The 144,179-nt window shown below is 39.6% G+C and overlaps 2 protein-coding genes across 3 annotated transcripts in view; both read left to right on the forward strand.

Annotated features, from left to right (window-relative positions):
- The first annotated feature begins 28,774 nt into the window (after window positions 1-28,774).
- On the forward strand, window positions 28,775-115,725 carry LOC124282709 (excitatory amino acid transporter-like). 2 transcript variants are annotated; one of them, XM_046718732.1, is made up of 10 exons: window positions 28,775-28,866; window positions 47,732-47,841; window positions 92,465-92,663; window positions 93,447-93,657; window positions 108,260-108,504; window positions 109,692-109,818; window positions 111,149-111,382; window positions 113,747-113,941; window positions 114,933-115,067; window positions 115,423-115,725. In XM_046718732.1, the coding sequence occupies exons 2-10, from the start codon at window positions 47,743-47,745 to the stop codon at window positions 115,619-115,621; spliced, it is 1,644 nt and encodes a 547-aa protein (XP_046574688.1). In that variant the 5' UTR covers window positions 28,775-28,866; window positions 47,732-47,742; the 3' UTR covers window positions 115,622-115,725. The 2 variants fall into 2 exon arrangements, with proteins under 2 accessions (XP_046574688.1, XP_046574694.1); XM_046718738.1 differs by having other exon boundaries at window positions 28,847-28,870.
- Window positions 115,726-123,662: 7,937 nt separating this feature from the next.
- The window catches only part of LOC124282696 (sphingomyelin phosphodiesterase A-like), a 34,622-nt gene continuing 14,105 nt past the window's right edge, over window positions 123,663-144,179 (forward strand). The window contains exons 1-6 of the mRNA XM_046718723.1: window positions 123,663-123,806; window positions 129,428-129,628; window positions 138,222-138,377; window positions 141,017-141,736; window positions 142,680-142,736; window positions 143,548-143,662. Of these exons, the coding sequence (XP_046574679.1) occupies window positions 129,479-129,628; window positions 138,222-138,377; window positions 141,017-141,736; window positions 142,680-142,736; window positions 143,548-143,662 (1,198 nt within the window). The 5' untranslated portion in view covers window positions 123,663-123,806; window positions 129,428-129,478. The remainder of the gene's footprint in view (window positions 123,807-129,427; window positions 129,629-138,221; window positions 138,378-141,016; window positions 141,737-142,679; window positions 142,737-143,547; window positions 143,663-144,179) is intronic.

The following is a 144,179-nucleotide window of genomic DNA, read 5'->3' on the forward strand; positions in this document are numbered from 1 at the left end:
ATTCTAATATGATCACAAAATATGTCTGCATCTAGTAGTAACTGACAAATGTTTAAGAACCACATATATATCTTCTTAACCGTTTTCTGGTGTGTTTTAAGATCGACAGTGTCATTAGTTTGGCACATTTCCACAGATTTCTTTTATGTGCAGACCAGTCAAAAGTAGGTAGGTTGTTTGCTGGTTTCCACTCAGTGGTCAGTCTTTACCCATGAGGGGTGGGGGTTAACATTATCATCTTGGAAAATTAATGTATCATTTCCAAAAACTTTGGTCACACCAGGCCATATTGTTCATAAACAGGGGCAAGTGTTCCAACACCATCTTTCGTAATGCACATTGACAACCCAGCCTTCCTACAGCATCCTGACTGACATTGACAACCCTGCCATCCCACAACAACCTGACTGACATTGACAACCCTGCCATCCCATAACAACCTGGCTGACATTGACAACCCAGCCTTCCTACAACACCCTCACTGACATTGATAACCCAGCCTTCCCACAACACCCTGACTGACATTGACAACCCTGTCTTGCTACAACACCCTGACTGACATTGACAACCCAGCCTTCCTACAACACCCTGACTGACCTTCCTACAACACCCTGACTGACATTGACAACCCAGCCTTACTACAACACCCTGACTGACATTGACAACCCAGCCTTTCCTACAACACCCTGACTGACATTGACAACCCAGCCTTCCTACAACACCCTGACTGACACTGACAACCCAGCCTTCCTACAACACCCTGACTGACATTGACAACCCAGCCTTCCTACAACACCCTGACTGACATTGACAACCCAGCCTTCCTACAACACCCTGACTGACATTGACAACCCAGCCTTCCTACAACACCCTGACTGACATTGACACCCAGCCTTCCTACAACACCTGACTGACATTGACAACCCAGCCTTCCTACAACACCTGACTGACATTGACAACCCAGCCTTCCTACAACACCCTGACTGACACATTGACAACCCAGCCTTCCTACAACACCTGACTGACATTGACAACCCAGCCTTCCTACAACACCCTGACTGACATTGACAACCCAGCCTTCCTACAACACCCTGACTGACACTGACAACCCAGCCTTCCTACAACACCCTGACTGACACTGACAACCCAGCCTTCCTACAACACCCTGACTGACATTGACAACAGCCTTCCCAGCCTTCCTGACACTGAACCCACCTACAACACCCTGACTGACATTGACAACCCAGCCTTCCTACAACACCCTGACTGACATTGACAACCCAGCCTTCCTACAACACCCTGACTGACATTGACAACCCAGCCTTCCTACAACACCCTGACTGACATTGACAACCCAGCCTTCCTACAACACAACACCCTGACTGACATTGACAACCCAGCCTTCCTACAACACCCTGACTGACATTGACAACCCAGCCTTCCTACAACACCCTGACTGACATTGACAACCCAGCCTTCCTACAACACCCTGACTGACATTGACAACCCAGCCTTCCTACAACACCCTGACTGACACTGACAACCCAGCCTTCCTACAACACCCTGACTGACATTGACAACCCAGCCTTCCTACAACACCCTGACTGACATTGACAACCCAGCCTTCCTACAACACCCTGACTGACATTGACAACCCAGCCTTCCTACAACACCCTGACTGACATTGACAACCCAGCCTTCCTACAACACCCTGACTGACATTGACAACCCAGCCTTCCTACAACACCCTGACTGACATTGACAACCCAGCCTTCCCACAACAACCTGACTGACATTGACAACCCAGCCTTCCTACAACACCCTGACTGACACTGACAACCCAGCCTTCCTACAACACCCTGACTGACATTGACAACCCAGCCTTCCTACAACACCCTGACTGACACTGACAACCCAGCCTTCCTACAACACCCTGACTGACATTGACAACCCAGCCTTTCCTACAACACCCTGAGCTTCCTACAACACCCAACACCCTGACTGACAACCCAGCCTTCCCACAACACCCTGACTGACACTGACAACCCAGCCTTCCTACAACACCCTGACTGACATTGACAATTGACAACCCAGCCTTCCAACAACACCCTGACTGACATTGACAACCCAGCCTTCCTACAACACCCTGACTGTCTATGTCAACCCAGCCTTCCTATAACACCCTCACTGACATTGACAACCCAGCCTTCCTACAACACCCTGACTGACACTGACAACCAAGCCTTCCTACAACACCCTAACTGACATTGACAACACAGCCTTCCTACAACACCCTGACTGACATTGACAACCCAGCCTTCCTACAACACCCTGACTGTCTATGTCAACCCAGCCTTCCTACAACACCCTCACTGACATTGACAACCCTGTCTTGCTACAACACCCTGCCTTCACAGAGAGAGAGAGAGAGCCATTGGAATGGTACTATGGGTGCCACTCGTGCACTTGTTGCAGCGAAACTGGGCTGAGAGAGAGAGTATTCGTCACCAAGCGCCCCTTTCCGTAACCTCCAAGAAGAAAGTACGACAAACCAATCGGAACGCGCGTAATAGTTGCGGTGCTTTGATTAAAATAAGTCCGACTACTTAAATTGTTGTTTTGAAAATCATGAAAAATATATATCGTCATATTGAAAGTACTAAAGAACGTAGCTAACAGAATTGTGCTGTCTAATGTAAAATCTTTTATAACAATCATGCGATTGACGTTGAAAAATTCAAATACACGAACATGCGTTTGTTGACATAACGGCTCTCACTGTTCCAAATGAATGTATTTCTGACGATCTTGCGGGCTGGTTGTGGTGATTGTACGTGCGCTTCCAACAGTTTTAGGAAACGTAGTTATAAATCGCTACGCGTTTCAAAACTATAATATTATATCTGTATGTAACTAATCAACTTTAATTTTTAACATTGGGCATATGATTCACATCTCTTGGAATATTTATGTTTGGTCATTCATATATTTTTCAGCGAATTCATTTACAATTCCGCTTGAGGTATGACAGCAAGGTTACGCGAATGTTCAGTGGGAGAAATATTTATAAAGTCATTTTTTAGTTTCTGCTTTGGGTTTAATGTAGCTGGTGTTTTTATAAATTTTATTTGCACTTTCAATAAAGAAAAATCCTATATTAAACCCTTTTCAGAAAAATAATTGGAAATATAAGACGAACGTCTGGTAATAATTACGTCAGAATATGTCTTTAGGAAATATGTTTTTCTCCTTCTTTCAGTGACCCGTGAAGGTCCGGGTTAGAATATTGATCTTCAGTAACCCATATTTGTCGTAAGAGGCGACTAACGGGATCTGGTGGTCAGGCTCGCTGACTTGGTTGACACATCGCACCGGTTCCCAATTGCGCAGATCGACGCTCATGCTGCTGATCACTGGATTGTCTGGCCCAGACTCGATTATTTACAGACTGTCGCCATAAAGCTGGAATATTGCTGAGTGCGGCGTAAAACTAAACTCACTCATTCCTTCTTTTAGTTGTATCAAGGAGGTTTGATTCTTTAAAATAAAAAAGCAAAAACCAAAACAGCAATACATTGCATGAGTACTTCGGTGATATTAAGTACCATTGGAATCAAACAGAATAGACTTATCGTTCCTGTTTGAAGTAGTTCTGATGTTCCTACTGCTGCGTTTACACTAGGCCACGATTATGCCGACCCGACGCGAACCAAATATCGTAGTAGATCTTCATGATCGTGGAAAATTTCGTTTATTTTCCCCTTTCTTGACGCTCTTTCACGGTTTCATACGCTCTCATTGGATCTGTTACGCATTCTTACGATTGGGTATCCGATCAGTTACACTTCAATGGAGATCTGTTGCGAATATTTGACGATCTGTAGCGACTTTTTACGATCATCACGATTTGATTGCCCCGATCGAGTCCACGATTGGGTCGCAATCTGACACGATTATCACGATTTGATAGCCTCGATCGAGTCCACGATTGGGTCGCAATCTGACACGATCATCACGATTTGATAGCCTCGATCGAGTCCACGATTGGGTCGCAATCTGACACGATCATCACGATTTGATTGCCCCGATCGAGTCCACGATTGGGTCGCAATCTGACACGATCATCACGATCGGGATCACCGATGGGGACGATCTGGTACGTGCAGGTACGTACCGATACCTTCATCATGAACCGATGCGCTCTGTGGCGATAGGATACGATTGTGGTCGCGATATCTTCCACGATCACGATCGAGGATGATCACGATTTGAGCTACGATTGGACCCCGACGGGTATATATACATCCCGACTCACCATGGACTTCAGTGTTTCTTGAACTTCTACAGAGTGAACACTACAACCCCCAGCCATTGATGATAGGAGTTGAGGATGATGACAACGTGACATTTGCTGTAGTACTGTATGCTACATTGTCGAGGAAGAAGAAGAGCACCAGCCAGACCAGCTACAACTCCAACCACAAAGGGCCAGGAGAGCTGCAGTCTGGCACTTCTGGGTGCGACCATGGCTCACAGAGGAGAGGAGACACCAGTTTGGTCAGTTTTCCAGCCTCCTAAACACCCATTTGAGGCTGGAGGATCCAGTAGCGTTCCAAAACTACACAAGGCTAACACCACAGCTCTTCGATGGCAAACACATTACCATAAAAAATGACCCCAAGCTGGCAGCCTGTACTTCAATTACAAGGGCTTCTTTTCAATACCCAATTTCACCTCACCTCTTTTCGATACCACTCCTAGCTCTGGTGGATGTAGATAACAAGTTTGTGTGGATCGAGCTTGGTGGAAGAGTACACATGTCAGACTCGGAGCTGTTCAACGGCCTGGAAGAGGAAGACCTAGGACTCCACCCCACCCTGCCCTCTAACTGCAAACCCTGATGACCACCACGACATGTCCTTCTTCATCCTGAGGAATGACTCCTTCGCACTGAGGAACTACCTCATGAAGCCATACAGCAGTATACAGGGTGTCTAGAAGCAGAGGATTTTCAACTGCAGACTCTCCAGGGGAGGAGAGTGATGGAAAATGGCTTTGGGATCCTTGCCAATAGATTCAGGTGTCTCCTCAGGACTCTACGGCAGAAGCTCACCACTGTGAAGGATATAGTGGGGGCGGCAGTGACTCGTAATAGATCGTGAGCGTCCGTGAAAAAGCATCAATACTCGCATTTACTCGTATCAACTCGTATCTGCTCATGAGTCATTCGTGTCAGGTCGTGAGCAAATGGGGCCCGACAGAGCGTCACAGATCGTGAGAGATCGCAACACATATAGTGTGAACATAGCGTAAACGATTTAAGTACTCGGGATTATTTTTTCCAAAGCATGGCAATCACTGCGCGCGTTCTGATTGATTTGTCGTATGTTCGCACATAACAAGCATCCATAGGGGACCGAGTTTTTTTTGGAGGTTACGGAAAGGGGCGAGTGGTGACCAATGGGACGGTGAGAGATTCAAATACGCACATGCGTTTGTTTACCTAACAGCTCTCATAGGGGTCCAATTGAACGTATTTCTGACGAACTTGCGGGCTTGTTTTGGAGATTGTACGTCCGCTTCCCAACATATTTAGGAAATATGAATATTAATCAATACGAGTGTAAAAAACTACTATTATATCTATATATGACTGATCAACTTTAATATCTAACATTGGGCTTATATTTCTCATCTCTGGGGATATTTTAGACTGATGTTTTGGGGGTCATTTATATTATTTCAGCATATTCATTATATAATTCAACCAGGGATATGGCAGCAATGTTACACGAACGTTCAATTTGAGAAATATTTTTAAGGTCATATTTGAGTATCTGCCTTGGGATTTAATGTAATCGTATTTATATATTCAATAAAACAAACCCCTTTTGCGATCCCTAAACCATATTTAGGCATATACATTGGAAATATAAGGTGAACAACTGATTCACCAAAAGTCTGAATATGTCTTTAACAAATATTTTTCTCTCCTTCTTTTAGTTGTTTCAAAGAGTTTAATTCTTTGAAATAAAAAATGAATAAATACAATGTACGACTGCTTCGGTGACATAAAGTACGACTGGAAGCAAACATGAACAGAGTTATCGTTCCTGTTGAAAGTAGTTATGATGTTCATGCGCCAATGGGGCGGTGGGGTAGCCTAATGGTTAAAGCGTTGGCTCGTCACGCCGAAGACCCGGGTTCGAATCCCCACATGGGCACAATGTGTGAAGCCCATTTCTGGTGTCCCCCGCCGTGATGTTGCTGCAATATTGCTAAAAGCGGCGTAAAAATAAACTCAGTCAGTCAGTCAGTCATGCGGCAATATGAAATCCTTCCAGAGGGGCTTGTCCCGAAATAACACGAGTTGGTCACGGATGTCGTACCCCTCTGGAAGAATTTCATATGAAATGATGTCTTTTAAGAACGAAATTATGTGATAAATATATTTAATTAACCTCGACCGTATCATAAACATCATGTGTTAAGAAAAATAAAGTTGTTCCTAATCTATGATATTTATGACATGAAGTCACGCCCGACTAATAATCCTAGTGTATTCCTAATTCATTCAGCTCAAATGTCAGGGTTAAACTATGCACCCTTCTGAATACAAATACCCGTGGTTTGTGACCTTCATACAGAATACATGTCCTCATTAATGCCAGTCACTAGCTCTTATATCTGTCAAGGATTTGGTCAATTAATATCACTTCTCTCAATGTAAAACCCCATTGGAGACTATGGGGTTTTAATACATCGACCTGTAAAAGTTTAGAAGTATGGTTTACATTGTTAAAACATATATAACCTCATCACGGGTTGTTTGATCTGGGGACCGCCTACGTGGTGTAGTGGTTAGAGAGTCCGCCCGGAGAGCGGAAGGTCGCGGGTTCGATCCCCGACCGCGTCATACCAAAACACGTTTATCTGTGGTACTTGTTGCTCCCTGCCTGGCGCTAGGCATTTATGGGTACAACAAGGACTGGTCGGCTCGGAGTCAGTATACTGTGTCTAAGTGGGGTATTCATGCTTCACTGCGGCATGGTGTCTCAGTGGACTAGCACTATAAAACCAGCTTAAGTCTGTTCTAGTACAAGCAGCCGCACATACACACGCATGCACGTCGTCATATGAGCGAAATATTCTCAAGCATGACGTTAAACCCCATTTCACCTCACCTTTGATCTGGCTTTATACCGACAAATTGGTTGAAACAACAATAAGGACAGCTAAGGACTGACCATACTTTGATGAAAACGTCATGCTTTGCCAAGCCATTTGACGCTTATCATTACAGTGGGGGTGGTGGGGTAGCCTTATGGTTAAAGCGTCCGCTCGTCACGCTGAAGACCCGGGTTCGATTCCCCACATGAGTACAATGTGTGAAGTCCATTTCTGGTGTCCCCCGCCGTGATGTTGCAGGAATGTTGCTAAAGTGTAATTCAGCAATATCTGGATGTCAGTGTCGTTATCGGCGTCGTCGTTCATCAACACACAGTCAAGGTCGTCAGCTGTAACGGAATCGCTCGAGTAACCTACAAAAAACTGTCAAACTGCTAACTGTACAAACAACACTTGTCTTTGTAGTTTTTCACTTGAGTGACATAAACAACGCAGATAAATATTACAATGTTATGATAAACATGAGCGATTTTGGAATCGACAAATTTATCTTCCTGGTACTACACATATTTACATGTTTCAATAGTCACGATATGGCTGAAATATTGCCGATGTGACTTAAAATCTTAACTCACTCACTCACTACATGTTTCAACTCACCATATATTGTACTAAATCATGTAACCTTTTACTGACACGCCAAATCCCATCCTACAAACATGCGAGCAGCTGGTAAAGAAATATTTATGAATTTACCAACCCATTCTTTCCACATACAACTTTACAACTATACATCCACCACACGGACCCAGTTAATTGTGGTTCAAACGGATTCATGTAGTCTGTCTCACAGTCCCTGAACCACATTATTTTCCCTACTGCAGTGCTAAAGCCCTAAATAAAGCAAGTCTAGATTTCCTCAGGTTCTGAATCTCTGGTCTCCCTGGGGCTCCTTTTCAATTTATATGGGCTTGTTTGTTACTATCAAAATTATATACTCATGCCAATAATGGTTGTCACCCCCTCCCACCCCAACCCCCACCCACCTCACACACTCCACCCCACACCCCCTCCAATTAAAAATTTGAAGGGGGTGACAACCATTATTGGCCTGAGTATATATATTCAGAGACTAAGCATTAGTCTAGGATTCATGTAGCATCTCCTATGTCCAGCATCTCCTGTATTTTTAAACTGGAAATTGAACAAACCTATGGAATCCTGGAAGGGACATTGTCGCGTCTTCGCATTGTCGCGTTGTCGCCCTCTCAAATACAAGCAAAATGAGGCAAAATGAGGCAAAATTAACCAAAACGCGACATCGCGACAACGCGACATTTCGCCCATTTGTCCCATTGTCCCATTGTCGCGATGTCGCTTGTCGCGTTTTGGTTTATTTTGCCTCATTTTATTTGTTTTTGAGAGGGCGACAATGCGACAACGCGACAATGTTCCTTCTCGGATTCCATACAAACCAGTTGTCACACAAATCAGTTGCACGTCTACAAAATGGACCTCTGGTTACTAATGGATTTCAGTAAGCCATGCTTGTCGTAGGGGCGACCTATGGGACCTATGGGACTGTCCGACTTTGTCATGTCAGCGTATCCGAAACAGCCTATCCGCCTCCCACTGAGATGCAGTGAATACAGTTTCCTGGCTCTTGCAGTGTGTAATTTGATTAGCTACAAGTATTAGCGTCATTCGATCAGACCTGAAAAGAAACTCTTGCTGCAAATGGGTTCAGAACAATTGACAATAATTGAAACATCAAAAGATATTAAAATCTTCAAACTAATTACTGTCAAAGGTATCACTGTCAGGATATACTGCTGCATCCGGAACAGGTATATCATCATCATCATCATCATCATTGTCGTCGTCGTCATCATAATCATAATCTCAGGTCCCAAGTCAGCTGAAGATAAGCGACGTTGGGCGCGGAGAGTCCTTGGGTGACCGTGTTTGGCAGCTTGACTCCTGAGAGTTTCTAGGACTTCGGTCCTGCCCCAAAACGAAGCACATGTGATACATGTGGTCTCACCTTTGGCAAGTGAGTTTGTTCAAAAATTGTCTGTTCACACTGGATTGCCTGGTCCAGACTCGATTATTTACAGACCGCCGCCATATTCCTGGAATATCGCTGAGTGCGATGTTAAACAACAAACAAACCAACCAACTAAGAAATACATGGCGTGTTGCGGCATTTTTATCCATGTGTATATTTTATCGGTCACGAAAAGCAGTTGACATCCTGTTCATTAGGCTTATGTTGATGGATGAAAAAAACTACGAGAAGATATCACGTATTGATTATGCGTCTTATGTTAAACATGAAATAAATACCATCTTGTTCATCGATCGATGAAATAGACATTGAACCAAGGATTCGTTGAATGCTATCACAATATTGTCTTAATATATACTGAATCAAATTTGTACGTGAAATAATATCCAATATATTATGAAAAGCAATGGTGAAGAATGGCCAGTCTTGATTTACCTCAGGGACAAATTCCTCTCGAATGAATTAGTGAGTGAGTGAGTGAGTTTGGTTATACACCACTTTTAGCAATATTCCAGCAATATGACGGCGGGGGACATCAGAAATGAGCGTCACACATTGTACCCACGTGGGGAATCGAACCCAGACTTCAGTGTGACGGGCGGACGCTTTTACCATTAGGATACCCCACCGCCCCCTCAAATGAAAGATAAATAGAACACACAGCCACAGAGACACATGTTACATCAAATTATTCATGTTAGCATTGTTTCAATAAACGATATGATGATATCGAGTTACGAAGCATGATTTAAAACTGCATTCAATTTGTAAACGCAACCATTGGCATGGATAATGCTGGCAAAGGATGTAACCAGATTCGGGTTTCTGCTCAACTGGAAAGTCTCCCCATTAAATCCTGATCAAGGTAACAGCGTTCGTTTGACTTCGATGCCCTACTTTTGGTGCCCCCCGATCTGATATCGCAGCAAAATTACTAAAAGCTGCGTAAATTCACTATGCAGCATGGGTATAAATTCACCACAACAAAAGCCGAAACAGGAAGCATATACCAAAATTCTACTCCAAAAACCACCAAGGAGACTATAAAAATACCATAACTCTAAAAATATTGACAGGCCAATAACCTATTTAAAAGGCCTTAACCACCAGGCCTTAGCCCCTAGCCTATCCCACCGCCCCTTATGTACAATGCATAACACCGCACACTGTGGATTATACCAGATACACTTTTTATGTTAAAAAAATAGTGCCGAGCGGAAGGATTTAGAGGACTCAGTTAGAGAAACAACTCTTGTGTTCTTACTCACCTGTAATTGTAAAAGACTACTACTGGTTGCGAAAACTACTAAAAGTGAATGACTCCAGGACTATTCATTACCGAACTTATCATAGCCTTGAATTTTATTCTTTCTCGTATACTATCTCCATGTTGGACACTACCCGTGAAGATCCGGGTTGGAATATTGATCTTCAGTAACCTCTGCTTATCGTAAGAGGCGACTAACGGGATCTGGTGGTCAGGCTCGCTGACTTGGCTGACACATGTCATCGGTTCCCAATTGCGTAGATAGATCCTCATGCTGTTGATCACTGGATTGTCTGGACCAGACTCGATTATTTACAGACCGCCGCCATATTGCTGGAATATTGCTGAGTGCGGCGTAAAACTAAACTCACTCATGTTGGACACGGATCACCTTTTTTAATTGCATTATGTTATCACTAACCAAGTAATCAGAAACACAATTTTTAGTCTGGTTAAGTATCAGACATTACGGTTCTAAGAGTGAGTGAGTGAATTCAGTTTTACGCTGCCTTTAGCAAAATTCCAGCAATATTACGGCGGTCGACACCAGAAACGGACTTCACACATTGTACCCATGTGCGGAACCGAACCCCGGTGTTCGGCGTGACGAGCGAACGCTTTAACAATTAGGCTACCCCACCACCCCTACGATTCTAAGGGATGTAGATTCACACAATACCAACAGCTCAACTCTAGTAGCAGGGACGCGACACAGATTTAATCCCATCATTATCATTATACATAATTATACACGCAATGTACCTCACGGTGGGGACCATGTACGATTTCCCATGTGGGTTGGGAACCCACGTCAGATGTCCCCCGTCAGTGATATAGGTAGTATATTGCTAAAAGCGGCGTAAAATCATACTCACTCACTCAACCACACATCTTCATAACTGTAAATAAAAGACATAGAATAAACTTGAATAAAGAATTTACGTTAATAAGTCCACGTGACCGTCAGAAACATTACCATATATATTACCTGTAGATATGTATTACATTTGGAATATTCATTGTGACATGGACTTGGTACGGAGACCAGACAATCCATAGACTGAAATTATGCAAATTTTGCAACTGGTCATCCCACTCTTGTCCCCCGTGAAGATCCAGGTTAGAATTGGTCTTCAGCATCCCACGCTTGTCCCCCGTGAAGAGGTGAGGTGAGGTGAAATTGGGTTTAACGTCGTGCTTGAGAATATTTCGCTCATATGACGACGTGCATGCGTGTGTATGTGTATGTGCGGCTGCTTGTACTAGCCCAGACTTAGGCTGGTTTTATAGTGCTAGCCCACTGAGATACCATGCCGCAGTGAAGCATGAATACCCCATTCAGACACATTATACTGACTCCGAGCCGACCAGTCCTTGTTGTATCCATTAATGCCTAGCGCCAGGCAGGAACCAACAAGTACCATATTTTTACGTCTTTTGGTATGACGCGGTCGGGGATCGAACCGACCTTCCGCTCTCTGGGCGGACGCTCTAACCACTACACCACGGAGGCGGTCCCCCGTGAAGATCCAGATTAGAATTGGTCTTCAGCATCTCACACTTGTCCCCCGTGAAGATCCAGGTTAGAATTGGTCTTCAGCATCCGACGCTTGCACAGATTAGAATTGGTCTTGTCACACTTGTCCCCCGTGAAGATCCAGATTAGAATTGGTCTTCAGCATCCGACGCTTGTACCCTGTGAAGATCAAGGTTAGAACTGGTCTTCAGCCACCCATGCTTGTCGTAAGAGGCATTTTATTGGATGGTGAAGCTCGCTGGCTCGATTGATACATGTCATCATATCCCATGATGCCAATCACTGGTTGTATGGCCCAGATCGATTGCGTACAGTGAGTGAGTATGGTTTTACGCCGCTTTTAGCAATATTCCAGCAAAATCATGGAAACACCAGAAATGGGCTTCACGCACTGTACCCATGTGGGGACTCGAACCCGGGTCTTTGGCGTGACGTTCGAACACTTTAACCACGTGCAATACGAGTACCCGTCAGTTAGTAAATATCAAGTTTAAGTAAACTGTTCCTACATCTCGATAACATGGAAAATCAACTGATTTCCTTGTGGATAAGCAAATATGGGGCCTCATCAACTGACGACTTCTCAAAGATGGCAAGTTATTTAAGGCCATTGAAAGAGATGCTGGTTTCTATCCATGGACTATCAGTCGATTGGCCAGAAAACGTCAGCAAACTAATGACATTAAGGACCGCGAGTTTTCAGGTCGACTCCTGACTTCATCCGTTCATGCCAAGTTTAAAACATAGTGACTTCCACATCGCCTTTTGTGAAACAGAATGAAATCGCCGTCAACAGAGCCACACTACCTATCAGACGTCCATTGTTATCCCAAGAGCACAAACCAGTATGACAAGCTTGGTGTCAAGATCGAAGTCACTGGAATTTGAGGTGATGGGAAAGGGTCCACTACTCAGGAACAATTCATATGGATAACGGCAATAACTGTTGGCAGGGATTCGCTGATGGTGTGGGACTGTCTCTCACATGACTGGCAAGTTGACACTGACATCATAGACAGGGTGGTTGTTCCACATTAAGATGACTATCCCCTAACAATTCATATGGATAACGGCAATAACTGTTTGGCAGGGATTCGCTGATGGTGTGGGGCTGTCTCTCACATGACTGGCAAGTTGACTTGTGGCGATCAGACACTGACATCATAGACAGGGTTGTTGTTCCACATTAAGATGACTATCCCTGAACAATTCATATGGATAACGGCAATAACTGTTTGGCAGGGATTCGCTGATGGTGTGGGCTGTCTCTCACATGACTGGCAAGTTGACTTGTGGCGATCAGACACTGACATCATAGACAGGGTTGTTGTTCCACATTAAGATGACTATCCCTGAACAATTCATATGGATAACGGCAATAACTGTTTGGCAGGATTCGCTGATGGTGTAGGGCTGTCTCTCACATGACTGGCAAGTTGACTTGTGGCGATCAGACACTGACATCATAGACAGGGTTGTTGTTCCACATTAAGATGACTATCCCTGAACAATTCATATGGATAACGGCAATAACTGTTTGGCAGGGATTCGCTGATGGTGTGGGACTGTCTCTCACATGACTGGCAAGTTGACTTGTGGCGATCAGACACTGACATCATAGACAGGGTTGTTGTTCCACATTAAGATGACTATCCCTGAACAATTCATATGGATAACGGCAATAACTGTTTGGCAGGGATTCGCTGATGGTGTGGGGCTGTCTCTCACATGACTGGCAAGTTGACTTGTGGCGATCAGACACTGACATCATAGACAGGGTTGTTGTTCCACATTAAGATGACTATCCCTGAACAATTCATATGGATAACGGCAATAACTGTTTGGCAGGGATTCGCTGATGGTGTGGGCTGTCTCTCACATGACTGGCAAGTTGACTTGTGGCGATCAGACACTGACATCATAGACAGGGTTGTTGTTCCACATTAAGATGACTATCCCTGAACAATTCATATGGATAACGGCAATAACTGTTTGGCAGGGATTCGCTGATGGTGTGGGACTGTCTCTCACATGACTGGCAAGTTGACTTGTGGCGATCAGACACTGACATCATAGACAGGGTTGTTGTTCCACATTAAGATGACTATCCCTGAACAATTCATATGGATAACGGCAATAACTGTTTGGCAGGGATTCGCTGATGGTGTGGGGCTGTCTCTCACATGACTGGCAAGTTGACTTGTGGCGATCAGACACTGACATCATAGACAGGGTTGTTGTTCCACATTAAGATGACTATCCCTGAACAATTCATATGGATAACGGCAATAACTGTTTGGCAGGGATTCGCTGATGGTGTGGGGCTGTCTCTCACATGACTGGCAAGTTGACTTGTGGCGATCAGACACTGACATCATAGACAGGGTTGTTGTTCCACATTAAGATGACTATCCCTGAACAATTCATATGGATAACGGCAATAACTGTTTGGCAGGGATTCGCTGATGGTGTGGGACTGTCTCTCACATGACTGGCATGTTGACACTGACATCATAGACAGGGTGGTTGTTCCACATTAAGATGACTATCCCTGAACAATTCATATGGATAACGGCAATAACTGTTTGGCAGGGATTCGCTGATGGTGTGGGCTGTCTCTCACATGACTGGCAAGTTGACTTGTGGCGATCAGACACTGACATCATAGACAGGGTTGTTGTTCCACATTAAGATGACTATCCCTGAACAATTCATATGGATAACGGCAATAACTGTTTGGCAGGGATTCGCTGATGGTGTGGGGCTGTCTCTCACATGACTGGCAAGTTGACTTGTGGCGATCAGACACTGACATCATAGACAGGGTTGTTGTTCCACATTAAGATGACTATCCCTGAACAATTCATATGGATAACGGCAATAACTGTTTGGCAGGGATTCGCTGATGGTGTGGGGCTGTCTCTCACATGACTGGCAAGTTGACTTGTGGCGATCAGACACTGACATCATAGACAGGGTTGTTGTTCCACATTAAGATGACTATCCCTGAACGCAAGACCAGTGTTCAGGGACGACATCCTGCACGTGCCGTGATGATTTCTTACGTCAAGAAGCGGTAGCAACTGTAACTTGGCCTTCCAGGAGTCCAGATCCCAACCCCATAGAGCATGTTTTGGACATTGTGGTTCGTTGATTACGCCAGAGAGATCCTCCGGTACAAAATGTTGATGTATGTTAACAAATCCTCCATCAAGAATGGAACGCAATGTCTCAACGTCAAATTCAACTTCCGATACAGTCACTAGGGTTAGGGGAGCTACTGCAGTTGGCGGAGCTTACATCAAATATTGACAACGTGTTCGGTTGATGATAACTATGTGATATCTTTAGAGTTGCATTGTCTGCCTGAATCATGAAAATGATCTCACTGGTAATGGTCTACGATTACAGTTATCACTGCTACATGATGAGCCAATTTTTACCATGTTTGCTTCTCTGAGGAATCTGCAGGTTTTCGTTCTATTTGCGTTTGGGTTTGCCATCCTAAAAGTAAGTTAAATTATGGTTTGGGTTATCATCATCAAAATGTTTGTTACGTACGAAGGATCAGTTCCTTTTATTATGGTTCATAGTAACATATTGATACTAGGAAAAATATGGAGTGTTGCGATACTTATTTCCATGTGTATATTTTATCTCACACGAACACGAGTTGTCACCCTGTTCATTAGGCTCTTGTTGATAGATGACAATAGCTGGATATCAAGTAAATCATGCATCGTATGACATTGTTGATAATATAAAACACAATGTTAAAGTGCCCCGTCTTGACTTGCATCAGGAAACAATATACAACCCACACACACATCGAAGACAGAGACACATACAGCATATTATTCATGTAAGCATTGTTTGAATAAACGATATGATAATAAGGAGTTACTATGCATGGTGTAAAACATTCAATTTGTAAAAGCGACCATTAGCATAACCGGATTATGCTGGCAGATCTGTGCCGCTTCTCAACTGGAAAGTCTCCCAATTGCATCCTGAAATCAAGGTAATCGTAGAACCTGGCTTGCATATTTGTTCTGTTTGAATGTACATCTCTCCTGATCTATTTTTCAGCGTGTAGATTAACGCCGTTCTCGACTGCGGTGGTGTAGCCACGTAATTACAGCGTTCGCCCGACTTCGAAGCCCCAATTTTGGGGTCCCCCGACGTCATATGGCTGTTAAATTTCCTGAAAGCGGCGTAAATCCGCTTGCAGCAAGGCGGTTCGGGTGATCCTGTCACAGTCAGGCTGGTAATGGTCATCATCAGCTCAGTGCTCTTGCCTCCTCTACACGCAGCCCAGACAGCGAATTTGCTTGTCCCAGGAAGCGCTTCCTAGAACCCAAGACGATCTTTTCGGAAAATGTGTACACTCACCAACAATGCAGCCTTCTGCATCACACAGTGTCAGAATGGTTATGCTCTTGGACGCCAACACGGGCAATCTCCCAATGTCAGTCAAGATATTGGGAGGTACCAAACCTCAGAACCATGGGGAGTCCACCTTGGTAATTGGGATGGAGGCATGATACAAGTTTGATTTATGGAAACCGTAAACACAAGCACCTGTGCAAGCTGTGTGATCGTGGTAATATCTGTAGACAGATTGTCAGCTGTTACAACATTGCTGATGTCTTATATCCGTTGCTCATATTTAGTTAAACCAGTAATACCATTGGCTGTTATACTCTATCTGGGAATCTATAACATGGGATTGGGCTTGTACAGGCCATATCTGTATGAATACTTCTAGATTGGATCTGGAGCTATTATTCAGCCCCAATATCTTCAGTAATTTTCAGTACAATTTCCCTCTCCAGAAATTGTAATATTTGTTTACTAATCTAACAAACCTACGAATATAAGGAAATTATGAGTTAAATTTCTTTCTGCCAGTCTCCCCTAGTTTGGAATCATAGATTAAGAAAAGGATTCAGTGCACCTAATTTCAACATCCAATCAAAATGCTGCACATTTTCAGACATTGCAGCTACCTGACCTATCTAGATTTGTCTAGCTTGCATAGGAACTATGCCCATGACGCCCAGTGTAGACTGTAAATAAATCATGGACTTGTGAAATATAAACTCTTTCACTGACAAATGTATTTATGTTGAAGGTGTTATGAATTAATCACAAACAGACAAATAAGACAAGACATATTAAAACAGATTGTTTTCCAGATCTTTTTACAATTTATATATTCTGTACTTGTTACCATAGCAATATATGTGATTATTAATAACCCGAATATGATTATTAATAATTTGGCTATATTTTATATCATTACGTTTCCAGGGTTACTTAACATGTTTATTGTCTCTGGCTCACCTAACATATCTTGCTTTCATTTCCAGTACATTCATTAGCATGATATATTTAAGTGTATACCAATAGGCCTCCCTACCATTAAATTACCTATAAGCAAAGTATTTTCTCATAAACGTTTTGTTCACTAAGTTTTGTTTGAGTGGACAAACAATTTTGATTAGTGGCCTTTTTTCATGTCCTTTCAAGTCAATATTGGCCGAAACGATGAGTTGGTGAATGATCAGACGCTTGGAAATAATGCAATGGTCATCTATGTGACCTATCATTTGAAGGTGATGATTAAAGTATGTCGAATATGGGAAGAACTAATGTTATGCATCACTACAGAGGGCTGCTGACGTCCTCCGTCGGTCATGGCGCAGAGTCCACCATTTTCAGTTTACGTGCCTTCCAAGAAAAGATATGCTTCCATCAGTTTGTGTGTTGGATAATGTCATACTCAACAATATTCCATCTATATCACGTTTTCATGAAGATGGTGAGAAATGTTCACAATGTAAGTGTCCCGAAAAGTCCTGAGCCTAACTACGGGTGTACAGTACACTCTTTGCAGTTGGCATGAAAGAAGTCTAACACCAGCATGCTACCCTTCGAATGAAAGCTATGGTTCCATCAGTTTGTTTGTTGGATAAAGTCACACTCAACAGTATTCCATCTATATCACGGTGCTCATTGTGTTCACGGAAACTCAGACCAGGAAATGAAGTGGTCCTGATAACGCGAGCATCAATCCACGCAATTGGGACATTAAAACCTGCAGTCAACCCAGTCAACCCGACAATAGTAGGATGCTGAAGACCAAATGTAACCCGGATGTTCACGGCGGCGGGTGCCATATTTGATCGCCAACATGCAGTGATAAATCTGGACTTTTAATATTAAGAAAATCTGCATTTATTCACGACCTGATTTTCATTGGGAATGAGGAAGTTATCTGTTGAAAACATATTTCACGTCGTTTACACAGTTATTATCGTACAGTGGAAAAAATATTTTTTTTCGATACGTAAAAGACTTAACACTAAAGCTTCGCATGAAAGATTATCCTGAGGACACGAAATCTCTTTTGCATATACCTTTGGATAATATCACACGTTCTGTACATTCTTCTTGATAACTGGCAAAGCTTTCGCTAGGATCACATTCAGTGTACATGGATCTTGATAACTGACAAAGCTTTGGCTAGGATCACACTTTATGTACATTGTTCTTGAAAACTGACAAAGCTTTCGCTAGGATCACATTCAGTGTACATGGTTCTTGATAACTGGCAAAGTTTTGGCTAGGATCACACTTTATGTACATTGTTCTTGATAACTGGCAAAGCTTTGGCTAGGATCACACTTTTTAGTACATTGTTCTTGATGCAAGCTTTGGCTAGGATCACACACTTTGTGTACATTGGTCTTGATAACTGGCAAAGCTTTGGCTAGGATCACACTTTGTGTACATTGTTCTTGATAACTGGCAAAGCTTTGGCTAGGATCACACTTTGTGTACATTGTTCTTGATAACTGGCAAAGCTTTGGCTAGGATCACACTTTGTGTACATTGGTCTTGATAACTGGCAAAGCTTTCGCTAGGATCACACTTTCAGTGTACATTGTTCTTGATAACTGGCAAAGCTTTGGCTAGGATCACACTTTGTGTACATTGTTCTTGATAACTGGCAAAAAGCTTTGGCTGTACATTGGATCACAGCTTTTGTGTACATTGTACTTGATAACTGGCAAAGCTTTGGCTAGGATCACACTTTGTGTACATTGTTCTTGATAACTGGCAAAGCTTTGGTTAGGATCACACTTTGTGTACATTGTTCTTGATAACTGGCAAAGCTTTGGCTAGGATCACACTTTGTGTACATTGTTCTTGATAACTGGCAAAGCTTTGGCTAGGATCACATTCAGTGTACATTGTTCATGATAACTGACAAAGCTTTGGCTAGGATCACACTTTATGTACATTGTTCTTGATAACTGGCAAAGCTTTGGCTAGGATCACACTTTGTGTACATTGTTCTTGATAACTGACAAAGCTTTGGCTAGGATCACACTTTGTGTACATTGTTCTTGATAACTGACAAAGCTTTGGCTAGGATCACATTTGTGTACATTGTTCCTGATAACTGACAAAGCTTTGGCTAGGATCACATTCAGTGTACATTGTTCATGATAACTGACAAAGCTTTGGCTAGGATCACATTCAGTGTACATTGTTCTTGATAACTGACAAAGCTTTCGCTAGGATCACACTTTGTGTACATTGTTCTGTATAACTGACAAACCTTTGTCTAGGATCACATTCAGTGTACATTGTTCTTGATAACTGACAAAGCTTTGGCTAGGATCACACTTTGTGTACATTGTTCTTGATAACTGACAAAGCTTTGGTTAGGATCACATTTTGTGTACATTGGTCTTGATAACTGGCAAAGCTTTGGCTAGGATCACACTTTGTGTACATTGTTCTTGATAACTGACAAAGCTTTGGTTAGGATCACATTCAGTGTACTTTCTTGTTGATAACTGGCAAAGCTTTGGCTAGGATCACCCTTTGTGTACATTGTTCTTGATAACTGACAAAGCTTTGGTTAGGATCACATTTTGTGTACATTGTTCTTGATAACTGACAAAGCTTTGGCTAGGATCACATTCAGTGTACATTGTTCTTGATAACTGACAAAACTTTGGCTAAGATCACATTCAGTGTACATTGTTCTTGATAACTGACAAAACTTTGGCTAAGATCACATTCAGTGTACATTGTTCTTGATAACTGACAAAGCTTTGGCTAGGATCACACTCTGTGTACATTGTTCTTGATAACTGACAAAGCTTTGGCTAGGATCACACTCTGTGTACATTGTTCTTGATAACTGACAAAGCTTTCGCTAGGATCACGTTTTTGTACATTGTTCTTGATAACTGACAAAGCTTTGGCTAGGATCACATTCAGTGTAATAGTTTTTGTTCACTGGCAAAGCTTTGGCTAGGATCACTCTTTGTGTACATTGTTCTTGATAACTGGTAAAGCATATAAACATTATATAATGATGTCTTGGTAGATAGCATAAGATGCTAAAAGACGACAGGTCGTGGGTAGATTTCCGAGTAAACATCCGTCCTCAGTATCAAAAGCTTTCTCATATTTTTGTTATCATCAGTATTTGATAGCGATTGAAAAACACATAATTCTAACAAAGTCGGAATATTTCAAAGAATTTTGCTTCAACAGATATTCCTTATGATTATGGAAATGTTTTATTAGGCAAATTACTGTAGAGTAAATCCGAGTCTCCAATGCATAAGTATAGAGAAAGAAACTGATCAGCATCAATACCATGGCTCTTAGATGGTATTGATAAGATGGAGTCCAAATGCTTGAGTAAAGAGACAAGCTTAGTCTTCAGATTTGTTTTAAAAACAGTTAAATCTGGTTGTGTTCTGAGCTGAGATGAAAGATTGTTCCAGAGATGAGGGCCAGCAGTCTCGAGTGACCTGTCACCATATGTTTTCGTCCTAGTCACAGGACATGTCAAAAGACACTGATTATTTGCTCGGAGGGAACGTACAGGAGTATAACGGTGGAACTGAGGTACTGAAGAGCTGGACCATGGATACTTTTGAAAACAAGGTTTTCGTCTCTACATTCCAGGCAGATGAGGAAGTCCAGCACTTAACATATATATATTAGTGTGTCCCCCTCCCCCCACCCCACCCACCCACCCCCCACCCACCCCTCAAAAAGCTGTATCCGCCCTAGACTAATGCTTAGTCTCTGAATATACATGTATATAATTTTGATAGTAACAAACAATCCCATTTAAATTGAAAAGGAGCCCTAGGGACCAGAGCCTGAACCTGAGGAAATCTAGACTTGCTTTATTTAGGGCTTTAGCACTGCAGAGAGGGCTTGGCAGTAGGGAAAATAATGTGGTTCAGGGACTGTGAGACAGACTATATCCGCCCCTGCATAATACAGAAGTTCCATCCATAAATGTTGCCCTTTATGTTTATTGCTGTTTAACAAAACAACTGAATACATACTTTAGCATTTCCAGTCCCGTGTATATTATCTGCGTGAAACATGGTGTATTGGATTTCAAACGAAAACAATACGGAAGCGTAAAGTACACTTCCTCGCCTAATGCATCTCTCCCAGTATGATGATGTAAGTCTTCCGGTCCCATGTTGTTACTTCCGGTTGTAGAGAGCGTGATGATTAATATGTACACGTGTCCTGTCTAATGATATCGACACCGGGGGTACGATATAACTAGTATCATTTATCCTACACGTACAACAGATGACTTCCATGTGTTATGATTAATGGGAATTACTTTACTTTTAATGATTAGAATATACCATCAGCAGAATCAAAAATGACCTTAGTTCAGCTTAGTTTTATCAGAGACCATATAATATTATATGGTCTCTGGTTTTACGCCACATCCAGCTATATTCCAGCTATATGGCGGCGGTCTGTAGATAATCAAGTCTAGACCAAACAATCCAGTCATCAACAGCATGAACATCGATCTCCGCAACTGGGATACGATGACATGTCAGCGAGCCTGACCAGTCCATTCGTGACCAACTCGTGTTATTCCGGGACTAGCCGAATAGCTTCTTGGAGGTTACGGAAAGGGGCGAGAGGTGACGAATGTGACCAGTCGCCTCTTGCGACAAGCATGGGTTACTGAAGACCAATTCTAACCCGGATCTTCACGGGTCGACTGCAACTGGGAGGGCAATTGGGATCCCAACTACGCAAAGCCGTGTTCCCGATATCAATCACTGGATATCAATCACTGGACTGTCTAGTTCAAACTCTACGTCTGTTTTCTTTGCATATAACCTTTCTGACCATTGATTCATGTTGACAGAACTGAAGATGAATACCATGCCCTTCTCATCTGTCCACATTTGAAGACCTAAGAAAGTATTATATACCATCTAAAACGTCCTTCCCACATTTTACAAAAGCATACTAATGTCAGAAAATGGCTTTCAGAATATTGCTACGTTTATACACCATCTGTTAAAACGCAAACGCGCTTTGTACCACACACCCATTGTAACCTTGTACTACGGGCCTCTGGCCTACAGTTCAGAAATAAAGAACTCTCTCACATGACATTCATGAGAATAATCTGGAGACTGGTCCCTACAAAGTTCACGTGATCTCGCTGATGTCACGCGTTAGAATGCGAGATCAACAACAAAATAACAGATCCTATTCTGCCATTTTGAAAAAGTTGGAGCAACATTATTGTGCTGTCCACGGATTAAATAAAGTCTGCCTGACCACATTTCGTATTTTACCAGAAATTACTCTCAATTAGTTATGCCCCTAAGGTGAATAGATGAAAAAAGTCCTTCTACTTCTACTGACGACAATGGCTTATTATGCTAAATTTAGACTATCATTCTGGAGTGGCAACACGAGACACATTGTGTCATGTACGATGTAACAACACGCCGAACTAATTACAGATCAGCGGTATCAAGTTGGGACACATGAAAGATATCAGGGCCTTATTCTTTTAGATGGTTGCGCTGGTTGCAAACTTAGGCCACTAAATATTCATTTTTTTGTTTTTCAGTGGACGATTTTTTTAAAAGGTGAAAAACCAATCTTCGCTTGCTCTGGGGACATATTTTGTGTTGTTTCTTTGATAAATAGTAATTACCTCATTGGCTGGTTCATCCTCGATAATCTCCAGGGTAAACGTTCCGACAAATCTCCACTGGTACCCTGGATGCATCTATGGCTCGGCCCGATAATTGTATTACTTCCCTTTGCTGACTCCGCACATTCGTAACTACTCGTCCCTTTCCGTAACCTGAAAGTAGACTTTCAACAGCATGAACATCGATCTCCACAATTGGGATACGATTTTCTTTGGATTGTCTGGTCTAGTAAAATCCTTTTTGGGCAGGTAACATTTTGAAGTTACCAACCCTGATGTCCGCAGTATTTTTGGCTTATTTCATACATTGTTAATATGGCACCAGTTGATGAAACGGTATCATAAAACAAGAGTGAATGAATGTTTGATTTGATTTAAACATATTTATTCAAGAGAATGGATTGGGTACAAGTTATGCCAACTTAGTGAAACCCTCTCCTATTTACAGTGCTTACATGCAAAAGTGAAACAAACTATATGTACAGGGATAGAAAGATATATATACAAAATGATATATACAATACAATGAATACATGAATTATTTAGATGAATGTTTATCCATGTAGGATTGTTTTGGTATATTGGTTAACGCCGCACTCAGCAATATTCCAGCTGTATGGCGGCGGTCTGTAAATAATCGAGTCTAGACCAGTGAGTGAGTGAAGGAGTTTAGTTTTACGCCGCACTCAGCAATATTCCAGCTACATGGCGGCGGTCTGTAAATAATCGATCCTGGATCTGATTGCCAACATGGGTACAATGTGTGCCCATTTCTGGAGTCCACCAAAGGGATAATGCTGGAATATTGCTTAAAGATGATTTTTCCATGATTTTTCAAGACAAATATTGCTTTTTCCAGACACAACAATACATGTCTTAGGGTATTTTGATACCTTTAAACATATATGCTCATGATGTTGATCACTGGACTGTATAATATAGCTGGAATATTGCTGAGTGCGGCGTTAAACAACAAACAAACAACTCGCCGGTCTCCTCTATTTCTATATAGATCAGGTGGTTAAATCAGAGGTCATGGAATTGGCTGTTTGGTGCTTATTGAACGATTTCAGATCATCCATATATCTGAAGATAAATTGTCAAATCAATTGTTTTGATTTTCCCATTCCGGGAAGAAATTCCCGTCCATATGCATAAAAACAGATCCAGATCAGCTTTTTCCTAAATATCTTTCCCCTACATTTTACATAGATTTTATCATTTCACATATCATTCTCTATGTGAACAACTGAAGACAAAAACATGTTTACGAACTGTTCAGAGCCTGATAGAAATGTAATGGTTTCTATGGCCACCACTTTTAGTGACTAAGGGCACATGGATCAAGAAATGACGTTTACCCTTAACTCTGTAAAGTGATATAGCAGTGTACACGGAAGGGCGGTGTGGTATGGCATTTGTTCTTCTTGTCACATCAGAAATATGTTAAGCTTCATTGAAATTAATGTGATCCACACATGCTGACCTCTATTAACACTGAAGCCTAGGTACGTCAAAAGGATAGTAATTTGAATACTGACACATTCCAAACACATTTGCGCTAATGACATATTCATAGCATACACTGAACTGGTTTTCCTTTTATTTGTATGTCAGTCGTGTTACCTCCTGTGTTTGGATCCACCAGTCGCAGGTACGAAGCAAAGATGGTGATTCTTTTTAACACGTGGTGAACGATTAGGGCGAACCAGTAGCACATAGATAGGAAAATCATTACTTTTCTCCACACAATCTTCCATCTTGGTACGCAATCACATTGTTCTTGACTTATTCCCAGGGGTTACATAGTTTTATCAATGTCTATAGGAATCTAATGAGGAGGTTTTGAGAAAATGAAGTTGCTTATATTCAGATATATAATGACAACATACATGGTGGTTCAGTCTCCACCGATTGCCATATTGTAACACACACGGATGTTCAGTATCTACAGATTGGCACATGACAACATACATGGTGGTTCAGTCTCCACCGATTGCCATATTGTAACACACACGGATGTTCAGTATCTGCAGATTGGCACATGACAACATACATGGTGGTTCAGTCTCCACCGATTGCCATATTGTAACACACACGGATGTTCAGTATCTGCAGATTGGCACATGACAACATACATGGTGGTTCAGTCTCCACCGATTGCCATATTGACAACATGCATGATGTTCAGTATCCACCGATTGCCACGGATGTTCAGTATCTGCAGAACACACGGATGGTTCAGTCTCCACCGATTGCCATATTGTAACACACGGATGTTCAGTATCTGCAGATTGCCACATGACAACATACATGGTGGTTCAGTCTCCACCGATTGCCCATGACAACATATTGTAACATGACAACATAGTCAGTTTCCACCGATTGCCATTGTAACACACACGGATGTTCAGTATCTACAGATGTTCAGTATCTCCACCGATTGCCATATTGTAACACACACGGATGTTCAGTATCTACAGATTGCCATATTGTAACACACACGGATGTTCAGTATCTACAGATTGCCATATTGTAACACACACGGATGTTCAGTATCTGCAGATTGCCATATTGTAACACACACATGTTCATATCCACAGATTGCCAGTAACACACACGGATGTCAGTACTACGATTGCCATATTGACACACACGGATGTGGTTCAGTTTCCACCGATTGCCATATGACAACACACACGGATGTTCAGTATCTGCAGATTGCCACATGTAACATAACACGGATGTTCAGTATCCACAGATTGCCATATTGTAACACACACACATGACAACATACACGGATGTTCAGTCTCCACCGATTGCCATATTGTAACACACACGGATGTTCAGTATCTACAGATTGCCACATGACAACATGCATGTGATGTTCAGTCTCCACCGATTGCCATATTGTAACACACACGGATGTTCAGTATCCACCGATTGCCATATTGTAACACACACGGATGTTCAGTATCTGCAGATTGGCACATGACAACATGCATGTGCTTCAGTCTCCACCGATTGCCATATTGTAACACACACGGTTGTTTAGTCTCCACCGATTGCCATATTGTAACACACACGGATGTTCAGTATCTGCAGATTGCCACATGACAACATGCATGTGCTTCAGTCTCCACCGATTGCCACATGACAACATACAAGGTGGTTCAGTCTCCACCGATTGCCACATGACAACATGCAGTGTGGTTCAGTCTCTGCAGATTGCCATATTGTAACACACACGGATGTTGTATCTACAGATTGCCATATTGTAACAACATGCAAGGATTGATTCAGTCTCTGGAGATTGCCACCACATCGCAGAATGCAAGACAGTTCACCGATTCCATATTGTAAGACACACGGATGATCTGCAGATTCGACAACATGCAGGCAGTTCAGTCTCCAACCACATTCATGTGGTTCAGTCTCCACCGATTACCATATTGTAACACACACGGATGTTCAGTATCTGCGATTGCCACATGGCAACATGCATGGTGATTCAGTTTCCACCGATTACCACGGGGCAACATACACATTGGTTTAATCTCCACCGATTGTCACATGTCAACATAGACATTGGTTTAATCTCCGCCGATTGCCACATGTCAACATACACATTGGTTTAATCTCCGTCGATTGTCACATGTCAACATACACATTGGTTTAATCTCCGCCGATTGCCACATGTCAACATACACATTGGTTTAATCTCCGCCGATTGCCACATGTCAACATACACATTGGTTTAATCTCCACCGATTGCCACATGTCAACATACACATTGGTTTAATCTCCGCCGATTGCCCGCATGCCAACATACACATTGGTTTAATCTCCACCGATTGTCACATGTCAACATACACATTGGTTTAATCTCCGCCGATTGCCACATGTCAACATACACATTGGTTTAATCTCCACCGATTGCCACATGTCAACATACACATTGGTTTAATCTCCACCGATTGTCACATGTCAACATACACATTGGTTTAATCTCCACCGATTGCCACATGTCAACATACACATTGGTTTAATCTCCACCGATTGCCACATGTCAACATACACATTGGTTTAATCTCCGCCGATTGCCACATGTCAACATACACATTGGTTTAATCTCCGCCGATTGCCACATGTCAACATACACATTGGTTTAATCTCCACCGATTGCCACATGTCAACATACACGGTAGTTCCACCTTAATGTACTCTAAACTAGATTTGCCATGGCTATTTTAGATCGCATTTGTGTTATGTAAAACAAATATTTTGAGTTTAATGTACATGTTGTGATGATTTGAGTTTGTTTTTCAAAATTAAAAACTGTTTTGGACGTTTTTAGTCATGTGTGTCTTTACATAATTCAATCAGTTTTGAGGAAATCAGGTCAGAAAACACGAGACAGTCCTGCCCATAATTACCAATAATCACACAAGAGTGATTCAATGCTGGCAATGCTATAAATAGAATGAACTCTTCACCTTCTTTGTTAAAAGAGTATCAGTTTGGAAGAACACAAAAGAAACACACAAATTCAAAATAAATTTACAAAAACCTTTAAAAGACAAAAGGCTAAAATTATTAAAACAATAAAAGCGACAAAGCCAATGTGAAGTGTGGATGTAATGACTTGTCACACAATGGAAATAGCATGTATTTAGTTTAAGGAAGAAGAAAACCAAGTTCTATAGATAGTCAACTTCTTTATTACAATGAGTGCGACATTTCGGTGTAGGTACTAACACCGTTATCAAGCAAGTTTAATGAAGACAAATAACGCAATGAACTTTCAACAACCATGATGGCAGTATCTGCACAAACAGGAAGATTTGGATCGGACGGTAATAAGAAACAAGAATATGTTTATACATGGCCTAAACCACAGCTGTGGTAAAAATATATGAATTGTTTTATTTGATTAAAAATTAAATGCGAAATATAAGTCCAGAGTAGACTTGCACAATCTCTAAGGTAATAATTAGTATAAATGAAAAATAATTAATAGTCTAAAAAATTATATATATAAGAGACTGGGGTCCTTAGATGTACTGCCCGCTTATCTAGACTTCCCTCTGTAAGGCCATATATTAAAATATTCTTGTTTCTCATTACCACCCGACCGAAAAACTCGACCCGACCCTTAGATTTTTAAAAAAAAATTACACTAGAGTAAACGCAACTTTGACTCTCAAAAAGTGCATGAATTTATCACACTTATAAGTTTTGATTTTCTATCGTACCAAAAAGTACCAAACGAATAACAAACACAGTATGGAACTCTTTCTCATGGGCCTAGATTAGATGGTGTTACCTCAAGATTCAGGAAATGGTAAATCGAGTCGCACCATTGTGTCACCTGCACATCACTGCATAATTGTCTGAACACAACACATGCTTGAAGGAAGTGAGAAAACTCGCACAGCACTATCGATTTCTGGGTAGTGGTTAAAATACGTGCTCGTCCAATGTCATGCATAATTAAACCTTTCCGGAGACGGAATCTAAATCCTAACACCTCATTCCGTAAATGCTGGTTGTGTTTGTGACGTTCAAGGCCAAACTGTCCACGCTGGTAAATGTGGGTCACATCTGGACGCCACGGTCTACTTCTCGCCGTCAAGACCTCAACTCCGTGCACACCAACCTGGAACAGGCTATAACACAAATAACGCCTGTCAAAACTGTCGCCTCGCGCCATTGGTTAGATTTAGTCACGTGGACTTCATTGACAGGGGCAATTTTTTCCCGCAGTGTGTAAAATTAACGTACTTGTTTGTCGGCTTAGACTTCACTGTGCGGAGTTGACACGGAAGGTAGGTGCGTTGTATACATCAACATTGACGTTGACAATATATATGTAGCATCCATTGATATAACTGCATGTACTACGATGTTTGTGTTTACATTCATCGTCATCTAAATATTGACAAAAGTAGTGGCGGGAAAGAGCTGTAAAAGAACTGTTCATTGTTGGTATGCACACACACAAACTGAACTTAACGTGAATTGCACTATCATGACTGCAGCGTGTAATTTCATGTGTTACAAATGATAAAACCCAATCGTTTTGTTTCTAATTAAATAAAAAATTCCATTTAAATTTAAAACGCCCAAGCAAAGCATGTGGTTAGAACACTTGACGAAACTTGATAACCCAGGCTGCATGGCTGCAAAAGAGTGATATTAGATTTCACATGTCACTTCGGGTTTTCTGTTTGTTTTTATGAGAGCGTCTTAGCATGTGTTTGTATGGGTAAATATTCGCAGCTATCAATTAAAGTTCGTAGGTGAAGTGTAGACGTCTGTGCACACGGATATATATTTTGACAGTTTAAGCCACTTTAGCAAGTTGTTTTTCAGTTTGTATTTGTGAAATTGTTTTCAAATTATAGTACTGCCGGAACCTTGCATATCGCTGGAATTAACCTGGAATGATTCGTTTTGGAGAGTTTTATAGCTTCCATATTAATTCGAGGGCCAGATAGTATGTTAAAAATACTTAATATACAGGCTACTCTTAAGACACATTATTAGGTATTGCATGCATGGAGTTTCCAGGATTTTAAGCTAATTAAACAAATGTTTGAATAAATAAAATAATTTGTTCCAAACTGGATTGTTTTTATACAATTTGTATTTTCTTTGTTGTATTCAAAAGCATTTGAACAGTATTCAATGCATTTATGGAAAACCAGACCAAAGATCATTCAATATTTATGGGCCACTTAAACAGATTGCTACAGATAGAAATATATATTATAGCTTATAGCTACAATAAATACAATTTCATAACTTTTCATTACCTTTTCGGATTTGTTACCATGGTAACTGAAATTTGCTGCAGACTTGATGGTGCATGTAGTACTCAGAGCTGGCTTAATGGCACAACATGAAACTCATTAGTGAAATAACATTGTTTCATCTTTTTTGTCAAGGACGTGGAACAGCTGTATGTAGGTGGGGCTGTATTTAGTTCAATGAATTAGTTACATGTCTAATACAAGTGGGGCGGTGGGGTAGCCTAGTGGTTAAATCGTTCGCTCATCACACCGAAGACCTGGGTTCGGTTCCCCGCATGGGTACAGTGGGTGAAGCCCATTTCTGGTGTCCCCAGCCATGATATTGCTAAAAGCAGCGTAAAACTAAACTCACTCACTCTAATACATGTACCAAGAGGTTGCGATGACACAGTACTTGTTCTGTCAGCAAGACAATCCTTTTTCTTTTGAACTTTATCCAGGTTATATACCATATATTTTTAATGACTAAACTGTCTCTTTAGTCAATGGATGTATTTCTTTTAATAATGTAGATGGAATGCATTGTAGACAGATGGAAAGAACTTTAATGATCTAGAGTACAGCACACGGATCATTTGATTAGAAAAATTTAGATAAATTTTTAAATCCTTGGGCATTGGACTTGTTTCTGGAACATTCATGTAAGCAACTTATGTGGGTTTTCAGTGATGGAAATAGTTTTTGATCTGTGTGCCATGGAATGGTAAATACTGAAATGGCACAGATGAAATATTTTCACAGTGCCCTAATGGTACACCTAAAATTATAAAAATAATACTTATCATGATTGATCTAATGGAAAATGCAATAAATGTGACCAATTCAAATTATTGAAAACCAGTATTTGCGGCTCATGAAGCTATTTATTGGTACATTCAACCTCAGGTCGTAACATGGGGGTGGGGATTTGGAATCCTAGTGTCCATGACTGGAACTCAGGTTTTAGGTGATAACATATATGTAGGGTAGTTTATGGGTCCACGACACATGAAGCTGAACTGTTCTTGCAGACATGATAGTGTTCAATTAATCCTGCTCTCAAGTTAACAGGTTTTCATGAAGAATCTTCTTTTATCTGAAGCCATCTTAGTATTCTTACAGCTTTCATAAGTTTCTAAGACTTGATAATGACAGCTTGTTGTAAAGGGACTAAAGGCATCACATGGGCTGGCTCACTATCTTGGGTCCCAGGTGCATTGATTGATGCTCATGATATCGGTCATGGGATTGTCTGGTCCAGACATATATTTGCACATCACATAGCTAGAGTATTGCAGAGTGATGAGTTAATCAACAAACAAACACAGTTTCTTAAATGCTTTTGCTCATCTTCTGATGCTAAAGGGTTCATTCATTGAATTAATTTTATTTTATTTATTTATTTATTTATTTATTTATTTATTTATTTATTTATTTATTTATTTATTTATTTATTTATTTATTTATTTATTTATTTATTTATTTATTTATTTATTTATTTATTTATTTATTTATTTATTTATTTATTTATTTTGACCTAGACTGGAGCAATAAAGTAGCCCTATGGTTAAAGTATGCGAAGACTCAGGTTCGGTTCCCCACATCGGTACAATGTGTGAAGCCCATTTCTGGTGTCCCTCACCATGTTATTGCTGGAATATTGCTAATAGCGGTGTAAAACCATGCTCACCCACTCACTGATCTAGATTGGTCTAGGCCATTAGATTATTTCAGTTGCAGATATTCCTCAGTCATGAACCTCCCAAATGGGGGTCACTGTTTAATCACCACTTAAGTTCCCATCTTTAGAATATCCAGTCACACCAGCTATCATTGGTAAGCTGGTGTAAGTGAAATAGGTGCACTATAATTCCTCTCACTTAACTCCATTCTAATCACTGCTAATCGGTGTCGCAGATCACAGCTTGAATGTGTGACGCGGCTGATAATTGGATGATTGTTACACATGGGCTTGTGAGGCATGGAGATGTACAGAGGCTGATGGCCCCCTCACTTACCCCCATGTTGGGGTAATGATCAAAGTTAATAAGGTCATTATTTATAGGGTGGAACAGGATGCTGATTGTAATTGGTGTCCTGGTGAAACAGTGGGAGTCCTTCCTAGTCCCACTGTGCTTACTACCACAGGGGGACAGAGCTGGCAGGGTATAGTCAGTGTTCACAGTGTCCATTCTATGTTCTCTGTACATTCAGCATTGTCAGTGTAGTGCTTTCAATGTTTGTGAGTGTAGTGCTCTCTATTTGTGTCAGTGTAGTACTTTCAGTGTTTGTTAGTGTTCAGTGTTCTCTATACATCAGCCTTGTCAGTGTAGTGCTGCTTTCAATGTTTGTGAGTGTTCAGTGTTCTCTATACATTCAGCATTGTCAGTGTAGTGCTTTCAATGTTTGTGAGTGTTCAGTGTTCTCTATACATTCAGCATTGTCAGTGTAGTGCATTCAATGTTTGTTAGTGTTCAGTGTTCTCTATACATTCAGCATTGTCAGTGTAGTGCATTCAATGTTTGTGAGTGTAGTGCTTTCAATGTTTGTGAGTGTAGTGCTTTCAATGTTTGTTAGTGTAGGATATTCAATGTTTGTGAGTGTAGTGTTCATTCAGTGTAGTGTAGGGTCAGTTATGATGTCTGGTTCATGAACTCTGTGGTAAGCATGTAGCTAGCAAGAGACATACAGTGTTTTATGTATGTTCTTTCATGAACAGAGACTTGCACAGACTTTTTATAAGTACACAGATATGTATCTTTACAATATGAATTGCCAACTTCATTTGCTGCTGAACTGTTGAAAGTTATTTATGCTCCATATTGTCCCTATGATCATCCACTGGGTCTTTCAACCACTGAAGCATGCAATCTGACTCTGCTATCTAGACACCTAGAGGCAGGCTGTATGGACCTCATCACATAAAGTACATATATAACACAGTAGGTAGTGTATTAACAGTGGGACAATCATTCCTGCATTCCTAGGTGGTATAAAAGTACATTTATTCAGTTGGTAGTGCATTTATTAAATACCCCATATATTAGTGTGCCATGGAACGGTAAATATTGAAATGGCATGGCTAAAAATGTTCTCAGGTGCCCTTTTGACCTGTATTCCTTTGATTTTCAGAGACATAACTCACATTTAGTCATTTAATCCCCAAAACAATTTTGTTTTTCCAAATTAAATAATACCATACATATTTGAATGCTCATAAACCCATTTCTCTAAGGCACACTTAGAAAAAGTATTTCTATCCCTGTTATTATACAGTGGGTAGTGTATTAACAGTGGGACAATCATTCCTGTATTCCTAGGTGGTATAAAAGTATATTTATTACACAGGGGAGTAGTGTATTAACAGTGGGACAATCATTCCTGTGTATTCCTAGGTGGTATAAAGTATATTTATTACACAGTGAGTAGTGGGTAGTGTATTAACAGTGGGACAATCATTCCTGTACCTGTTCCTAGGTGGTATAAAGTGTATTTATTACACAGTGGGTAGTGTATTAACAGTGGGACAATCATTCCTGTATTCCTAGGTGGTATAAAGTATATTTATTACACAGTAGGTAGTGTATTAACAGTGGGACATTCTGTTCCTGTATTCCTAGGTGGTATAAAGTATATTTATTACACAGGGAGTAGTGTATTAACAGTGGGGCAATCATTCCTGTATTCCTAGGTGGTATAAAGTTCATTTATTACACAGTGGGTAGTGTATTAACAGTGGGACAATCATTCCTGTTCCTCTGTTCCTAGGGGGGAGACAGCCATTTGATGAAGTGTATGCAGGTTGAAGCAATATGGTTGGGTGGAATCAGCTAATTCTTCGCTTTGATAATGTTTAGCTTTCAGTATTTAAAGTGTTGCCCTTCTTGAATTTAACTTTTGAACATGAAATATATTTTATTTCTGTACTTTCCTATTCCTTTGGCCTAGGGTTGGGTAGCGCCAAAATGTTCAAATTGCGATATGTGTTGGCGTATTGCAATATGTATTGCAATATATTGTGAAAGTTTGTTTAGTCAACCAGAGGTTTTTACTGCCATGACACCATGACACCAACGCTCTGAGGTCATAGTTGAGGCCTATGTTTATCAAGGAAAATATAAGCTTGTAAAACATTATTGCTACTACATGCCATGCACCATTTGAAAGGTCTAATCAAAACATATTCATAAATATGAAAGTTAGTTTTTCTCATAGTATTCCAATAATACACCTACATTTTAAATAAGTAGATTTTTAATGAAAATATAAGCTTACACAATATAATATCCAGAGAAACCATGAAGGAAGCAAAATATGCGACAATTTTTTCCATTTTTAACATCTCAAAATATTCTGTTACCTTTTTCTTTTATATTTTAATTTTTATGCAATCTGAAAATCATTTTAAAGAGATTTCTGAAATACTATGTATAGTCGGCTATTTCCAGGTAACGGTGGTTTTTCCACTCGGTAACATGACACAACAACGGGAAATATCTCCGTTTTAGAAAGTGTTTATGAATAACGCGAAGTAACATGAGTTTTTCTGCAGTTGTAAGAAGTGATTTTATTGGATAAATATTGAGTTTTAATGATGCTTTTTCGCAACATTCTGCTATAACATTCGTAACTACTCGCCTCTTTCCATGACCTACAAGCGGCTTGCCGAAATGAGACGAGTAGTTACGAATGTCTGCTATAAGGATCGTGATTGGTCAAAATCATGCACATGAGCTAAGGCAACCAATATTATTACAGCAATGGATACCATCCTCGTAAACGTTTAGACGAAAGTTTTGGGTAAAATCATCCTATTCTGAATTGGTTACGTACTAAATCACCACCTTATGGAACTTAGTTGACGTATCGTGCTAGGTTATGACCTGTGGCAAAAATGCTTCAAGCATATATTTTAGTATTAAACATCGTGTCAGAGCGTGAAGTTCGAGGCAACGGAAGCTGAGATGTTACTTGACTTACATTTCATGATCGCACTCAAAAGGATGGGAATAGTAACTTATAGTGTACGAACTGTTTGAGAGGCATCCTAGAAGTTCCAAACAATAGGAATGACAAGTCTTTATGGATGATAAACTTCTTTATTGTATAATAGCGACGTTTCGGTATAGATACTTATACCATTTTCAGCTTGCTCAAACGTAATGTATGTTTTACAAATTTTATTAGTACTGTTCTTTATATTATTCTTTAGTTTATTTAATTCCTTTAATTATTTCCTCGAAACATTTTTACTTTTTTTTATTTTTTATTTTTTTATTGCAGCAAATCAGGTTACAAGCAGGGGTGAAATCATTGACAATGGGTACAAATGAGTAGCGAATGAGCAACAATTGAGAGTCCAAACAATCAATGACAATGTTTACATACAACTGGGTGTTAACACAGTAGGCCTTACAAAAAGGGTTACGAATGGCTAACAAATCCTTGTCAAAGTGTATGAATAATGTTACCGGGTTATGGCAAAAACATTGTTACTTTGCTCTTTGACAGCTTTGATGTGGACCCATTGCCAAAGTATGGGAATTGGGTTTTTTCAATAACATTTCAAAAAATAGTTTATAATTCTAATTCTGTTGATAATATATGTTCATTTGAAATGTAATAAGTGTTTTCAGACATTGTGAAAAGTAATACATTTAATAAATGAATCATATGTCAGGTAGGTTCCTAAAATTATGTACCATTTTGATGTACCTACTGCCAGGCAGGTTTTCCGGCCTGCGGTGTTAAATGGGTTAACTAAGGCAATGAAATTACTGTTTTCGTTTCTTTTGAAACAATGCCTCTGGCCACTGTCAGGACTCAGATGTGATTGACCAGTAAACATTCTCAAAACTATTAATGTATAAAAATATAAAGGAAATAAAATCTTATTAGTATTTTTAACTACCTGACGTATCGGGTGAACCGGTTCGTGAAAAGTGTACCACAATATATCGTATTGCAAAGTTCGAATTGCAATATACTTTGGCCTATTTTCACCAATTAGGTTACATGTATGCATTTCAATACGAAAGCCACTTGAAATGTGAACATGGTCTGTGTAATGCATACAGTTCATCAGTAAGTTGTGAAATTTCTTCTGTATTTTATACCCCTTTATGATCTGAGTGTAATGTTATTTTTTCTCTTTACATCAAAAGATATTTGCTTGCCATATCATACCATAATTTTATTTGATATATTTGCGTGTGTATCTTGTTTGAACATCTGTCATTGTCAGTGTTCATGGTATGGTCATAAAAGTATCATATGACATTATGTAGCATTGAGCTTGCTTAGAAAATAAACATTATACTACATTAAATGATTTCTTTAGTAAAATTTGCATTCATCTCGTGATATGATACTTTTGATGATGTCACAGCTGCAGTAGGATACTGATTGGGTTTCTAGGAAACTAGTCATCAGGATAATGCAGGGTTGTCAGGAAACTAGTCATCAGGATAATGCAGGGTTGTCAGGGAACTAGTCATCAACAGGATACTGCAGGGTTGTCAGGAAACTAGTCATCAGGATACTGCAGGGTTGTCAGGGAACTAGTCAACAGGATACTGCAGGGTTGTCAGGGAACTAGTCAACAGGATACTGCAGGGTTGTCAGGGAACTAGTCAACAGGATACTACCAGAGGTACAGATAAGCTGCGTATCTGCGTAAATTACGCAAATATTTATGTGAAAACTCAATTCCTATTAAGTCTATTGCGTACAAGTACGCTTGAATATTGGTAAATACTCAATAAATGTGATCTTACATGCGTACATACAAAAATGTCAAATCTTAGCTTGCGTACCTGATAGATATAACTGAGGTATACTGAGAGGTTTAATTTCAGGACATGACCATGACAACTTGAATTGCAGTCTTTCATATCGTTTCTCATATTACAAATCAAATATAAACAACAAAACCAAACATTTAAACTTTATTATATTTTTAAAATTAATAGAAAATGGCAAAATATCTAATTGAGTTTGAGTGAGGTGAGTACAATTTATTTGGTTACTCAAAGGAAAATTAGGACACCCAATTGAGATGAACACAAGCGAGTACATAACCCAATAACCCAAAACGTTATCTGTAGCTCTGTACTACAGGGTTGTCAGGGAACTAGTCAACAGGATACTGCAGGGTTGTCAGGGAACCAGTCAACAGGATACTGTAGGGTTGTCAGGGAACCAGTCAACAGGATACTGCAGGGTTGTCAGGGAACCAGTCAACAGGATACTGCAGGGTTGTCAGGGAACCAGTCAACAGGATACTGCAGGGTTGTCAGGGAACCAGTCAACAGGATACTGAAGGGTTGTCAGGGAACCAGTCAACAGGATACTGTAGGGTTGTCAGGGAACTAGTCAACAGGATACTGCAGGGTTGTCAGGGAACTAGTCAACAGGATGCTGCAGGGTTGTCAGGGAACCAGTCAACAGGATACTGCAGGGTTGTCAGGAACCAGTCAGGACAGGATACAGTCAACAGGGTTGTCAGGGAACCAGTCAACAGGATACTACAGGGTTGTCAGGGAACTAGTCAACAGGATACTGCAGGGTTGTCAGGGAACCAGTCAACAGGATACTACAGGGTTGTCAGAGAACTAGTCAACAGGATACAACAGGGGTTGTCAGTTAACTAGTCAACATGGTCAACAGGATACTGCAGGGTTGTCAGGGAACTAGTCAACGGGTACTGCATTGGTTGCTAGGAACCAGTCAACAGGATACTGTAGGGTTGTCAGGGAACTAGTCAACAGGATACTGCAGTGTTGTCAGGGAACCAGTCAACAGGATACTGCAGGGTTGTCAGGGAACCAGTCAACAGGATACTACAGGGTTGTCAGAGAACTAGTCAACAAGATCAACAGGGTTGTCAGGTAACTAGTCAACATGGTCAACAGGATACACAGGGTTGTCAGGGAACTAGTCAACAGGGTACTGCATTGGTTGCTAGGGAACCAGTCAACAGGATACTGTAGGGTTGTCAGGGGAACTAGTCAACAGGATACTGCAGGGTTGCCAGGGAACCAGTCAACAAGATGCTTCAGGGTTGTCAGAGAACCAGTCAACAGGATGCTACAGGGTTGTCAGAGAACCAGTCAACAGGATGCTGCAGGGTTGTCAGAGAACCAGTCAACAGGATGCTACAGGGTTGTCAGGGAACCAGTCAACAGGATACTGCAGGGTTGTCAGGGAACCAGTCAACAGGATACTGCAGGGTTGTCAGGGAACTAATCATCAGGATACTACTTGAGTTGTCAGGGAACCAGTCAACAGGATACTGCAGGGTTGTCAGGGAACCAGTCAACAGGATACTGCAGGGTTGTCAGGGAACCAGTCAACAGGATACTGCAGGGTTGTCAGGGAACCAGTCAACAGGATACTACAGGGTTGTCAGGGAACCAGTCAACAGGATACTACAGGGTTGTCAGGGAACCAGTCAACAGGATACTACAGGGTTGTCAGGGAACCAGTCAACAGGATACTGCATGGGTTGTCAGGGAACCAGTCAACAGGATACTGCAGGGTTGTCAGGGAACTAGTCAACAGGATACTGCAGGGTTGTCAGGGAACTAGTCAACAGGATACTGCAGGGTTGTCAGAGAACTAGTCAACAGGATACAACAGGGCTGTCAGGTAACTAGTCAACATGGTCAACAGGATACTGCAGGGTTGTCAGGGAACTAGTCAACAGGATACAACAGGGTTGTCAGGGAACCATGGTCAACAGGATACTACAGGGTTGTCAGAGAACTAGTCAACAGGATACTACAGGGTTGTGAGGGAACTAGTCAACCGGGTACTGCATTGGTTGCTAGGGAACCAGTCAACAGGATACTGCAGGGTTGTCAGGGAACTAATCATCAGGATACTACTTGAGTTGTTAGGGTTGTTTTAGCAGAGGTTTCCTATGGAGATGGTTTTGTTGCTTTAATCATTCTACTTCTAAGCTCCACTTCTCACTGTCCAGACTTGCATTGTTCAGGAATGTCTGAATCTACTCACCCAATTGCACAAAGTGATTTGGGACTTAGGTACATCTTAGTTATTTTTATTTCATTGAACAAGAAACTATTGTGAGAACATTATTTACAATTAACATCTATTCCTGGGTCCTGATCCACAAAACATAGCGGATTGGGACCCAGAACTCTCAGTGAATCGGGACCGATCGGGACAATTCTGATATTCGAAAGAGCTCTGCCTCATGAATACCATATTCAGTACAGACAGAATGCTCCGAGAATCCCATCACTTAATTAACAGTATTTAAATGGAAATCAGCACTTGATGTCATTATCAGCCATGCCAAGACGTGGTGAGAATATATGACAGACAGGTCAGTCATGGATGAAAGTGCTGTGGGAAAACTGCAAGGAAGTAGTTTGGTAGCCTTACACTATAGTGTTGCAGCATACCAGGTAGCGGGGCGGTGGGGTAGCCTAGTGGTTAAGCGTTCGCTCGTCACGGCGAAGACCCGGGTTCGATTCCCCACATGGGCACAATGTGTTAAGCCCATTTCTGGTGTCCCCAGCCGTGATATTGCTGGAATATTGCTAAAAGCGGCGTAAAACTAAACTCAGTCAGTCAGCATACCAGGTAGCCTGTTGTACAGACCCTGAAGCAAATATATACAAGAAAGCCCATGCAAATCTAGAAAATGTGGCAAGTCAAGATTTCCACAGCTTCTGAAAATGAAGAAAGTCCCTGGGCTCCTTTTTATTGTATTTATAATTGTAATTTAAAAACTTTTATTTTCTGTAAAATATATTCATTTCAGAGAGTTACTGTTACTCTACATACCAGGGTTTTACCTTGCAAAGGGAGGGGCAGGGCCCCATCAATAAACTTCATGGGTCCTTGCTGGTGTTATGAAGGTCCTGTAAAGTATTGTAACAGTGTAGTGTACAAACTTCAGGGGTTGGACTGAATCAGTGTTCATGTGGACAGTGGTCATGACTGAAGGGTGAAATAACACAACCAGATAACTGCTCTTGATACGCTGCATGTACGCTCCTGGTATTATTGTGGGTCTCTCTGGATGCAGTTTTTTTGTTTTTTTCTGCATCCAGTCTCTACATTTGTGTGTTGCTTAAGCCCATGGCTTACAATGTTGATGAACTTGCAGTGTTGTTTTCTATCACTGATATTTGAAAATTTCAGCTTTGTGGGACATTGTAGCAATGATATGTTGTTAGCTGGTAGATGCTCACTTGTTCTCTTTTGCTACAAATAGCTGCCAAATTGCTGATCCAGTGAATAGGAACACTCACTCACTCACGCACTCACGCACTACACATATACTCATGAGCTTCACAGCATTCGTTCCAGTTTGGTTTCATAAACTCTGTTTTGGGTAAGAATCGGTCAAGTAATATTTGTCAGAGGAAGGTTCAAATAGGTCGGTGTGTGGTGTCTGTTATAAAACCCCCTTTTCCGTGGAACCTATTTGGACCAAAATATGTACCAATACCCCAATGTACTATTGACATGGTGACAGTTTGAAATACAGACACTAAAGTTTACTTAAAATCATTGTTTTATTGGACAAAGTGCTTGAATCACTAGTATCTGCAGCTTCTAATTTTTACCTAAAAGCTTTCTTTTATTGGACAAAGTGCCTGAAACCTTAGTGTTTTCAGTGGAAGAAATTCATTAATCTTTCAAAACCTGCTTTGCAAAACCATGTCATCTTTGAAACATGGACACTTCGAGTGTGATTAAACATCTGGGGAATACTTTAATCTACTTTTCATGCAACATTTATCATCTTTTCACTGCTATTGTTTGTTGTGTAGCACATACATTTCTTTCAATGTATCTGTTTCCATGGTAATGTCATAGTCTGAAGTGTACAGTAACCAGGGCTCACATATGCCCCACCAGCAGGACCAGTAGCAGGTGTTGGCAGTGCATGAGTGTGTGCAGGTGTAAGCATTTAGAAAAATCTTAAACCATTAGGGAACGTTCATAATTTATGGCTAGTGGGGGGTGATGATGATTTTTATGGAAAAGCATGTGCAATGTGAATCCCCCCCTAAAATTTATGTACAAAATAAGTCACCCCCAACCCCCAGCATGTTATGTACAAAATCAATGACCCCCCTCTTCCCATAATTTCTAAGCATAATTTTAAACATATTTTTATGTACAAAATTGCTGACCCACCTAGCTCCCCAGAACAAAATGGGTGGACCGACACCCTCTAAATGAAAAGTGTCAGAACTTTTCTGTGTTTCAAATAGAGGGGGTGGGGTAGCCTAGTGGTTAAAGCATTGGCTCGACGAAGACCCGGGTTCGATTCCCCACATGGGCACAATGTGTTAAGCCCATTTCTGGTGTCCCCGCCCGTGATATTGCTGGAATATTGCTAAAAGTAAAACTAAACTCAGTCAGTCAGTCAGTGTTTCAAATAAATGTGACAAAAGCCTTTTCACATCCATAAGAAATATCTGATGGCAGTCAGTTGTATGATTCTGACTATAGCATGAGCATGTGGTTATTAGGGGTGAAACGGTACGCGTTTACAACGGTACGGTACGTATTGCGGTACAAGGCAATCGGTTCGGTTCAGTAAATGAGATATGATCGTAATGCAGAATATTTAGCCAAAGAGCCAAACCGTACATTGTTTAATAACATGGGAAAATAATGACCATAATCTTTGTTATTTTGAATGAACAAAACTGTTATTTTATGATTAGATACAAGTGCTGGTACGAAAACCGAAAACTGACTACCATGGCATTGACATTAAAAGTCTATTTAAAGGCCATAGCCCTGCAATATCAGGATCATTTTTTTATTATGGGTAATAAAATTGGTGTTGTGTGAAGGCAGGGGCGGAAATAACCCATTGCCAGACGTCTGAGTCCAGTGTTTTTCTCTTTCGGGCAAGCAAATTTGTATATCACACTGTACCGGTGTCCAGTTGACTTTCCAATGTTAATTATGTTGTTTATTTAAAAAATCAACAAGAAAATGGCCGAATGGTGGAAACATTATCAGGGCAAATGATTTTACATGTGCCACTGTACCAGAGTACACTAGCAATTTTAAAGTTATTTCCACCCCTGGAAGGTTCCATTTTTTGTTGTATTCTTAGCTTTGCCATTTATATTTTTAACACACCCCTATCAAAAAGCTTTCCTACTCAGTAAACAGCTTCTAAGAAACTGCCGGATTGATGAAAGTTGAAATGTGGCATGCTTTTACAATGATGAAGTCATACTGTGTTCAAATATTTCTCGTTAGTAAGGTATCAAGACCATTTAAAAATGAAGTTTCACTTAAAATGTCAGTAGGATGGTCTACACAAAGTTTGTGCATTTTTTCTGTACCTTGTGGTTTACGAGAAAATATCATGCTCAACAGGAAGTGACAGGCTTAAAGCAGTATATCACCCTAGACAAGTCTCATGGGCCATCATTACTTCAACTGCAACTATCATAAGGTCACACCACAGAGGTCATCACTATGGTGTGTGGGGACAATAATGCTGGGTTTCAACAGACATTGGAGGCAGCGGGTAGCCTCGTGGTCAATGTGTTCGTTCATCTCACCGAGGACCCGGGTTCGATTCCCCACATTGATACATTGTGTGAAGCCCATTTCTGGTGTCCCCTACTGTAATAGTGCTGGAATATTGCCAAAAGCTGTGTAAAACCTCACTCACTCACTCTCACTCATTCTTTCTCACTCCCTCTCTCTCACTCACTCCCACTCTCACTTACTCTCTTTTTCACTCATTCATTTTCTCTCTCTCACTCTCTCACTCCCACTCTCACTCACTCACTCACTCTGACTGTGTGCAGGAATGTGAATCAACAGGTATTTTCAGGTAGCCCCTGAATGAATATTTGCCAATGAAATGCTGATTAACACTGGATTTGTAAACACTTTACGCAACAGGTGAACAACGTCCATTTAGATTATTTTCCTGGATGATAAGTCAGATCATGTGCCGTGTCATGAATTAAAATATCTTGCATAATTTATTGCTGTTTTCCACTGGGGAAGCTGTGATTTGAAATCATGTCACGATATGTTTTGTTACTTGCCAGTTTTACGTCCAGTCTGACCACTTTCCTATCAAACAACTCTGCCGTCGCCATTTTTGATATCACTGAATCGTTTATTGCGAACACCTGGTATCATAACTCACTTACTCACACTGGCGTCACAGATTACAGAACCGTTGCCTTCCAAACATTCAGTTTTAGTGACGGAATGTTACTGGTCCTATTGACCACATGTTTAGCATAGTGGTGTAACAATACAGTGATGTAGTGAAGAAATACAGTTTGCAAGTGGTGGTGGTGGTGGAATTGGGTTTAACGTCGTGCTTGAGAATATTTCGCTCATATGACGACGTGCATGCGTGTGTATGTGTATGTGCGGCTGCTTGTACTAGCCCAGACTGAAGCTGGTTTTATAGTGCTAGCCCACTGAGATACCATGCCACAGTGAAGCATGAATACCCCACTCAGACACATTATACTGACTCCGAGCCGACCAGTCCTTGTTGTACCCATTAATGCCGAGCGCCAGACAAGGACCAACAAGTACCATATTTTAACGTCTTTTGGTATGGCGATTGGGGATCGAACCCATGACCTTCCGCACTCCGGGCGGACGCTCTTACCACTACACCACGGAGGCGGTCTACAGTTTGCAAGAGTCCTCATACTTTGTCTATAATAGTTCAGGCCAAAAGTGTACTCTAGGCCAGACCAATTATATTTCTTGTTTTATGGATTTTTGTCCAATCACCAAAGTAATGTTCCTGTGAATTCTAAAAGTATTTTATTTTTGGCAATTTATGAAGTGTATATGAGGCAAAAGAAACAATGTAAAAATAATTTCTGTAAGTTTACATTTTTGGCCAATAAAGACATTAGGATTTTATTTTTTGAGCGGGGAAAATTTCTGTATTTATTTTCTCTTATTCTTGAAAAAATAAGACCAACGGACCTGTAAAGCAAGAAGTAAAATTGGTCTGGCCTTATTACTCTATACATGGGGAAGATTGAACTGTATAGTGTATTTCTTTCTAAGATGCCAAATTTAATACTTACCAACAATTAATCAAAGGCAGAAAACATTGACAACAGTGTCAATGACCTAAATTAACCATGCTCGTACAGGGCAAACTGACATGCTCTTTCAGTGGCATGTCTGCCCCCAACATTAAGGAGCACATTACCAGGAAAACAAATAATGAACAGTTAGATGAGGGCTTACGGTCAGGTTAAATATCTTCTCTAAATTATTTTAATTACATCTGTGATTAACGTAAACCATATGAGACAATATTAATGTCGCATTTTTACTACCAACATATGTTTAGAACAGTAAATCCAGATGAAGCTGACTAGTCACCCGACATTCCATGGATGCATTGTGGGACTGTGGACTGAGGTTTTGTTAGCAAACGTGGCCATGTCACTGTTTAATTGTGAGTTGAGCTGGGACATTTGTACCATCGAAAATAAATTTAAATTTTCCACCAGTGGTGTTAGCCAAGTGAAGCAACTGCAAACCAAGAAACGGGTGCTATGTTTACTGTAAGAGGCTGTACGAGGCGATGACAACTGATATGCATCATGACCAGTGGTACGTTTCATTACGAGGCAGCAGATGAAAATGGTGTAGTGACGTCAATACAGTGTGACGTAATGAAAAAAGTGTACTTAGACTTAGATTTTTTAGCGAAGCATCTTAGAATGACTATTAATAGCATAAAATTCAGTGCCCTTTAGCCTGTTTGTTGGCTGTACAATATCCCATCAGTGTATTGGTCATTTAATAATGAATGATATAGGGTTGTGATTTACTTGCAGAAAATGAAAAATATTAACTAAAGAAATGAAAGTAATGTAGTCAGGATATAAATTGTATGGCACACTTTATGATACTGCACTATCAATGGATTGCAGTTATTTGTCCTATGATGATATTGTATTCACAGGAATTTATGAACAATGAAGTATTGTTAATAGTATAACAATCAATAGTGTAGACTGAACTGTTTGGGGAATATCGTGATATTGCTGGAATATTTGTTACTGAAGTGTTTTGGGGACCATCTTGATATTGCAGGAATATTTGTTACTGAAGTGTTTTGGGGACCATCTTGATATTGCAGGAATATTTGTTACTGAAGTGTTTTGGGGACCATCTTGATATTGCTGGAATATTTGTTACTGAAGAGTTTTGGGGACCATCTTGATATTGCAGGAATATTTGTTACTGAAGTGTTTTGGGGACCATCTTGATATTGCTGGAATATTTGTTACTGAAGTGTTTTGGGGACCATCTTGATATTGCAGGAATATTTGTTACTGAAGTGTTTTGGGGACCATCTTGATATTGCAGGAATATTTGTTACTGAAGTGTTTTGGGGACCATCTTGATATTGCTGGAATATTTGTTACTGAAGTGTTTTGGGGACCATCTTGATATTGCTGGAATATTTGTTACTGAAGTGTTTTTGGGGACCATCTTGATATTGCAGGAATATTTGTTACTGAAGTGTTTTGGGGACCATCTTGATATTGCAGGAATATTTGTTACTGAAGTGTTTTGGGGACCATCTTGATATTGCTGGAATATTTGTTACTGAAGTGTTTTGGGGACCATCTTGATATTGCAGGAATATTTGTTACTGAAGTGTTTTGGGGACCATCTTGATATTGCAGGAATATTTGTTACTGAAGTGTTTTGGGGACCATCTTGATATTGCTGGAATATTTGTTACTGAAGTGTTTTGGGGACCATCTTGATATTGCTGGAATATTTGTTACTGAAGAGTTTTGGGGACCATCTTGATATTGCTGGAATATTTGTTACTGAAGTGTTTTGGGGACCATCTTGATATTGCTGGAATATTTGTTACTGAAGTGTTTTGGGGACCATCTTGATATTGCTGGAATATTTGTTACTGAAGTGTTTTGGGGACCATCTTGATATTGCAGGAATATTTGTTACTGAAGTGTTTTGGGGACCATCTTGATATTGCTGGAATATTTGTTACTGAAGTGTTTTGGGGACCATCTTGATATTGCTGGAATATTTGTTACTGAAGTGTTTTGGGGACCATCTTGATATTGCAGGAATATTTGTTACTGAAGTGTTTTGGGGACCATCTTGATATTGCAGGAATATTTGTTACTGAAGTGTTTTGGGGACCATCTTGATATTGCTGGGGACCATCTTGATATTGCTGGAATGTTTGTTACTGAACTGTTTAGGGTTTTTAGAGGTGTGCCTTGTATTGAACCTTTTAACATGTTTTAAAATAATTCCACTTACCGTATATGACCGACTATAAGTCGGGCCCCTTTCTCAACCCTCTAAATTCTTGCCAAAACCATGTAACTCAAGTATAAGTCGTCCCCTTTCCAAGTACGAATCGGTATCGCCGCCTCAATCTTCACGCTCGGACACAATGTTTAATGCGAAAATATATGCGTGAAGCATTTTTGTGACAGGTTATAACCTAGCACGATACGTCAAATAAATCCCATAATTTACATATAGATTGCGATTTCTTGCTTAATATGTTCAGAATAGCATTAATTAACCCAAAACATTCGTCTATATCTAAAGGTTTTCGTTTACGAGGACGGTATCCATTGCCGTAATATGATTGGCTGCCTTAGGTCACGTGTCTGTTTTTGACCAGTCATGACCCTTATAGCAGACTGTGGCGAAAAAGTGTCATTAGAAACCAATTTTTATCCAATACAATTGCTTCTTACAAGTGTGAAAATACTCTCGGCAAGGGTACAGTGATATTGTTGATGTTCAGAGCTTTCGAACGATGCCCGACATCAAACGATTGGCCTCGCATGTTATTCATACGAAGCTTCGAAAACGGAGGTATTTTCTGTTGTTGTGTCATGTTACCGAGCGAAAAGCCACTGATACCGGGAAATAGGCGACCATACATATTATTTAAGAAATCTTTTTATAATAATTTTCTGATTACGTAAAAATGAAAATATAATAGAAAAAGTCACGGGCATGTTATGACATGTCACAAATGGAAAAAAATCGCCTTAATTTTTGCTTCTTTCGTGGTTTATCTGGATATAAATGTAAACTTGCATTTTCATCATTAACAGTATTTTTCAAAACCACCACACAAAACTGCCACAGAATACAAATAAGTTTACTTTACGTGAAACAAGTCATGTCAAGTCGTGTCACGTGGCCCAACTTTATCGCTCGATAACAAAGTACCGGTAAGTGCAAAGCTGTGATAAAAATATCTTATTAAATTTAATTTATTGTTTATACTATGAAATATATTTTACAAAAGACAAACAACAAAGTTTTATATTTTATGCTTATTTGTCCCATGATGTCATTTACCTTTGGAAACGTTGTCAGTACGTATATGCTTCCTGCTTCCGGTGTAAACATTGCCAGTTGAGTTCGCAGGGCTGGCAGATTCACACACCTGACCTCGGGAATTTTTTGGGTAGATTAATGAACTCAAGTATAAGTCGGGTCTGATTTTTTACCTACATTTTCTGATATCAAATTTCCGACTTATAGTCGGTCATATACGGTAAACTGTTATGGTGACTTAGACTTACATCTGTTTGTGTTTTTCCCAGCTGTGGCAATACATGTAATAAATTAACAACAGTGTCTAAACAACAATATTAAAGTGTGATGTAGTGCTGTTTTCATGCATTGCATGCTTAATGCCTCAGGGTTATTCGGTACACTGAAAAATTGCAAAGTGTTTTCCTATTTGTGGGTTTTTTTTAACAGGCTTCTCAAAAATTAAATGAGTGATGGTGATTTAATTTGCAGAATGAAGAAAGCAGGAAGCATATCTGATATACTCTTCAGCCTGTTTGATTTGTTTCAGAATTGGCCAAGATGAGCGATCACCCAGACATGATTGACCCTATGGTCGACACCGCTGGAAAGAGGGGAATGTTTTCTCGCATGAGAAGACCCCGACAGATGTCGACTTCGGTAAGTGTCTGTCCGTTATGTTGGGTATAATGTCTCCATGCTGTTGTTATAACCACAACCAACTGAAACCAAAGGTTTGTGTGTTTTCTTAGGCAAATCAGGGCGATGGGGTAGCCTAGTGGTTAAAGCGTTAGCTCGTCATGCTGAAGAACCAGGTTCTAGTCCCCACATGGGTACAATGTCTTTAGTCCATTTCTGGTGTCCCCCGCTGTGATATTGCTGTAATATTGCTAAAAGCCTCATAAAACCAAACTCACTCACTCTTAAGCAAATCAGATGGCTTCATTTCTTTACCACCTCAATTTCCCACATAGCATTCGGACGTTGGCCCAACGTTGGCAATGTTGGCAAAACCATTGCCAACATTGGGCCAACATCTGAATGCTATCTGGGTTCAATCTGTGTCAAAGAAAAGTATTACAAACACATATATCCCCTTATAACAGGAACCCTTTCAGATGTACTTGAGTGAGTGAGTTTAATTTTACACCGCACTCAGCAATATTCCAGCTATACGGCAGCGGCCTGTAAATAATTGAGTCTTGACCAGACAATCAAGTGATCAACAGCATGAGCATTGATCTGCGCAATTGGGATACGATGACGTGTCAACCAAGTGAGCAATCCCGTTATTCGCCTCTTGCGACAAGCATGGGTTGCTGACAACCATTTCCAACCTGGATCTTAACGGGTCCTTTCAGATTTAAGTACAATAGCAGCAACAAAATAATAACACAACATATTTCTTTTCATTACAGTAAACTATGGGTATATTGTACTCAAAGAGACCTCAACTTTTAGTTTGAGTTAAGCAGGTTCACTATGAACAGTTTACTGTATGTTCAGTTTGAAAGCAAAAATCAGATAAACTGTCTGAATGCTTTTGCACACTACTGAGAATTTAGAAGCCTCATTCTGATTGACTGATAAGAAAGTTCATGAGAGCAACCTCCTGTGGAGGCTTCTTGAGATCTTCACACAGAGGTATCCCATGGAAGTGAAAAGTCTGATTTTAAACGATCATGTTCTACAAGTGACAGCAATCATGTTAAAAAAGTGACAGCATCATCTCCATCTCTTAGTAAGCATAGGATTTCTGTCATTCATAACTGTAACTAATCTCACTGGATGTCTATCTTCCGAGGCAGGTCTTTGTGAATACTGAAAACAAAGCCCCCAAACTAGGAATGTGTCCATGTATTGATCATAATAGAATGGAAACGTGAAACTGGATAGTCTAGGATGGGTGTATAATTTGTGTGATGCCATGCCCTTGTAAGGTCATTATCTGATGTAGAAATGTGTCAGCTAAGAAAGTTAATCCGAGATGTGAATACACAATGCCAGTTAGGCGGCTGACTTTGTGTGATGGCTATATAGTGCATGACTCTGAACATGTGGGTTCGAATCCTGGATGGGACTCAACCAAACAAAAGTACTAGAATCTGTACTTTACAGTAAAAGTGTAATCCCAGATATTACATGTGTTTTATAATTCAAGATGGTTGCACATTAGGAATACAGCTAGACCTGGCTTTCATGAGAGTTTTTGTATATGTCATGCTGTTTTCTTTACAACTGATGTTATGACTTTTTAAAGTAATTTTCATTTCACAGGACCCACCAAACTGAGAATGTGCCTTTAATGCCTAGTTAAACGTGATGCTTTGTTGAGATCAAAGTGAGGAAGAAACTTAAATACATCGTATTGTACTGAACGCAATGATACAATGCAATATTACACTGCAATGATACAATGCAATATTACACTGCAATGATACAATGCAATATTACACTGCAATGATACAATGCAATATTACACTGCAATGATACAATGCAATATTACACTGCAATGATACAATGCAATATTACACTGCAATGATACAATGCAATATTACAGCAATGATACAATGCAATGATACAATGCAATATTACACTGCAATGATACAATGCAATATTACACTGCAATGATACAATGCAATATTACACAGCAATGATACAATGCAATATTACACTGCAATGATACAATGCAATATTACACAGCAATGATACAATGCAATATTACACAGCAATGATACAATGCAATATTACACTGCAATGATACAATGCAATATTACACTGCAATGATACAATGCAATATTACACAGCAATGATACAATGCAATATTACACTGCAATGATACAATGCAATATTACACTGCAATGATATGCAAATTGCAATATTACAATGCAATGATACATGCAATGATACAATGCAATGCAATGCAATGATACAATGCAATATTACACTGCAATGATACAATGCAATATTACACTGCAATGATACAATGCAATATTACACTGCAATGATACAATGCAATATTACACAGCAATGATACAATGCAATATTACACTGCAATGATACAATGCAATATTACAGCAACATGCAATGATACAATGCAATATTATGCAATGATACAATGCAATATTACACAGCAATGATACAATGCAATATTACACACTGCACGATGCAATGCAATATTACACTGCAATGATACAATGCACTGCAATATTACACAGCAATGATACACTGCAATATTACACTGCAATGATACAATGCAATATTACACAGCAATGATACAATGCAATATTACACTGCAATGATACAATGCAATATTACACAGCAATGATACAACTGCAATATTACACTGCAATGATACAATGCAATATTACACTGCAATGATACAATGCAATATTACACTGCAATGATACAATGCAATATTACACAGCAATGATACAATGCATTATTACACTGCAATGATACAATGCATTATTACACTGCAATATTACACTGCAATGATACAATGCAATATTACACTCCAATGATACAATGCAATATCCCACAGCAATGATACACTGCAATCTTACACTGTAGTGTTAAAACGCAATGTTAAAATACCTATAAAACATGAAATTTCTATATAAAATTATCCTTAATTATATGTTTTCCCAAGTTTCCCATCAATGTGACTATGGCTACATACACTGGAACAGGAGATAAATCCCATAACGATCCCTGGTCTATAAACAACCTCTTTCTTCATTGTTTTAGAAAAATGGTAAATATTTACCATTTACCACATGTGACAGTAAAACTTTCCTTTAACATTAAAATGTCAAATTTTGAGGGACAAAAAATAGCAGTCTGTAGAAGGGGGTCGGCTTATCTATGGGTTACACTTTTGTCAAACTATTTTTCACAGGGTAAGAAAACGACATCGTATTGCTACCATGATACTATTTATGCCTTTAACCCAAAGTGTAGGCAAAACCAAAATAATGGTAATTTCCAACAAACAGGAACCCTGGTGCCAGGTAATAAGCAAACATGTGTTATACCATAACCTCATCATAGTATGATCTCATTTCTGCAACTTCATAGGCAGCGATTAACCTGGGTTATAACAAACATGCTTATACCGAACCATGGCTATAGTGATCAACCACTGATATAAAGACTGCCATAGTGCGGCGTAAAACTAAACTCACTAAACTCACTGATACAATCAGAGTTTTACACAGACTTTGAAACATGGGGGTCAATGTGACTCACATATCTAGTTTGGGGAGTCATTTCCAATATTTGGGAGTCATGAAAATTTAATATTTGTTTGTGTTTATAAATCAAAAAGCAAGAGTTTGGCAAATATTTTATTGTTTTATGTTGCATTGTCATTTATATAACTAGCTAGTAATATAAGTTGTATGGTTCTCTTGAGGGCAATGCGGTCTGATGTACGTCTTTTTGTAGCAGTGTCACCCGAGCCAGTAGTAAGGATTACTGTCTGCTCTGAGTTCTTTGGAACAATCTGACAGCTCTGTCAATATAAAATATAAATATATCTTGCATCAAGCTTGACTGTCACATAAAACAATGATAATATTTTGATTGGGAGTCTTTTCAGACAAACACTGCTCTGAGTTCTTTGGAACAATCTGACAGCTCTATCAATATAAAATATAAAGGAATCATCAAGCTTGACTCATGATAATAAAACACTGTATCAAATCACGCAGGAATCATGTGTCATGCTGTATAATGAGCTGTGTCATTGGTCCTAGGCAGTTTCTGCATATTTAGTTCATTATTATTCAAGTATAGTGCACATGCCCTGGGCAGATAAACTGGTAAAAACTGTTATCTTGTTCAAAATTGGGGTACTTTTAAAGTTCATATTGTACAAAATTCACAGGTATTTTAATGATGAATATTAATACTGAATTCAATGCGGTACTGATAAATAATATAACTTTTTAAGATAATTTTGCTATCATAATCTGTTTCCAGAGAATGAATAATATGCATATGATCAAATGCTTAACTGGTGCCTTTTTCCTGTTTCCTTGGCAACGAGTTGGAATAACCAATATGTAGTTTGTTTTCATTACCAGAGAGTAACTTAAAAACCAGGCAGGTTGTTGAGTTCGTTAGGGATGATTTATCCATAACTTTTTTAATGTATTTTCCATGAATCTTCATTTCCTTATTAACATATTTAATACTGAAACTGTGAGGCTGTATTTTGGGCCTACACTGGCTTGTTTGAAAACATAATTCAATAACTGAACTATATACTACTTGACAAGGGTGGTAAGCAGTGGGGTAGCCTAGTGAGTGAGTGAGTGAGTTATTATTTAACGTCACATCGGCAATATTTCAGCCATATCGTGACGAGAACATTTGACATTAAGAAATAGAATATATATAGATATTATAAAAACCTGCCGACGAAGGACAGTAAAAATACTAGACAATCACAGATATGAATATAAAACTAGCAAACAAAGCTAAAATATTCCAATGAAAGAAGACAATACAATGTAAAAATGGGGGTAGCCTAGTAGTTAAAGCGTTCGCTCGTCACGCTAAAAATCTGGCTTTGATTCTCCACATAGGTACAATGGCATATCAATAGGTATATCAGAAGCCCATTTCTTGTATCCGGACCCGATATTGCAGGAATATTGCTAAAAACAGCATAATACCAAATTTAATCATTCACTACTTGACAAGGGAAGTTATGCAAGGTATATGATGAATTATTGTGGAAAAAAAGGCACTTAAACCAGCCTACTTTATCCTTTTATTATTTAAATCCTTCGCAAAAAAAACTGCCATATATTTTTGTGTTTACTTTTCTGAAGTTACCCTCCCATTCACCATATTTTCACTACCACAAAAACACAATTCTAATGTGCCACATGGCAGGGGATAGTGATAAGACTGTTTTCTTGATTTAGGACTCGGTTATTAATTATTCAAACAGGTAAAAAGGTGCACAAATATTTGTGTGATAAATCCTGATGAAACCAACACACTTTTTATGACTTCTTAAACAACTTTGCTGTGATATTGTCTTGACTTAAAGAGTATGTCTCATTTATGTGTTGGAACAGAGCCAATTTTCTTAATGTGAATTCCTGCATGAAATAAGGAGTATTTAAATATGTGTTTGTATGGCCACGTGTTCACTATTCTGCAGTTGGTACAACCTAGATTAACATACTGTGTATATGTACTTATCACTTGTTGTTCACTTTTCGCTTGGTAATGGTTGAAGAATCTGCACCAAAACATTGCTCTATACAATAAACAAGAAGTTGTTGTCCATAAAGTCGTACTCTACGTTATTGATGCATCCCTCTTGGAAATAGTGAGGTGTTAGGTGAAATTGGGTTTTACGTCGTGCTTGAGAATATTTCGCTCATAGGACGATTTGCATGCGTGTGTATGTGTATGTGCGGCTGCTTGTACTAGCCCAGACTGAAGCTGTTTTTTTATAGTGCTAGCCCACTGAGATACCATACTGCAGTGAAGCATGAATACCCCACTCAGACACATTAAACTGACTCAGAGTCGACCAGTCCTTGTACCCATTAATGCCGAGCGCCAGGCAGGGACCAACAAGTACCATATTTTAACATCTTTTGGTATGACCCAGTCGGGGATTGAACCCGCGACCTTCCGCTCTCCTGGGCGGACGCTCTAACCACTACACCACGGAGGCGGTCTTGGAAATAGTGCAACATTGTGCAACCTACTGCATTAACAGGGCCGCTGAGGTGGTCGTAAGTCATATACTCTTAACACTCTTTAGCAATATTCCAGCAATATCATGGCAGGGGAAACCAGAAAGGGGGCCTTCACACAATGTACCCATGCGGGGAATCAAACCACCGGGTCCTCGGCGTGATAAGCGCACGCTTTAACCACTTGGCTTCCCAACCGCCCCGGACCAAGATGTGATACTGCTACTTGTGGACATCACTGTAAATTGTAATTTGATTCTAGCCAATGATAGGTCTCCATAAGCAAGTGCACCAGTCTGGCATGTTAAGTGAGAGAGAGTCATATGCCACAGCCAATATTCCAGCTATATCACAGTTGATGCAATAAACAACACCAGTACACTTAGTATTGTGAGCCAATAAGATCATGCAAGTCTTTAATATGTGTCAAGCCTTGATTAAGAATGTAGTTTCAAGAATATCTGCTAATGAAGACTTTTTCTGGGCTCCTTCCTGTTACTGTTAGTTTCTGTGAAATATGTACATTTCAGAGATTAGGTAATAGTCTACAGCTTACACTTAACCTGAAGATAGCATATTTTTTGCTCAATAAATTAATTGGTAAGATTACAGAATACCGGACACCTTCCGCCATCTTTGAAAGCACGCAAGTTTACTTTTGGTTAGGGTTAGGGTAAGGTTTAGGGTTAGGGTAAGGGTTAGGGTAAGGTTTAGGGTTAGGGTGACGTCACACTAAACAATATGGCTGGTAGGTATCCGGTATTCTGTAAGTGTACCAATTAATTTCCAAAATATATGTATGTCAAGTGGATTGTTTTTTTGTTGCTACTTGTCTTGTGATGAGAGTCCGCGAAGAATCACATCCATGTGGGATAAGAATGTGGGGAATGTCGCTTGTCATGAGCAGTCTCTTGCTGAGCAGATTTACATCTGTAAACAAACTTTTTTCACTTGTTAATGTACAAGCTTATCCATCCAGACTAGAAAGGTTTTGTTTGTCTTGTTTTGAATTTATTTTGGCCTCTGTTGAGGTCTGGAATGCAGAGTTTGATATATGGTTAATGGTGGGCTAAAGGCTGAATCAAACCCTGCTGTGCAGTCTCAGGTTGGCTGTCTCAGGCAGTGCTGACTATTGTTACTTACATTCAAGTAAGATGTGATCCTACTTTCAAACAAAGAGTCTGATCACAGTGTAGCTTTGAATAAGAGATTGAATTCCCCACTTTCCAATGTCTTTGAATAAGAAAGTGGCCTTCCTATGATTAGGAATAGAAACCAACCTTCCAGTGGTCTGAAGTAAGGGACTGGCCTTCCAGTGGTCTGAAATATGTGACTGGCCTTCCAGTGGTCTGAAATAAAAGACTGGCCTTCCAGTGGTCTGGCCTTCCAATGGTCTGAAATAAAAGACTGGCCTTCCAGTGGTCTGGCCTTCCAATGGTCTGAAATAAAAGACTGGCCTTCCAGTGGTCTGGCCTTCCAATGGTCTGAAATAAAAGACTGGCCTTCCAGTGGTCTGAAATTAGAAACTGGCCTTCCAGTGGTCTGGCCTTCCAATGGTCTGAAATAAAAGACTGGCCTTCCAGTGGTCTGGAATTAGAAACTGGCCTTCCATTCGTCTGGCCTTCCAGTGGTCTGGCCTTCCAATGGTCTGAAATAAAGACTGGCCTTCCAGTGGTCTGGAATTAGAGACTGGCCTTCCATTCGTCTGGCCTTCCAGTGGTCTGGCCTTCCAATGGTCTGAAATAAGAGACTGGCCTTCCAGTGGTCTGGAATTAGAGACTGGCCTTCCATTCGTCTGGCCTTCCAGTGGTCTGGCCTTCCAATGGTCTGAAATAAGAGACTGGCCTTCCAGTGGTCTGGAATTAGAGACTGGCCTTCCATTCGTCTGGCCTTCCAATGGTCTGGAATAAGAGACTGGCCTTCCAGTGGTCTGGAATATGTGACTGGCCTTTCAGTGGTCTGGAATTAGAGACTGCCCTTCCAATGGTATTTGGTTGGATGGAATGAAGGACTAAATAGAGCTTGGGACTAGTTGGATGGAATGATGAAGATAGGGACTAGTTGGATGAAGTGATGGGACTAGTCAGATGTTAAAGTCCTGCTGCAAGAGTCTGCCCAGGCACTCTCTGCTGCGTTACACTAATGTGTACACTGGGGTATCGTTCACGTGTAATTCCCCAGATGTGTCTGGCCTCCAGGGTGATTACGTGAGAAATTGTACATAATTGTAGTAGCAGCTCACGGCAAACCGTCAGTTTCACATCACTGACTGTGACCCCTCTTGTTCTTTTGGTGACAGTTCACACTGTGGGTAGTCACACAGCACAGTGGGATACCTGTCTGTGTGGAGTGTAGTGGAAACATATTCGTCAACTTGATGATTACTCTAGCTGAAACATTTGTCACGATCATTATTTGAACCAGACAAACGGCTTCCTTCTTGCATCATGGACGAGTGTGTTCCTGAAGCGTGTAGTGTAGGCAGCAATAGTTGTAGGTATATCACAATTCAATCTCAACAAATAAACATTTTCTTTCAAGATTTTTTGTTGAACCATTTTTAGACCATGATACACTGGATTCTTGACATCCAAAGTGCCGAATAACCCCATCTTAACTAATTTACATTAACCATGGCAACCCACCATTTCACTTTCGACATGAAATATAGGTCACGGTAATAATCTTTTTCAAAGAAAACTCATCAAAATGTTGTCTCTTGGGGCGCTGGGTTTAGAGCACAGAATTACTTGTTGTGAGAGGTGGTTAAATGAAACCAAGAGGTGGCTCAGTGATTCGGTGTGAGAGAAACTCCGGGGGATGTAATAGATAGGACAGATGTAGGAAGGAATGAAGATGTCATGGGAATCATGCTGGAATGAACATATGATATTGTAGTTGTTTGTTTTTTAATATATCTTTAGTTTATGTACCACTCAACTTTGGATAAGGATATTGTTACAAAACTAAGACTTGTAGCATAAGGTAATGTTTACTTAAAATTTTCATTAACTAAAATGTCATTTCCAAGGTGATGTGGAATGCTATTTGAATGGCAACCTTTCACAACCAACAGTCTGTGTCTAGGCACTCAAAATTGCCTATCTAAAGTTGAGTAGTATGTTTTATTTCATAGAAACCACAGTGCAGTAAGCACAAACATTCTCTCAAAAGATGATGCAACTGAAGAGTCAAGCAAATTGTCCCATGCTTGTCCAATTGTCCACAGTTGATACAGACCCTTGTCAAAGGTGTTCAACACTTCTCAGTTGACAACATCATTTTGTTTAATGAGTAACGCTTTCTTTAAGCTCCAATTAAACAAGAATGGTAGTATGTCTTACCTTAATGTTAACTCAGATGACCCTAAATGTTCACGTCTGCATGCACATGATCAGGAGTAGATATGTGGAGTCTCCATATATATTCCGGTAAACCCATACATCCAAACATCATTTGTCTTCATGCCTGATGTCCTGGGGGTTTTCCCCCCTTTTCATTTTCAGCCAATATTTTGTATGATATTTAAATCCGGTGACTGTGCAGGCCAAGTCAGAATTTGATATTGTTATGTTCTTTGCATTTAACAACAATACAGGCCCAATGAACGGAGAACATTTTCATCCATTAAAAGGTCATTTTAGTCAGGGAATTATTGTCCAGCGTATGAAATACTTCTGAGAGTTTGTATTTCCCTCTACAGGCGCTAAAGGTCCTCTACCAGGTTGACTTCATCAGCCTCCAAAAATAAACAGAATTTTTATGCTATTTGCTATTCAACTTTCATCTGTAAATCCAGTTACCTTCCACAGTCCACGTCCTTTGCTCCTTGCACCATGGCACTCATTTCTTCCGATGTATTTCTTGCACAACAATCTTCTTTATGCAAAGTTCACTGTCGAGTCCTCCTGGACAAAGGATTGTTCATGTTCTCATTAATTTTGGTGCTAATGTCCATAACAGTGTAATTACCAATATTTTTCACCATGTTAACAAGCAAGGTCCTGTCCCTGTTTGACAAAGATGAACAATGTCCTTTTCGAGGCCGATTTTCCACACTTCCAGTCGCACACAAAACTTTTCAACAACACTATGAATAGTAGTCCTAGGACTCCTAGACAACCTAGCAATTTCACTGAATATTTGTCTGTTCTGATTCAATCTAACTGTTAATTGTTTGGTGTCAGTGTCAAGATGTATGTCCCTGGATGTGTGAACAGTCTGTAGCCTTATTTACAATTTTTATACCAAAATTAGAAGAGAAAAGAAGGTAACACGATCGATATTAACACCCTGCAATGTTGAGAAATTGTGTATGCACCTTGAACTTTGGGCTTTAAGTTCTAGACTCAATAATTTCTTACCTCTTGTAGTGCCAATATTTCACAAAGGTACTTCTTAATATATCTGAATGAATAGTGAGAGTCATTTGGGACAAGTGAGTAACCTATTTTATCATTTTGCCTGAATGTCACGTGAGAAAGACATCTGGTTCATTGACAAAATTGTATTGTTCAAATTCACCCCCTGTTGAAAATATATACGGTATCTTATTTATAGAGAATTCAATAAGTTTATTGCATAGAACATTGATGTACAGGCACGAAGGCATTCTTGGGGGTATTTGTGTCAGTCGTCACGAATCTGGGTTGAATCTATTATGCGAAATCATCTCTGTGCAAAGTGAGTCATCAGTTTGTAGAGAAACAAGGCAGTAGGTGTGGGGTGAGTGAGTGAGTTCTGTTTAATGCTGCTCTCAGTGATATTCAAACTAAGTGGTGGTGGTCTATAAATAATGGAGTCTGGACCAGACAATCCAGTGATCAACATCATGAGCATGAATCTACACAATTGAGATATGATGACATGTGTCAACCAAGTCAGTGAGTCTGACCACAGGATCCCGTTAGTGGCCTCTTACGACAAGCTTGGGTTACTGAAGATCAATTCTGACTCGGATCTTCATGGGTATCAGTTGGTTTTGATTTCGGTCATTACTGCACTTTCATTTTTGCAAATTCATACCACATTTTGTTGTCGTTTGATATAGTTATGATTGCAAATTTTCAGATATTTCAGCACATTTACAATAAACATTGTTTTATAAACATGTACATTTATCATAAAAATTTATTAATTATAGTTATTTTATACGAAATGATTAATACCCTGGTGATACTGTATCTGTCACAGTCAATACATGAATTAAATGGATTAATTATGTTAAATGTAGTCACCATGTGTTGACTAGCGAGCTAATCTGAATTGAACAACCGTTTGTTTTAGAACTGTGAAGACAGAATAATCTATTGTAGGGTCACAGCTTGTTTGCAGAAAAACTGTCACATATCAATTCTTGTAGTGATATTGATGCTATTAGTATCTGAATGCGGAGGGTTAGATGGTGTTTATTTTGTTTGGTGGCATCTAAGACTTGTAGAAAGAGCTTTATTCCATAATAATACTTTGTGTGACGTATGGGTGAAGTTAATAGTGTTGGAGAGGGTGGAATCATGATGGAATGGCTGTCGACCGCTGTGTCTCTAGCGACCACAGTAAGTATGCTTGTTTTAATGTTAAGCAATCTCCAAAAGGTTTGTTTTGTCACACGACATTCAGCAGCCTGGCTAGCTGATCGGTTAAGTCGACTCTTACCACAAGCATAAATTCTCAGGACTTGTCTAACTTGAAATCTGTTTGCGAAATACATATTTTGTCGGAAAGAGTATGTTAAATCTCCAAGTCATAACCTTGAATTTTTTTAAAAGCAAGCTAGTTCTCTATCAAAGTGGATTTTTTGCTGTTGTCATATAGAATTGGTTTTCCTGATCCAGACCCGAATATTGATATATTCCACTCATAAGAAGTGTGGACCTGGTTTTGTCATATAATACAGGCATGATAGACTCACTTAGCGATGGGGCAGTAGGGTGCCCTTGTGGTTAAAGCGTTCGCTAGTCACGCAGGAGACCCAGGTTCAATTCCCCCACATGGCACATCGGGTGAAGGTAATTTCTGGTGTCCCCTGCCGCGATATTTCTGGAATATTGGTAAAAGCTCAAGTTTTTGCGAGACACTTGTATAGGTTAAATAAGCTACACATCTTCTTCCATGACTGTGATTACAGTCCATAACAATTATATGTGTGTAGGCTAGTGTGTTGGGTTCTATGCCATTTGTTAGGAGTCTGCACGATATTACCAGTATACCAGTATACCGCAATACGTTTTTCAAATGATATGTATTGGATTAATTTTTTTGAGAACCGGTATATTGGGTAAAGAACATGTTTGAAGTTTTTGTGATCATCTTTATGGTTTAAACTAAAAGCTGCACATACTTTCATTCACAATAGATGTTTTCCTTCGTTATTCAGTACCAAAACAGCATACTGTAATACTATAAATTGTATAAAAAAAGAAATTAGAATTCCTGACTATGCAACCTGATTTTGGGATTGCTGTTATCAGAACCATATGATAAATTTTTAGGGACTTATAATGTAGAAAATAGGATCAACATGTACAATTAGTGTCACTTACTGTCAAACACCCAAGTTCCCAATATATAGCAATAGGTATCGCAATACGGGTACCTGAATCGCAATATATAGCAATACAATTTATTTGCCAGTACACAACCTTACCATTTATTCCACAATATATTGGCCATGTCAGTGTGGGGTGTCACCCACTAGGCTAACTAGTCTCGAAATATTTGTTTCTGGTAATTATGTCATTATTCATTAAAGCTGGATAAATCCATTAATACAGACAGATATAGAACATTGTAACCAAAAGTCACTGTGTTCTTTCATCTGATTGGTTGAAAAACGGGATCAAATGGTATTCGATTCCCGGAAATTCGCTGCGTATTGATACATACAAACATCACTCACACCATTATATTGTCACGTCGTCAGCTGTGATGACATCATTAAAATCATATTGTGACGTAAAGTCCGAATGACGTCACAAATGAGCAGGTCCAGATGCTACCATGGGAGACGGCTGAAATGGCTTGCTGATGACATTTCACTGCTGTACCCATACTCGATGTCAATGAATGCAGACACAAAAACGTGTGTGGACCTTTTGGTTTACTTTTGTGTTTACAATGTCGATAAACATCATGTGTTGGCCCATTTCCGGGTGTTATTGAGTATTTGAAGCACGGGAATATTTCATTTGAAACCTCCGGCTGACGCCGTCGGTTCCAAATGAATTCCCGTGCTTCAAATACTCAATAACACCCGGAAATGGGCCAACACATGATGTTTATCTCCTAATTTCATCTTCAGCTGAAGGACCGACTAAATCGGGCTCATATACTTGAAGTTACGTCCCTTGACTAAGACTTGCATACCGTTGTCAAGTATCTTCCTATGCTATTAGTCATATGGAAAAACAATATTTCCTTCACTGGAATTCTGTTAAGCTGTTAGGCTGCAGCTGAGCACTTCAACATCACTGTACGTCAGCATCAACACACATCATCAGTATCAACACACGCGTGTTTGCTGCATGTCCATGTACAGCAGATGCTGTTGAAGTGCCGGATTGTCACTACACTTCTTCCCTTACTGCATTCTATACCAGGAATATCTTCGGCAGCTGTTTCAATATGGTAAGATTGTTTAGTTGGTGATTCATGTATTTTAATAGTTCTGATTGTTACGAGTTTTGAGTTAATCGTAGTTAGATTAGTTTTGCTCTTGTGTTACGATGTTCTCCACCGCCCTAGTCAGATTTCATAGGAAGAAGCTCATATGATGCTCGGTGCTTATCACACCACCACCTTCCTGAGATCTGTTTTTTGTTTCTTTGTTGCTTAATTCAATACTCCGTTATATTCTATGACTGTAAGCTGTAATAATAGTCTGGGTCCCAATCCACGAAGCGGTTATAAAGTGAAGACCTATCGTAACTCTATACTATATCATAGGCTTAAGAATGACGTAGTGCTACGAACGCTTTGTTCATAGGGTCCCTGATGTACACGGTCAAATGATTGATCATGTTTATTCTTGTTTATTGCATAAAGTGACATTTCAGTGTAGATTCTTACACCCTTGTCAAGCTTGTAAGAATCTACACCAAAACGTCGCTCTATGCAATAGACAAGAAGTTGTTACGCCATAAAGTCTTATGCTTCATTATTGACTCACCAACTTCTAGAATGCAGATAAAACAAACAAATGATTAATGTCTTGTGAAATGATGTACAGTCTACCCTGGTTATAGCACCACTGTTTGTCTGGATGATTCATGGTGTTCCAACCAGGGGGGCATTACATCAAGGGTGGCATTACATCCAGGGGGGGCATTATATCGAGGGTGGTATTACAATCAGGGTGGTAGTACAAGCAGGGTGGCATTACATCCAGGGGGGCATTATATCCAGGGTGGTATTAGAACCAGGGTGGCATTACATCCAGGGTGGCATTACAACCAGGGTGGCATTACAACCAGGGTGGCATTACATCCAGGGTGGCATTACAACCAGGGTGGCATTACAACCAGGGTGGCATTACATCATTACAACCAGGGTGGCATTACAACCAGGGTGGCATTACATCCAGGGTGGCATTACAACCAGGGTGGCATTACATCCAGGGTGGCATTACATCCAGGGTGGCATTACAACCAGGGTGGCATACAACCACATCCAGGGTGGCATTACAACCAGGGTGGCATTACATCCAGGGTGGCATTACAACCAGGGTGGCATTACAACCAGGGTGGCATTACAACCAGGGTGGCATTACATCCAGGGTGGCATTACATCCAGGGTGGCATTACAACCAGGGTGGCATTACATCCAGGGTGGCATTACATCCAGGGTGGCATTACATCCAGGGTGGCATTACATCCAGGGTGGCATTACATCCAGGGTGGCATTACAACCAGGGTGGCATTACAACCAGGGTGGCATTACATCCAGGGTGGCATTACAATCAGGGTGGCATTACATCCAGGGTGGCATTCCAGGGTGGTATTAGAACCAGGGTGACATTACATCCAGGGTGGCATTACAACCAGGGTGGCATTACAACCAGGGTGGCATTACATCCAGGGTGGCATTACATCCAGGGTGGCATTACAACCAGGGTGGCATTACATCCAGGGTGGCATTACATCCAGGGTGGCATTACAACCAGGGTGGCATTACATCCAGGGTGGCATTACAACCAGGGTGGCATTACAACCAGGGTGACATTACATCCAGGGTGGCATTACAACCAGGGGATCTAAATCTGCCTGTCATAACCATCGCAAACATCAACTGTACATCACTGAGCGCGATGACCAAGTCACTAAACCTGACCCCTGATCTGTTAAGTCGAGACATTGGCAACAGAGAGACATTGTCTTTGGCTGTGAAGAAGTCTTTGCCATGAAGATATTGTGCATGGCTGGATCCATTTCTCTCTGAGGAAAGGAATGGTATTGAAAGTTCTCCTAATCTAGGGGTGTTGGAATGGCCAAGTGGTTTAAGTTTGACTTAGTCAAGCTGCAGGTTCCATTCCCATTGAGACAGAATGTGTGATACCTATTGATTGTATATCTGAATGTCCTGGTTTATTAGGGTGTTGCTGAGAGAAGCATATAACATTACTGGTTTGCATTTTCTCTCTCTCTCAGTCACCCCAAAGGATAACTCACCTACTGACTCAATAGCCTATAAACTCAAATCTATGAAGTCATTCACTCATGGGTATTGCTAACGCAGTACATATACTAAAACCGCCTCCGTGGTGTAGTGGTTAGAGCGTCCGCCCGGAGAGCGGAAGGTCGCGGGTTCGATACCCAACCGCGTCATACCAAAAGACATTAAAATATGGTACTTGTTGGTCCCTGCCTGGCGCTCGGCATTAATGGGTACAACAAGGACTGGTCGGCTTGGAGTCAGTATAATGTGGGGTATTCATGCTTCACTGCGGCATGGTATCTCAGTGGGCTAGCACTATAAAGCCAGCTTAAGTCTGGGCTAGTACAAGCAGTGGCACATACCCATACACATATGAGCGAAATATTCTCAAGCACGACGTAAAACCCAATTTCACCTCACCTCATTCACTCATGAATGCACTCATTATCTGACAGTCATGAATGCATTTTGTAATGAATTCATTAACCACGGGAGACATCTTGTGCACTTCACATCCCCATCTCACCTGTGTTATCCTTCAGGTCCTGCACTCAGCTCCCCACTCAGCATACATAGTCAGGGCTTCAGTAAGTTTATTCTTGGGTACATTATACATTCTCCAGGGCCCTTTACATAACATTCAATCTTCATGGTGTGTTTGCTACTCATTTTAACACCACATTTTTAAGAAGTGAAATTGGCAAAGTGAACGAGTAGTGTCTCAGATTGCGTTAACATTCTAAAGGGGACACTTTCTTGTGTCAGGAACATCAACAGCTTAAATTTACAGATTTAGTTTTATCAACAATGTTGATCATATTTAATTCAGGATTTGATACCATAACTTCTTGTATATAACGGAAACATAAGCACTGAGGTACAGATAGGCAGCGTTTAGCGTAAATTAAGCAAATATTGATGTGAAAACTCAGTTCCTATTAAGTGTACTGCATACAAGTATGTGTAAACTTTTGTAAATACTCAATAAGTTTGGTCTTACATGCGTACACACATGTGTAGTTGTTTTAAACATTTACCAAACCTCGAGTATTTATTATATTTTTACAATAAATGGAAAATGACAAAGTACCCAATTCAGTTTGAGTGAGGTCACTGTACAATTTATTTGGTTACTCAAAGGAAATTAGGATATCCAATTGAGATGAACACTAGTGAGTACATAAATCAATGACCCAAAAAGTTATCTGTCGCTCTGTATGCATATTCCCAAGCTGTGGTTACAATTTTTTTTGAAAATTGTATTTCGTACATGATGTGTCCTCCAAACCTCCATTGTTTCATTTCAAGTTGGGGCGATGGGGTAGACTTGTGGCTAAAGTCAGTGCTTGTCACACAAGACCTGGGTTCGTTCGATACGATATAAAGTCCATTTCTGGACTATTGCTAAGAGCAGCGTAAAAATATCACTCACTCACTCACTCACTGCCAGGCTAATATTTATCTCTTGTTTCTTGTAGCCTCTTGTACAGACCTTGAAACAAAAACATCACTTAACTCCCAAACAAATCTGAATTTTTCCAGGTTTTCTGACCTACTTTCTATTATGCATTAAAGATTTACTCAACAAAAGAAATATTTTCATTCCCACATGAAGTGGTATTTTAGACGCTTTCAAAGTCCAAATTGCTCAACAAGTGTCCAGGAACGTGAGACAAGACAGAGAAATATGTTAACTCTAGCTGTGGAATGTGTTGCAATAAGGGGCACCTGTCTCTACCTTTGTCTTTAAAGGAGATGACATTAATTACAACTGTATCTCATGATGTATGCATGTATCTTCAGGGACAGGTTTACTCATCCCCAGAATCTCTTGTAAACAAAGCTGATTACAATTCCAAACAATTGCTTGTCCTTGAACTATATTATCGACCGATATGAAACTACACTTCAGTTGGTCATTTTTCCAGCATGCAGGAAATTGTAACTTAGATACTTCAGTCATGTAGGTCAGTTTACTCTGTGTTTGAGAAAGAACAATGTATAATGATTGCTGGTATTTATCTGGACTAACACACAGTGCCAGAATATATCTATACTGACAGGAACTAATCAAACCATTTAAATTGAAAAGGAGCCCAAGTGAGTTGGGAGATTTAAATCTAGGCTTTAGCATTTTTACCTGGAGGGCACTGGGAGGAGATCATTTAGGGCTTTAGCATTGCATGGAGGGCTGGTGGCCTAGATGGGAGATAAGTGTGGTTCAGGGACTGGGAGACAGACTACTGGTATATTTAACAAGCTGCCATATATTGTTCTGGTATTTAGAGTTGGTATTTTTTAGATGTATATGGTATGCTTTATAAAATCTAGGGAAAGGTTTGATCTTGAGAAAGAACTATGAAAGTGTTTGATCTTGAGAAAGAACTATGTTTGTAATCTAGAGCTACATTAAAGTGTTTGATCTTGAGAAAGCATGTGTAGTTATTGGTATTTTGTTGCAGTATCTACTGGTATATGGTATGTTTATAAAATCTAAAGCTACATATAAAGTGTTTGATCTTGAGAAAGAACTATGTGTAAAGAGTTATTGGTATTTTTTTATGCAGTATATGTTTACTGGTATATATGTTTGATCTTAAAATCTAAAGAGTTACATATAGTATAAATCTAAAGTTTGAACTTACCTTTAAAAGTGTATGTATAATCTGGTATAGACTAACATGTTAATCTGGTATAGACAAACATTTAGTCGCTGAAATGAACATATTTAACAGAAAATAACGGTTCTTAAATTATATTCATAAATATATTAATGAACCCAGAGACTTTCATTAAGTGTGGTAATCTGGACTTGCCACACATTCAAGACTTGCATGGACTGTATTGGGTATATTTGTTTCAGGGTCTGTATGACAGACTATATCTGGTATTGGTATAATAACATTTATATCTTCACTCTGGGAGTAGTGGTGTTTGTCACTGGAGATTAATTATTTATTGTTAATTAACTCTCTTTTTTGTGTGTCGACATTCCACAAGAAATTGCTTTCAGAGAATGTTATCCTAATATGTCAGTTTATATGAATGCATCAACATCAAAAGGTATTGAAAATAAAAGGCCCATAACATTTTTGTATGCCCAAACAAGCATTAATTTGCTAATGACTGGGAAGGCCTTGTAGTACGCAAGCACCAGCCTGTACTGCCCTCCATCAACACCTTCCCCTAATTACTGGGCTCTCCTCAAAGATGAGTAGCGTGAATTAGCCAGGTACTAGTATGTGGTCTGCTGATTCCTTTCAACAGTAATGGCAGAAATAAGGACCTAAATAACAGTGATCGCAGGAGGGTCTGTCATCAGCTCGGGGTGACCATAGTCCAGTTGGTTCGCTGTCTTATTACCATTTTGGATGCTGTCCAAGGAGATCTTTTAGAAGTTAAGTCACTGTGTTTTCAGTAAGGTGGATCTCTGTTACTATGGTCAGTATACTACTTTAGGTTTTGTTACCAGAATGACTGAGTGAGTATTAGAAGATTGCTAAAAGCAGTGAAAAAGTGCTTTTATGACAGAAGAGGGCTTCTACCATGAAGAATGGTGTAATGGTTGCCCTTCACTTGACGTTGATACCATGCCATACTATGCTGACCATTTATAGTTTCAACAGACACTTATATATCAACACTTTGTTTAATTTTTTATCGAAAGTAAAAGGTGTTTTTACAAAATGTGAAGTACCATCTCTTGTATTCTGCTTGAGATTCTAAGGCACATCGGGTATTTGGTAGCTCTTCAGAGTGAAGGCAATTAGGATATATTCTGATTGATATTCTTACAAATGTTGGGTAATTGGTACCTCTTTCTTGTGTAAGCAATCAGGATATACCTTGGTTGAGATTCTAAGGTACTTTCGGTCCTTTGTACCTCTTTGTTGTAATTTCCATTTCCATTCAGTAAGTTCCATTTATTCTGGTGTGTTGGCTGTCATGTAGCAGTGATTGCAGTGTCTCTTTTGCAAATAATATCTCGTCTTATCTATCATGTCTTCTATTGTATTTTTTGTTTGTATCGAGTTTATTTATCGTATTTCAAATATCATGTCATGTCTTGCTGTGCCTTTTCTTCTCTCCTCTTGTCTTTCTTCTGTCAGTCTAATGTGTTTCATTTGTCTTTTCTTTTCTTTGGATTCGCTAATTTTTCTTTTATATTCATGTTGTTTTGTCATGTCTAGAAACATATTTCATTATGCATATGTAGGTCACCTGTTCTTTTTGGACCTCCAATTATCCTTCTTGATTGATTACTTTTCGCCTAACAGTTTGCAATAATTGAAATCCTTTTCAAAGTGACATTCTATCCCTGTTTCACCACCACAATGAGTGTAGTGAGGCTAGTATCAGCATGTCAGGTAGACCAAAACACAGGTATTACATATCCCACCCTGACAATGGTGTCTATGTCCGACTGTTGTATATTGTTGTTCCTTGAACAGGGCAGTTTGCCTCCTGTCAAGACACTGTGTGTAGTGTTCAAGTTTGAATGGACTCCAGATTTGATTGCTTCTTTCACTTGTGGGTGTATAGTAGTGCTGGGAATTGGTTGAAATCTCACAATTGATGATTGGTTCAATACCGACAACCAATCATCGAAAAAATTTGGTTAGCTTCATTTTTTAGATTTTCCTGTGTAGTTGCAGATAAGTATAAAGAAAAAATATTTGGTTTTCTGTTGTTTGTTTGTTTTATTTAGAAACTGCACAAATTACATTTGCAAATTTCACATCCAGTGGAAAATGATTCAGTTCCAGTGTAACATAAACTTCCAAGATACTTCAAGAAATATTCAGTCATGACTTTTCAGAAAGTGAGGTGAGTTTTCTAAGAATGAAACACGTTTTCCGGCCTTGACAACGTCCTAGATATGTTCCATCATCAAGTATTTCAAACTCTATTACAGCTGTTCCAAAATTGTTTGTGTTTGATTATGAAGAGAAAATGTGATCGATTGCTTGGTCGCTTGGACCAATCTTCGATTATTTCAATTAATCGGAACACCACTAGTGTATAGAAAACCTCAGCAGGAGGGAACAGATTTACAAGCATCTTCCTACAAGGAGCCCGGCATTATGGCTGCTCAAGCATTCCTGTCTACTGCTTATTATCCTGAATACCTATTATCCCAGGGGTAGTAGGGCATGGTGAACAGACAGCCAGGGAAATACCTATTATCCCAGGGGTAGTAGGGCATGGTGAACAGACAGCCAGGGAAATACCTATTATCCCAGGGGTAGTAGGGCATGGTGAACAGACAGCCAGGGAAATACCTATTATCCCAGGGGTAGTAGGGCATGGTGAACAGACAGCCAGGGAAATACCTATTATCCCAGGGGTAGTAGGGCATGGTGAACAGACAGCCAGGGAAATAACTTGCTTTGTTGACAATGACCTTTCATGGCAACTTTGATAATAGATTCATAAAAGTGCCAATAAATTTGCCACACTGCTCGAGAAAATGCTTCATTTTTTATTAACTCTGAAATACTGGCACGTTTTTTATTTGCGTGAGGACAGTAAAAAAGCTTTAATATTTTCTACATGGTGTTTTATAGCTCTCTCTGAATTTATGACATGATATGTCTTCACAAGTAGTTTATGCTTCATCTTCTTAGGGAATTGCCTCCATGATAAAATAACCTAGCACATTATGTTTTGACAGTTTGTTTTCCCACTGATGTATCTGAGTGAAGCTCAAGATGAAGTATAATACCAGTACTGGTCCATATGTTATATACTGTGGGGTGGCCTTATGGTTTTATCGTTTGCTCATCAGGTCAGTGGTCTGTGTTCTACCCCTAGCGTTCGTTAGGTGGCGTTCAGGATTGTTGAATATGCAGAGTGCATGGATAACTGTAAATGCTAGACAAAGCTGCAAGTTGTCCATAAATGTGTCAGTTTTATGACATGCTGGTTTTGTACTGCTAATCTGCTAATACTGTATTGCAGCTTCAGCATGAAATCTCCACTGAGGCACAGCACACTGACTCACTGACAGGGTCCTTTTCCTCTTAATCGTACATACCTAGCGCCATGGACGGTAACAAGCAGTAGCTTCATTAAACATCTCTGGTTCAGTCAGGATCAAACCACTGACCGTTGCCCTTCTGGAATATTGCTAAAAGCGGCATAAAACCAAAAGTCACTCACTCACGCAACTAATTTCTGACTTTTTAGCTGCACACAACCACTAGACTAACTCTGAGTCTCTGAATCATATATGTTTGATAGAAACAATTTTAGCAACTTCATTAAAGTTGAAAAGGAGCCACACTGACATTCAACTGTCTTTTGAAATATGGTAACAATCACATATTTTCTACAGTGGAACTTTCGTGTCTGGGAATGCCCCACCTGCACCTGAAAACAGTCCGGGGAACACACCCATACCCAATACATTACAATCTAATAACCATATCTTGTTTGTTTCTTTTTTATCATCATGAAACACTGGTGTATACTTTCATTCGCCAAGCAGTTAATACCCACAAGTCATATTTCATTGCAATTTAATGATAAGCCCTCCTTGAAGTTGACATCTGTTAGAAACAAAAGTTGTTTCTGAAACGCTCTGTTAAGCTTCTGTGGTATTTCTTGCCTTCAAATAAATCTTCTCGAACAATATATGATTGTAGTACATCGTTGTTCCAACCATTTTTCCCACCACGTATCAAGAGATGGTGCTGTATAACCCCTGAGAAACCTTTCTGTACTGATGAAGAATGGGGTTGCCATAGGGATAAGTTATTACAATTGAATATATTCATGGTATGTACTTTTTGACCATGGTCGGATATGAAACCTATTCCTGCCTGTGTGAGGGAGGTGAGGGAGATGGATCTCCCGGCTAGTTACCGAAAGGTCAAATGTTCGTGAGTTTTACATTAATCTAAATTCAAAGGGCCTTGTTGTCTGCCAGCAACTTGAGAATATAACTGTCGTCCTGGTCGCATGTTCCCCCCTCCTGGTACCATGTTTCCCCCCTGTTCTCGTGTTTCCCCCCTCCTGCCCCCATGTCCTCAGCTCCCACAAGGGGCATTAAGTTGACATTATTTCTGTTCATTCAGGTTTTGCCTGAAGTGCTGAATGGGGTCTCATTACCCATTTAATTCTTATTTATCTGGATTTGGATAGGGTGAAGAGCATTTGTGTAGAGAAAACAAATCTGTGAGTGGTTGAAAAAGTGACACTATTTAGAATGTAGGTTGTGTTGATGTAAACTAACACTAAGTCTCTGAATATGTATAAATACGATAGAAACGTACAATTCCATTTAAATTGAAAAGGAGCCCAGTGAAATGGGAGATTCTGAACCTGAGGAAGTCTAGACTTGCTTCATTTAGGGCTTTCATATTGGTAAGGGGGCTATGCAGATGGGTAAATAATGTGGCTAAAGGACTATATGACAGTAATATGAAATTGCAAAGCATTGTTTGTCTGGTGCCACTAAATATACTCATGGAAACAAATAAGGGAACACATGAAACCACAAGTGTTCCTTTATTCTTTTCCAGGTTTTTCCACAAGCTTTGTATCATACTGGGGGTGAGAATCTGAGAATTAATAGGGTGAGAATCTTTCCAGGTTTTTCCACAAGCTTTGTATCGTACTGGGGGTGAGAATCTGAGAATTAATAGAGGAACATTGCGATGAAGTGATGTTTCCTTATTTTATTCCTTCAGTATAGATACTGATACATGCAACATATTAGTGCTGTGTTTCAGCCCAGTCAGTACCTCCTCTGTGCTCAGGTCAACACAGTGTCTGAGAATCGGTAGTTCAGTCCCCAGTTGCATCCTGCCAAAACCCGTTACTTGTTGTAGCCTTGCCTGGTACTCACCATTAAGGGAGTTAAACAAGGACTGGTGGGCTTTGAGTCTGTATCAATACATGGGAAACTGTGGCTTGGTGTCTCAGTGGGCTAGCAGTATAAGGAGCCATGAGGCCAGGCTTGTGATTGTATATAGACACAAATATGCACACAAGAACTCTCTCTCTCTCACTCTCTCTCTCTCTCTCTTTCTCTCTCTCTCTCTCTCTCTCTCTCTCTCTCTCTCTCTCTCTCTCTCTCTCTCTCTCTCTCTCTCTCTCTTCCCTCTCTTTCTCTCTCTTTCTTTCTCTTCCCTCTTTCTGTGTGTGTCTCTCTCTCTCTTTCTTCCCTCTCTTTCTTTCTCTGTCTCTCTCTCTTTCTTTCTCTTCCCTCTTTCTGTGTGTGTCTCTCTCTCTTTCTTCCCTCTCTTTCTTTCTTTCTCTCTCTCTTTCTCTTTCTCTCTCTCTCTCTCCCTAGCTATATGCAACCATGATGATCACTACTTGTGACTACACGTGACATGTTTGTGATATAAGAAACATAATCATGCATTGATCATGCATAATGCATTTTCCCTATGGCCACATGTTACAGAAATGCCAGGAGTAATTTTCCTGGTGACAGTAATGTAATTATGATCCGCAACATTGGCTTCAACTTCTACATCTGTTCTCACAATGGCAGATTTATCAGTGGGTGTGAACAAAAATTGCGTTTGAAATGAGATACGGTTGGGATGAAGCAACACATGCAAAAAAATCACCAAAAAATTGAATTAATTGGTTTTGTCGTATTTTGATGCAGTGCCATAATGCATTGTTCTATATGCACATCATTTTTAGAATATGCATTGTGTGATATCTGACACGGAACAAGCAGAGTATACAGGATAAATGATGCAGCATTGTACAAGATGTGTTTACACACTTTGTTGAAGGTCACAGTCTACCGTGTCTTTAAAACATTATTCACAGTATGTACAGGTAGTGTGCAAGACATAGAGACAGTGTATTGTACATATATGTCATTATTGTACAAGATGTATACAGACAGTGTATTGTACATATATGTCATTATTGTACAAGATGTATACAGACAGTGTATTGTACATATATGTCATTATTGTACAAGATGTATACAGACAGTGTATTGTACATATATGTCATTATTGTACAAGATGTATACAGTCAGTGTATTGTACATATTCAATCGAACCCCGTTTATCCTGACATTTTGGTTACACTCGGAAATCGTCCGGATAGCGAGGCGTCCGGTTAACTGGATCAAACAAGCAAAACGCATTGACAATGTATATTGAAAATTTATTCATGTATGTATATCAATAAGTCAATAGTCAAAAACATATAATCATAACAATACCATATTCAATATCACACCAATAAACTTTCTTTCAGCACGTTGATTCACGTTATACATTTTACATAGCACATCTTACTTGACTCGATATCACATATAACATTTAGCACATTATTTCCTTAAAAGTCTGTGATAGGTGTCTGCTTCCTTGGTTTTATTTCTTCAAATCACTTCACCAAGTCCATCAGTAAATTCACTGAACCTTCATCTCCAGTACATTCGTAGAAGGTCAACAGACTGTTAGCATAACAACTGCTTGTTGTTCATCATCATCTGACTGGTCGTCTGTCGGTGGCTGCACCTGTTGGTGATTTCTTCATCAGTTAGCTCATGGCCAGTTTCCACGACTTCATCATATCTTCATCAACCGTACTGTTCAGCAGTTGGGACTTTGTCGCCGCCACTTCGCGTGGTAACTGCTGCATCAAATTCCGAGGCTCAGCTTAATCCTAATCCTAATTAACATGTGTTTTTGTTACTGATGTGATGTTCTCACACCTGCCACATCTGAAGTGACACGCGTCCCTATTGTTTTGATGGGTAAGTAATCAATTCACAGCAAACGCCTGCCGAGAGATTAACAGCGTCCCTATTGTTTTGATGGGTAAGTAATCAATTTACAGCAAAACCCTATTGTTTCCCTGATGGGTAATTAACCAATTCACAGCAAACGCCTGCCGAGAGATTAACAATGAATACACTTAGTCGTCCGGTAAACAATACTGACGTGAAACATACACATGTACATGTGCCCCGATCTTTCCGTCCGGATAACTGGATCATTTTTAAATGGAAATCTATGGGAATGGTTTGAAACTTCTCCGTCTTGGGTCAGGAAGCAGGGTCGGCTAAGCGGGATTACTGAAGGCAAGTTTCGTTTCAGTACAATCGTCTGAAGGCAAGTTTCAGTAAACGAGGGGTTCACCATTATTGTACAAGATGTATACAGAAAAATGTCTACAGACAGTGTATTGTACATATACTACCCATCAAAAAGTTTAGACTACTAGTGTAAAATGTAGCCACTTACTAGGCGGGTTTTTGCAAAATATACTGTTTGTACTGTTTAGTTATGGGTGAAAAGATTATTGAGTGGCGAAAACAAGAGGGTACATATAATCTGTTCACATTGTACATTTGTATGTCATTATTGTACAAGATGTATAAGATTGTACATATATGTCATCATCAAGATGTATATAGGCTGTGTATTGTACATACATGTCATCACTGTACAAGATATACACAGGCAGTGTCTTGAACATATATGACACTGTACAAGATGTATATAGGCTGTATAAAGTCAGATATATATATATATATATATATAGTCACTGCTCAAGATGTGTGCAAACATTGTACAAGAGTATATAAACACAGTCCACATATATGCAAATATTGTACAAGATTTATCCCCACTGTACGTGGTAGGATTTGAATGTTAGAAGTAACTATGCCTCAATATTTCAAGTGAAATGATTAAATGGAAACAAATCTGTCACAAATAATTGTCTGTTGTGAAAGCTGGGAGTACTATAATAGACGTCTGATGTTGAGATATGGGATATGATAATTACTTAATAATGTAATGGTTCCCATACTTCCTGTTTCAATTGCTATTTCTCACAGCCTTCTGTTGGGGGTTATTACCAGTCCACAGATTGTATCATATTCATGGATGAGATTTGTGACTACTCGAGGGTCATGACGATCACATCAATGTGATCCAGATAAAGAAATAATAGTAATAATAAGTTTGGTCATCAACAGAGGTACAGATAAGCTGCGTATCTGCGTAAATTACGCAAATGTTTATGAGAAAACGTAATTCCTATTAAGTCTATTGCGTACAAGTACGCTTGGAGTTTGGTAAATACCCAATAAATGTGATCTTACATGCGTACAAACAAAAATGTCAAATCGTAGCTTGCGTAACGGTGGATAAAATAAAATAACTGCGGTATACTGAGGGGTTCTATTTCAGGACATGAACTTGACAACCTGCAGTCTTTCTTATCGTTTCTCATACTACAGATCAAATATAAATATCAAACACTAACATTGAAACTTTTTTATATTTGTAAAATTAATGGAAAATGGAAAAATACCCAATTGAGTTTGAGTGAGGTGAGTACAATTTATTTGGTTACTCAAAGGAAAATTAGAATACCCAATTGAGATGAACACAAGCGAGTACATAACTCAATGATCCAAAAAGTTATCTGTAGCTCTGCATCAACTATTAGTGTCGCAGTGTTGATTGGGGGCTGTGTAGTGTACCAAATCTAGGCCATTTATATATGCCATACCTCCAGGTAGTAATGGGTGTCAAGAATGTAAGGTGGAGAAAAGCTGTAATGTAAATACGGATGGAGGCTTCAAGAGCTGGCTTTATTATCACAGGTGTACGGTACAGGTGCTATGTGGATGTAACACAAATCTCAAAAATGAGTTAATTTTATTCCCAAAATTGGACAAAATGTATACAGTATTAGTGTTAAAGTGACACAGTGACATCCAATCCTGTTTCCTATGCCTTAAAGGCACTATGTCACACCTTACTTCTCTAAAAATAAATAATGCATTTCTCATAATGCCCTCAGGGAAGCTACCATATAATTTATTCCCCCAAAAAATTACGTATTTAGATTACGATATTAAATTAAAAAGTTCAAATGAATTAATGCAAATTAATTAATGCAACGTTGCAACGAAAAAATATTTGGCGCATTAATACTACTTTGAGTGGCATTTTAGAAGTTGGGAAGTGCAATATAGAACAAACTTTATGGATAACAACTTCTTTTTATTCGTGAGTGCGACGTTTCGATACAGATTCTTGTACCGTTGTCAAGCATAATGGGACATGAAGAGGGGGGAAGTGTATATATACTGGATGTGACAACCTTAACAACATTCTCCATGCCAATGGAAGAAAACCAGCCACCGTCAAGAACAACAACCCAAAATGTGTCATCTACAAAATAAACTGTGATTGTGGGCAGAGCTACATAGGCAAAACTTCCCGACCCATCAACACCCGAGTGAAAGAACATCAGACCTCTGTTACCAATTCCGACAGCAAATCAGCCATTTCCGACCACATCAAAGCAAGCCCCAATCATCAAATAGAGTGGTATGACATCACCATTCTCTCTAACAAACAAACAGACTTCACTAAGCGCAAGCTCACCGAAGCCATCCACATCAAAACGCCAAAGCCCACCATCAACCGAGACCAAGGATACTTCATTCCATCCGCTTATGATGCACTCATCCACCAAGCCCAATCCACTGTATAAACTCACTGCTGTATAAACATGTCATTATCATTTGTACATCATTGGCTTCTACGCCTGTCCTTTGTCTACTCTCTGGCTTCATCAGCCTTCTGCCTAGCCAATTATGTTAATTATGTTGTTTTCTTTGTCACATTGTCAGATCCAGTATATATACACTTCCCCCCCCTCTTCATGTCCCATTATGTTTGACAACGGTACAAGAATCTGTATCGAAACGTCGCACTCACGAATAAAAAGAAGTTGTTATCCATAAAGTTTGTTCTATATTACATTAATACTAGATAAAATATGAACATTATTATCTAAAAGTATCCTGATAATTGTCTGGGTAGGAGAACAAGACCACCTACACCTTTGGAGGACCGTCGGTGTGATAAATGCTCTGTCCTTGAGGATGAACAACACCATTTCATGTGTTGCACTAAACATTCAGATGCAAGAAAGTCCTTATTTAACTCCCTTTCCTCTAAAATTAATAACTTTCTCAGACTTACTACCACTGAAAAATTTAACCTGATCCAAATACTATAGAAATTATTTGCTACCACATGTACAACTTTAAACAAATATAGAAGATCTGATTGTCCTAGGCCATTATTATTATTATACACATCTGTATTATTATATGTTTTGTTGCTTATCATATATATGTGATTCATTGTATATCTTGTTTATGTAGTTTATAGAATATTGTCACTGTTTCTGTATGGAATGTTTGCACAATAAATATTTGATTTGATTTGATTTGATTTACTTTCAAACATACAGACTTTAATGACAAGGCAAACATAAATAATGTAAATTTTCCTGAATTTACCTGAATGGCCATTATTTGTGGCTGTGTGCGGAGAAATTTGGCGAACAAATTTTAATTCACGGGCATTTCGTTTTAAGGTACATAAACCAATGGAAGATTATATATTTAGAAAGCTGAGAATTAATACATTCCATACATAATTCAAATGACACGTAAATCCGACTTGAATAATTATTGCAAGTTTTATTTGGGGATGTCATTGAGCTGCTGTGCTGTCGAATGGGTTTGACAGTAGCATTGATGGGATTAAACAAGTCAAAATACTTCATGTATTCTTGTAATTGATGTAATGTAATGTAATGTGCATGTCTCGTGTTTGTGTAAATAATATGACACATTTTTATTTTGACATTTTGAAGTATATTGTCCTGTCTATTCAAAAATGGGCTGACATGAGTCAAACAAATGACATACATAACAAAACTAGGTAAGGAGTGCAATAAGCACACAATCTTAGTTTGTGACCCATTTGAACATGCTTTGATTTAAATTCCCTGGCTTTGATTTCACTGAAGCTAAATATCATGTCAGATAATTAGAGCTTGTGGCAAATGGCAACATGGCAAATGCTATTATTCACTGAAACTATTATCACCCCTTATAATGTCATAGAATTCTATAAATTAGCGTTGATAGTTAAGGGAAAGGAGTACTGGTGTTATCATGGCTATCTCCTCGGTAGATTTTAGTCCACAATTAACTCTTAATTCACTTGGTGACACATGAATTTTTATACCATAATATGATTAATGATTTTACTACCTGGCAAAACTATCAAAGTTGAGTTCGGATGTGACTTAACCCAAGAAAAGTACTAGATTCTGTACTTAACTGAGAAAGTGTAATCCAAAATGGCGTGTTATATCAAAGTTAACCCTTATGTCCTCTTGCTTTAGCACCCCACAAGTCCCCATTGTGTGTATGCTGTGATGTTAAAATGATACATATTAACACAGAATACCTGAAATAAGGTGGTGGGTGTGGTAAATCTCATTCATTACAAGAAATGCATTAAGGGGCTTGGGGTAGCCTGGATGTTAAAATATGATCATTTTTCAAAGATCTTTATTTGATTTTCCACAGTATATTTGGTTTTAATCTGGTCTTGCTACACCAAGCATGATATTGCCTGAATATTGCTGTAAGCGATGGAGAGATTTAATTCATAGTCTACTACAATGAAATCCTGTTTGTACACCCCAGCCAGTCACTGATACCTGTTAATGGTGTCATTGTTACCATGGACACAAGGATATGTTTATTCAATTAAGCAGGGCACCTTTGTTGACCACACATGTAAACAGAACCTATCAATACAGGTGTCACATTAACCCCTTGTAAAATGGAGGAGTTCTAATTGATTCCATTGTGTTAAAAGTTCATTCAGCGGAGATGTCTTTTTGGCAGTACCTGTGTTGAACTGTGTCAGCGCCGATGTATGTTCTGTGTTGAACATTGTTTCAGTGGAGGTGTCTCTGATCAGACTGATGAGGGGAGGTGGGGTAGTCTAGTGGTTAAAGCGTTGGCTTGTCACACCGAAGACCTGGGATCGATTCCCTACATGGGTACAATGTGTGCAGCCCATTTCTGGTGTCCCCAGCCGGGATATAGCTGGAATATGGCTAAAAGTGGCTTAAAACCATCACTCACTCACTCACTCACTCACTCACTCGCTCCACTCACCCACTCCACTCCACTCCACTCCACTCCACTCCACTCCACTCCACTCCACTCCACTCCACTCCACTCCACTCCACTCCCTCCCTCCTTTTAAGGAGATTGTCTTTTCATCGCCTAGTCAGTGTCTGTACGTTGTTGAACAATGTTTTGATGGAGATCTGGTACAATGCTGCACAGAGACCCGTTTGTTTGTTTGTACCGTGTTTGAATTGTTGTATATCCAGAACATAATGTGGAGAAAAGTTGTTAGCATACTTTACCGGTCCCACTGAGAGGACAACATTTAATAAGGGACTTCCTGTCTCAAAGGTTACCCATCTAACCTCACAGAAGCGCGGGAGTCATCTTCAACCAATCAGATTAACATTTCCTGTTCGTTTCCGGATGTGGCACCATAGTTTTCAACGGAGGCTTATTACGGATCCTTTGTGGTTCACTGAACTTTATTCCTGTTATCACAGAGGTCATTTTACATGATTTATTGTTGACGAATATTCATTTTCAGGGGACATTGAATGTACTACAGTGCAAGGTATTATGTCTCCACATGCACTCTCCTGGCAACAAAAGCCATGTTCATAATCACACATATAGAACGTCAAAGCTAGATTATAATAACCACTCGATTATCCCACGGGGAAGATTTGATTGGGTGTAGGAGGTATATTCGCTTTGAAAAGTTTAAAAGGATTACTGACAATAAGTGATAACACAAAATCTCTTATTAAAAACAGGGTTCATTGTATGATTCTGACCCACCGTATTCGACATATTTGGCGCCCTGTACTTATAAGCGCCCCACACACATGTTCAACTAAACAAAAATTATATTTTTTAGCGCCCCTTTTTTTTAGGTTTATTTACGTTGTATATAGGGTTGCAACAAATACACTATGTGGTGAATACAATACATATCACAAATTACCAATGATTGGTCGTTTTATTTACATCAATGACGTTCATCAATTTCTTTGGCCCAGTGAGTTATGACTCGGCAATATTGCGAAGGCAAATAGCGATTTCCATTGAGCTTGATTGTCTGTGCAGGTAGTTTTGTTTCAGTTACAAATTCTTTCAATAGTTAGTGTTGGAACAGTTTGTATTCCATGCATACTGTCCAGATTGACACTCTGTTGTTATTGACCATGTTTTGATGTCATTAAAACATTTTGAACGAGGTTTATGTTTTATCTTTGTAGTGTGGGGTGTTTTTTATGTTTTGAAGTGAATGACAAGTGATTTAATTAAGGCCCCCCCCCTTTTTTTTTTCAATTTTTAGCGCCCCCTTTTTCAATTTTTAAGTGCCCAAGGCGCTTACCACACCAAACCTGGTATATCATCTCAAAATGAATAAATGAGTGAGTGAGTGATGATACCAAGTGTTCACAACAAATGATTCAGTGACATCAAAAATGGCGATGGCAGAGTTGATTGATAGGACAGTAGTCAGAATGTTTACTTTGCCTGACTCCCTCAGTGATGTTTTGACTGGATGTAAAACTGTAACAAAACTGCAAGTAACAAAACATATCGTGACATGATTTCAAATCACAGCTTCCCCAGTGGAAAACAGCAATAAATTATGCAAGATATTTTAATTCATGACAGCGCTCATGATCTGACAGATCATCCAGGAAAATAATCTAAATGGACGTTGTGCACCTGTTGCATAAAGTGTTTACAAATTGTGCCCATGAGGGGAATCGAATGCGGGTGTTCGTCGTGACGAGCCAATGCCTTAACCACTAGACTACCCCACCATTCCCCACTCAGTGAGAGATGCAAAGTCAAAGTCATCAGGGCCTCAATCATCAACTTTAATCTTGGTCACAGTGATCCAAGGACAGCCGAGTTTCGAAAGCCATATGGTGGTTGCAGCAGTCTTTGTCATTGTTATTTTGTGATTGGTATATTGAAACACCAACCAACCATTTCTATGATGTATATTATATACCATTGTCAAACTCTAAATCAATTTAAAACTACAAAGCTGTGATGTCAGTAATCGTTATTATATTGATTAGCTTTACCCACCAGCAAGCAAATATTCATGTTCATATTCACAACAAGTTTCTGGTTTAATACCTGTAGTAAACAATGAATGCAGTCAGAATGAGTCACACAAGCTGACTCTGATTACCAGCACCTAGAAACACACTGCAACATTATCTTATCCATGTTGACACTTGTTTCAATTTTGCATGCAAGGAAGTCATAATTCGCAAAAAAGATGTAAACATGCATACAAATTCTGACAGTCCTTTACTGTTTGCTGCTGGTTTTAGACGTCTGTCAATGTATCGCATGTCAAATATTGTAGCATTTTAATTAATCTTGCAGCTTTTATTGAGATTTGATTGTATTACAATCGCAAGAAATGATGGAGAAGAAAACATCTAGTTTTACTTCCCCTATACATGATTCCTTTTGATGAACAGGAAGTTTGAAACCATCCTCTGCAACCACACAATTACCATTGAGGTATATTGCACATTCTGGAGTAAGCTAAATTGTAGACAGCCATGCATGTATTTTGGTAAACTTTTACAAAGCGCCAGCGTGACAACTTACAAACATCGTTATAATCATATCACTTGCTAATGAATGTGAAGTTGCCAAGTATACATTCTCCCAGCTAAACTTTATTCCACACAGTGTGTGTTTTGCAGGCCGCCTATTCAGAAGCGATCGTCATTCGGAGTGGAAATGTTCGAACTTTATCAGGTCTATATTAAGACAGAGACAACAAACACCAGTGAAGCTTTACAAATGCATTTTGTTGTTGTTTGTTGTTTAAAGTTTGCAGCACTGGGTACTATTTCAGGTTTATGAGGGAAAATTGTAAATAATGAAGTCTGGACCAGACAGTCCATCATCAGTAACATCATCAGTAACATCATCACATCAGCAGTAACATCATCACATCAGCAGTATATCATCACATCAGCAGTAACATCATCACATCAGCAGTAACATCAGCAGTAACATCATAACATCATCACATCAGCAGTAACATCATCAGTAACATCATCACATCAGCAGTAACATCATCACATCAGCAGTATATCATCACATCAGCAGTAACATCATCACATCAGCAGTAACATCATCAGTAACATCATAACATCATCACATCAGCAGTAACATCATCACATCAGCAGTATATCATCACATCAGCAGTAACATCATCACATCAGCAGTAACATCAGTAACATCATAACATCATCACATCATCAGTAACATCATCACATCAGCAGTAACATCATCACATCAGCAGTAACATCATCACATCAGCAGTAACATCATCACATCAGCAGTATATCATCACATCAGCAGTAACAACATCACATCAGCAGTAACATCATCAGTAACATCATCAGTAACATCATCACATCAGCAGTAACATCATCACATCAGCAGTATATCATCACATCAGCAGTAACATCATCACATCAGCAGTAACATCAACAGTAACATCATAACATCATCACATCATCAGTAACATCATCACATCAGCAGTAACATCATCACATCAGCAGTAACATCATCACATCAGCAGTAACATCATCAGTAACATCACATCAGCAGCAACATCATCAGTAACATCATCACATCATCAGTAACATCATCACATCAGCAGTAACATCATCACATCATCAGTAACATCATCACATCATCAGTAACATCATCACATCAGCAGTAACATCATCACATCAGCAGCAACATCATCAGTAACATCATCACATCATCAGTAACATCATCACATCATCAGTAACATCATCACATCAGCAGTATATCATCACATCAGCAGTAACATCAACAGTAACATCATCACATCAGCAGCAACATCATCAGTAACATCATCACATCATCAGTAACATCATCAGTAACATCATCACATCATCAGTAACATCATCACATCAGCAGTAACATCATCACATCATCAGTGACATCATCACATCAGCAGTAACATCAACAGTAACATCACATCAGCAGTAACATCAACAGTAACATCATCACATCAGCAGTAACATCATCACATCATCAGTAACATCATCACATCATCAGTAACATCATCACATCATCAGTAACATCATCACATCAGCAGTAACATCAACAGTAACATCATCACATCATCAGTAACATCATCACATCAGCAGTAACATCAGCAGTAACATCATCACATCATCAGTAACATCATCACATCAGCAGTAACATCATCACATCAGCAGTAACATCAACAGTAACATCATCACATCATCAGTAACATCATCACATCATCACATCATCAGTAACATCATCACATCAGCAGTAACATCATCACATCAGCAGTAACATCATCACATCAGCAGTAACATCATCAGTAACATCATCACATCATCAGTAACATCATCACATCATCACATCAGCAGTAACATCATCACATCATCAGTAACATCATCACATCAGCAGTAACATCATCACATCATCAGTAACATCATCACATCATCACATCAACAGTAACATCATCACATCATCAGTAACATCATCACATCATCAGTAACATCATCACATCAGCAGCAACATCATCAGTAACATCATCACATCAGCAGTAACATCATCACATCAGCAGTAGCATCATCACATCATCAGTAACATCATCACATCAACAGTAGCATCATCACATCAGCAGTAACATCATCACATCATCAGTAACATCATCACATCAGCAGTAACATCATCACATCATCAGTAACATCATCACATCATCAGTAACATCATCACATCAGCAGTAACATCATCACATCAGCAGTACACATCACATCAGCAGTAACATCATCACATCAGCAGTAACATCATCACATCATCAGTAACATCATCACATCAGCAGTAACATCACATCAGCAGTAACATCATCACATCAGCAGTAACATCATCACATCAGCAGTAACATCATCACATCATCAGTAACATCATCACATCATCAGTAACATCATCACATCATCAGTAACATCATCACATCATCAGTAACATCATCACATCAGCAGTAACATCATCACATCAGCAGTAGCATCATCACATCATCAGTAACATCATCACATCATCAGTAACAACATCATCACATCAGCAGTAACATCATCACATCAGCAGTAGCATCATCACATCAGCAGTAACATCATCACATCAGCAGTAGCATCATCACATCATCAGTAACATCATCACATCAGCAGTAACATCATCACATCATCAGTAACATCATCACATCAGCAGTAACATCATCACATCAGCAGTAACATCATCACATCAGCAGTAACATCATCACATCATCAGTAACATCATCACATCAGCAGTAACATCATCAGTAACATCATCAGCACTGCTGTACTCAATTGCAATACAATGATATGTGTCGACAAAGTCAGCAGGCCTGACAAATGATATGTGTCGACAAAGTCAGCAGGCCTGACAAATGATATGTGTCGACAAAGTCAGCAGGCCTGACAAATGATTCCGTCAAACTTTAGAGGGCAGACAACTGGAACAACAGTCTGTGATCTTTTGAAAATCAAAAAAAAAAAAACCCAGTATCATTTATGAAGTTTGATGGCCTGGATCTATTTTTTATTTATATGCACAAGCAGTGATTCTGGCTCACGACAGGCCCCTATTGCTAATTCGAACATGCATTTCATATTTCAGTGTGCAAGAGCACGGCCCACAATGATCCCTGGTCTGAGATCATCACTGGAATATCTGTGTTGCCTGTGACTGTATATTTATGCATTTTATCCTCATATCCAATGTATTTCGTGTAGGTGTATAAGTCATGAAAAAGCCCCCATTATCATAATGAAAATGTCAAGGATTATGTTAGGCTTTCCATGTCATTAGACCAAAGAACAGAGATAAAATTAGACAGAGAATTCTGAGTATGAATGTATTTGTGTAACATAGAAATGTCAGCCAAAATAGAAGCATTATTGTGAGATAGCATTACTTGTGTGAGACAGAAGCATTATTGTGAGATAGAAGCACTAGTGTGAGATAGAAGCACTAGTGTGAGATAGAAGCATTATTGTGAGATAGAAGCACTAGTGTGAGATAGAAGCACTAGTGTGAGATAGAAGCACTAGTGTGAGATAGAAGCATTATTGTGAGATAGAAGCACTAGTGTGAGTTAGAAGCACTAGTGTGAGTTAGAAGCACTAGTGTGAGTTAGAAGCACTAGTGTGAGTTAGAAGTAGAAGCACTAGTCTGAGATAGAAGCACTTGTGTGAGATTGAAGCACCTGTGTGAGATAGAAGCACTAGTGTGAGATAGAAAGGCTAGAGTAGTATACAGTATAAATATAGAAGTACTGGTGTCATATACAAGCTGATTGTGTGACGTCGACATGCTTTAGGTGTTGTTATCAACCAGTAATGTAAGAATCATGCCTGGGGTATAATGTGCATGTTGCTGTGCAGAGCTGCAAGTGTTGGTGGTTTATGTCTGGGAAATGATTCATGCTCATACAGAAGAGAGGGAGTTGTGTGGCTTTATGGATGGGTAAACAAACTATTGCATCCTGTTTTGCTGGGTTTGCTTTTTGTTCAAGGCAGAAAATATTTGACAAAAAACGCAGAAAGCGTTATACCAGTGGCTGCATCTGTTGTGTAGTGCAAAATACTGTTTCCTTTGATCCTACAGAAAGTTATATGGGGGATATATTAATCACTGTATCCATTTGTTCTTCACCTTTAATAAAAGTTTTGTTGAGTATATACTCACTACACTACTATCAGTTTGTTTATTTGTAAAACAAATGGGATTGTGTGCTGTAGTTTGATTGGTTGAAATATGTTGTTAAATGGGATTGTGTGCTGTAGTTTGATTGGTTGAAATATGTTGTTAAATGGGATTGGATCATGAACGCTTTCAGACATTTTACAGCCTAAATATACTTTTCTTGATAAGCATATTTTTTCACAATCTCAAATTTTAGTGAAATTGAATTGAATATTGACTTGATCAGTATTTGTCAGGACTTTGTGTTTCCCCGTTTGCTTGTCTGATGGTTTCAGTTACCATGGGAGGATGTGGTGTCATCGTGAGGTGTGCCATAACATAGTAGCTTTACAACATGATGTCCTTGGCTTACAACCACGAGTTGAAGCAGACAGTAGCTCAAGGGCGTGTTGTCATCATAGGTGCATAACAGGAAATACCTGAATTGTAGGCAGGCATGTTGGAGATTTGAACATGATGACTCGACTCCTGTATTGTTGCCATCCGCTTAGGGCTGCGCAATATAACCAGTTTACCGGTATTTACCGGTTCAGACATGAAAACGATACGATTGCGATACGCTGATCGAAAACCGGTTTTTTGTCATGCATTTGGAAAACTTCGTAACACTTGGAAATCTTCGGATATTTCCGTTTTTTTAATTGTTCTTTTCCTTGTTTCATTAGTGCCAAATGTTATTTACATTTTTATTTTGTCATGATTAAAGTTTTTATAAAAGGTTAATCAATCATAGTGATTTTGTTGTGTTTTTGCTTTATAATCAAGCATTAACTCGATTATAAGTAGTTTTTGTTAAAAAAATAATCCTTGCAATATATTGCAATACATATCGTAATTAATATATGCTTCCGCAGTGACGCAATATATCGCAATATCAAAATTCTCTGCAATACCCACCCCTACATCCGCTACCCCGATGTTGTTATTGTTGTTTCCTTGACTACCGTGTTGTTGTCATTCCACTACCCCGATGTTGTTATTGTTATTTCCTTGACTACCATGTTGTTGCCATCCGCTACCCCGATGTTGTTATTGTTGTTTCCTTGACTACCGTGTTATTGCCATTCCACTACCCCTATGTTGATCTGCTCATCACGCTGAAGACCCGGGTTCGATTCCCCACATGGGTACAATGTGTGAAGCCTATTTCTGGTGTCCCCGGCTGTGAGATATTGCTGTAGTATTGCTAAAAGCGGCGTAAAAACCATACTCACTCACCCCTATGTTGTTGTTGTTACCTAGACTACCATATTGTTGCTATTCCACTACTCCAATGTTGTTGCTGTTGTTTCCAGGACAACTGGATTTTGCTACCCCAATGCTGTTTTATGGACTATATTATTGTTGCCATTCCACTACTCCTATGTTGATATTTCTTGGACTACCATTACGATGTCCGAGGGGACATCATGCAAACAGCAGGGTACTCATAATTTCTCTATCGCAGAATACCATTCTGTTTAAGCTGTGTCTATTGGTGTAATGCCTAGTTAATCCATTGTCTCTCATGTGCTTATCTTCCAGTTTTGAACTCTAGTAACCTTTATCATCAGGTTCATAGTTATCCTGATATATATGAAGCAGTCATGTGAAATTGATAGCTCAGTTACACTGCCGATGCTGGTGGTATATCCTGTCAGTAAATAAGCAAGGTGACCAGTAATTATGCTGGATCAAACAGGACTCAGAAGAGAACTTTGTCTCACGCCACACTTGCAGTTTACAATTACGGGAAGGATCAAGTGTATGTCATTATTGGTCCCACGTGGACAGGGAGTGCAGGGTATGAAACAGAACTTTATGATGTGCAAATAAATTTGTTTTAGTTTTATCCAAATGGTTAGAAGTGCAAGATGTATGATTTCATTAAAACACATGAAAAAGGGCCACAGATTTTCTTTTTTAAATATTACCATTTAATATTACAAGGGCAAGAACTTTTGTCATTCATGCATCTTGGATTTACTTTATATAGTTTGTTCTTATTAAAGGAGAAGAAGATTATTTAATTGTTGAAAGGCAAAATATAATCAATTATATATCTAGGACGTCTGCTCCTGATGACAAGTTCATTAATGTTATGAACCTGTTTATTGTCTCGGAAAAGGTAATTCCCAAATCAGTTGCTTTATGTTATTCTTTTCGTTGCCCCACATAATTACAACTTTATTATGTTATTAATAATGTTTAATGAGAAGTAGACTACTCAGTCATGATATGCAATGGAGCATGTAGATAAATGATAATCATAAGTTTTCTGGACAAGGTATTTATAATAGATTATGTCCTTCAATCAAAGTTGAGTCCTCACTTTCCCTTTATAAATCTAAACATTTCATTTCTGTGTGTAGATGTTCATCAGAGACAAGCATATAAGTGACACTTTAAGATGTCAATCCAGTCTTCATTGTTGCCATTGCATATAAGTGACACTTAAAGATGTCAATCAAGTCTCATTGTTGCCATACTATATATGTGACATTTAAAGAAAATCTACATCTTCACAAGGTGATGCAATAGATCCCCAACTTGACCCTCATCAGCACCTTATGTACCACAGTGCAGTAAGTCTCAATATTACCTGGCTACACAAACCCCATGGTGGATACTGATACAAATGTGAAGATATCACCTGTCGGCCCATGTGGCCAGACACTGGCTCTCTAGACCAGTGCAGCGTACATGGCCAAGGAATTGCATTTTAGTTGGTAAAGGGTGTAACAGGTGTGTTTTCAGGAGGATGTGACTCCACAGGAAGTTACAAGTCCATTATCTTCTCAAAGTGTTTTTTTTTTTCTTCAATCAGAAGCATGTGAAAAGAGACCAAACCAATCTACTGCTGTCTTCTTTAAAGAAAACAAGATATGTCTACAACTGATTTAAACAATCCTTGGCCCCGTTTCACAAAGCTCTCGTAAGCCTAAGATCTCGTATCTTTTCTCGTAGTAATCGTACCTCCTATACTGTAGCATGGACTTACGACAGTCTTAGCGCTGTGATAGCTTTGTGAAACGGGGCCCTGGGAACCATCCTGACAGAAGAAAGGATTCATTCATATCAATATATAGCTACCAGCCAAACTTGGAGCTATTATATTCATGAGCCGACAATGTTCGTCTGTTTAAGCGTGTTTGTGTCCTGGTTTATTGCTAGTGAACCCATATCCTGTGATTGTCAGGTGTGAGGCTCATCCACGTACTGGGAATCTCAGTGCAACAGATGTATTTGGCCCCACTGCTGACATTTCACTGTATTGTTGTGGATGGGACCCATTACTACGCTATAGTCTGTTTCACCAACTCTCAACAGTCCACCCCTTGTTAAAACATCCCATGTATTATTCAACCAACCTTTCACATGGACATGTCATATAAATCTAGTGTATTAAATTCTCCCTCGACTGAGTTATTATCCCCGCCACGCGTTTAGCGCGAAGCGGGGATATAGTATTAGGTTCCGTACGTATGTACGAATTGGAATATCTTAAGAACCGTTGACTAGATTCTTTTCATATTTGGTACCTAGGTTCATCACAGTATAAGAAAGGTTCCAGTCAGGTTTGGTGACCTTGACCTTCAATTCAAGGTCACAAGAGGACTTTAACGTTTTACCTTGTCAGCGAGATATCTCAAGAACTGTTCACTGGATTTTTCTTCATATTCAAGACCAAGCTTTATCTAGGGAAGGCGCAGGGCCCAGTCGATTTTGGTGACCTTCACTTAATTTTCAAGGTCACAGCGACACTTTGAAGATTTCAGCATGTTAACATGCATGTTGAGCTTGTCAGCGAGATATCTCAAGAACCGTTCACCAGAATTTCTTCATATTCAACACCAAGCTTTATCTAAGGAAGGCACATGGCCTAGTCGATTTTGGTGACCTTCACTTAATTTTCAAGGTCATGGCAACACGAAGATTTTATCATGTGAAGCTTCATGTTAAGCTTGTCAGCGAGATACCTAAAGAACCATTAACTGGATTTTCTTCATATTTGACACCAAGCTTCATCTAGGGAAGGTGCAAGGCCCAGTCGATTTTGGTGACCTTCACTTAATTTTCAAGGTCACGGCGACACTTTGAAGATTTCAGCATATTAAACTGCATGTTAAGATTGTCAGCAAGATATCTCAAGAACAGTTCACTGGATTTTCTTCATGGACTTTCACGACTTCCCTGAATGTTTTTTAAAGCAATTTCTTTATTACTAATTTTGCATATTTCATACACTAAGACATTCATGTCAAGGTCAAAGTGAGTCTTGAAAATATTTGACCGCCTCCGTGGTGTAGTGGTTAGAGCATCCGCCCGGAGAGCGGAAGGTCGCGGGTTCGATCCCCGACCGCGTCATACCAAAAAGATGTTAAAATATGGTACTTGTTGGTCCCTGCCTGGCGCTCGGCATTAATGGGTACAAGAAGAACTGGTCGGCTCGGAGTCAGTATAATGTGTCTGAGTTGGGTATTCATGCTTCACTGCGGCATGGTATCTCAGTGAGCTAGAACTATAAAACCAGCTTAAGTCTGGGGCTAGTACAAGCAGTCTCACATACACATACACATGCATGCACATCATCATATGAGCGAAATATTCTCAAGCACAGCAGGTTAAATACAATTTCACCTCACCTTGAAAATATTTGTGCATTTGAACAACTACAGAGCAAGATATCAAGAGAGGTTGACTGGTCATGTTTTTGTTGACATTTAACTTCATCTTAAACTACTACCTTCACTTTCATTACTTTTAAGTTTGATTTGATAACTTGCGGCGGGGGATTATGTCACCTTAGTGACAATGCTTATTGCTTTTGAAGCTATTTGCTCCGTATCTGTTGAGAGGTTACAATTCAAATATATGACAGTAAAAGGGCGATATGATAATTTGATAGTGAGTGGTTGTAGTCAGTCGTGGTATGAATCATTATTTGCTGGTAATAAGAACTTGTACTATGTAGCTTGAATGGGAAATGAAATTATATATCTGTAGAAGGATGTTTACTATATTTACAGTAACGTGAACATGTATGTATTATCAGAAGGCAGAGGTACAGATAAGCTGCGTATCTGCGTAAATTACGCAAATATTTATGTGAAAACTCAATTCCTATTAAGTCTATTGCGTACAAGTACGCTTGAATTTTTGTAAATACTCATTAAATGTGATCTTACATGTGTACACACAAAAATGTCAAATCTTAGCTTGCATACTGGTGGATAGATAAAATAACTGAGGTATATTTAGAGGTTCTATTTCAGGACATGAACTCGACAACTTGTAGTCTTTCTTATCGTTTCTCATATTACAGATCAAATATGAATAACAAACACTAACATTTAAACTTTATTATATATTTTAAATTAATGGAAAATGGCAAAATACCCAATTGAGTTTGAATGAGGTGAGTACAATTTATTTGGTTACTCAAAGGAAAATTAGGATACCCAATTGAGATGAGCACAAGCGAGTACATAACTCAATGACCCAAAAAGTTATCTACAGCTCTGGAAGGGATTAGTTCTCTTTATGGTGTTTGAAGTGTGCAGAGACTATACATACCATATGTTTGATCAGTTACATGTATAATTAAAACAAAGAATTGTTTATGTTTGATTTTTGTGCTTGTGTTGGATGTTTTTGTAATGTATTAAAATAGACAAGCCAGACAAATGTGAATACATTTTAAACTGACTTATTAAATCCTCCGGTTTCATTTCAGAGTTATTATAGCAAAGATGTTCAAACTGCATTCAAAGAAATAAATTAAATCTGAGCATTAACATTTCTTCTTTTTCTTCTTTTATGTTTCTTCTCTGCTTCCTCTTCTTAGTTTCTTCTCCTTCTCTTCCTCCTTTTTCTTCTCCTTATCTTCTGCTTCTTCACTTCTCCTGCTTCTTATCTTCTCCTTCTGCTTCCTCTCATCTCCTGGCTAGCTATTCTCGAAACATTCGTAGCCCTACAAGGGGCGGTGGGGTAGCCTAGTGGTTAAAGCGTTGGCTCGTCACGCCGAAGACCCGGGTTCGAATCCCCACATGGATACAATGAGTGAAGCCCATTTCTGGTGTCCCCCGCCGTGATATTGCTGGAATATTGCTAAAAGCAGCGTAAAACCAAACTCAGTCAGTCAGTCGTAGCCCTACAAACTTCTTAAGCCCATTCTTAATACATTGGCTACGATCATTGCTACACCTACATAACCATACCATAAGATATACTATAATTAGCTCAAACTAGGAAGCACTGGCTACACTGGTACAACTGATACATATTGTGTTTGTCCCTCCAGATGCTATATATATATTTTCTGCATCCATTCTATACATACGATCGTTTTGTAGAATGATCGTAACTAGTGTTGGGAATTGGTTAAAATCTCATAATTGATGATTGGTTCATTACTACCGATCAATCATCGAAAAAAAAAAATTGGTTAGCGTCATTTATGAAATTTGTTAATGCACATAAAAATAAGGGGGGGAAAAGTAGTTCTTTTGGCAAAATTTCACATCTTTAAAGGATGTCTAGTATGTTAGGAACATAAATTTTTGGAATCTTTAAGATAAATTCAATCGTGACTGGAAACGAGCTTGTAGTGCTTACGAAATGTAACAGACAAAACCAACCATGTGAAAAATATTCTTAATGAAAACAAGTGTTCCAGAATTGTTTGTGTTCGATTATGAGAAATTGTGATCGATTGCTTGGTCGTTTAGTCACTACGACCAATCTTTGATTATTTCAATTAATCGGACCACCACTAATCGTAACACCCATCCTTTAACATAGACTTTCGACAGGCTCAGGGCTACAATCACTTTGTTGAATGATGGTAACACCCTCCGAGGTTAACACAGATGTGGTGCGGTGGGGTAGCCTAGTGGTCAAAGCGTTGGCTCATCACGCTGAAGACCCGGGTTCGAATCCCCACATGGGTACAATGTGTGAAGCCCATTTCTGGTGTCCCCCGCCGTGATGTTGCTGGAATATTGCTAAAAGCGGCGTAAAACCGACCTCAGTCAGTCAGTCAGTTAACACAGATGTATGACAGCTTAGGGTAATGTCACTGGGTAACATCACTTTGTGGAACACGTCATAGAACCTTACATTGTGTTCCTGTCTAATGTCGCTGTTCTTGTTCTAGTGTCTCAAATGGATGAGGAAGAACCTGCTGTTGGTGCTGACAGTCATCGCTGTATTCTTTGGAGTGCTGGTGGGCTTCTTGTCCAGACTGAGCACTCCGTCTCCCGACACCATCATGCTGATCTCCTTCCCGGGAGACTTGCTGATGCGGATGTTGAAATGCCTCATTTTGCCGCTCATTGTATCGTCCATGATAACAGGTTTGAATTATTACACTTATTGTTTTATGAAATCCCATTTCAGAAAATCTGTGACTTGTAACATGCAACTAAATCGATCAGGTGGTCAGTTTGGTGATTTGTTTTCTGGAATTTTTCATATCCTGAGGGGGCGGTGGGGTAGCCTAGTGGTTAAAGCGTTGGCTTGTCACGCTGAAGACCGGGTTTCGATTCTCCACATGGGTATAATATGTGAAGCCCATTTCTGGTGTCCCCCGCTGTGATATTGCTGGAATATTGCTAAAAGCGGCGTAAAACCTTACTCTCTCACTCATTCATATCCTGAGTATGTGGCTTGATGGTCAAGGTGTCAATCACTGGATTTCCTGACCCAGGTATTTACTTGCCGCCATGATAAAACTAGAATATTGCTGAGTGCAGACTTAAAGAGCAAGCCTAAAATGTTTACATTAAAAGTACCCATGAAGATCCGGGTTAGAAATGATCTTCAGTAACCCATGCTTGTCGTAAGAGGCGACTAAAGGGATCGGATGGTCAGACTTGGTTGATACATGTCATCGTATCCCAATTGCGTAGATCGATGCTCATGCTGTTGATCACTGGATTGTCTGGTCTGGACTCGAATATTTACAGACCACCGCCATATAGCTGGAATACTGCAGAGTGCGGCATAAAAGTAAACTCATTCACTCACTCGCTCATTACATTAAAAGTAATGTCTAGCGGTCTTATTGGTCTCTGAGCCATTTTGTACCATTCCACCATGACATTCATAGCCATCATTATTGAAACTTATCTTTACAGGTCTCGCTTCTCTGGATGCAAAGTCTAGTGGTCGTATGGGTCTCCGAGCCATTGTGTACTACTTCACAACAACATTCATAGCCATCATTATTGGAATCATCCTGGTCGTGTCCATTCACCCCGGCAAGCACACTGGCCCGGGAAAGTCACTGATGGATGCTACTGATGAGAAGCCACCATCGTCCACTGATGCCTTCCTGGATCTCATTAGGTAAGATATTTATAATGACGGGCCGACATTTCAGTGTTGTCTTTGTTCTGCTAATTATTTGTGTATTTATTGAAAGGAGGTACTATTATCTTGTTGAGAGTGTTGTTTGAGAAATATCAAGACTTTTGTCTGTCAGGAACATGAATGGCTTATTAGTCTTGATTTATACATATTTATCATTTTGAAAGGAAATGATACTTGTGGGTGTGATACAGAATCAATCTTATTTCTGTAAGATGGGTTATGAAAACTTTATATTAAAAGTTTCTAATTGATGACCAAACATACATAGATGACGGTTCTATCAGTTTCTCCACAAACATAGATGACGCTTCTATCAGTTTCTCCACAGAAGTTAATCAAATTCGCAGGGTCCTTCATAAGGCCATGAATTGCATCTGTTAAACTGTCTCCCTAAATTAATGATAGAAATGGTTTCAGTGAATATTTTGAAAACATTTTTTTAAATATATGCATTGGGCCTCATGGTGCCAAATGTATGTAAAACCAATGATCTGTTATAGCGGAAGTTACTTTAAGGATGTTGAAGCTGTCAAGTGCCTCACCTGCCAGAAATGTTGATGTGATTTAGGTTACTTCCTTGAAGTGTCTATCCTCTGTTACTGCCTGCCTGAGTTTGGTTTTACGCCGCTTTTAGCAATATTCCAGCAACATCACGGCGGGGGACAACAGAAATGGGCTTCACACATTGTATCCATGTGGGGATTTGAACCCAGGTCTTCGGCATGACGAGCCAATGCTTTAACCACTAGGCTACCCCACCACCCCCCTCTGTTACTGAGTGGGGAGGTGGGGTAGCCTAGTGGTTAAAGCGTTCACTAGTCACGCCAAAGACCCGGGATCAATTCCCCACATGAGTACAATGTGTGAAGCCCATTTCTGGTGTCCCCGGCTGTGATATTGCTGGAATATGGCTAAAAGTCGCATAAAACCCAACTCACTCACTCACACTGTTACTGAGTGTGTCATGCATCATCCCATTGTGATGAAAACCATGGAATTATTTACCAACATAGTTTCTTTATCCCCAAGACCCGGGTTCGATTCCCCACATGGGTACAATGTGTGAAGCTAATTTCATGCTTCCCCTGCAGTGATATTGCTGGAAACCATACTTACTTCACTCACTCACTCACTCACTCACTCACTTAGTGTCATGTTTTCCCTGCAGTGATATTGCTGGAAACCATACTTACTTCACTCACTCACTCACTCACTCACTTAGTGTCATGTTTTCCCTGCAGTGATATTGCTGGAAACCATACTTACTTCACTTACTTCACTCACTCACTCACTCACTCACTCACTCCTCCTCAGTGTCATGTTTTCCTGCAGTGATATTGCTGGAAACCATACTTACTTCACTTACTTCACTCACTCACTCACTCACTCAGTGTCATGTTTTCCCTGCAGTGATATTGCTGGAAACCATACTTACTTCACTCACTCACTCACTCACTCACTCACTCAGTGTCATGTTTTCCCTGCAGTGATATTGCTGGAAACCATACTTACTTCACTTACTTCACTCACTCACTCACTCACTCACTCACTCACTCAGTGTCATGTTTTCCCTGCAGTGATATTGCTGGAAACCATACTTTCACTTCACTTACTCACTCACTCACTCACTCACTCACTCAGTGTCATGTTTTCCCTGCAGTGATATTGCTGGAAACCATACTTACTTCACTTACTTCACTCACTCACTCACTCACTCACTCACTCAGTGTCATGTTTTAGCCCCATCTCTTCCACAATGCACTAACACAGCTTCGCCTGACACTTATTAAATCTGGAAGAGCAATGATACGTGTTCCACATCTCACTCAAGTACAAGCTGGTGATAACAGTCACCTGCATGTTTCTGGTTGGCATGACAGTTTGATTGGAAGTTTATATTTAATGCTGCTGCATTTAAACCAGAATCAAATGTCCCCAGAGTATTTACATAATGGAATTGAGATTAATGTATTGGAACACTGAGGATGAATAATGTTTTAAATATAACATTTCTGACTGATCTCACCTAGATGCAGATACACAGTGAACTGTTGTTGAATAACCAATCCACAGAACCAAATCGAAGAATTGATTAAGGCCTTTTCAGAAGCTGATCGTCAGCAGATAACAGTAGATGGCGATACAAATTTCCAAATTGTAATTTCCAACTTGTAGATTCATTAATGGTAATGGTTTTTCAGCTTTGGGATGATGTATTCACTGAAAACAGAGTGAGTGAGTTTAGTTTTATGCCACTTTTAGCAATATTCCAAAAATATCATGGCAGGGGACACGAGGAATGGGCTTCACACATTTTATGTATGTGAGGAATTGAACCTGTGTCTTCGGCATGACAAGCAAACGTTTAAAACATTAGGCTTCCCCGCCGCCCCCACTGAAAACAGAATGAAGAGGAGAATGCATTAGTGCGCAGTTTTACTTCAATGCAGTAAAATGTCTCTGAATATAAAAACATGAGAACTTTGCAAGTATACAAAGTTTGGGACAAACAGATGTTGTCTTCCCAGTTTGCCTATCAATAACAGATAATTCATTATTATGAACTGCTGTTTAATGTGTTAAAGAATTGTTCCTAAGTGAAGGTCTGTCGCATAACATCTGTCACCTGTCACATGAATATATAAAATGATTCAGGTTAGGATTTATCTTCAGCATTCCAGGATTGTTGTAAGAGGCGACTAACAGGATCAGGTAGCAGGCTCACCGACTTGGTTGATGCGTGTCATAATTCCCCAGTTGTGTAGATTGATGGTCATGATGTCAATCACTGGATTGTCTGGTCTGACTCTTCACATGTCATCATATCCCAATTGCATAGATCAATACTCATGCCTTTGATCACAGGGTTGTCTGGTCCAAATTTGATTATTTACAGACCGCCGCCATATAAATGTCACATAAACCCACAGCTGGAATATTTCTGTCTGTGCCAATGAAAGAGTTGGAATGGATGCTGAGCCTGTGTTATGGGTACATCATTCCAGCGTTGATGAAAGAGTGGCAAGTTTCATCACCACACATGTAGAGAAGCCCTTGATGGGCTGCTGAGGTGCTTGGAAATTGTTTGCTGCTGACTGACAGGCTCCTTCATTAACAACTACACACACAGGCAGCCACTAACACCACTAATACAACAAACATGTTCCCACGTGGAGCTTGGTAGGCAATACTTGGGAATTGTTTGGTTTATGGACCATAGCTCCTATTATAAGAAGTTGTCAATCCAAAAAAGTTCTTCTTCTTCACACACATGCTTCTAAATGCCACTTAAAGCAGTGTATGAAATAAGGCCCGTCCGACCACCCGAGACGGACGGTCTAAATTTACAGCTAGCGGGCCCCAATGGTCTGGTAAAGTTTTTAGATGTTCCATATATCTGAGTAAATTCAGCATATCTTGGTGTCTGGTCTGGTTATATCCATTTTGGTCAGATAACATTTTGAAGTTACCAGCCCTGATGTCTGGCTGGGTTTTTGGCTTATTTCATACACTGCTTAAAGAAGTACTATGTTGTTTGGGGAGACTAGAGTGAGGGAGTTTAGTTTTACACCGCTTTTAGCAATATTCCAGTAATATCATGGCGGAGGACACCAGAAATGGACTTCTCACAACTGCCCCATATGGGGAATCGAACCCGGTTCTTCGGCGTGACGAGCTAACGCTTTAACAACTAGGCTACCCGGACGTGCTGGGGAGACTAGAAATGGGCTTCACATATTAAATTTGGAATTGAACACGGTGAACACTTTAACCACTAGCCTACCCCACAACCCCATGGATGCATCTGGACTGATACATCACCCATGTCAAGTATTAGTAATACTTCTCAAATTGGTAAAAGATATACATGTATCCTCTTTTAATGTTAGAATGAAAGTAAGTGTTAGTAATAATAGGGCAGATTAAGATGAGAGACTTTGATACTTGCTGGTAGCCACACATTTCTGCATTGAAAGTGACGCTAAATGCCTCGGTGTGTTATATTTAGCAAAATCACATTTATTTAATCTAACCATGCTTTTTTCCTAAATTTGCTTTAAGATTTAGATAAAGTACATAGAAATTTGGCTAAATAGGATGCAAATTGATTTTTGTTGGACATCAAGCTTGAGAGAACAAACATGGTTTTAGCTCAGACGATTTTGACAAAATTACTCAGCAGTTCTATACCCCTTCAACACAACTATGGTGTAGTGCAGTGCTTGTTTATGATTGAAGCTGCTTTAATACCCTTTACAGGGTGTGACCTTGACCTACAAAACCCAGGCCCCTACTTAATACCGGAACTTTGAGGGTCCCCTAAAGTAATGAAATGGTGTAGCATACTGTACTGACAGATTTGATGACTACTTTAAGTACAGGAACTTTATTGTGAGTGTCAAGAATGTTGTTCAGTTAATATTATTGTGGGGACAGTGGGGTAGCCTAGTGGTTAATGCATTCGCTTGTCATGCCAAAGCCCTGGGTTCGATTCCCCAAACAAGTACAATGTGTGAAGCTCATTTCTGGTGACCCCCACTGTGGTATTGCTTGAATATACTCACTCACTCACTCACTCACTCACTCACTCACTCACTCACTCACTCACTCACTCACTCACTCACTCACTCACTCACTCACTCACTCACTCACTCACTCACTCACTCACTCACTCACTCACTCACTCACACACACTTGTGTGTCCCTGATGATTCAATATATATTTTTCTACATCTATTCTATACATTATACATACTGGATGCACATTTCTGCAATATGTAAAACCCTGTTATACATATTCATAAACTATAAATATTAACAAGGTCTGGCCTTGCTCAGGGCATGTTGTTTCTGATGATGGAGTTGATAGGCATGTACACTTCCATATAGACTTACACAAGTCTCTAAGGTAATAAAACTAGTTTAAATGATAATTTCTAAAAGACTATGAATAAAATGAACACATTGTCCCGCTAACAGACTGGCGTCCTTAATCCGCTGATCTAGACTTGCCTCTTTAAAGGATAGAATTACTATACAGCCATAGGCTTACCATTCAGTACACCCTTGGAGCAAAGCTTCCATACTGTTGTGTCGACACTTCGACGTTGGCATCCATTCTAAGCCATTTCCCTTTTCAGAAACAACAATTGTCAGCCAGGAGTTTAACACAAAATTTGCATTTCTTGATAGTGTGTAAACCATAAAATACAACCTTCTGGCCTAGCACAGTAGGCAGTGGAGTCACCAGTGTGTGTAAACCATAAAATACAACCTCATTGCCTAGCACAGTAGGCAGTGGAGTCACCAGTGTGTGTAAACCATAAAATAAAACCTTCTGGCCTAGCACAGTAGGCAGTGGAGTCACCAGTGTGTGTTCCACTGTCAGTCATCTCCCCAGTAAAGGGCACTAGCGCTAGGTCAGCTGCCAGGAAATGGTGTACAGATGTTTCTGTGTACTGTCCTGTCTCCTGGGACATGGTTCACAGAGTCTGCAGATTGTTCCTATACCTCTGCACATTGTGGACATGCATTCCAGGATGTTGTGGATTGAACCTCACATTCCGCTGCCATTACTTGTCAGTGATGTGACAGCTGAGCTGTGGTTCAGAGGATGATGTTCCAAATGGAGATAAATTTACAGATGTATGAAAAACTATAAAAACTACCGTAAACTACAGTTATAACAAATTTAAAAGGATTGCTACTGAGATTTTGATTTTTGCTAATTTTAGTTTGCTATTACCACAGCTCGTTGTTTCAAATAAAGTATCGTCAGGAACTAAAACATCATGTTGTAATGTCTGTCATCAATTGTTGTAAGCATTTTCATTATAAAGTTTAAAGGCAAGTCAGTTATTCCCAGTTTCCTTTTTATTAATGACATACTTTCATTTCATCAGGAATATGGCTTATTTAGCTTTCTGATTTTCTAACAATAACTGTACAAAACTGAATCGAAACCAAAGTAAAATCGAATAGAAAAGTACATTATTGAATAAGAGTCACATCTAATCATTGAAGACTTTGTTTTGTTGGCTTCTCTTTGAAAATAAACCCATATTTTGTCACTGTTACCTGAGTAAGCTTTCAAACAAGATCAGATTGTCTAGGACATCTTCCGTAAAAACCTTATTTATTGTGGTCAGGCCACTGACTTGGTTGACACCTGTCATCGTATCCTAATTGAGTAGGTCAATTCTGATGCTGTTGATCACTGGATTGTCCGATCCAGACTCGATTATTTACAGACCATATAGCTGGAATATTTGCCGAGTGTGGCATAAAACTAAACTCACTCACTGATACCTAAGGACCCTGACAGTGAAGAAGCAGCGTGAAGCTTATTAAGACGATATATCTATCTCCACAATGAGGGCTCCCTATATTGCCGGCACTGAGTGTTTTCATTCAGTTATGTAGGTGAGCCTCATTTATTTGGCGTCTGTTATCCACATGATAAACAACCTTGGGTGAAGTGGTGGAGGGCCATCATTATTATCACTACAAAGAGCATACACTTGAGTGGAAGAGTCTTTGGAACAAATAGTGTGGGTTTTTTTCACCAGTATCATTATCATCATGTTGTTGGTATACTTAAAACTATTGGGCGGTGGGGTAGTCTTGTGGTTAAAGCGTTCGCTCATCACGCCGAAGACCCGGGTTCGATTCCCCACATGGGTACGATGTGTGAAGCCCATTTCTGGTGTCCCCTGCCACGATATTGCTGGAATATTGCTAAAAGCAGCGTAAAACCATACTCACTCACTCACTCACTCACTTAAAATTATTGTAGGTCGGGGGTATATAGTTATATCAAGGAATTCTGTCTGTCCGTCCATCTGAAGACATTTTCGTTCAACAAAACACTGGAAAACAATAGTTGTTTCTCTGAAGGAGAGGTGCAGTGCGATTTTGATTATGATATTTTAATGTTTTCAAGAATTACATCAATTTGCAAGTTTTAACTTATAAAAAATTTGTTCAACCAATAATATGAAAAGTATCGGTCAAAATGCTGTCAAATTTCGAAAACAGTTTTTCTGTATAAAGGAGAGGTGCCGTGCAAAGTTTGGTTCTGTTTCTGTCATTTTTGAAAGAGTTACATCAATTTACATGTTGTCAACTTAAAAAAAACATGGGAAGTTTATTCAACCAGTAACTTTAACACATTTGAATGGAATCATGACCCTAACTATTTAACATTGCAAAGGGAGAAAACATCTCAATTTGGTCAAAATGTCCCCCAGTTTGTTTGGGATAGGGCCAAGAGTGATTTTGGTGTCAAAATATGTTTGGTATTGTTGTTCAGCTGAAGTTCGGAGTCACGGTGAGGGGTATCAGTGAGTCTTGCTCACAGTTGTGGGATTGTTTCATTAAACTGCTGCATGCATCCTCTGTACAGCTGAAGGGGATGCTATATGGCGGAGGTCTGTAAATAATCTAGTCTGGACCAGACAGTCCAGTCATCAACATCATGAGTAGTCTGTCGTACAGACCCTGAAGTAAATATATCCAAGAAAGCCCACGCAAGTCTAGAAAATGTTGCAAGTCTAGATTTCCGCAGCTTCTGAAAATGAAGAAAGTCTCAGGGCTCCTTTTCATTATATTATATATTTTTTTTACTATGAACATTTTTCAGTAAAATATGTTCATTTCAGAGACTAGTTGTTAGTCTACATCATGAGCATTGATCTACGCAATTGGGAACCGATGACATGTGTCAACCAAGTCAGCGAGTCTGACCACCCGATCCCATTAGTCGCCTTTAGGGTTGTCAAGCATGGGTTACTGAAGGCCAAATTCTAACGTGGATCTTCACGGGTTACTTAGACAACTATATTTCAGCCTATTACATGCCTATCTGCATTGGTTTTTTACAAAAATCCAGAATAAAGATCTACTTATATTACACAAGACCCCATACAGAGCCAAGCAATGCATGATTTAGTATCCATTGTTGACAAAGACGTGTTCATTCAGATTGCATTCTGGAGATCTTGCAAGGACTTGAAGGTATGGGATTGCTATTATTGATCTCAGCCATTTGTTTATTAGTTTTATTTATCCTTGTAACCAAACAGAGGCACAACTACACAAACATATTTGATTATGGAGACATCACATGTCCTTGGTCCGTGTCAACATGCGCAGACAATCAGATCGATTTAACTAAGTAGAAAATGTGATGGACATCAGTCTCAACTCACTGGCTGCAAACAATCAGGTTACAATATGTCCCTATGTCGGGATGACCTACAGACAGTGATTGCTTGTTGATTCATTGAATATTATGGGTTGTTGGTATTAATTGAATTATTTCCTTTTGAACATTTTCCACCCAGACTTTAAAAACTAAATGTTTACTCAAAATAAAACCATTAGATACAGCTGGATGCTGTAGATACTTTAAATTGATAAGATAAAGCAGTGGAGCACTTGACAGCTTGAACTATATACTTATCTACAGATGAACTTGTAGATATACATACTTATAGATATACTTAGGTATACACTTGGGGCGGTGGGGTAGCCTAGTGGTTAAGGCGTTTGCTCGTCACACCGAAGACCCAGGTTCGTTTCCCTACATGGGCACAATGTTTGAAGCTCATTTCTGGTGTCCCCTGCCGTGATAGTGCTGGAATATTGCTAAAAGAGGCGTAATACTAAACACACTCACTCACTCACTCACTAAGTATACACTTAATCATCCTCATCCAAATGTGGGGATTTGTTAGTTTTTGTTCATGGTTCCAAAGATGGTACTTATGTTCTGCTATCGCACAATTAAAAGTACATTTTCCCCCAAATACTTGGTTTGATTCAGTTTGTAAAGATTTTTTCAAATTCTTAATGGCATCTGTATACATATGTTAGTGAAGTAATAGTGAGTAATGGCATGATCTAAGGTGCATTGTAGGACTATATGCACAGTGTATTGCATTACATGAATGATGATGTATCATACGATATGTATTACGCCGTATTTTGGCAAGCTAACACAAAAGGAGGACTAACGTGCCTTCTTCATCTGTTGGTAATTAGTACTTGATCAGATGATATATGTCTGATAAATATTTTTTCTATATTTTTAACTTTCTTTTCAACTGACAGCTTTTCTTGTGTGTCATGATATGGAATAAGACCGCACCAGTCAAAATACTTGTGTGACAGATACATGATTTATAAGATAGCAGCATGAATTAATTACAGTTTGTTTCAGCACTTGGTGAAGAATTCATGAGACGTTGAATGTTCTTTTATAGCAGGGTTTTTAGTGTAATGTTTGTTTTGACATGCTTTTCTATTTGTAGGCAGAATTTGGGTGACCAATCTGAAGCTTCTGTCCACAGCACAGAGCTTGTATTGGGATTTACCTGATTAATATGATCATGACCTTGCAGTCCAAGGATATCAAGGGGAATGACTCTTGTAGCACATTCCCATGCCAAGTCATGGCCTTGCGTCAGTAACACTTGTGTTATTTGTTGTTGTTTGTTTTTCATTTGTTTGTTTTGTTAGATATATGAATACTTATGTGCATTAAGATGAGATAGTTGAGAACAGACATAATGTTCATCAAATCATGAAACCTTTCAGATTAATAGTAGATGTAGGCAGAAGTTACAAACCAACAGTATGAAAAGTTAATACATTCCTAGAGACCAGCTAAACTTATGTTCTTGCAGATAAAACAAACATGTAAGAATAATGCAAATTGAGAAAAACAAAAAATTGGTGAAATATAAAAAAATGTTTGGCTGAAATTTTATATTGTTTGGAAAGCCAGGCCATTTCTTTCACTTCAAGGTTTTTATTAATCAGATTGAATGGATGGAGTAGAGAAAATCATTAAAAAGAATTGCCAAGATCAGTAAAAAATATTGGATTTATGGGGCCAAATGTTGTTGGATTGATGAAGACAATAGGACCTTTTTGAAAACGACTGACATTGTGTAATTACTCAAAAAAAAGCTTCTGTAACTACCAGGAGCAAAATGACTTGAAACCGTAATTCAGACACAGCAAAGCAATGACATTCTATGCCAAATCACCAACGATACCAGTAACCTGTATTGGAGAGAGAGAAAGCTATTCTGTTTTGTGACCTTTAGGCAAAAGCACTTCGTCAACATTGTACCGACCCATATGAGAAACACCAACATGAATTCACAAACTACAAGCAGCCTTGGCTAGGTGCTGTTTTCATTTACACACATATGACTGTAATCAACCAGAAGTGGTACAGACGCAGCATTGGCCAATAAGAATGTTTACACCATGGCAAGTTGGGAAGAGTTGCTTCCCTTTAGTTAAATCAATCTGTATTTTAGTGTTGTGGGAGAATAATTTTCATTTGTAGATTTCTTTAAAGTAACCAAGTTCAGCTTGCATAACTTCTCTGTTGAAGGAATATTTTTCATAACCATAAAAACATCACTCTAAGGCATTATTTGTTTTATAAAACATTCAAAACTTTGTATCATGGTTGATGCAGATATTTTTCCACAATTTGACATTAATGTACTTACATCTTCATGTTTGTAGGAGGTGAAGTTTAATTTCACCCAAGGGTATTGACAAACATATTAATTATTTAGAATTATGGAGATCTATCATTTAAACCCTTTTTATCAATTACTGAGGTAACTTTAGATACAGCATCGAAATACAATACATAAGAGACACTCCCCATGTATAATTTTCATTGTCTAGGGCACTCATTAAATATTAGGAAAACTCATTACATATTAGGAAACGCCTAAATCTAAACATTATGAAAATGTGGTTTTAGCCTAGAATTGACTGAATATATTTACAAAAATGATTCTGATAAGAAACTATTCCATTTTGAACCTAGTCTTCTCACAGCCCCTGAACCACATTATTTTCCCTACTGCCTAGCCCTCCCTGCAATGCTAAAGCCCTAAATGAAGCAAGTCTAGCAATCTACTGGTTCTGAATCTTTGGCCTCCCTGGGACTCCTTTTCAATTCAAATGTTTTTATTTGTTACTATCAAAATTATATATATTCAGGGACTAAGCGTTAGTCTATTTTGAACCGATCTGCAACTCATTGATCTGAAGCAGGGGTGGAAATAACCCATTGCCCGACACCCCAGTCCAGTGTTTTTTTCTGTCGGGCAAGCAAATTTGTATATCACGCTATACCGTGTCCAGTTGACTTTCCAATGTTAATTATGTTGTTTATTTAAAAACCAACAAGAAAAGTGGCCAGTATAGTGGAAAAATTATCAGGGCAAGTGATTTTAATGTGCAACTGTACCGGAGTACACTAGCAATTTTAAAGTTATTTCCACCCCTGTGAAGCTGTGAGCATGGAGACATGGACTAATCGTATACAACGTGTTGTAAATATCTCTGAATAGACTGCTGGAGTCATTACTGTGGTACATGAAGCTTGTAACTGACAATTGAATAATCATTACCAGGTGTGCTTTATCAGTCCTAGCAAGCCCAGAGTCCTGTTCAACAAAGCGTCCTTCACAGACAAGCATTGATCCAGTGCTTTAACATCAGCCAATTTCCAGTTCTCATCCAGCTATGTCAGTAGGATTGTACTTTAGCAATGCTTTAACAGTTTCCTTGTTTATCATGCCTCGAAGGTTTTATGAGTGCTTGTCTATGATGTGAAACAACATACTCAGTGTCAGTTTGACCTGAGCTGGTTGTCATTGGTTACAACATGTACAAGGTCACATGGGTCAATCAGTACTGTGACTGAGTCATATAAGACCAAAATGATTAAAAAAACTATAGTCATTACTAATATATCTTGTCAAAAGAGGGAAATAGATTAAACACTGAATGCAAAACACATGAATAAGTAAGTATATTAGGTGGCGTGTCCCATTTACCTGTGTCAGTCATTTACCTGTGTCCGTCATTTACCTGTGTCTGTCATTTACCTGTGTCTGTTGACCATTAAACTATTCACAAGATCCCAATAACTTAAACTTTGTTTACCTATCTCAATATTAGTGCCACATTTCAAGTATTATTTAGGCAACAGTTGATAATCCCTAGAGAGATCACGGGGTCAGCCTCATGAAATACAGCAATTTACTGTACAGAGTTGTGTCCCTTTGTTGTATCAGAAACCTTTAAAGAAGGTTTCAGATGTCAGATTTGCCCATTATCTAAAAATAAATATCTAATACCTGCATCACTAAGGTTTTTCCTCCATCATCGAATACAGCGCCATCATCGAGCTGACACACCATGATGTAGCTCAAATACTGCTAAGATGTAGCTCAAAGCTGCTAAGATGTACAATACAGCTAAGATGTAGCTCAGAATATACTGCTAAGATGTAGCTCAAATACTGCTAAGATGTAGCTCCAATACTGCTAAGATGTAGCTCAAATACTGCTAAGATGTAGCTCCAATACAGCTAAGATGTAGCTCCAATACTGCTAAGATGTAGCTCCAGTACTGCTAAGATGTAGCTCCAATACAGCTAAGATGTAGCTCAAATACTGCTAAGATGTAATTGTAAATCAAATACTGCTAAGATGTGTCACATATGTTATATTTGGGATTACACTTTCACAGTAAAGTACAGATTCTAGTACTTTTTCTTAGGTTGTGTCGGATCTGAGGTTTTGAAACCACTCTCAGAGTCAGGCACCTAATGGCTAAGCCATCTAACCCACTCAGCCACCGTGGAAGCCATTTATTGCAGTGTGAATTCCGATGTGGTTGAACCACTCAATTTCTGGTCGAGGAGGGACTGGTGAATTCTTTTGGTACTCTGACAATAATGTGTTTTTGCTTCGGTCACAATACATTCAAAACTACATTTTAAGTAATCTTTTTCATAAAGTGTGGAGTAGGAGGCAAATTAATTTTTTTTATTTACACAAATATATATGATTAGAGGTTCTAAGCATTTAGCTTTCAACAAATCCCATTTGTACTTAGCACAGATGTTTCGATGGACTTGGAATTCATGTATGAATTATGATTTGGCATATTATCTCATATTGGCAAGTACGATTTATCTAAGGCTCAGATACAATGAATTAAACAACAATACATGTAACTGGCATGTATATGACCAGTCAGACAGCAAGTCACTGTTTTTTATATTATATACATAGCATTTTATCTTGCCTCACATATAAATGTCGTTTTCTGATTGGCTGAGCGCTCTTCTATTATTTTCAATGTACCCCGCTTACAAGCGAGTAACATTTTCTATGTACCCCGCTGGGAATGCCGAACTCATTTGGTATTCGTAGTAGTAATTCTTTATCTCGAATAACATTGAATCACCTATGATGTACGGACTGACTGAGTTTGGTTTTACGCCGCTTTTAGCAATATTCCAGCAACATCACGGCGGGGAACACCAGAAATTGATGTACGGAAATTATGATGTACATGAAGTACTGGTCTCAAGGGGGACATGGGCTGATGTACCCTCGATGTTTGTTTATGTTCCCAGAGCCTGAAGTACCAAATGAGTTGGGCATTCCCAGCGGGGTACATAGAAAATGTTACTCGCTTGTAGGCGGGGTACACTGAAAATAATAGAAGAGCGCTCAGCCAATCAGAAAATGACATTTATGTGTGAGGCAAGATAAAATGCAATGTATATCCTATTACAAACAAAATCTATATGAATATGAGAAATAGTATGAAATTTATGTGGTTATAATCATAAAAAAAAATTATATGGAATTGCGTCCTTGATAAATGCGTCCTTGAGAAATTCTACCAACCTGGAAATTAAATCAGTCTACAATTTTAAACTTGTCCACAGCAGAATTAACTCAAATGATATGTGGGGAAAAACAACTTTTTGAAATATTTTACAACAGCAGTACATGTTGTTGTTTCTCAGATACAAGATTAAATGTGGATTAACTGTGGATTCATTTTCGTGCATCTGCGTTTAGTTATATTACTATGTAAAATTGTTTTACTAAAATTGTAGACATGAACTATCTTGATTGTTTACCAATCAATGTTTCACTTACATCAAATATTGATATATTAAATAAATTTAAATACAGTTTATTTCATCTGATAATCTTGGAATATAAAAAAGTACTAAGTGTATAGTATTTTAAAATACATGTATCCTTTTTTATTGACATAATGTCTCTTTGTTAATGTCAGTGACTTTTTTAAAATCTCAGCAAATATATGAAATATATAAACAAAACAGGCTAAGGTAGTTTGAACAAATTTGTCTGTCTATAGGAGTTATGTTTGTTTAGTTGGCTTCATTAATAAACACAGATAAAAAACTGTTCTTTGTGTTGATTGCATTTATCCTCTCAAAAATATATTTCACCAAGAGATTATATTCATAATTTGACCAACATTAAAAAATTTAATTACTCTCATCATAGCAACCTGATACTTTCATGTTGTTTAAGAAAAGTCATCCATGTCTGTTAATAAGTTCATTTTCTGAGTTTTCAGCCGTATGTTGATATTTTGATAAATATGATGTACATGAAGTAATGAAAATCTTGAAACAAATGTTTAAGTATGAGATGAAATGCCGTAGCTGTTGCTGCAACATTGTTGTTCTGTGTTTCAGGAATATATTCCCAGACAATATTCTCCAGGCTGGGTTCCAGCACACAAGAACAGTGTATGTCAAAGCGAAAGAGGAGGAGGAGGTTGATGCTAATCTGACCGCCCTGTTTAACGAAACCATCACCACGACAACGGTCATGACGACAGTGACAGACAACTCCACAGGAGCCAACACCACATACGTCCTGTTGAAGGAAGAAAAATGGACTCGGACATTTCCTTACTCTAATGGAATAAATGTTTTAGGTAGGTGATGTCAGCTCTCCTAACTAAAGGTGAATTTGTCTTCTGTCATTGAACACCATGTGTTGTTAATTGTCAGTTGTACATCACAAATATCATAAAGATATCTGAATCTTTGAATTTTTTTCTGCTGTGAAAAAGCATTAAAATTTGAGAATTTAGTTTTACCATTTTAAATCAACTGCTCAAGAAGGATTTATTATTTCATCTCCAGTGTACAATAAGCTGGTCTATTGTCACACCAAAGACCCGGGTTGGATTCCAGACATGAGTACAATGTGTGAAGTGCATTTCTGGTCTCACAACCATGATGTTGCTGGAATATTGCTAAAAGCGGCATAAAACTAAACTAACTCTCACTCACTCACTCACTGATACAGTTGATTTTAGATTTAATTACATCAAGTCATATGAGCAAAGCATATCAGTCTTTATTATTATTATGCTAACATTTGTATAGCACCAATATCCAGTTCAGCTGCTCAAAGGCGCTTTGTTTTTCCCTTGATCATTGGATGTCAATCTCTCCTTAAATTAAACGTGGTATGGCTGCAATGCATTACTGTGGCTTAAAGTCCCTAAAGTGAAATTGGCTCTGTAAACTCCATTAATTTCTAGCTGTCTTCAAGACTCACTGAAGTGTCATACAAAGCAGTCCATCATACTCATGCTCAGAGTGAGTGAGTGAGTGAGTTTAGTTTTACGTCGTACTCAGCAATATTCCAGCTTTATGGCTGGGGTCTATAAATAATCGAGTCTGGACCAGATAATCCAGTGATCAACAGTATGAGCATCGATCTACGCAATTGGGATACGATGACATGTCAACCAAGACAGCGAGTCTGACCACCCAATCCCGTTAGTCACCTCTTACGACAAGCATGGGTTACTGAAGATCAATTTTAACCCGGATCTTCACGAGGGCTCATGCTGAAAACATTTCATCCATCCTGTGTGTCCCTGAGCATTATTTAATACTTGAAAGACATTATCATCTATAACAAAAATAATGTTTCCAGTTTGTAAGTGCCAATTTAAGGCTGCTTTAGGGCTACAAGTCCTACATCCTAACACTTACACGGGGCACATGGTCAAAGGGGGTATAAGGCCTGGGGGGCCTCCTGACCAGGTCATTGAAGGAGTATAGCTGAGAACAGACTGCAACAATTTACTCATTGCTTGTGTTTCAGGTTTAATCATGTTCTGTACAGCGTTCGGCATCATTATGAGCAACATGGCAGAGAAGGCAAAACTGATGGTGGACTTCTTCTTCATCCTGAATGAGATCATCATGAGGATAGTAGGAATGGTCATGTGGTGGGTACTTGAGTTTCTTCTTGGGTTACAGATTGATTTCTAGATCTGTAAGAGGTCATTGTTATTATGAAATATTCATCTTTCTCTTCCTTCTCATCATCCCTACCTGCCCTAGATTCAATCAGGACACCATCTGTATTAATATTGTGATCTGTTAGTTACTTAGAACCCAAAAAGCATGTCTGAGGATGTATTACAGGGTGTCTTCCTGTTGGTATATTCCAGTGTCTCCTCCTGTTGGTTTATTCCAGTGTCTCCTTCTGTTGGTATATTTCAGTCTCTTCCTGTTGGTATATTTCAGTGTCCTCCTGTTGGTATATTTCAGTCTCTTCCTGTTGGTATATTTCAGTGTCTCCTCCTGTTGCTATATTTCAGTGTCTCCTCCTGTTGGTATAGTTCAGTCTCCTCCTGTTGGTATAGTTCAGTGTCTCCTCCTGTTGGTATATTTCAGTGTCTCCTCCTGTTGGTATATTTCAGTGTCTCCTCCTTTTGGTATAGTTCACTCTACTCCTGTTGGTATAGTTCAGTCTCCTCCTGTTGGTATAGTTCTGTCTCCTCCTGTTGGTATAGTTCAGTCTCCTCCTGTTGGTATAGTTCAGTGTCTCCTCCTGTTGGTATAGTTCAGTCTCCTCCTGTTGGTATAGTTCAGTGTCTCCTCCTGTTGGTATATTTCAGTGTCTCCAGTGTCTCCTCCTGTTGGTATAGTTCTGTTGGTATATTTCTGTGTCTCCTCCTTTTGGTATAGTTCACTCTACTCCTGTTGGTATAGTTCAGTCTCCTCCTGTTGGTATATTTCAGTGTCTCCTCCTGTTGGTATAGTTCAGTCTCCTCCTGTTGGTATAGTTCAGTCTCCTCCTGTTGGTATAGTTCAGTGTCTCCTCCTGTTGGTATATTTCAGTGTCTCCTCCTGTTGGTATATTTCAGTGTCTCTCTCCTTCTTTGGTATATCAGTGTTCACTGTTGGTATATTTCTGTGTCTCCTCCTGTTGGTATATTTCAGTCTCCTCCTGTTGGTATATTTCAGTGTCTCCTCCTGTTGGTATATTTCAGTCTCCTCCTGTTGATATATTTCAGTCTCCTCCTGTTCCAGGTATAGTTCAGTCTCCCCCTGTTGGTATATTTCAGTGTCTCCTCCTGTTGGTATATTTCAGGTCTCCTCCTGTTGGTATATTTCAGTGTCTCCTCTGTTGGTATATATTCCTGTTCCTTCAGGTAGTGTCTCCCCTGTTGGTATATTCCAGTGTCTCCTCCTGTTGGTATATTTCAGTCTCCTCCTGTTCCATTTCAGTGTCTCCTCCTGTTGGTATATTTCAGTCTCCTCCTGTTCCAGGTACTCCCCTATTGGTATATTCTTCCTAATCATCGGGAAGATCCTGTCTCTGGAAGACCCTGCTAAGGTGGGTGAACAGTTGGGCATGTACATGCTGACGGTGTTGTCCGGCCTTATCATCCACGCTGTCATCGTCCTCCCTGCCATCTACTTCGTCATTTGCAGGAAGAATCCTCTGAAGTTGTTCATCGGCATCCTCCAGGCTTGGGTCACAGCTTTAGGTACAGCGTCAAGGTAAGGCACCAGACTTTCCTGGTTCAGAACATGTCCCCGGTGCCATCTTTGCCAAACATTTGAGCTACTTGCCCGAAATTTCATTTTCAGTTAAATTTAGTACTGGTATCGGAGAGATTATTTGTTGAGCTCAAAAGATCAAATATCATTTACAACCAAGTGGATAAAGATACTCAATGCTGGTCATGGCTAAATATTCTACACCACGCTACAAGTTGTGAAGTGAAGACACTGCTATTAATCGTCTTCTTAACCATTTCGTTTTCATCAACAATACAGAAATTATCACACTACATACTCCATTAATGCCTTACACTATTCCCTGGCAATTAAATACACTGCAATAGTATTGGCACAAGTCTAATGGTGAAGGTAAAGGTTGTCACGTATTCATATATATTTTTGAGTGATTGAGTGAGTTTAGTTTAATTTTACACCACTTGTAACAATACCCCAGCAATATCACGGCGGAGGACACCAGAAATGGGCTTCACACATTGTACCCATGTGGGGAATCAAACCCAAGTCTTCGGCATGATGAGCGAACACTTTAACCACTAGGCTACACTACCACCCCTATTTTTTAAAGAGTTTAACAGATGACACCTGTTGGTTTTGGTTTGGTTTTGAGGACCCTGATACATTGATAATCATTAAAATGTATAAAACCATTTTGTATTTCATCGACAATAAAACGTTGTGCATAAAGTATTTTAAACTGCAAGATAGGTGTCACAAACAACACATGTATATATGACCAAAAAAAGTCACTGTTCAGGAATTTGTCACATTACATTAGTAATTAAAAACAACTAAAATTATGATCATGAGATTGATAATACAGATTGTCATATTTGAATAGTGAATACCAAATTATATTTTTTGCAACAACCTGTACATTAAGCATGTCTACATACATTCATTGAGAAGTTGGGGTAGTCTAGTGGTTAAAGCGTTCGCTTGTCACGCTGAAGACCTGAGTTCGATTCCCTACATGGGTACAATGTGTGAAGCCTATTTCCAGTGTTACTTGCTGTGATATTGCTGGAATATTGCTAAAAGCGACGAAAAACTAAACTCACTCATGCCCACTAACCATCCCATGAGCATTTAACACTAACATATCAGGAACTTCATACCCTTTGAATTCACTTTCTGATTGATGATAGTTAATACCCCGGTATCAGACATACTCATGATCAGAGTTGAATGATTATATGATATTATTCATGATAAAATAGGATATTGTATTCAAAACCTAATTATCAATATTAATGAAAAATATGAATGGTACATGAATATGTTAACGTGGAGGCTATCAGATGTTAGTCATGAATATAAACAGGCCTGATAAGCATTGTGAGATTTTTGTTCCATTATGATGAAGAGGACTCTATGAAACAGCCAGGGACATCATTACTGAAAATGTCTGAAGGAAAATATTTTTCCTGAGTGATTGTCAGAAGGCATTTTGAAGTAAATATATGAACAATTATCGGTCATTAAGTGATGAATTAATGAAATGTAGAAGACATTTATTCGGTATCAAGGCCACAATCCCAAGTACATTTCATAACAAACAATAAATGCATACAACGTGGTGTCGGAGGTTAAACAGCTGCAAAGATTGAGGATATAATAATAATAATTTTCTGAGACCGTAATAAAGAATTCAAAATATGTCAGAGAAGCCACACATGGTCGTAGAAGAAGAAGATAGGTGCATACCGTGAGATAGGATAAGTATATAAATATATAATTAATAGTTAAAATTTCCAAATAAGGAACACATGGATAAAGCTTCTTTGACATATTTTGAATTCTTTATTACGGTCTCAGAATCGTCAGAATTGAGTGAAGACGTAAGCGTGTCTTCTGTTTTAAAATACCTGTATGGAAAATATTTCTGTCACAAATCATAATAAAAAGGGCATTTTAACAGAAAATGAAATTCATCTTCTCTGACAAAATGCACAAATTCTCAAGTTTCAAACTATGTACTAGAATATTAAAAGCATGACAAAACATTTTTTTAATAAATCAATGACGAAGAAAGTTGTTATGGACAGCGTTGTGCTTGAAATTTTTGCTTTTCAAGTTTTGACAATGACACCATATATTTTGCATCATACTGAACAGTGTGACATCATACATCTTTTTTTTCCAACCTGTTGACAATATTTTCTGCCAACCAATTCTTAAAAAACTGTAGCCAGTTTAAGGTGAGCTTCTGAACCTGAGGTTCACATTCAGTGGTCTAGTCACCTGAGAAAATGACATATTCAGTCTCTTCTTTTTGATAGCATTGACGAATGACATCCATCTTCAGTATAAACTCATCTTTTCATTTCATCTCCTCCATAGCTCTGCAACACTGCCAGTGACATTCCGATGTCTGGAAGAAAACTTGAACATTGACCGTCGTGTGACAAGGTTTGTCCTGCCCATCGGCTCCACCATCAACATGGACGGCACAGCACTGTACGAAGCTGTCGCACCAATCTTCATCGCACAGATGAATGGCATTGACCTCAACTTCGGCAAGATCCTCACAATCAGGTAAGGAAATTAACCGTTCCTTTATCCAACTGTGATGGGGGCAGTAGGGTAGCCTAGTGGTTAAAGTGTTCGCTTGTCACGCCAAAGACCTGGGTTCGATTCCGCACATGGGTGCAATGTGTGAAGCCCATTTCTTGTGCACCCCGTCGTGATATTGCTAGAATATTGCTAAAAGTGGTGTAAAACCCAACCCAACTCAACCCAACCCAAACCCAACCTTGAGGTGTTGTTTGCTTCTTAATGGTTGTTGTAATGCACACTAGTAAAAGCGCGAGGCTTGCTTTTCATATAAAGGTGTCCTCTTAAGGCCAGACCAATTTTATTTCTTGTTTTACAGATCCGCCGGTCGTAATTTTTCAAAAATAAGAAATAAAATAAAAGTTAATTTTGCCCTCTCAAAAAATAAAATCCTAATGTTTTATTGGTCAAAAATGTAAATTTACCAGAAAAGGTGGGTTTTTTTTAGATTGTGTTTTGCCCCATATACACTTTATAAATTGCCCAATGTGAAATACTTTTAGTATTTATATAATTTTATTATTTATTTATTTTCCCTCCTGCTTTAGGTTTTCTGAGGACAAAAATCTTTAAAACAATAAATAAAATTGGTCTGGCCTAATGTTAGTTTATAAAATATCTTTAGAACACACTTTCATACAATGCCATATGCGAGTGAGGTATTATAACAACAACAAAAAAATAAGAATATTTAGCATCAAACTCAATGAAAGCCTGTTCTCGCAGATTCCTTAAAATCAAAACAACAACTCAATAGGAAAAACCAAAACAACAACTCAGTCAAAATGTTTTATTGTACCAGCAGGAAATAAACAACAACGCTTGCAATTCTATTATGCATTCTGCTTAGATAGATGAGAATCTTAGATGGGAATTTTCCTGTTTAAGTCAAACACAGAGATAAACTTTGCATCTCTATTCATTAACCTGGTAATTCACATTTTTGTATCTGACTGAGACATATTTGTTTCAGTCTGACAGCAACATGTGCCAGCATTGGCGCTGCCGCCATCCCTAGTGCTGGTCTGGTTACCATGGTTATGGTCCTGACATCTGTTGGACTTCCTGCTGATGATGTCAGTCTTATTCTGGCTGTTGATTGGTTCTTGTAAGTATGATTATTGGTTAGAGAGTTGATTCTAATTATCAATGGGAAAACTATGTGTTGTTTATGAAACTGTGTGTTATAGAAATGCATTCTGTCTTTGTGTCCATGCTTCTAAGGTTTTAAGAATTTGAGCATCTTATGTTGATTATCGTGCACTCAATCTTAGTCTCTTATATGATGGGCGAGGGGGTAGCCGAGTGGTTAAAGTGTTGGCTGGTCATGTCAAAAACCTGAATTCAAAAACCTGAGTACAATGTTTGAAGCCCATTTCTGGAGTCCACTGCTGTGATATTGCTGGAATATTGCTGAAAAGTGGTGTTACACTAAACTCACTCACTCACTTATGGGTTTACAGGGACAGAATCAGGACATCTGTGAACGTATTGGGTGACAGTTTTGGTGCTGGAGTCATCGCTCATCTGTCCCGCCATGAGTTGTCTGAGGACCGTCATGCACCGCTGGACGACAACGTTGAGATGAAGGATGCAGATGACTGGGCGAACCAGGCCAACGGGGAGGTCCCACCCGAGGAGGCCAAGATGATGGATGGTTGAATCACGCGACTGAACTCACGACATCACTCACAGCTCTATTAGTCACAAAACTTTTCTACGGTTTAGAAATATATGTGATGGTTTCGACTACATGGATTCCAAAATAATATGGGTAGTATTATGTGTATTTTCTGAAAAGTGTCTGAAGGAAGTTAGATGAGTACTTGCAACAAATATTTAAATATTTGGTAATTATGTAAAGAATTACATCACCTGATTAATTAAAGTCACAGCAGGTGTTTCACTGCACCTAATTGTCATTGTGTTTATGATTGATGTACTTTAACGTCACTGGTTTCCTTGTCATCTCATTTACATACTGTACAGACAGACCTGATGTAGAAAACTGGCCTCCAGTAGTGAGATCTAGTCCTTAGAACAAGCCACACACACAGACTGTGACTAGATCTAGTCTTGAATTCTGGTCGCCTGAAGAGAGACCAGATCTGATCTTTGAATCAGGCCATGCATTTACAGACTAGATCTAGTGCTTGACACAAGGCAATCATGGACTGACTAGATCTGGTCTTGAAGACTGTCTGCTGTAGAGAGGCTAGATCTAGTGCTTGAGTCAAGCCATTCATGGACTGACTAGATCTTGTCTTGAAGACTGTCTGCCAGAAGAGAGATGAGATCTAGGGCTTCAGTCAGGCCACTGGAAGCGAACCAGGCCAACGGGAGGTCCCACCCGAGGAGGCCAAGATGATGGATGGTTGAATCACGCGACTGAACTCACGACATCACTCACAGCTCTATTAGTCACAAAACTTTTCTACGGTTTAGAAATATATGTGATGGTTTCGACTACATGGATTCCAAAATAATATGGGTAGTATTATGTGTATTTTCTGAAAAGTGTCTGAAGGAAGTTAGATGAGTACTTGCAACAAATATTTAAATATTTGGTAATTATGTAAAGAATTACATCACCTGATTAATTAAAGTCACAGCAGGTGTTTCACTGCACCTAATTGTCATTGTGTTTATGATTGATGTACTTTAACGTCACTGGTTTCCTTGTCATCTCATTTACATACTGTACAGACAGACCTGATGTAGAAAACTGGCCTCCGGTAGTGAGATCTAGTCCTTAGAACAAGCCACACACACAGACTGACTAGATCTAGTCTTGAATTCTGGTCGCCTGAAGAGAGACCAGATCTGATCTTTGAATCAGGCCATGCATTTACAGACTAGATCTAGTGCTTGAGTCAAGCCATTCATGGACTGACTAGATCTGGTCTTGAAGACTGTCTGCTAGAAGAGAGACTAGATCTAGTGCTTGAGTCAAGCCATTCATGGACTGACTAGATCTTGTCTTGAAGACTGTCTGCCAGAAGAGAGATGAGATCTAGGGCTTCAGTCAGGCCACTACTGGCCACATGTAAGAGAGTTTCAATGTCGCCAGAGTCATGAAGATAAACAGGTGTTCCTCACTTAAAGTCCTAACTGAACTGTCAAGGAGGAATGAAATCTCACTCAGCAATACTCATGTAAATCCTTTGGCATTTGTTTCAATCATCTGAGCTTCATCAAAACAATCTGTCCCAGTCCATAACAGCACCTGTAGTAGCAATTGGCCTAGTATTGTCACATGTTTCTTCCAAATGCGTGATCATGGATGAGAAATCCTCAGGGTAATTTTGATTTTCTTTGGAAATGACCTGTTAAATGATTTGTAGTGGGAATGCATCAGGTTTTTATAGGGATCAAGATGTACAAAATATGTTCAACATGCCGATACTGATGTTTTAGCAAGTCGTAGTTTACATTACACATGAACACATCAGCTATTTTGATACACGTTGTCTTCAATGTTCAAGATGTGATCTAGTGTCAGTTTACTGGAGTTGAGAGTTTTTCTCTGAAATATTTTCTTACTTGTGTGCTTGTCAAAACTTGGGACATCACATGCTGGTTTGTCTATATAACCAAGAGTTACCTCCCCTAGTTGTTCCATTTGCATTACAACTTCAGCAAGAGCTGGCTTGTTTGAATGTATTTCTACATTTGCCATTCGTTTACCATGGTTTTAATGTTTGTTACATCACTTTGTGTCATTATTTGGATGAAATATTACTCAAAATCTTTTCATGAAAGTAAGTTGTGATTTTCCTTTCTTAAAAGGCTGGTATAATTTTTATACTGAAAAAAATCATGTTCGACAAGGTTCAGATCTTATTTCAGATTCCACTTTACCTGCAGTGTTAACATAAACTGTTGTGACGTTAACATAGGACATGTTGAATTAAGTATGTGACATTATTTTCTTAAGGTTTCATTACAACCTTGAAACATTTATTAAGGCAAGATGGTGCTAACTGCATTATATTCCTGCATAAGTCATGTTATGTTTCATAGATCACTCAAGTTCAACCACATTCACGAACACACCACAACGAATGTTTAATTGATGATAAATGGCTTATGTGAGATATTTCACAGTAAATAGTTCTCACCTCAACCCTTGTGTGTTGTGATTCCCCATACTTTGCTCTGTCGTCCAGCTTGGGGACGTGCCTCTCTCACGATGGTTCCCAGTACTGGAGACAGGGACTCCATCCCTCCCTGCCGTAATGGAGGGACTTGTATGTACATATTTACTGTGTGTACCTGAAACAGGACATTCACTGGTGCTTCTTCAGCTGTAGTCGCTTGCTCATTGCTAATAATGTACAGTTTGCTATATATTATTACTGCAAGGATATATTGTTTTTATTCTGAATATTTTTTTAGGCCAGACTGATTTTATTTTCTGTTTTTGTCTGTGTGAATTACATCCTGATGATTTTAACAACTGCTTAGAAACTATAATAAATCTGTTTGTCAAAGACTACTGAAATGAGTAATTGAAGAAGTGCCATTAAATGAAATAATTTTGGTAAAATGTTTTTGGTTGTATTATGGTCAAAAAATTTATTTCTTGATATCCTTAAATTAAATTAACTTCAAATCATGCACCCTTTTTTTGTACATAAAAACTTGTGGCATTTTGCTTTGTGTATTGAGTAAAAATTCATTAAGAATTTCAATTAGCCTGGCCTTAGAGTGAACATATACATTTACATGTGTGTTTTGTTGATAATCCTTTCATCTTATTTTGTAAATATGCATGAATAGGAATTCTTACTAATTTCATTGCCTTTGTTAAGAATACATCTGGAAATATATGTGTTTTGTTAACAATTTCAATGTCTGTATCACATGAACATTTGTTATCATTGTCACACAGATTGCTGTATCTCAAATTTCTGTTAGTAAGGAAATATAAGCAGATTAGTTTCTTATACTGCTGTATGGGATTATTTTCAGGTACCTTGAGCTAGTGTTCCCTGAATGTGACTTTGTTGTGTACAGTCATGTGACCATTGTACAGTCATGTGACGATGCTGTATGTCATGTGACGACACTGTATGTGTCATATGATAATAGTGTAACATCATGTGTCAGTGTACATGTCCCAACATTGCAGAGGTGGACAAATCAGTCTATTGTCATTGAAAATAACAGCAAAGGAAACGATAAATTCATATTATTTTTGTTTCATCTAAGGTAATTGGATGTATACATAGTATCTGTGGATGTAATTATTAAAGTAATTTGCATTAGATTATTTTCGTGTTTTTGCTGAAAGCTGAAGTATAGGATGTATATCATCAGGGGTGGAAATAACTTTAAAATTGCTAGTGTACTCCAGTACAGTGGCACATGTAAAATCACTTGCCCTGATAATTTTTCCGCTATACCGGCCGATTTTTGTGGGTGATTTTTTTTATATAAGCAACATAATTAACATTGGAATGTCAACCGGACACCGGTACAGCGTGATATACAAATGTGTTTGCCCGACAGAAAAAAACACTGGACTCAGACGTCGGGCAATGGGTTATTTCCACCCCTGATCATATGTATAACGTATATTTGATGTCTAAGATTTGAGCAGTTTTCTTTAAGTCATGTTGTCATAAATGTGCTTTTAACTTAGCCCAAAAATTCAAGGACCTTTAAAGTTTTATGTTGCTCAAGTTATGTTAAGAATATGGGTAGGAACATTTGTCTGCACCTGCACTGTGATCATGTGACATCAGCATACAAATCATTTGACATCAGTGTGTGAGTCATGTGACACCAATATTTATGTTGTGCTTTAGAACTAGAGTATGAGGTCTTTTTAAATCCAACTCCCTTTTTAACTGATCCACAGTGTTACTTAGACAGATGGTTGTTGCTTTATATTTTACAGATCGACTAGAGTTTGCAAATATGTGTTTCAGTGTTGTATTTTATTCCTGCTTAAACTGCAGGATTTCAATTATGAAAAGTTTCTTTCATGTCATAATGGGTTTTTTTCCCCTTAAGATATGTATGCATTCCGTCAAAAAATAATACCCCTTGGAAACTAAATCTGTAAATTTAACAACATAAGACCTTTTTTTCGCAGCATGAAACTGATTCTGAATTACAGATAAATGTACTGTGCATAGTTTTAGAGAGTAGTTTATTTCTCTCAAGTTCACATGCTTCTATATAGGAAGTAGTGCAGAAATGTCTTAGGTGTAGAAACTTTCATGAATATATTTCTGATTTTGAAGACTTAGGTTTAAAACCTGAATCATTCAAACTGAATTCACTCGTTTTTGTGCCCAAAATGATGCACTTTTCAGCTGGAAAAAAATCTCAGGAATACAAAAAAGAATTGTATGAAAAACAACAGCAGAATTTATTTCTTTAATAACTTGATAGTTTAATTCCAAGATTTAGTGACACATTTTAGATAACTTCTCACGGCTTAAACAAATACTACAGGGGCTGATGCAGGATTTGGAGTGTGGGGGGGTGGGGGGTTGCAATATAAGTCATGAAGTCCAAAGGTTAGGGGGAAATGCTCCTCAGGAAACAAAAAAATTTCGGCGGAGTGGGGGACACACACACTCACACCTGGATCCGCTCCTGTACTATGTCTTGGTCAAGTTAAGGAATATGCCTGTAGATCTTGTGATGGGCACAATATGATTTTCGTGTGTCTTCCTGTTTACACAAACCTTTCAATGAAATAAATTTAGATTACGATGACATTTTTTGGTTTTTATTATTGGCTCGTAACTCTGTGAATGATGACTTGCAACTTTGGTGAACCCCGCGACCTTACACCTGGGGTATGTTTTATTTGCTAACTCATGTGCTGGCGTCTTATGTTCGTGAAACTCCTGACACAAGAGGATGAGTCATAAAGGAGAAAAACTGGATGGTTCAGGTTAGGTGACTTGAGTCAACTCTGTTCGTGCATTTATCTAACTGTCGAAATATTTGCTAATTACACGATTTTAAAACTCAAACAAACCACACATCACAGTTCTCATTTTTAATAAACACTTAACAAGTACGGACTCGATCGTACGATAGTTACCCCGAGTTGTCTCCCTTATTCCAGCCAGTGATTAGCATCCTGTCGGATTGAGTTTGTCGGATTTGTGTCATCTTGTTTCACAAAATCTGTAACAGAGGGTAACGACACTGAATGTAACAAAAAACTACACCACCTGAATCTCACATGAGTCATTCCGATGACAACATATTCGCGAATGAGAAAAAACGGAGACATTTTGTTTGCTCCATGCAGCAGTAGACCAGGAAGCTGTTGTAAAATGTTTACACAAATAAACGCAACTCCTGTCCAAATTTAAGTTATATTTACCAGGCTTACCACTGGTACAAATATTTACACGCTCAATGACCAAAATACGCACTCGTGGGACCAATAAACTACGAAATATTTACACGCACTCACTGACCCGTGTATGCTTTTATAAACACCCACTATCCCGCTATAGATACAATGTACATTGACACGCAGTTATCTCATCCATAAGTGAATCAGCACTCGCTAAGTACAAAGTCATGCATTCACCCATCAACCAATAAATGCGCGGAAAAACCTCCACAAAAAGAAATACATAGCCAAGTGGATCAGACAAACCAGTGACACATCGGCCAGGGCATATTTACGCGCGGTGGTTACTATTGCAAGCGTTCAACCATCTAGTCTCTCCTAACAACAAGTAGATGTTGTTGGTGACCTGCTCTTATCAGGTGTTTGATGCTCATGTTGTTGATCACTGGATTGTCTGGTCCAGACACGATCATTTACCGACCGCCATATAGCTTGAATATTGCTAAACCAGACAAATGGGCTTCACACATTGTATCCATGTGCGGAACCGAACCCGTGTCTTCGGCGTGACGAGCGAACACTACCCCTCCGCCCACTAGCTCGGGTGTAAGGAAGTCCCACAGATCGGGTGTTGTGTAACCTGTTTTATAAGTATACATACGGTATGTCGTGACATTCTGACTATACTAGCAATACCACTTGTTGGTTTCTAGTTTACGTTTTTAAACGGCAATGTGTCAAAATGTTTTATGTTCTTTAGAAGAGTTTGAATATTTTTTTGGCCAGACATATAAATCTGATACATGCAAAGGACTGTGTGCATAGTGACGCCGCAAGATAGGTTGTTAGCTTCGTTAGTGACGCCGCAAGATAGGTTGTTCGCTTCGTTAGAGCAGATTTTTGTCCTAAAAATAAAAAAAGGATACATAACCGAGGAGGACAGAGAAAGGGAACGTTATAAATAACTTTGTGAACGTGCTTCTCGAACACCTGGGTTAGATTGCAGTCTCCCTGGTTAGAGCGTAGATATGATAGCAACGATCTACGTCTGGGAAAGCAGCTTTTCCCACTCGCGCAACATTACATGTAATGGCAGTCCTACTGTCCGACTTCATTATTACAGGAGTCCGTTATTCATGGATAATATTATCTTCTACCCATCTGACATGAGAGTATGGTTCGTTATAACAGATTTATACCTATATCCAATGTGGAAATAACCGAAGTTCGACATATCCATTATAATACATAGATGATATTATATGAGTGCCCATGTCATACTATGTTTACGACACGAGTGCCTAAATGTTATTTCCCGAGCGATAGCGAGGGATACACCGGTATTTAGGCACGAGTGTCGTAAACATAGTATGATAAAAAAATATGGGCACGAATATGATATACTGTTTATTACCGAAGACGTCAAATTAAGGAAAATAAATCCAAATCTACTTTCAAACAAAAGCTGGGTACCCGCTGTCGCCGGATGTAGAACGCAACGTCACAGAAGAAACGTGATGTCATAGCATTGTTCATGACGTCACGTCACCATGACAAAGTGATAGTTTGCCCATGGGCATCGTATGAAACAAAAAAAAATTATGAACCCCGATATTTTCATCCCCGTAGGTAATAAAACCCGTTACTATATCTACCACCCTTTGGTTCGTTGTAGAAGAGTGTTACCTATATTCGACTTCGAGAGAAATATTATCACCAGTATCATCCACCACACCTTACCTATATTTGACAATGAAAGCTAGGGTTTTCTTTTCTTCTGTAAATAATACAATCCGTTACTTCTACCACCATTTGATTCGTTACAGAAGATCGTTAACTATATTCGACTTCGAGAGAACCGGAGTTCGTTAAATCTTAAACTAATATCCGAACATGTACCACATCTAAGGTATTATGGTTTGGTTCGTTAGCCTACAGAAGATTGTTAGCAATATTCGACTTCGAGAGAACCATAGTTCGTTATGTCCTAAAATAATATCCGATCACGTACCACATCTAAGTGGTACTTGTTGGTCCCTGTCTGGCGCTCGGCATTAATGGGTACATCAATGACTGGTCGGCTCGGAGTCAGTATAATGTGTCAGAGTGGGGTATTTATGCTTCACTGCACAGTCTGGGCTAGTACAAGCAGCCGCACATACACATACACACGCATGCACGTCGTCATATGAGCGAAATATTCTCAAGCACGACGGTAAACCCAATTTCACCTCACCTCACCTCACTTAACCAAAGGTACAGATATATACGATAGTCCTCATGTGAATGGTGTCTTTACCATGCATACAACTTGTACGTCAGCGAGAAACTGGGTCTACAAGCAGTGAGAAACGGGGTCTACCAGCAGTGAGTAACGGGATCTACCCCGGCAAGTCGCGGGCATGTCCGTGTTAAACAGGACACCAGACTATACTCCACCAGATCCGATGGTCAAGCAGTAATACAACTAATTTAAGGTGACTCCCGCTATAAAACAGCATTTAGGCCGACAAGGTGAGAATATGAACATTGTATAAAACCCACAAGTATATATCTAATGTTTGTATGTACATGTGGCCTAGTTATACGTTACTGTCGGACCCGTTAAACAAAGACTGCTCCAAGGCTGTACAGAACGCTAAGCCCATGGATGAGTGAGTGAATGAATATGGTTTTACGCCGCTTTTAGCAATGTTCCAGCAATATCTCGGCTGTGGACACTAGACATTGGCTTCACACATTGTACCCATATGGGGAATCGAACCCGGGTATTCGGCGTGACAAGCGAACGCTTTAACCACTAGGCTATCTTACCGTCCAATCCTTTAAACAGGCATGTCTAAATGCCAGTCTGTTAGAGGCATATTTATATTTTTTAGAAATTATCATTTAAACTATTAATTATTACCTTAGAGACTTGTGCAAGTCTAACCAGGATGTCACAGATCTAAGCCCTGGTACAGACGTCAGTGTAAGATCAGACAAAAATGACTTTTTTGTATGTTAAACTATGAATAAAAAATTGTCTCTGTGGTTTTCCCGAACAATGGTTGAACGTTATCCGTCCTATTTATAACGGTAAAGGAAGTACAGAGGACCCTGGAAATTTCCGGCCCATAAGTATCATAAGTTGCCTTGGTAAATTATTTACCTCAGTTCTCAATAAAAGGTTAAAATTATGTTGAAAGTAAAAATAATTTATCAGAATCACATGCAGGTTTTAGACACGGCTACTCCACTAACGACCTTAGTTTTAGCCCTTATGCTATTATTGACCTACTTAAAAACAGAAACAAACAATTGTATTGTGATTTTATTTATTTTCAGAAAGCTTTCAACAATGTTTGGAGCATAGGTTTATGAAAACGTTATTAGCATAAGATATTGATGGCAGGCTAATTCCAATTATTGTTAACATGTGCGATGGTATTCATTCACGTGTGTGTTCAAATAAAGTTTTTTTAGAAGAGGTGGTATAAAGTTAATTCCCCAGAGCAATGGTGTTGTAATGACAGTGTCCCAAAGGTTGTTGATATGTTTACTGATTTAGGAATAGTTTTTAATTGTAATAACCATTTTTCAAAGGCACAGAGTCAGTTTCCATATATACAATAATATCGGGTAGCTCTCTCTCAATCCTGGTATTTTATCAGAGTCACGTGAACCAATCAAAACTCGACATTCTTACACGAGGCTGGATAATGGTTGTTATATCGGCAGTATATTATCTTATACGTCGGAGATATTTGAGTATAATAAGGGATTGAATATGGAAAGGTTACATCTGGAATTTTTTTGTAAAAGGTTGTTAGGGGATAAGAAATCAACATGTAATTCGATGGTTTACGGAGAGTTAGGTCGTAATCCGCTTTTATTCAAGACAGACTGACTGAGTTTAGTTTTACGCCGCTTTTAGCAATATTCCAGCAATATCCCGGCGGGGGACACCAGAAATGGGCTTAACACATTGTGCCCATGTGTGGAATCGAACCCGGGTCTTCGGCGTGACGAGCCAACGCTTTAACCACTAGGCTACTCCACCGCCCCCTTTATTTAAGAGGCAATATAATGTGATTAAATATTGGTGTAAGCTTCTTGAGTCTGATAGTATTATTTTACGGTGTTGTTATGAATATTTGTATGAGGAGGTGGTGTTAAGAATTAGACGTATCAGGTAAAATATATTTTGTCAAGCATTGGTTTCAGTGAAATATGGTTAAGGCAGGAATTACCTGTAGATTAATTATCAGTTTCTAAACAAAGAATTAATGATCAGTATATACACTTTATTTTCAGTCAGTTGTCCAACTCGTCGGAATGTGTAATTTATAAAATGTTATCAATCAATGTTCGCTTTAATATTATTTACGTAAATCGATTCCATATCTCTATAGGAAGTATTTATCCAACTTCCGACCCAGCCCCCATAACTGTGCGGTAGAAACTGGCAGATACCGAAGCCTAAGTCATGCTAATCGTAAATGTTTAATGTGTAAAGATGATATCAAAATTCCGACCCAGCCCCCATAACTGTGCGGTAGAAACTGGCAGATACCGAAGCCTAAGTCATGCTAATCGTAAATGTTTAATGTGTAAAGATGATATCAAAATTCCGACCCAGCCCCCGTAACTGTGCGGTAGAAACTGGCAGATACCGAAGCCTAAGTCATGCTAATCGTAAATGTTTAATGTGTAAAGATGATATTGAAGATGAATTGCATTTTACATTAAAATGTCCATCATATCAAATTATAGAATAATGTATACTCATGGCCAATAATGGTTGTCACCCCTCCCACCATAACCCCACCCCACCCACAAATGTCCACCCCACACACCCTCTCAAATTAAAAATTGAAGGGGTGACAACCATTATTGGCATGAGTATATATCAAACCATATTATTACAAATGTCCACTCTGTACAGGTAAATGTAATAAACGAATAGAACGAGGAGTTTATTACACAGCCACTTCGTCATCATTTACATAATCAGTCAATAGTAGAAAAGTTTACAATTAATTATTAGAACATGTTCACAATACAATCAGGTATCAAAGTACACAAACATCACATGTAGATTCGTTACACATACTACATTAATCACGATACACATTCCAAAGTATACAACGTAATGCAAATGTTCAATACTCTACACATCACTGCAGTGGGCGTTCATACAATCTACATTCGATAACAGTCACAAAACAGCACAGTGTTCACAACGTAATGCAATAGTTAGGGTCCCCGACACACTCTATACATTCTATGATAGTCACAAAAAACAATCTTAAACAGTAATACAGAGTATATGAGAAATACATGTACATGTATATCAAAGGATGCCACGTTCCACATCAGCCTGAGGTAAGGTGAGGTGAAATTGGGTTTAACGTCGTGCTTGAGAATATTTCGCTCATATGACGACGTGCATGCGTGTGTATGGGTATGTGCGGCTGCTTGTACTAGCCCAGAATGAAGCTGGTTTTGATAGTGCTAGCCCACTGAGATACCATGCCGCAGTGAAGCATGATACCCCACTCAGACACATTATACTGACTCTGAGCCGACCAGTCCTTGTTGTACCCATTAATGCCGAGCGCCAGGCAGGGACCAACAAGTACCATATTTTAACGTCTTTTGGTATGACACGGTCGGGGATCGAACCCGCGACCTTCCGCTCTCCGGGCAGACGCTCTAACCACTACACCACGGAGGCGGTCACATCAGCCTGAAGGTAGTGGCAAGGGTTGCAATATATAGTTAAGGTACAATAGATTAAACATAAGACAAAACAGCATAAACATTTTAACAAGCTTAAGGTAGAAGAAAGTAGTGTTTCTTACCTGAGTGAATTTACTAGACAGCCACCCAATGATTTGTGACTGTTGTCCGTTTTTGCAAATAATCGCGTTCACAGATAAACTTACGATAACGTTGTTATTGTGAACTTGAGATTTAGTTTGACCGAAGCATCGATGATAAATGTGGACAAAGGATGACCAGTCGCGAGTATGTCATGAACGTATATGTGGCATGCGCGTGATTTGACCAACGTGGAATACAAACAGCCGTAAAGACGGAGATACATGTATTGCACCTTGGCTCTGTTAGCTTAAGACATACTGGTCCCGGATTATGTCCGATGTTCGTTATCAATGTGATTCTTGGTTTAAGATTGAGGAACGTGGTCCGGTAGTCTGTAATATTTCATGTTTTCATAATGTCATCAAATACTGGTAAAACTTTGTCCAGTTTTTCCGTGTTAATACAATCAAAAATGGATAAAATCTGCGGGAACCGTTATTAATGAAATTGGCCATAACCTTTACTGGCTATGTCAACAAACTGCCTTTCCCAATGAAATTAAATCTATTATCTCCCTAAGGTTAAATGATGCAGCAACTAAAACATGCACGACGTCTAGAGATTTCGAATTCTTCCTATGGTACCACTTATCGCGTATTCAAAAATGAACTTGTCCTTGAAAAATATTTGACATATATCTGTTTCCCTTGGCTTTTAAATTCCTCTTGTTTAGACCTTCCTGCCATCATTTACCTATAGAAGTAGGTAGGTGGCACAAAATTCCACCTGAAGAGACCCGTGATGATCCGGGTTAGAATTCAGTAACCTATGGGGGCGTTGGGGTAGCCTAGTGGTTAAAGCGTTGGCTCGTCACGCCGAAGACCCGTGTTCGAATCCCCACATGGGTACAATGTGTGAAGCCCATTTCTGGTTTTCCCCCGGCGTGATGTAGCCGGAATATTGCTAAAAGCGGCGTAAAACCAAACTCAGTCAGTCAGCCAGTAACATATGCTTGACGTAAGAGGTGACTAACGGGATCGTGTGGTCACGATCAAAGGAATTATCGGGGATATGATTTTTTTCTGCATTGAAGTTTTTGAAATAATAAAAAAAGTATTAATTGGGGTCAAATTAGGGTCAAACTTTTCCAAAATGAGCGTGTGTCAGTGATATGTAAATATTATTTTGCATTTTATAACGGTGTCTATTATCAAATTTGCAAAAACATTTCCTAACTTCTGCTACTGTTTACAAGATCCTTTTTTGTTATGTAAACTTTTGTGTTTGTTAAAAGTCCTTTTTTTCTGATCTTACACTGACATCTGAACCAGGGCTTAGATCTGTCACATCCTGTTTAGACTTGCACAAGTCTCTAAGGCAATAATTAATATGATTACACAATGCCATTTTAGAAAGTGGTCAAATGCACCATATGTTATATTTGGGATTACACTTTCTTAGTAAAGTACAAATTCTCGTACATTTTGGATTGTGTCCCATCCGGGATTCGAACCCACACCCTCAAAGTCAGGCACCAAATCGCCAGCACACAAAGTCTGACTGTTACGACGTAAATTGTAATAAAAACGCCATTTTTTATTACAATTTACGTTTTTATTACAATTTACGTCAAGTTTATGACAATTTGCTGCAAGTATTACACCGCCACCGCAACTTCCACAAAATGTACGTAGGATAACTTGTAGTCTAGACTGCGGACTGCGATTTGGTGCCTGACTCCCTATCATAACGATGTGTGAGTTTCATTTGTTCTGTTACATCTTATATCGTATTACGATAATCACGGGAGTTAATTCTAAATTAACACAGAATACCCAATGTATCTGTATTTCCAAACTAAATTTTGTGAAGGTGTTCAATATTTTTGCACTTACAATCAGAGTAACTGTGAATGTTGAGTGAGAATCAGTGTGTACATTCAGATAGATTCCGGCGGGACACAAAACCTAGTCACGCTTCTCGACCTATCTCTCTGATTGGTGACTGTACTGAAAAATCCCGTTACTCTCTTTATTACTGAGTGGGGCTGAAAATATATACCATCTGGTGCGTGTTTCGTTATTGTATGTGCAGAAAAATGCTATCATTCTTGGCAGATTGATATTATAATTACCATATGAGAATCCGACGTGTTGTAGAAACCATTGGTTATTGCAATATGTATAAAAGGTAATTGTTGACACCCACGAGCAACTGGTACCAGCCCTAATTGTGACAGATATATGAAGCGTATAGTTAGATTGTCCGGAAACCCGTTATTGAGCGATATCAAGCTAGTTTTAGTTTCGTATTTCACGTTATTTCAGATGAGGAAGAAAACCTCTTGACACCGCAGTTCACACGACGCCTGGACCACGATGGACGTGGTGAAGACGCTCGTGTTGCTGGTCGTCCTCGCACACGTTGTCGTGAGTCTTCCTGTCAACAAACATGATCAGCCTTTAAGGGAGAGGACGTCGAGGTTGACTGAGCTATTCCCCCAGTATATGTTCTGTGAAGAATGCAAGGTAAGTTGAGGGAGTTACTGAGTGAGCTGCCCCAACAATATGTGTTTTGTAAGGAATACAAGGCAGGGTCTGTTATCAGTGAGTGAGTGAGCTGCTCCCACAATATGTGTTTTGTACGGAATACAAGGCAGGGTCTGTTATCAGTGAGTGAGTGAGCTGCTCCCACAATATGTGTTTTGTACGGAATACAAGGAAGGGTCTGTTATCAGTGAGTGAGTGAGTGAGCTGTCCCCACAATATGTGTTTTGTACGGAATACAAGGCAGGGTCTGTTATCAGTGAGTGAGTGAGTGAGTGAGCTGTCCTCCCACAATATGTGTTTTGTACGGAATACAAGGTAGGGTCTGTTATCAGTGAGTGAGTGAGTGAGTGAGCTGTCCCCACAATATGTGTTTTGTACGGAATACAAGATAGGGTCTGTTATCAGTGAGTGAGTGAGTGAGTGAGTGAGTGAGCTGTCCCCACAATATGTGTTTTGTACGGAATACAAGGCAGGGTCTGTTATCAGTGAGTGAGTGAGTAAGCTGTCCCCACAATATGTGTTTTGTACGGAATACAAGGCAGGGTCTGTTATCAGTGAGTGAGAGAGTGAACGTTAACTGTCCCCACAATATGTGTTTTGTACGGAATACAAGGTAGGGTCTGTTATCAGTGAGTGAGTGAGTGAGTGAGCTGTCCCCACAATATGTGTTTTGTACGGAATACAAGGCAGGGTCTGTTATCAGTGAGTGAGAGAGTGAGCTGTCCCCACAATATGTGTTTTGTACGGAATACAAGGTAGGGTCTGTTATCAGTGAGTGAGTGAGTGAGCTGTCCCCACAATATGTGTTTTGTACGGAATACAAGGTAGGGTCTGTTATCAGTGAGAGAGAGAGAGTGAACTGTCCCCACAATATGTGTTTTGTACGGAATACAAGGTAGGGGCTGTTATCAATGATTGAGTGAGTGAGTGAGTGAGCTGTCCCCACAATATGTGTTTTGTACGGAATACAAGGCAGGGTCTGTTATCAGTGAGTGAGAGTGAGTGAGCTGTCCCCACAATATGTGTTTTGTACGGAATACAAGGCAGGGTCTGTTATCAGTGAGTGAGTGAGTGAGTAAGCTGTCCCCACAATATGTGTTTTGTACGGAATACAAGGTAGGGTCTGTTATCAGTGAGTGAGAGAGTGAGTGAGTTAACTGTCCCCACAATATGTGTTTTGTACGGAATACAAGGTAGGGGCTGTTATCAGTGAGTGAGTGAGTGAGTAAGCTGTCCCCACAATATGTGTTTTGTACGGAATACAAGGCAGGGTCTGTTATCAGTGAGTGAGAGAGTGAACGTTAACTGTCCCCACAATATGTGTTTTGTACGGAATACAAGGTAGGGTCTGTTATCAGTGAGTGAGTGAGTGAGCTGTAAGCTGTCCCCACAATATGTGTTTTGTACGGAATACAAGGCAGGGTCTGTTATCAGTGAGTGAGTGAGTGAGTGAGCTGTCCCCACAATATGTGTTTTGTACGGAATACAAGGCAGGGTCTGTTATCAGTGAGTGAGTGAGTGAGCTGTCCCCACAATATGTGTTTTGTACGGAATACAAGGTAGGGTCTGTTATCAGTGAGTGAGAGAGTGAGCTGTCCCCACAATATGTGTTTTGTACGGAATACAAGGCAGGGTCTGTTATCAGTGAGTGAGTGAGTGAGTGAGCTGTCCCCACAATATGTGTTTTGTACGGAATACAAGGCAGGGTCTGTTATCAGTGAGTGAGTGAGTGAAGTGAGCTGTCCCCACAATATGTGTTTTGTACGGAATACAAGGTAGGGGCTGTTATCAGTGAGTGAGTGAGTGAGTGAGTGAGTGAGCTGTCCCCACAATATGTGTTTTGTACGGAATACAAGGCAGGGTCTGTTATCAGTGAGTGAGTGAGTGAGCTGTCCCCACAATATGTGTTTTGTACGGAATACAAGGCAGGGTCTGTTATCAGTGAGTGAGTGAGTGAGTGAGTGAGCTGTCCCCACAATATGTGTTTTGTACGGAATACAAGGTAGGGTCTGTTATCAGTGAGTGAGTGAGTAAGCTGTCCCCACAATATGTGTTTTGTACGGAATACAAGGCAGGGTCTGTTATCAGTGTTTTGTACGGTGAGTGAGTGAGTGAACGTTAGCTGTCCCCACAATATGTTTTGTACGGAATACAAGGTAGGGTCTGTTATCAGTGAGTGAGAGAGTGAGTAAGCTGTCCCCACAATATGTGTTTTGTACGGAATACAAGGCAGGGTCTGTTATCAGTGAGTGAGAGAGTGAACGTTAACTGTCCCCACAATATGTGTTTTGTACGGAATACAAGGCAGGGTCTGTTATCAGTGAGTGAGTGAGTGAGCTGTCCCCACAATATGTGTTTTGTACGGAATACAAGGCAGGGTCTGTTATCAGTGAGTGAGCTGTCCCCACAATAGTGTACGGAATACTGTCCCACAATATGTGTTTTGTACGGAATACAAGGTAGGGAGGCAGGGTCTGTTATCAGTGAGTGAGTGAGTGAGCTGCCCCCACAATATGTGTTTTGTACGGAATACAAGGCAGGGTCTGTTATCAGTGAGTGAGTGAGTGAGCTGTCCCCACAATATGTGTTTTGTACGGAATACAAGGCTGGGTCTGTTATCAGTGAGTGAGAGTGGAGTGAGCTGTCCCCACAATATGTGTTTTGTACGGAATACAAGGTAGGGTCTGTTATCAGTGAGTGACAATATGTGTTTTGTAGTGAGTGAGTGAGTGAGGAGTGAGCTGCCCCACAACAATATGTGTTTTGTACGGAATACAAGGCAGGGTCTGTTATCAGTGAGTGAGAGAGTGAACGTTAACTGTCCCCACAATATGTGTTTTGTACGGAATACAAGGCAGGGTCTGTTATCAGTGAGTGAGTGAGTGAGCTGTCCCCACAATATGTGTTTTGTACGGAATACAAGGTAGGGTCTGTTATCAGTGAGTGAGTGAGTGAGCTGTCCCCACAATATGTGTTTTGTACGGAATACAAGGTAGGGTCTGTTATCAGTGAGTGAGAGTGAGTGAGCTGTCCCCACAATATGTGTTTTGTACGGAATACAAGGCAGGGTCTGTTATCAGTGAGTGAGTGAGTGAGTGAGTGAGTGAGTGAGTGAAGCTGTCCCCTGTTACAATATGTGTGTTTTGTACGGAATACAAGGCAGGGTCTGTTATCAGTGAGTGAGAGAGTGAACGTTAACTGTCCCCACAATATGTGTTTTGTACGGAATACAAGGCAGGGTCTGTTATCAGTGAGTGAGTGAGTGAGTGAGCTGTCCCCACAATATGTGTTTTGTACGGAATACAAGGTAGGGTCTGTTATCAGTGAGTGAGTGAGTGAGTGAGCTGTCCCCACAATATGTGTTTTGTACGGAATACAAGCCAGGGTCTGTTATCAGTGAGTGTGAGTGAGTGAGTGAGCTGTCCCCACAATATGTGTTTTGTACAAGGAATACAAGGTAGTGAGGGCTGTTATCAGTGATATGTGAGTGAGCAGGGTGAGCTGTCCCCACAATATGTGTTTTGTACGGAATACAAGGCAGGGTCTGTTATCAGTGAGTGAGAGAGTGAACGTTAACTGTCCCCACAATATGTGTTTTGTACGGAATACAAGGCAGGGTCTGTTATCAGTGAGTGAGTGAGTGAGTGAGTGAGCTGTCCCCACAATATGTGTTTTGTACGGAATACAAGGTAGGGTCTGTTATCAGTGAGTGAGTAGAGTGAGCTGTCCCCACAATATGTGTTTTGTACGGAATACAAGGCAGGGTCTGTTATCAGTGAGTGAGTGAGTGAACGTTAACTGTCCCTACAATATGTGTTTTGTACGGAATACAAGGCAGGGTCTGTTATCAGTGAGTGAGAGAGTGAACGTTAACTGTCCCCACAATATGTGTTTTGTACGGAATACAAGGTAGGGGATGTTATCAGTGAGTGAGTGAGTAAGCTGTCCCCACAATATGTGTTTTGTACGGAATACAAGGCAGGGTCTGTTATCAGTGAGTGAGAGAGTGAACGTTAACTGTCCCCACAATATGTGTTTTGTACGGAATACAAGGTAGGGATGTTATCAGTGAGTGAGTGAGTAAGCTGTCCCCACAATATGTGTTTTGTACGGAATACAAGGCAGGGTCTGTTATCAGTGAGTGAGTGAGTGAGTGAGCTGTCCCCACAATATGTGTTTTGTACGGAATACAAGGTAGGGTCTGTTATCAGTGAGTGAATGAGTGAGTGCTGTAAGCTGTCCCCACAATATGTGTTTTGTACGGAATACAAGGTAGGGTCTGTTATCAGTGAGTGAGTGAGTGAGTGAGTAAGCTGTCCCCACAATATGTGTTTTGTACGGAATACAAGGTAGGGTCTGTTATCAGTGAGTGAGTGAGTGAGTGAGTGAGCTGTCCCCACAATATGTGTTTTGTACGGAATACAAGGCAGGGTCTGTTATCAGTGAGTGAGAGAGTGAGCTGTCCCCACAATATGTGTTTTGTACGGAATACAAGGCAGGGTCTGTTATCAGTGAGTGAGAGAGTAAGCTAACTGTCCCCACAATATGTGTTTTGTACGGAATACAATGCTGGGTCTGATATCAGTGAGTGAGTGAGCTGTCCCCACAATATGTGTAGCACCCGGTATCAGTGAGGGAGAGAGTGAGTGAGTGAGTGAGCCGCCTCTTACAAGTATTGGTTGCTGTGACTGGGATCTTCATTAGTGAGTTAGCGGGTGATTCGTTTTAATAATAGATACAAAGTAGGCTGTCATGACTGAGTGAGTGATTGAGCTGTGTGTACGGGATCACCCTTGCTCCCACCTAAAACAAATAACATAATGTATTTAAGATTTGTTGCCTTGCCAACTATCTCACAATATACTCACACTTTACCTGTACAGGATTAACCAAGGAAACGACTCATGCCACAATTAAATGATTTATGCCTTAATTGATTACTCCTGTGACTTACACTTCCTCAGGAAAGTCAACTGCGCAGGTGGCGGTGGGGTAGTCTAGTGGTTTAAGCGTTCGCTCGTCACGCCGAATACCCGGGTTCTATTCCCCACGTGGGTACGATGTGTGAAGCCCATTCCCGGTGATATTGCGTGAACATTGCTAAAAGCGGCATAAATCTTAAACTCACTCACTCATCTGCATAGGAAACCATGACAATTTCTAATAAACACAGACACTAAAAACTATACCACGCCAGCCAAATGAAATCAATTTTAAACAGATTTTAAGGTCGAGCTAACCAAGTTGTAGTTTGGGGAACTTAACGATATGTGAGTTTCAATTGTTCTGTTACATCTTATCTCGTATGACAATAATCACGGGAGTGGGTTTTAGCTTTGAGAAAGTATGTCAGTAATATGGCGACGTGTTGATGTGGGTGGAGAACCCGAAGTAACGCAGGTATTAGACGTTTAACACATTAGCAACACCGAGCACGTGTTGAAGCTCATCCCTTGTATTCTAAAATGTATCAACAGGTCGTATTTTTCGGATTGATAATGATTATGATTATGAGAATACTCAGAAAGTGGCCGAAACATAACACGTTTCATTTTGGTGCTCTAGGAAAAGGTCATTCAAATTTCACACTGAATTTTGAAATGTCAAGCAAACATTGCGAAGAGTTTATGTACCGGACAAGTATCTTTAGATCTATAGTCAGGTTAATATAATTGCGAACAGACTCCAGCACTTGAAAGGTATCCCTGTCCAGCTTGGACATTCTGTACGATTGGTTTTCTTCGGGTTACGGGGGTTGGGGTGGGGGAGGTTTTGTCACAGGTAAGGCGTAACAGACACCACCCCTGGTTCTAGGCTCGCCTATGTACTCAACCTAGCCTTGCTCCAAGGCTCTACTGAATGGTAAGAGCATGGATGTATAGTAACTATATCCTTTACAGAGGCAAGTCTAGATAAGCTGACAGTACACAGCAGTCTTTATTATTTTTTAAAATTTCATTTTATTGATTAATTATTACCTTAGAGACTTGTGCAAGTCTATATTCAACCCTGCACGGCGGCGATTTGCGACTTAGAGAACGAGGCCACGTGTGGTCGCGATACAGCATGTTATCTTTGTTACAGCCGGAAAAATTACAGTGGTCCATGTATGTCTCTGTCATGAGACAATGTGTTGTATGATATTTACGACCCTGTGACTTAAGGTCTATTATATGTATTTGATGGTTTACAAGCTTTTGAACTAAAATTAAATTACACTTTGAAAAACGTGTTTTATGTTAGTACCATGTACACTTTGAGTTGGACGGGGAGTTTAGAAGGAGACAGTCTCTTTCTCTGAATCATCTTTCCGGTCACTGCTCAGCGACGTTGTTGAACGTATAGTGTCGCAGTAGGGTCGAAGTCCCCTGTGATATTATATATATATCACGTTTTTCATGTTGCAGTTTCATCATATTTATGCTTAGTCGTGAGAGGAATATCCGCTGTGAGGATATAAATCGTTTCCGTGTTCTATCTTTGGGAGTCATTGAACAGGAGCGTACTCATTGCCCCATACCTCTAACATGAGCTACAAAATACGCAGGGACTCGACCCAGGTTACTCTTGGTAACGTCTGTGACCAATAAGCCCTGAACACACCGGCCCTTAGACGCAGATGATTAATCAATATTTGACAAACTTAGCACTTTGAAATTCTGAAATTATAGATAATTGTGTCTAGATGAAACAGTGAGTGAGTTTAGTTTTACGCCGCAATAATCGAGTCTGGACCAGACAATCCATTGATCAACAGCATGAGCATCGATCTACGCAACTGGGAACCGATGACAACCAAGTCAGCGAGCCTGACCACCGGATCCCGTTAGTCGCCTCTTACGACAAGCATGGGTTACTGTGTATAAAACACACGCAAACACACAAACACTGACACACACAGAAACTCACACAAATAAAACTTGTGCGAAGCACATGTGCTACACTAACATGACACAAGCCAATAAAGCCTGCTGTTATCACCGTTTTGTTTTGACAAGTATTGTACGTTGTATGTTTATTGACACCGTGATAAGGGACCGTTCTTAATTTATGGCTTAGGGTGTGTGTGTGTTTGTGTGTGTGTGTGCGGGAGACCCATTTGACAGACACCCAATTGGCAGACACTGAACTAGAAGGTTAATGAGGGTAACACCTACGGGTATAATGGAACAGTCCACTGTCCAGTGAGTAGAGCAGGGTGAGCCTGAAGCAGGCTTGTTACTGAGAAGTTTGATTGTGGGTAAATAGAACTTTGTTGTGATTAAATGATAAATGATATCTCTTCTCAAAATTGATTTTACTTTCAATTACTATCGAATATAAAACAGGTTTGTCACTTAGAGGTTTGATTGCGTTTATTGATAGAAAAGCCCCCTCCCAATAATAGCATATGTACAACAGAAGTTAATTGAGAAAACGTTTTGTTGGAGAGATATAGATATGTACATATTTGAAAACATTCTGATTTGCAGTAAATGAGACACCTGCATTGCCATGTAAGATACGATTAATACCAATCAGTGTTCTAATTTTAACAATACTTTCTAAAGATTGTAACAGTTTATGTCTTTGAGTAGTATACAATGGACATTCAAGGAAGTAATGAAAAACATTCTCACATCCATGGCCACATTGACATGATGCGTCATATTTTTAAATATGTATTCTAAATAAATCGTAATTAAGTGCACTCGTCATATATCTTAATATTGTGTGCAAAACATATAACTTCTTTATTCCATATGAATAATATTTAGGTTCACATTTGTCTTTATTTGATTTATATGATACAACAGTGTCGCAATTTCTAATAGATAAGCTAATGTTTTCAATATGATGATGCCAACTCCCGTTAGACTAGAAATGTTTATGTCTTTTCATCCATCTTTCAAATAAATAGCATAGCTTCAGTTTGTTCCTGTGTTTTTATTTGGACTATTCCATTATAATGTGTAGGTAACAGGTAGTAGATAATCTGTTCACTGAACCGTAAATGTTGTTGTTTTAAGGTGTCTGCGAACTGGCTGTCTGCGTAATGGGAGGACACCTTGATGTGGCATGTGGGATGATGAATTCAAAACAAAACAGGTCAAGAGTGGTTGTTCCGTGGTAGTTGGGACTCGGTAATGTGTATTTGCCACTGATGGTGTTTGAAATGCACTGCCCGGATTTGCGGCTAAACGAAGCACTTTATGTAATATATATTTCGTTTCACATAAGACCCGTGAAGATCCGAGTTAGAATTGATCTTCAGTAACCCATGCTTGTCGCAAGAGGCGACTAACGGGATCGGGTGGTCAGGCTCGCTGACTTGGTTGACACATGTCATCGGTTCCCAATTGCGTAGATCGATGCTCATGCTGTTGATCACTGGATTGTCTGGTCCAGACCCGATTATTTACAGACCGCCGACATATAGCTGGAATATTGCTGTGTGCGGTGTAAAACTAAACTCACCAACTCACTCACTCGCTCGTTTCACGTAAATATCGTCCGGTATGCGAGGTTTTCGGATATCAGACGTCCGGATAAGCGGGGGTCCACTGTATTGTCTCCACGTCTGTATTCACAGTACATAGTCAACCTGGCCATCACGACTATTGCCTCGAACGAGACTCTGGACTACTTCAAGAAGGATGCGATCTGCATCTGCAAGTACATCAACACATTCCTGAACTATCGTGGTGACGTCATGTGCCCGGGCTTGATCGACGCCTACGGCCCAGTGGTAAGACATACCTCCATTTAATAATAATAATGTATTCATTTTTATTACCTACGAGGGCGAACATATCGGGGTTCATATTTTTCATTCGATGCCCTAGGGCAAAATATCACTTTGTCATGGTGACGTGACGTCATGAACAATGCTATGACGTCACGTTTCTTCTGTGACGTTGCGTTCTACATATGGCGACGGCGGGTAGACAGCCTATGTTTGAAAGTAGATTTGGGTTATTTTCCTCAATTTGACGACTTCGGTAATAAACAGAATATTATATTCGTGCCCATATCATACTATGTTTACGACACTCGTGCCTACAAAACCGGTATTACCAACATTTAGGCACTCGAGTCGTAAACATAGTATGACATGGGCACTCATATAATATCCTCTATATATAGCACTAAACTCCACACCAGGTATGCTCATAGCGCTAACAATGAATAGCACAGCACATTATTACCCCGAATAATCCAAGATGCCTGTTAGGCGCTAAAGGTTTTAGTCACATGACCTATCCCACCGGGTACCCATTTTCTGCTGGGTGAACAGACATACCTGCTTTGTTTGTAAGTCTTCTCAGCATACATATTTCAGTTCTACCTTTGCACCATCGCATTAGGAGAACCTGCTTGTTTTTTAAATTTGAGGTTGAATAATGGTTAATTTGAAACCTCTTATTTTAATTTGAAAGCGAGTATTGTAACCCCAGGTTTCAAATGTGTAAATATATTATCTCAAATTAAAAAGTCAGGCTATAAAACTTGACTTGTTTCTCTGACTATTCATTGTCCAATAATGTGTAGTTCTATGTAGAAATTACCCAGAGTAATTGTGGGCAATCCGTAGGTATGTGTAAGATTAATCTGATTGTTTGCTCCTTGAAATGTCTGAACACCGCTTTAGCAGAACAGCCTTGTACGACTTTGCTCAGTTTGGGACAATGATTGATATGTTTTACTTGTATGTATGTGTTCTGAAATAGATTCAGTCATGTTTCATAATCTCTTGTGAGTTTGCGCAGAGTGACACAAATTCAGTAAAAGCAGTAGACTAAGGCTTAGTCTCTGAATATATATAATTTGGATAGTAACAAACAAGCCCATTTATATTGAAAAGGAGCCCTAGGGAGACCAGAGATTCAGACTAAATCTAGACTTGCTTTATTTAGGGCTTTAGCACTGCAGAGAGGGCTAGGCAGTAGGGAAAATAATGTTGTTCAGGGACTGTGAGACAGACTATAAAAGCAGAGTCCGCCTTTTTCGAAACAATCGTAAAATCTAAATCTACAGTCGTCGGTTGTTAAAGAAATTGTAAGGATAAGCGACAAAACCCTTTCCACATCAATAAGAATCTCTGCTTAAGGCAGAGTCGACTGTACAGGTTCCGACTATGCCATGACCATGTGTTTATGTATTACTATCAAATAGTGATGATACCAGGGGAAAAGGTGAGCGTATCCTGCCCACCAGTGGTACCTGTCATAAATACATGCAAAGGCCTGTCTTAGTTTCTCACCTGACAAAATACGGGAATATGATAATGATGCTAATCAAGAGGAAATACTAAACAAAGGCGATGCAAACAATTTCTTAACGGAATATTTCTTAACACTTCCCATTTACATCTTGTGGTTTACACAGTAATTCTTGAGACATTCTACTGTACGAGGGGCGGCGGGGTAGCCCTAATGGTTAAAGCGTTCTGCTCGTCACGCCGAAGGCATGGGTTCGATTCCTCACATGGACACAATATGTGAAGCCCATTTCTGGTGTCCCCCGCCGTGATATTGCTGGAATATTGCTAAAAGCGGCGTAATACTAAACTCACTCACTAACTCACTCACTCACTCGCCCGGAGAGCGGAAGGTCGCGGGTTCGATCCCCGACCGCGTCATACCAAAAGACGTTAAAATATGGTACTTGTTGGTTCCTGCCTGGCGCTCGGCATTAATGGGTACAACAAGGACTGGTCGGCTCAGAGTCAGTATAATGTGTCTGAGTGGGGTATTCATGCTTCACTGCGGCATGGTATCTCAGTGGGCTAGCACTATAAAACCAGCTTAAAAGTCTGGGCTAGTACAAGCAGCCGCACATACACATACACACACATGCACGTCGTCATATGAGCGAAATATCCTCAAGCACGACGTTAAACCCAATTTCACCTCACCGCACGACGTCAAACCTCACTTTCACCTCACCTCACTCACTGATATTCCTCACTCACATCTTGTTGTATGCTCCCCAGGGAGTTGAGATTTTACTGACATCCAATGATCGAGAAAAAAAGTATGAGCATGAGTGATATTCCTAGTTACATCTTGCAGTTTTCACACGGTGCATGTTTTCACGTACATATGTATTTGGATGTTCCTTAATTTCCTTAAGCTGTCAGTAGTGTTTCTCTGTAATGATCATTACATGATACATATGGAGATCCATACATTGACTGCCATACAAGACCGAAACATGTCTCTTGTTTGACAGAGAAGCTAAGGCACCTGACCACAAAGCCCCATTACCAGTACAGTTCTTGTAAATCTATATTAACGCACGGCACTACTGAAGATTTTCTTCAAACGGTTCTTGAAATTCTGAATGCCTGAAACTTGTCATCTTTATCATATTTCCCATATTCAGGTCCTGTTCGTGGCGGCAAACCTTCTCCTAGACCCTGTACGGACATGTAGAGAGCTTAACTTCTGTGAACCAACACTATCGTCTATTACCAAATCAGACCACAAACAAAGCCTGTGGTTGGACAGGCAAGACTTCGTAGACAGTGTAGTGGTGATGAGCCAAGACGTTGTAGACAATGCAGTGATGGTCAGCCAAGACGTCGTAGACAGCGACGTGATTGAGAGCCGAGATGTCGTAGACAGTGACGTGATTGAGAGCAGAGACGTCGTAGACAGTTCATTGACGGTTAGCCAAGACGTCGTAGACAGCGCAGTTATTGAGAACCGAGACGTCGTAGACAGCCCAGTGATTGCGAGCCGAGATGTTGTAAACAGTGCAGTCAGGGACAGCCAAGACGCCAGAGACAGTGCAATGATGAAGAGTCAAGACGTCATAGACAGTTTATTGACGTTTAGCCAAGACGTCGAAGACAGTGTGATGGGCAGCCAAGATGTCGTAGACAGCGTAGTCGTGGAGAGCCAAGACGCCTTAGACATTCCAATGACCGAGAGCCAAGACCGGTTACAACGCATGACGTTAGACAGACAAGAGACGTCATTGTTCCAGTTTAACAAAGAACCTATCAAGACACACACTCAACACGACGCTGGTTCAAGCTCGTCTGATCCCATACGGATTGTGCAGATCGCAGACATACACTTAGATCGGCTATATACAGAGGTAGGTTGGAACAGATATACAGGCAGACTTGGGAGAACCAAGAGAACCCACGTGACCTTAACAACCCGCATACGTCATCCTTACGAATGACAGTGCCGGGTCCCATTTCACAAAGCGATCGTACGGCTAAGGTGATAGTAACTCCCGTACTTTAACATAGACTTACGACAGTCTTAGCGCTACGATCGCTTTGTGAAAAGAGCCCTGGTTGGTGGCCTCATTATTAGGTAACATAGAAAACGTTGGTCTATTGAGTGTTCTACTTTCGATTTTAGTAACACGATCTATTTTAATAACCTTCTTAATTTGACATGATCTCAAATTTACGGAAAGACATTAATAATTGTAATGTGAAATTGAAATAGAATACATTTAAGGACGAGAGCGCACTATGTTTAAACCTACATGTTTTAACCTGTAAGAAGTGATGTGATGCCGTACCTTTGCATGTGTTTGTGACGTGGGCCACCAGTGGGCCAGGATGCGTTCAGCAGCTGTGTCATGACGGAGAATGCCCCATAACCATATCCCTATAATATTGCTTTCAGCAGTCATTTCGTACAAATATGAAAGTGGTTTAGTCGCTTCTCTTTATATCACTGCATGTTAAAATGATGAGGTGCACATATTGGAAACGTGAGTACCACGCTGGGAATCACTCCGCCAGTTCTTAGGAAGAAAATTGAATGGAAAGACATTTATTGACATTTCCGCCACATTTCTGTAAACCCTGCTCTCGGACCTGATACATCCCTGTTCCAAGGTATCCTATTCTAGTTATACGTATCGACCAATGAATGTGGGATTCTGTAGCGACGATTAAGGCATAAAACAACATTAACTCACGTAAACCTGCCACATGTGTATTTCAGCATTTTTGTAACTGTATTCTGAAAATGAATGATGTAGTGCGAGTATATTTTGAAACCCTAATGTCCGCCAGGGTTCCCCGACAGAGTGCCGAATGAACATATGCTGCCGGAGGGAGCTCAGCGGAACAGTGAGTAGCATGTTTCAGTACATACCGATATTTGATGTAATTAATCAGTAATATTTTAGAAGAAAGTGGACGCCTCTAGAACCCTACCTAAACATAGTGCAGTGTTTAACATAGCACGCCGCTGCCATGAATAAACTACATTTTTCGTTCTTTTTGCGTTTAAATTTGCATGTAATTATTCCTTGAGGTTCAGTTCATCCAGATAGTAAGATAAAACTGGGATTTGGATACGTTCCTTAGCTTTTGTTAATGGTAACATATTGATGCTATGAGAAATATGGTGTTGCGATGCATTTTTCCATGTGGTTTTATCAAGTACGTTGACACTCGTCGATAAAGGTTTGAGGTATGTTACCGACAGATGGAATATCAGCGTAGCGATATCTCATGCGGAAGTTAGTTTGGGATGATAAATATTTTCCAGTTCATGCGGCAGAAGTTTTACAAGGAATATGGAAGTAGTCTGTCTTTACGTGCGATGTAATTTCCAACATTCAGTATCAGGATGGGCGTCATAAACCTCGCTTAAACAGTTGTGAACATACAAATCAATTTGAATTGTATCTACATGAATTATAAGAGCGAAGCTATTTGCTTTTAGATATCTATTTTGCATATGAATGTTGCACGGGAATGCGCTGACCCTTGTTTCTCTCAGTGACTGAGAATCATTAGGGAATTTCTGAAATTCTACTTTATGCATATATATGTGATAATTTGTGTTATTACTTAGACATGTCATATCAACATTAAAGGCCACCATTTTGAAAGTTGTATTTTGATGAAGTCGTTACTCACGTCAACGTTCCAGGGTTCAGCGGGGAAGTTCGGGGACTACAACTGCGACGTTCCCATGAGGACCGTGGAAGCTGTCTTAAGCCACATCGCTGCTTTAGATCCTCAGCCAGACTTTGTCATCTATACAGGTAAACTTTGTATTTAGAACAGTCAAACAGATAGGGCTGTAATCATACACTGGGACAAGATTTGGTTTGGTTTATATCTAGAACAGCCAAACAGACAGGGCTGTAATCATACACTGATACATGATTTGGTTTGGTTTCTGTCTAGATCAGTCAAACAGATAGGGCTGTAACCATACTCTGATACATGATTTGGTTTGGTTTCTATCTAGAACAGTCAAACAGATAGGGCTGTAACCATACACTGATACATGATTTGGTTTGATTTATATCTAGAACAGTCAAACAGATAGGGCTGTAACCATACACTGATACATGATTTGGTTTGGTTTCTATCTAGAACAGTCAAACAGATAGGGCTGTAACCATACCCTGATACATGATTTGGTTTGATTTATATCTAGAACAGTCAAACAGGTAGGGCTGTAACCATACCCTGGTACATGATTTAGTTTGATTTATATCTAGAACAGTCAAACAGATAGGGCTGTAAACATACCCTGATACATGATTTGGTTTG

This window comes from Haliotis rubra, unplaced genomic scaffold, assembly GCF_003918875.1.
Source record: "Haliotis rubra isolate DU_JTF1 unplaced genomic scaffold, ASM391887v1 Scf109, whole genome shotgun sequence".
Taxonomy (NCBI): Eukaryota; Metazoa; Mollusca; class Gastropoda; order Lepetellida; family Haliotidae; genus Haliotis; species Haliotis rubra.

What these genes read in the sequence shown, in the direction of transcription:
- LOC124282709 (XM_046718732.1), top strand. Translation starts at nt 47,743, where the DNA reads ATGAGCGATCACCCAGACATGATTGACCCTATGGTCGACACCGCTGGA. An exon ending in TAATGGAATAAATGTTTTAG is followed by an intron (nt 108,505 to 109,691) that starts GTAGGTGATGTC and finishes CTTGTGTTTCAG; the next exon opens with GTTTAATCATGTTCTGTACA. An exon ending in CTGGCTGTTGATTGGTTCTT is followed by an intron (nt 115,068 to 115,422) that starts GTAAGTATGATT and finishes ATGGGTTTACAG; the next exon opens with GGACAGAATCAGGACATCTG.